Consider the following 121,896-nt stretch of genomic DNA (forward strand, 5'->3'; position numbering starts at 1 on the left):
GGCTAACTTACACACTTAAAGTTACGCATTTGGTACGAGCTTTGCTGGATTGGGGCCCAGGTGACCTTGTGGTGTAGATCTAGTATTTTTGGCCTGCAAGTTCCACGGCTCAAAGACTATTTTCATATTGTATCTTATACAGAGAGTCATAGAATCATAGAATATCAGGGTTGGAATAGAATATCATAGAATATCAGGAGGTCATCTAGTCCAATCCCCTGCTCAGAGCAGGACCAACACCCACTAAATCATCCCAGCCAGGGCTTTGTCAAGCCGGGCCTTAAAAACCTCTAAGGATGGAGATTCCACCACCTCCCTAGGTAACCCATTCCAGTGCTTCATCACCCTCCTAGTGAAATAGTGTTTCCTGATATCCAACCTAAACCTCCCCCACTGCAACTTGAAACCTTTGCTTCTTGTTCTGTCATCTGAGAACAGCCTACCTCCATCCTCTTTGGAACCCCCCTTCAGGCAGTTGAAGGCTGCTATCAAATCCCCCCTCACTCTTCTCTTCTGTAGACTAAATAACCCCAATTCCCTCAGCCTCTCCTCGTAAGTCATGTGCCCCAGCCCGCTAATCATTTTCATTGCCCTCCACTGGACTCTCTCCAATTTGTCCACATCCCTTCTGTCGTGGGGGGACCAAAACTAGAAGCCATACTCCAGGTGTGGCCTCACCAGTGTCGAATAGAGGGGAATAATCACTTCTCACGATCTGCTGGCAATGCTCCTACTAATACGGTCCAATATGCCGTTGGCCTTCTTGGCAACAAGGGCACGCTGCTGACTCAGATCCAGCTTCTCGTCCACTGTCACCCCCAGGTCCTTTTCTGCAGAACTGCTGCCTAGCCATTCGGTCCCTAGTCTGTGGTGGTGTATGTAGCGGTGCATGGGATTCTTCCTTCCTAAGTTCAGGACTCTGCACTTGTCCAGAGCTGACCGTATTGTCTCTGTTTAGCAAATTAGTAATAATACCCAGCTGTTAGACAGCACTTTTCATCCGTAGATCTCAAAGCTCTTTACAAAGGAGATCAGTGTAATTTATTCCTGTTTTACAGATGGGGAAGGTGAGGCACAGAGGTGAAATGACTTGCCCAAGGTCAGCTAGCAGGCCAGTAGCAAAACTGGGAATGGATCCCAGATCTCCTGAGTCTCAGCCCAGTGCTCTATTGACTAGGCCACACTGTTCTGAAGACAAACTAGCATATAAATAATAATTAATAGGACCTCACCCAGCATTACTTACTAAGTAATGTGGCATATTTCAAGTTGTGAATAGTTCTGTGTAAGGTGGTAGTTAAAACACACCTCCCTTAATGAGCTTGATTTTGATCTCACATATCCTAGTGTAACTACTGCTGATTTACACCAGTGTCAATGAGAGTAAAATCAAGGCTAAGTGTTTAGTGTGATACCTCTGAAGTATAAATCACTTATACCCAATTCTGTAGTTTTGACACATCATTCATATTACCTGCAATTACTTGCAAAATGTTTGCAAACAAACCTGCCATCAAAATACACCACTTTAAGAAATCAGCTGGTCAGTGTTCAGTCTAGAACTTTTGCCTCTTCTGAAAATGCCACAGGAGCAATTACAAGTTGGCAAAGCTGGCTTTCTCTAAAAGGCTCTGATTTTTAATAGCTACTCTTCATAAAAGAATTTCTTTGCTCAGGGCTAGTGAATAAAAAGGACTGAAGGGATTGTACTGCCAGCTGAGTGCAAAATCCTCAGCTCATGTAAATCGGCATTGCTGCACAGAAGTCAATGGAATCAACCCTGATATTCTATGAGTCTATGCCAGTTTACATCAGCAGGGTATCTGACCTTAAATTCCTTTGTTTATAAGCAGGATAGATGCAACCATTGGAGTAACTTCCCACCCTGACATGCAAATGTTCCTCAACTCTTACCTCTGGGCAGGAGAGCACTTCAGTTTCTGTGGGCTCTTGACCATATCTCTATTGAGATTGCTAATATGGGTGCTATCTAGGCTACAAACTTCACTGCAGCCGAAGACCAAGTTACAACCCACTTGATCACTGATGATACAGCTAAAGTGGGTAGTGTAGCCAGGACCCTAGTGATGTTTGATAACTGACCTAAAGCCTTGGATATAGTGTTAGCCTTGTTTAGGTATACAGTTTAGCTGGGTCTTGAGCGCAGTGACAGAACATAGTTAGTGTCATCTACACTGCAATCCATATCCTCCATGGGTGTACATCTGCATAGCTCTATTGACGCCAAGGGAGTTATGTGAAAGGAGGCCCTGGCCTCAGCATTTTTTGACCACATTGTAAATGGGTCCCCTGATTCTGTTGCTTTTGCAGGGCAAATGGGGTCTTAGAGAGTTTTGTTTTTAAAATTGTAAATGGCTACTCTTTGGCTTGGATCTGGACTGGGCTACCAGCTCCTTTTCAGACCGCACACAGGGCACTGGAAGAGAACCAGTGGTCAAGTAGCCAGAAGGTCTTAGCATTGCCAATCATAAGTGCTCAAAAATCATAAGTCAGGGTCCTAAAATCATGAGACACTTAAAAATAAAAAATGTTGGGGGTGGAGGCGGTTAGGGAGTTATTTTTTGTTTTCCCTTCTGGCTTCTGTTCCTTTCGGCTGCACTTGGGTCACATTTCCAAGCTTTTCTCTGCACCATGAGACCTAGAATTTGTTTTTTAAAAACGTGGAGGTTTTACAAAAAACACAAGTTATCATGAGATCACACAAGCTGGCAACTTTGGGTTTTGTATTCTAACACCGTCCAGTTCCTGAGAGGTTATCGCTCACCAGTTAGGCTGTTTGGGGTTGAGTTTCACAATCGTTTTTTTTTTTTTTCATATTAATTCAAACCCAAAAGTAAAAGTAAAATAGAAGGGACACACGCCACTACAATTCCAGAATATTAGTTTGCATGGAGGCTTGGATTCCTCACGTGGCAATTCTAGTGGGTAGCCAGGAAGGGGGCTCACTAGGCTCTGTGGCAGTCTGTTATTGCAAAACTGGGCTTTTGTGAGGGTTTTACACCTTCCTCTGTGGCATCTGATCTCTGGTTTCCAACAGTACCAAATCAGCTGGACCACTGATCTGAACCAATCTGGTGATTCCTTTGTGCCTAGAGAGAGGGATTAGATGCACTGTACTGTAGAATCTTGCTAATAAGTACTTATGTATATTTGTTTTATTAACAAAATGTAGCCATCTGCAATAGTACTCCCAGTCATCAGTGTGATTTAACGAGGAACTTGTCTACATAAATAACACGGCAGTTTAAACAATGTGCATTTAAATCATACCCACAGCACAGTGTGTTTTGGACAAACACTGAACCCCCATAGAGAGAATAAGGAAGAGGTTCAAGTCACAGATCCCCTGCCACACTCACAGACATTTGGGAAATCCCCATTAAACTGCCATATACTTTGCCTGTCTTCATTGTTTTGCTATCAGGGCTAATTAGCAGGCTCTCTCTTACACTGGGGAAATCAGGAGTAACTCCTTTGACCTCAGGAGGGCATGTTGATCTACTGATGCCAATGGAGCCATAAAGTGGCTACAAAGGAGCTGTAAATCCCCACTCTCCCAGGGAATTCTAGGGCATGGGCCACAGCCTTCCCAGCAGGTGAAGAGTCACCGCTGCATGTTCTGCTCTCTCCACGTGCCCCAGAACTTCAGGCGGATGGAGCATGTTGGGGGTGGGCTGGGATCAGGAGGGGCCATGGCTGGGGGTTCCTGTTCCCAGCCCCTAAAAGCCCAAAAGGGGTCATGCAGCAACCTCAACATAAATTAAGGGTTAAAATGGCTCCTGGCAACCCCAGGATAAGGAAGTTGCCACCCTTTATTTCTTGCACTGACCTAGCACTTTGCATCTCAGTGGTTTTCTCCATATCAGTCTGCTTATTCCTCCTGCTTGATTCATTCAGTGGATGGGAGGACGGGAAGCAGGGCAGGATTTGCTTCACCCTGAAGCCACACCCCAGCCCTGCCTCCCAGGTCCAAGTGACCCTCCCGCACACCTCCCCACAATCACCATCTCCAAACCTGGGCAGCTTGCCTGTTCCCCCAGTACACTGGGTAACTGGCCCATTCTCTAAGGATCAATAGGAGTTTGGTGGTGGTGTTTTTTAAATGCTTGTGTGTGGCTATTACTCTTTGGTTAATGCTAAAGCCAATGGGGATGAGTGGTTAAATGTAACATATGCATATGCTTTAAGGCTTTGCCAGAAGCCAAAGCAGCAGAGAGCTCTCTCAGGCTCTGCCCTGTCTTTTCAGTCCAATTTCTTCCTCTGTTTGGATTCTAACAGGGCAGAATACATAAATGAAAAGACAGAGATCCCCAGAGTCATTCTGGGTAGCCCTGAAAGACTTTTAGGAAACTGGCAGATTACTACATCTCTGCTACCAGTTGGAATTATAGATTGTGACTCATCTGTACATATGGTTTACCCGCTTTAACCTCTCAATAACTCACACTTCCTTTTCTTAGATAATAAACCTTTAGTTTACAATAGACTTGGCTACCAGCGTTGTCTTTGGTGCAAGATCTAGGGTACCCGTTGATCTGGGGTAAGTGACTGGTCTCTTGGGACTGGGAGCAACCTCATGTGGTGTGACTTTTGGTTTAAGTGACCTTTTATTATGAAGTCCAGTTTGTCTGGGTGGCAAGTTAGACTGGAGAGTCGAAGGGGACTGTCTGTGACTCTATGGTAAGACCGGCAGAGTGATTCAGGAGTTCATATTTGGTACTGGCTTGGTGAAATCTAATTATAGAACATACCATCCGTTTGGGTGTCTGCCCTGTTTTCTGACAGTCTGCCCTGAGGTGGGCACTCACAGTTGTGAGCCGCTCCAGACAGCGTGACAGCACCACCTATTGTTAAGTTACAGAGGTATACACAACGTAAATGTTTGCTATTACGTTACAACAGGATACAGAGAAATGAAAACAATGCATGTAACATCCCCATACTTCCCTTTAAAAGACCCTGTTTTCAGTTGCTTATATCTTTGTCAAATGTTAATCATTTAGGCTGACATTTTCCATGCAAGGTGTCTGTTGGGATGGGGGTGGGGGCTATAAAATGTAACTGGGACTATCTGGGCAAGGAGCATGTGACTGGCTTCTAGGGGTGGAGAGGTGAGTCTGGGACTGGTTGGAGGTATAGAGGTGAGTCTTGGGTCAGGTGACTAAGACAGTAAGCTGGGTGCAGAGGAGGAGGGGAGACTGGGACTGCAAGCTGTGAATGAAACTGGGATTTGGTGCCAGTGAGGGAAATAAGGGGGATGGGCTGAAGTCAGTTGGTGGGAGGAGGGGAAACACAAAGATCAGATGAGGAGCTAGGCAGAGAGGGGAAACTGGGACTAGGAACCAGTTGGGGCTGGGGAATGGGCAGAGGAAGGGGAGACAGGTCTAACAAGGAGCCAGGAGAGAGTTGGAACTGGCTGGGCAAAGAGATTGGGACCAGGAGCCCAGGATGAGGGAGACTGGGGCAAGGAGCCAGAGCCAGGGTGGGGAAGGACACTGAGATTGGCTGAGGAGCCTGGGGAGGGAGAGACAGACTGGATGAGGAGCCAGGAGGGAGGAACTGGGATTGGCTGGGCAAGGAAGCTGGGAAGAAGGAGTATGGGCAAGTGGGGAAGGACTGGGTGTAGATATGGGGAGAAACTGGGAGCGGGGGTTGGAGATTGACACTTGAACAGCGAGCCCAGAGAGAGACACTGGGACTGGGATGGGCTAGGTAAAATTACTGGGACTGAGAGTTGGGCAGGGGAAAGAAACCAGGGACTGGGACGGACAGGCTGGAGGGGAGGGGGCAGAAGGGTCAAGCATGGGGGACAAGTAAAAGAATCCATGCCCGCTAGAGAATACTCCTGTGGAGGAAAAAAAAACATTTTATCATGGAACCAAAGACTGTGCCGTAATGCATAGACACAAGGGGGCTGAATTAAGCTTGCTCAGAAAGGAAATGCCAGGCTTAAGGTTATCTTTTGAGTGCTTGACTTTGCAATTTCAATAATGTTCTTTTAACATAGTTTTTTTTTGTGAGTAATGTAACTATATATTAATCTAGAAGGTAAAGCTGCCTTCATGGAATTTCTAAAGTCAGCTGAATGGTAATCATATTTTCCTTTAGCTGTTGATAAATCAATTAATAGATTTAAAGACCCTGAAGGACAGTTATGATCATTTAACTGGAATTCCTGCATAACACAGGCCACAGAATTTCACTCAGACAAATTCAACTACGTGTAGTTGTAACACCTGCACAAATGTATTATCAGCTTGAGCACTGCAGCGCAGACTGCTACCAAGTGAACTTCAGGACTCCCTACAGAAGCAACAACCCCAGCGTGATTTAAACTTATGATGATCTGATCTGGGTCAGACATGCTACCATTAAGCCACAAGGTCCCTGCCAAATAAAGGCAGCAGAGAGCAGGGTACTGGGAATCTACTCCATGCCCGCACTCACTGCATGACCATGAGAGTTCCAGAAATAGAACCCAGATTCCTGGCTCCCAATGCCTAACCACTAGGCAGTGCTCCCTCCAGATGTTAAAGCCCTCCACTCACTCCCTGCACGATGTGCTTCTCCTATGCTGATTGCAGCTCTGCAGTTCACACGTGGTCGTTGTCCTGTCTGAATAATGCAAAAGACTTCCCCTTCTCCAGCTCCCCGACTCCTGTTACGGTCAGGGAGAAATCAAGGCCATCTTAATGTCAAGGCAAATTTATACAGCAGCAGAATACAGCTGCGATCCATGGCATCTCTTTGGGTTGGTTCTTTAATTAGCTGGTGGAGAAAAAAGAAGACTTGACTTGAAAGGGGGTGTTGCTCTTGAGGCAGATATGGGAGGAGACCATGGAAGCAGAGACGATGGTGTATTTAGATACAAAATATACACACACCTCTCCACTGGGCTGTAAAGAATGACAATTAATTCATGACTAGCATTAAGGGAGCCACATCCTTAGGAAGCTTAGCTGTAATAGGACAGCTGTATTTTGTTAAATCACATAACAAGTGAGGGCTAAAAGTAGATCTTGCTACATCTACTACTGCTATGTAGCACTTCTCTACTGGATTTGATCCACACATTTCAGAGCACTCTGCAAAGGTGGGTAAGAATCACTGGCCCTGATTCTTACGTTCTTATGGCACATGCATTCTTAGAAGGGCCTGGACTGAAGTGTGAAAAATTCTGCGGAGTCTAATGAACATAGATCTGTCCCCCCAGACACTTGGAGAAGTTAAAGCTTCAGTCCCAACAAACAGGAATTAGTTTCCCCAGCAGAGAGTCAGCTTCAGTGATTCACTGTCCCAGTTATTCAGTGAGATGGTGACTTGACTTCTAAAAAGGCTGTATGATAATCAGTGCTTTAAGTGGTCTGAAAAAAAGTGACAGGGGGGATGCTGGGGAGTAGCAGCAGTTTTGGTAAACAGTGCTTAAAGTGCGCCGCTCAGTGATCCAGCTTGATTTTTAAATCTGCTTTTTGCTGGATCTGCAGCCCCTTGTGACACCCCCCCCCCCCTTTCCACATGGATAATGTATTTAACTGGCATTTGCAATCATGCAAGTGAGGCTTATAAAGGTAATCAAATCTCATGCTTCATTCTACTCCCCTGAAGGGGGCCGGAAGAAATTTTCCCCATCTGAATTATTTCACAATTGGCTAAGTGTATTATTAGGTATTGGCCACTGTAGGAGGCAAGATTAGTTAGAGCAATCGTCTGACACATTAAGCAAATCCCATGTTCCTTTGCTGAGCAGACCAGATGCCTCTAGACATCCATCCATTTAAGGTGGAAGCACAAGAGAAAGCGGAAGAGGGATCCGGTGCTGGATGTATTCATTACTCGCTGATATTTAAATGCATGCAGCAAAGCACCTCAACTCTAACGTGTCTCCAGTAAGAAGTTCAAGAAAAGAGGGACATTTTGAACCTGATTTTTAAAGTCAAGAAATTACACATCATTTTTGCCTACAATGACCAGTGCCCATAGTTTCATGGCAGCACAAAACGGGAAGCTGTTTGTCAGAGTTCTGGAGTGAAATCCTGGTCCCACCAAAGTCAGTGGCAAAAGTCCCATTGACTTCATTGGGGTCAGGATTTCACCCTAAGTCTAACATAGTCACACATTCCACTCCAGCCAAACTCATGATTAGTGGGTGGGCAGATACAGGGAGATGATCTGCCCCATGAGCCAGGCCTTGTCTCAGTTCTTTGATATGCGGTGCCCTCCTGTGTGCATGTGAAGCCATCTCTTTGCAATATCCCCCTAGCAGATCTCCAAGACAAGCCAGACCCTGAGGGAAAGAAGTGGGGGTTCACCTGTTTTGGGAGATGTCTCCAGAGGGATGATGGGACAGCCCCCAGAGGTGCCTTCTGATTGTCCATATGACTGGTCAGATTTCCATCCTCCCTTTAGGGGACCTGTGTGGCCCTCATTTCAGTGAACCGCTGCCATGTGTATCTCAGCCGCTTGGTCTGTCTCCTCGCTGCACATTGGACACTAGCTCCCAGGGAACAACTTTCCTGTGACAGGTACGAGCTGCCTCTTGTTGAGGTGAAATACAAAATGTGCCCACAAAATCCCAGCCCACTGCTAATGAAAGCCCCTTGGGCTGACAGCTACTGCTGCAGAGGGAAATGTCAGGGGTGCTTTCACTGCCAGTTCTCTCACTTAGCTGCTGGCACCCCTGACCTTTTTGCTGTGTCCACAAGCAATTTGTTTTCTTAGCCTCTGGAAAGCTGGGAGGCATGAAGGGACAGGATGAAAAATGATGCCCACCCCACCCTCTCTCATCATCATTTGCTAGGAGACAGGTCTCTCCCGGACACTCTGCCTGTCATGGTTCTTCAGCTTCCTGCCAGCTCCTGCCAGTGACTCACTGTAGGTAGCTGGAAAAGGCTCCCCCTGTCTGAGCAGCCTGCTTCTGAGGAAGGGTAGGGAGGGTTGCGGGCAGAACGAGCCAACAATAGGATTTGAACATCTTTGTTGTTTACCGTTTATAGAACATGCCTCTGTGTTAATCTCCAGGTGCATTTGCAATAATGAACTATGAGGCACCAGGGCTAAATTGTCAGCTAGACTTTAGTTACCTATTGCTGACAAAACAACTCCCCTCTCAAACTAATGCCCTCCAAACCTGCTCAGAGACCCCCTTCAGAATCTGTCTGGAAAACAGATGAGCCGTGCAGGTCAACAAACTCAGGCTCTGATAGATTAAGGGGGAAGCAAGTTCTAGAGGCCCCCCTCTTCCTCCTGGACTGCATTCTCGTAAGATGCAGCGCAGTATCTGGCCGCAGATGTTTGTTTCAAGCCTTTCAGCTTGGAGAAGGGATGAGGAAAAGGTCACATATGTTATGGATTCACATATAACCCAGCTTGGGATGAGCCTTCTGCACTCCAGAGCTTTGATGCAGCTGTTCTAAAGAGCAACTGCTATGCAAAGAAAGATGCTAGCACTGCCAAGAAAGGTCTACTTGGTCTCTTTGCAGTCTCCTGCAGGTAGGAATGCACTACCACACAAGCAAACAGATGAGACAGGAGGAAACAGAATGTAAAATAGGAAGCTACCAAGAGATAGCACAGCCCAAATAACGGGAGGAATGGGAAAGGGTGCAAATCGAACAAGGAACTCAGCTTCAATCAGTGATGGTTTGATTATATGGGATAATAACCTCACTTTGGAACTCACAATTCAGCTGCCAGTTTCTCCTGTGGGATTTGTCAGCATGTGTTCCCCTTCTCTGTGACTGGCAGGACCACTGTGCATTAGACCAGCCATTCACAGATGTGCAATGTACTCTGGCTTTCAAGCTTCTTCATGCTGTGAATATATGAAAAATTAGAGACCCTCCCACAGCCCCGCTCTTCTTCCCACCCCTATTCCCCTGCAATGCTGATGAGAAAAGTATAGTAGGACCTTATTAAGCTGACAAGGCTAAAATAAACTTGCTTTGATGCAATCAGGGCAATTTTTTACTCCACCTGCCCATGAAGTTTCTGGGGTTTCGCTCCCCCTTGGAAACAGCAGGACTCTGTCTTCATTAGGACTGAATCTCCCCTCACTGCCTTTCAGTATTGCCAGCAAGTTAAAGAAGTATGGGCTGGATGAATGGACTATAGGGTAGATAGAAAGTTGGCTAGATTGTCGGGCCCAACGGGTAGTGATCAATGGCTCCATGTCTAGTTGGCATGTCTAGGGTCGGTCCTCGGGCCGGTTTTGTTCAATATCTTCATAAACGATCTGGAGGATGGTGTGGATTGCACTCTCAGCAAGTTTTCAGATAACACTAAACTGGGAGGAGAGGTAGATACGCTGGAGGGTAGGGATAGGTTACAGAGGGACCTAGACAAATTAGAGGATTGGGCCAAAAGAAATCTGATGAGGTTCAACAAGGACAAGTGCAGAGTCCTGCACTTAGGATGGAAGAATCCCATGCACCGCTACAGACTAGGGACCGAATGGCTCGGCAGCAGTTCTGCAGAAAAGGACCTAGGGGTTACAGTGGACGAGAAGCTGGATATGAGTCAACAGTGTGCCCTTGTTGCCAAGAAGGCCAATGGCATTTTGGGATGTATACGTAGGGGCATTGCCAGCAGCTCGAGGGACGTGATCGTTCCCCTCTATTCGACATTGGTGAGGCCTCATCTGGAGTACTGTGTCCAGTTTTGGGCCACACACTACAAGAAGGATGTGGAAAAATTGGAAAACGTCCAGCAGAGGGCAACAAAAATGATTAGGGGACTGGAACACATGACTTATGAGGAGAGGCTGAGGGAACTGGGATTGTTTAGTCTGCAGAAGAGAAGAATGAGGGGGGATTTGATAGCTGCTTTCAACTACCTGAAAGGGGGTCCCAAAGAGGATGGATCTAGACTGTTCTCAGTGGTAGCTGATGACAGAACAAGGAGTAACGGTCTCAAGTTGCAGTGGGGGAGGTTTAGGTTGGATATTAGGAAAAACTTTTTCACTAGGAGGGTGGTGAAACACTGGAATGCGTTACCTAGAGAGGTGGTGGAATCTCCTTCCTTAGATATTTTTAAGGTCAGGCTTGACAAAGCCCTGGCTGGGATGATTCAGTTGGGGATTGGTCCTGCTTTGAGCAGGGGGTTGGACTAGATGACCTCCTGAGGTCCCTTCCAACCCTGATATTCTATGATTCTGTGATTGAAGAACCAAGCCATATTCTTCCTGCCTAGATGAATTTTATTTGAGACAACAGAGAAAACAAATATGGCTCTGGTCCCACACAGAAAACTGAAAGCCTAAAGTAACAGACATCTCAGTTCTATGCACCATTCACAATTGCTCATTAAGGGACTTATCCAAAGCCCTTTAAAGTTAATGGAAAGACTCTGACTTCAATGGGTTTTGAATCAGCCCCGTAACTAGTGTAGCATTTCTATCTTCCAGATGAAGGGCTGGTGAGATGATATCTTGGTGTCCAGTGGATAGGACACTGGACTGGGACTCAGGAGACCTGGTTTTATTCCCAGCTGTGTCACTGACCTGCCATATGACCTCGGACAAGTCACTTCCCCTCTATGTGCCTCTGTTTCCCCCCCTTTGACTGTTTTTTCAATGTAGACTGTAAGCTTTTTGGGGCAGAGACTGTTTCTTACTAAGTTTATGTACCGCACCTAGCACAATGGGGCCATAAGCTAAGTTGAGGTCTGTAGGTGCTACTGTTATATAAATAATGATTATTATCATTAATATTTCATCAAACAGAAGCATTGAGCCCCATTTCATCTTGTATGTGCTTCTCTGCCCTGAACCGGAGCACTGAGCTTTTTGAGAGTCACCATAAATCCCTGCTATGGCAGATAAAACTATGCTTTTGATTCCTTTGCCTCCCAGTCCAATGGTTACCCCTGGAACCTGGTGTGTCCTGTTAGCATTACCTAGGCTTCCAGTTTAGTCAGATTTCATTCGTAAGCATACTGGAACAGGAATTCCATTGAAATCATTCACTTATTTAAAGAAACCCTCCTGGGCCGGACCCCTCCACTGGTGCAAACCAGCATCATTCCATTGACCTCAGGAAAACTCCATCATTTACGTCCAGCAAGGATTTGGGCCCCTAATTTCAAGTGATAGCTTCTACAATATGGATGTGAAATTGGGTATAATGGTAGGTGCAGAGAGGGTAGCTCTATTCCCAGTCAGATGAATGCTTCAATTGGTGTGACTTAATCTGGAGAATCCCACAGTCAACGATCTTCTCTCCAGAAGGAATTTCAGATTGATACTATCCCATGAGACTCTTTCAAAGTCTTGTTTATCTGTTATTCCAGCTTTGGGTGCTGGTAGATAACACTGGCTGCTCAGATGCCAGCTTTAACTTACTGAGACATTACATGCTAAGTAAGCTTTTATCTTGGTTGCCAAGAAGAAATACACCTCTGTTGGCCTGAATTTGCAGAGTGTTTGGTGCTTATGAAAGTAAGAATCAGGCAAGGTGGGCACCATACAAATTTCCTCTCTGGCTCTGCCAATGCACCTCAAATCCTGACATGCAGCACTATTGCATGTCTCAACTGTCCCCCTCAGCTCTGACAATGTGTCTCAATCTTAACCCCCTGCTATTCCAGTCCTAGGGCTGAGATGACCAGCAGATTTTGAACTCAGGTCCACAAAGGTAAAAGGCTACACCACCTGTTTCCCATTTCCTCAGCCCTCAATTTGAAATTATCCAAAGGGGAGACAGAAACAAGTTGAGTCCTTCCAAAGGAAATTAGCTTTCTCGACCTGTGCTCAAGGATTAGTCAACTCTATTGGCTGACTAACCGTTCTAAACCCTATGATGTAGTTTGTAAAGAGGAAGCCACTGTACGATGGGGTTTTTGCATAATGTCTGAATCCTTGAAAGCCAGGCTTGGAGCTGAAGTATGCAAACATGTCCCCAGAATAATAAAGGGAAAGATGTTCAGAGGGAATCATTATCAATAACCAAGATATGGATGCGGAACTAAAGTTGGCTTGAGCATCATCGTTCCAAGGTGGGCCATGAGATCTCTACTGTGCCTGCCACTGCACACCTATTACCAAGACCCCACGTACTGTTGCAGGATGGACCTATATCCTGTGGAAGGCCCACTGGTTTCTGCAGCACGCCGATGCAGCAGGCCCAAAATTCTTCAGCAGCCTTAGGTACATTGACAAATTGAGGTTTCTACTGCATTAATGAATTCATGAAAATGAATGATACAAATGTTTATGGCTTTTGATTTGATGGGGGGGGATTTATGTGAGTGTGGTAAACACAGGCACCAAATCTGCATATTAGGGCATTTGTGATTATACCATCGTTAGATTTCCTGACTTACATTCTTAACTCATTGGCACTCATCACAATCGCAACAGAAGGCCTTGAGATTCAGGCTTCACTGGGTCTCTAACTTCTTAGTGTATGCACAACATGCCTCAGGTGGCACATGACCAGGATTCATCACCGAATTTGGTCCACTAATTGGATCATTAGCTTCCCCGGCCCAGTACTGACGGGGAGCGTGACATGAATGCTGATCCATACCCCCCACGGGGTCTCTGAAAGAAGCAAGTTTCAAACTGCGAGCCATTCCCGAGAAAGTTCTACCTAACCAGCCACTGAACCATGTGCTTTAGGCTCTGTCCCGCAAAGGGGTACTGTATCAATGCCACGTACGTGGACATGAAACCGATCTTAACTGACTAAGTAAAGCTGCAGGTATCAGTTGGCTCTTTAACTTAAAGGCAAATAAAACTGTACTGGAAGGCTGGAGGAAACTCTAACAGGGTTGCCTGTTGGAGGTGACTCTTTGTCCAGGCGTCACAATATGTATTAGTGATAACAAGCATTATTATTTATCATTCATCTAACACTGTAGGGAGTGCTGGTGCTTTACAGCCAGTCGGTTGGTCAGCTGAAGAATTGGGGAGTTTACAGGCTAAAAGCACAAGTGGCTAAAGTACAATACAATGCCATTAACTGACTAATTATTGACTAATAATATAGTCAATCTCAGAAGGGGGAGAGGGGTGTTGTGAGTGGAAGGGTTGTTCAGCACGTAAGGAAGGCTCAAATCTGTATTTCTGCTCAAGCATATGCAGACATGACTGTACCCAAGGCTACGCCATTTCCACTGAAAGAGAAAAGCAAAATCTCCCCAGCTCCTTTTTTATTGGAAACCAGTGGAAGGGAATAAATGGACAAGAGGCCAGGAATAACAGCAGGGAGGAGGAAGGGGGGATATTTGATGAGCACCTCAGACTTTTCCGTGACTTCGTCATTTCTTCTAGAGAGAAGGTTTTTACGTGGTTAGAAAAATGAGAGTGTCACTGTCGGTTTGCTCATGTGCTTCCTCCACTCCAGCCCTCCTGCCACTGCGCTTCCCTCCCACTAAACAAATCATACAGCTCCCGACATCTCTCTTTTATATGACTGTATGTGATCCCCCAAGAGCCCATCCCCTTCACTTCCCATTCCCCTCCTCATTGGCCCACATCACTGCAACAACAAGGAGGGCAGGGGTGGGGCTTGTTTTGGAGGTCACCAATGTCACGCTCTGTGCTTTGGATGATGCCAACGTCTCTCTGAATGTGCTGCCTCTTCATTGGTCCCCTCCAGCCAGAGGGTTAAGGGATCTGAAGCTAGATGCTGTGCATGGGGGTCACAGCCCTGTGTCACTAACCTTCCCTCTTCGGTATTCCCAGGCTCATTATGTCCCCGCCATTCAATTCCTTCTTCACCAACAGAGGGCACTAGTGTACCATGTATGTCTGATATTTAAGCATGTGTTGCCAGGACCCCTGTGGTGCTTAGGCATTGTCTGGGGAAGAACATGTTTGCTTTAAATAGATGATCAGTTAATGGGAAAATGTTACAGCCCCATTTTCTTTTTTCCTTTTGTTTTGTTTTAAGGAAAGGAGAGAGAGAGAAAGAAAAGTAATTAGTTGGATCTTTGCCAGGTGAAAAGCTTCAACTCAGGCTAATCTTAGTAAATTTACAAAAAAAGAAGCCTCTCTAAATCCCCATCTCTACCACTGGCCTTTTCACCCTGGCAGAGTAGGGCAAGCTGATCTGGAATATGTATTGATTTGCCATATGATTAGGTACTCCAGTGCTAAGGAACACAAACAGAATGGAGCTGCTTTTTAATGGATTGTAAGTAACAGCAGTGTTTGTGAGGGGGAAGCGGGAGGGAGAGCAACATATTTAAGAAGGCTAAGAAAAGGTTTGTTAAGCAGATATGTGAGGTATGAAGAGAAGGATACAAGGAGAGGTTACTTTATATGAAAAACAACCCAGCGAAACAGGAACTGCAGTGTCTCTGCACAACGGACAACGAATGAATTAAAGCCAGCGGAATGGATCCCTTTGCAAATCCAATAAAAGCCATTTGTTTCCTTTCCAGAATACAGATTTTCTTTTATATGCACCGCATTCAAGCCAGTTCATTGTTTGCCAAGCCCTGGAATAACAAAAACTTATATTTATATCACATCCTTTCTTTCAAGCGAGCTTAAGGTACTCGGCAGACAAAGGGCCTGATTGCAAGAAGTGGCTTCTCTCTGGGACCTGGACACAAATATTTGCAGGATCAGCTGGCATCCTTTATACATCTAGCTACCTGACTGCACATAGGGCCTGATCCAAAGCCCAAATGCCTTTGACTTCACTGGGTTTTGGATCAGCGCTGCACAACTCAAGTAGTTATTACTGGCATTAAAGGATGTCAGCTACATCCCAAGTATCCGTGCCCATGTTTTCACAAGTGCAAAGTGGGAGGCCAGTTTGAGGACCCTTTGAAAAAATCAGGCTTTCTCTATGCACTGATATCCGAGCGACCTTAGCTGAAAATGTTAAACCTTCCTCATGCGTCTGCCTAGATTCCAAAGCATCTACACAAGCTCTTTGTTTTTCTGCAGAAATGAGATTGCCATGCAAACACAACCGCCTCTTGGAAGCTACCAGAGCTGCGAGGGCACAATCATTCAGCACATAAGCACAAACCTATACACAGCAAATTTGCATCTATTCAAAAAGAGGCCTGGCTGCGGGCTATCCACATAATGCAATGTTCCTGCCGAAGCAAACACTAGTGTTTTTGTGAGATCCAGGAGCCACATACACTAAATCTGTACAAAATCAGATAATCCAGTCAAAAGAAAACATGAAAATTGACTGAGGCAGGATGGGGGGGCTGCTGAAACAGAAATGTGACAAATATAAACGCACTTAAATTTTTGTAGCAATCTTATGGACTTGATGCAGAGCTGAGAATTGCCCATTGGGTCAGCTGTGTCATACACTACCTGCCCTGCACTAGGATGGGATTGCTTTTGACACTAATCTCTTCCAGGTTTGAGCTAGTTTGCTCCAGGGACACCTCTCATCCTGGTGATCCCACTGAGCTCGTGGTATACAGTACCTGGCTCCAGGATCTCACAAAGGTACTAGTGTGCCTGAAACGATGCAGGGGTTAGCTTTGGGCATGAACGCTGCATCATGTAGGTGACCAGCAGCAACCCGGCCTTCTTGTAATCCAATGTATTCTGATGAGTTCAAAAATTCTTCCTGAAAGGCTCGTGGACCTGGGAACAGGCTGCAGAGCTTTTCATTTGACAGGTCACTGGTTCTAAAACCACACCTCTGCCAGTAGTGACCAAAAGTTGTTCCCCAATAGTCACTGGAAATGTGAAATGTAATTGCTGGATTTCAGTCCCTTTACAAATCAACAAATGTCAGCATTGCAAAAACCTGGACACTGTTGCATGCGGATACTCTTAGCAGAGGGGCTAACGATTTAATGTCCATGGAGACTGCATGCTTCTTAAGGAGATTCCTCCAGGTTCAAGCTGAGGCACGCTGACACAGCAATTTGTGAGAAGTGTGCATAGTCATAGCCCATGCTGTACCTGGTCTGTTGACTGGGGATTGGAGTCTCCAAGGCTGTAAATCTGGCACCTCTCTCCAGTGGTAAATTCACATGATCTTTTCTTCTCTCTTCCTGCTGTGTAGGTTAAAGGGTGCCTTCAACCTTGTTTAGTTCCAAGAGTTAATGTTTGTTAATGAAGCTTATTTCAAACACTTACCCATATCTCTGCCAAGCATCTTAGAAGCTCTGAACAAATGGGCCATCTTGTAGCAGGAGAATAAAAGGAACAAGGTAAAGGGACCCCAAGTTTCTCTCTATCAGGAAATAATCTGTGATATGTCCCTTAGGCGCCAAGAATGATCAGCTTGTTTATACATTGGTCTGGAGAGGGAGAGGTAGGAGCAGAAGTGCCTTCCTAGCCATATGCAGGGAAGAGCCCCCCATCCCCATGGGGATGACAGTGACTCCACAGGCCTGGGCCCTCTCTGAGCCCCCACATGCCCTCCCCTTTTCTTAAACTCTGTCATCTCCATGTTAATTTTTTTTTGAAGGGGAGGAGGCTTAGTTTCAGATTTTGGCCTCTGGTCTTCAAAAACCTCCGAGCAGCCCTGGTGGCTTGTGTGATTGTGTGCAAATGGAAGTGACCCTAGAAGTGTGATTACCTCTGAGTAATGTATGACTGAGGTGGTGTAATTGTATGTGGCGTGCATGAACATACAAGTGTAGGCAGGTGGTTGCATGTTTATCTCTGGTTCTGCGTGTGTGCACAGTGCTGTGTGACGGTGTGTAATGTGTGCAGTTTAGTGCATGTGTGGTTGTGTATACATTTGTGTGTGTGTAGAAGGCTGTGGGTGTGGTGCACGTGTGTGTGAGATTGTACTGGGGCTGTGTGTGTGCGTGCACGTGTGTCCAGGCACACACGCTATACTTTGGACAGTGAGTGGATCCATTGCAACTGCTGAATAAGGAGAAAGGTTGAACTTCAGCTGAAGTATCCACTCTACAGCTGCATTCAATTAATTTCATTAGAAAAGGAATCTCCCCCCGGCTAAAAGTCTTCCAAGTGGCTAAGGAGATAAATTGTCCTTCCAGTTCAGACTCATGGCCAACCACTGCTTTGGAGCCTGCTTAGATTATTATTAATTTTTCCCCGCTCAGTAACAGTGGAAGATTTTGGAGACTAGATTCAGAAAGAGGGAACATTTCCAGAATACAGACTTCAAGCTTTCCCTTGATTGCTTTCAGACTTGAATTTTGGAACACCTTTGAAATTCCAGGCCCCTCCCCCACACCACGCCGCCCCAGCTTACTGGGGACTCATTTAAAAGAAACGCCACACATAACACCACCTTATCATTTCCTTCGCTAGACAGATTACTTTGTGGGGGTGGAGAACAGTGATTTTTGCTGACTTTACAAATGGACAGAGACAAATGGCTTGAAGGGGCAAAAGTTAGCGTTCTGTCATAAAACGACACCAAATGACTCAGTGAAGTACAAATTGATTTGAAAGTAGGAGTGCAGCTTGGATGCGGAATGACAATCAACATCCACGGGAAGGTACTGTTCCATTTTTCAAGAGACAAAAAAAAAAAAAAATCACCTGTGTTGTTCCGTAGGCTGTTTCCAACCATATTTTTCTTGCAGAGGGTTCAGGAGAAGAGGAAAATCAAGGGAGAGGTATCCTCTCAGAAGCATAATTAACCACCTTCCCCACTTTTTATGATGAAACAATTAATATATAACAATCTAGGGTGAGATCCTCACCCCAGCTGGACCCATTTACAACAGGGAAATGGGCTGGAGTGGCATTCAGTGGCCCTAAAAGCCTGCATCTGAACAAGGGAGGATTCCCCCAGTGCATGCACTGCAGAAAGCAGCAGTAGACCTATCCTCAGCGCACCCCCTTGTAGGAGGCATGCCAGGGGAAGTGGGGAGTGCCAGGGTCAGGCCCTCGGCACTGCAGTCCATATGGCAGCCTGAGGAGGCTGCTGTAACTTAGGGCATGGCTACACTTGCAGATGTAGAGCGCTTTGAGTTAAACCAGCCTTTGGAGAGCGCAGTAGGTAAAGCGCTGCAGTCTGTCCACACTGATAGCTGCAAGCGCACTGGCATGGCCACATTAGCAGCTCTTGCAACGGCCACAGAGAGCAGTGCATTGTGGTAGCTATCCCAGCATGCAAGTGGCTGCAACGTGCTTTTCAAATGGGGGTGCGGTGGAGCATGACTGAGTGTGTTGTGTGTATGTGGGGGGAGAGAGAGTGGGTTTTTGGGGGGCTGAGAGCATGTCAGTATGCTGTATTGTAAGTTCAGACCGCAGCAGATCCCCCTTTCCCCACGCCTCTCTCTCTCACACACAGCATTCCACAGTAATGGTTGCTTTGTCCCGGAGCAGATAAGCAGCCGGCTGTCAGAAACAGAGCTTTGAAAGGGCATATCCGCATTCCAACAGCGAGTTCAAAACAACGAGAAGAGTGGCCACTTGACTTAAGAGGATTATGGGACGTTTCCGGAGGCCGATCAAAGCGCAGTAATGCAACACCTCGTTCACACTGACGCCTGGGCGTTTCAGCCGAGATGCACTAAGCATTCTGCTTCTGGGGGAGGTGGATTACCAGGAGCGCTCCAGGCACTCTATGTGCCTTGCCAGTGTGGACAGGTCGTGAGTTAGGGCGCCCAGGGCTGCTTTAATGCGCTCTAACTCGCAAGTGTAGCCAAGCCCTTAGATAGGTCATCCAGATAGTTTGGATGAGCTTTGAGTAATCATCTACACTTTGGGATGCCTGCACCTAAACCCAAGCCTTCTGGAGATCTTCCCTACTCAGAGCTTGTTGGGCGTCTTCTCAGGCAGAGACAATGTTAGCTTCCCTGTGGTACATTTAATACATTTAATAGGTTTGGCAACAACAAAACATGTAAGTCATGAAATGAGGCCTGTTTTTTAAATATGCCACAGTTTGATATCACCATACTTTGCCCCTATGTATAACATTGTCACTGAAGAGGCTCTCAAAGTGCTTTGCAAAGACTAAGCTTCACAATGCCAAGCAGGTATATAGTATCACACCCATTGCACTTCTGGGGAAACTGAGGTGGGGCAGATAAGTGAGTAGCCAAAGGTCACACAGCAAGTCAGTAGCAGCTTATTGTTGTTTATTTGTATTATAGGAGCCACCAGTCAGGATTGGAGTGCCATTATGTTAGGCACTGTACACACACATTGTAGGAAGCAGTCTCTGCCCAAAAGATCTTGCAATCTAAACAGACAAAGGGAGGAAGAGCAGTATATAAACAAAGGGATCAGGATAACGACAGACACATGTCATTAGTTCCAAATTGCCTGCCTTTTGCTCCAGGCATGTGAAGGGCAGGGGGAGGCGAATGGTACAAAATGTGTACAGTTTTACACACACAGTGGAGCCGCTTGTTATCTAGACAAAATGTGTGGGATTTTCAAAAGTGCATAGCCTAACTATGGGGTTATTGACTTCAGTGCAGAAAGTGCACTAGTTCACGTGTGCACTGTTCAAAGACCAGGACAGAAGGGAGGAGGATGGGAGAAGCAGCTGAGTGGGCGAGACACCATGCATAAAACAGAAGGGAATATGATTATCAGCTTTCCTGATCGCCTATCAGGATGTACTCTGGGTGACCTTTGTCGCACAGAGTGCCCAAGAACTATGCCTCATGAATTATCAAAGATCAGCCTCCCTGTTCCCACTTTGCTTCCTCTTTCCCCATCTGGCTCCCTGGAGGAAACCAATAGCCGAGAGCCCGTTACTTAGCCCAGGCCGGCGTATTCCCTGTCAGCTTGGTCTCAGCATCAGACAACATGAATTATTGAAAGCACGGGCTTCTGCATTCAGAGCACACAGCCTCCTATTCTATTTCTCCATCCTTCCCCAGCCCTCAGCACACACACATGCGTGTACACACACATGCGTGTACACGCTATAACGATAAGCTACGAGGCATTAATAGCACTATTAGTAATTTGTAATGGAATTGTCAAACCTGCCTGATGCTAACATAAGAGGTAATTCTTCTTCATTAACAGAAACTGCCAGAGGAGCAACCACCAGTGTCCACATGTTTAATTTTCCAAGCGAAGAAATACAGAACTTTCCCCAGCTTGCTTTGAAGGGATGTGACCCTATGGCTGGTAACTCTCGGAGGCAATAAGCAAATGTCACAGGTAGGGAGATAGGCGAACTGGTATTGATCAAATCAGAACTAACTGTAGGACCCAAAAGAGACATTATTGCGATTGGAAAAAGTTTCACTTGCATTTTTTTTTTCATTTTCCTTGTTCCAACTGCACTTCTTGGCTCCAACCGGGACTGTGGTCTTTGGAGCTCGGATACCCACGGTCACCTCCTTGCAGCCAGAATTCTTGTGTTTTTCTACACACAGAGATATTATTACGATTACTATGCAAGTTGCAATAGCAACTAGAGGATCCAGTCAGGGATCAGGGCCCTATTCTGCTAGTGGGACGGTCACCATTTTGGCCACTGCACCAGGGAGTGAACCTCCAAAAATAAAAGCACCGGCCACTGCTTCAGCTTATGTGAAAGCTCTGTAGCTGGGGGCTGTAACAGACTGATCTCCACTGCAGGTTAGCACAGAGGAGGACCTGTAACACACAGTCACCAGTAGGTTACACTACACACTGTAAACACATGGAGCAAAAACACTGGTGCAAAGAGCTTACAATCTTGGTTAGTAATAAGATGCAAAAGGCGGGTGAAACAAACAGGTAGGGTGGGTGGGAAAATGTAACAATAATACCGGGATGTTTTATTCAATATCTTCATAAATGATCTGGAGGATGGTGTGGATTGCACTCTCAGCAAATTTGCGGATGATACTAAACTGGGAGGAGTGGTAGATACGCTGGAGGGGAGGGATAGGATACAGAAGGACCTAGACCAATTGGAAGATTGGGCCAAAAGGAATCTGATGAGGTTCAATAAGGATAAGTGCAGGGTCCTGCACTTAGGACGGAAGAACCCAATGCACAGCTACAGACTAGGGACCGAATGGCTAGGCAGCAGTTCTGCGGAAAAGGACCTAGGGGTGACAGTGGACGAGAAGCTGGATATGAGTCAGCAGTGTGCCCTTGTTGCCAAGAAGGCCAATGGCATTTTGGGATGTATAAGTAGGGGCATAGCGAGCAGATCGAGGGACGTGATCGTTCCCCTCTATTCGACATTGGTGAGGCCTCATCTGGAGTACTGTGTCCAGTTTTGGGCCCCACACTTCAAGAAGGATGTGGATAAATTGGAGAGAGTCCAGCGAAGGGCAACAAAAATGATTAGGGGACTGGAACACATGAGTTATGAGGAGAGGCTGAGGGAGCTGGGATTGTTTAGCCTGCAGAAGAGAAGAATGAGGGGGGATTTGATAGCTGCTTTCAACTACCTGAAAGGGGGTTTCAAAGAGGATGGCTCTAGACTGTTCTCAATGGTAGCAGATGACAGAACGAGGAGTAATGGTCTCAAGTTGCAGTGGGGGAGGTTTAGATTGGATATTAGGAAAAACTTTTTCACTAGGAGGGTGGTGAAACACTGGAATGCGTTACCTAGGGAGGTGGTAGAATCTCCTTCCTTAGAGGTTTTTAAGGTCAGGCTTGACAAAGCCCTGGCTGGGATGATTTAACTGGGAATTGGTCCTGCTTTGAGCAGGGGGTTGGACTAGAAGACCTTCTGGGGTCCCTTCCAACCCTGATATTCTATGATTCTATGATTCTATGATGTTTTCACATAGACTAACTGTGGACAGGTGTAGCCCACCACCGGCCTGATGCCCCTTCAGATTGCACCTTAAGACACTCTTCTGCTGCCATTGTTCTGTAGCATCACAGGGTGTCTTAAGGAGGACTTTGAAGGAGGAGCAAGTGGTGGCATGATGGGAAGAAGTGCAGAGAAGTTTATGGGAGACGTGGACTAGCAGGCAGTGAAAGCTGGCTATGCTAGCAGAGCGAAGACAGCAGTTGACAACACATCAAGACAACAGAGCTGATGGCCTCCTAGGCCATTGGGAAGGTTGCCCCTCACCAGTAATTTAACATTCAAGTAAAGTCCAGTAGAGACTTTACTATCCCTGACCCAGCTGAGGTGAATGGTGCTCAGATGCCATGGTGACGGGAGCAGTAGGAATTGCTGAGATAGCTGGATAGTAATATTGGAATGTGACTAGGCCATGAACAGATTTGTTTTTTTTAAAAGGCCTCTGAAAATTCATTGGATAATTAGTCACCACCAATAATTCAAGCCTTTCTGCAGCAGGGTAGCTGAACATGAGAAAATGTTCCCAGCAACCAGTTGGGGCTGAGTCATTGAGATGCTTTGACCTCTCTTGCTTGTCTGAAAACCTTCAGAGTTGCGCCCATTAGAGAAGATGAAGGCCCCACTCTGGACACGCTTTGGCATAGGTGAGGCAGCAGTGGGTGGCGTTACCCTGCAGTCACCGCTCCACTGTCACATACAGGCCCTCAGCATCCTCTTCACCCAACACCCCCACTCCAGTCGCCTCCACCAGCCTGGCTGCTGTTTCAATATACGCTAACCAACCGCCTATGAAATCAGATTCAATCCTTATAGGAGACGCATCATTTAAAGTACTATGGGAAGAGCAAAGTGAGCTTTAAGTAGCATGGGAAGCAGTTATTGCATCTGCCGTGGCTCTAGTCTGGCTCCATCACTGTCAGAATGAGATGCAGATCTCATGCCATGTGTTCTGTGATCCTGTAACCCTTTTATACCAACTGATGCTTTTCCTCCTCCCTGCTTTCCTAGCTCTCTGTCACTGGTTTGTCTTTAGCAGATGTCACTGGAGTGCATCCCTGATGCAGTCAGAGACATCCATCTGGGGTTTGCTATCCTCTCGCCTTTCATCCTCCCTTTCTTTCCCCCTCTCTGGGCCTGAGTCAAAGGCCACTGAGGTCATGAATCAAAGTCTTTCCATTGCCTTGAATTGGGCTCTTTCTCTGTGTCTCCCCACACTTCCTTGCCCTCTCTCATTCCCTCTTTTTAGCTCCCCTGGTCTCTTTCCCAATCTTGCTTTTCTTCTTGTCCCACTTTTGCGGCACTGACTTTGCTGCTCCTTCCTTCTCTCTCCCATCTTGCCTTGGTTTTTGCTTCCTACTCCTCTTCCCTTTCCCTCATCTAATTTTTCATTCTTTCCATTTTTCTCTCAGCCTCTTTCTCAAATCACTCTCCCCCTGCTTATTCCTTCCCTCTTCCTCTCCCTGTCCTACTTTTCCTCTCCTCCACCCCTCATTTCTTTCCCTCTTTTTTCCCTCTTCCTCCCCCATGCCTTAGCAGACTCTCTATTGTGTAGATTGGGAGGAGACCTAATACAACTGCCATATACATTGTACTGCTCTGTAGGGAGCACTGGCATTATTGTTCCATCTCCCTTCCATTTGGGAACACCAGGGATTTCTTCAGCACTGGGTCCGTACCAACATGTTGGAGGTGGGAGATGGAAGAGAAGGTTATGCTCTGCTTCGCAGTACTTTTTATTCTTTAAAAGATCGGCCATCAGAACGTTGGATAAATGATCCGGGAAGAGATGCTCAGCACAAGGAAGTACCCTCTTAGGGGACTGATTGTACTTTGTAGTGGGACATTGCTGCCTAGTAGTTTCCATCGAAAACATTTGACAAATGAAGGCCTTTTTCCCCTAAAACAAACATTTCGGTGGAAAAGTTTCATTTCTATTGACATTTTGGGGGTCTTTCATTAAAAAAAAAATCCAAAGCTGGGGTGGGGGGAATCTCTTTTTCTGTTTTCCATTTTGCCACTGGCAAAAGGGAGAGGGGAAAATCCCAAAACTTCATTTTTTGCAAACTGCAATATTTCTAGTTTTCATTGAAGGAACAACAAATCTGCATGGGAAATACTGGGGGGAGAAACATTTTTTCAAATTTTTCCATGAAAAGCAATTGACAGATTCAACCAGTTGTTCTGCCTTGTAAATATTTAGATCTTTCTTTATGGGACCTGCTTTCTGATTTCGTAGCAAAATCTTTTTCTACCTGTAAGGGAAACCCAAAAGCCTAGCTCTATTATATACAGAAATTATGGGTACCCCTTTCCTGGATTAGGGCTGAGTGCTGCGCTCATGGACTAGTCTTTCTGAAGGCTATTTTTTAAAAATGGATCGTGTAGAGATCTGAGCACAGGAGTGGAAGCCAGGCGCTCCCAAGTTCAAATCTCACTACTGACGCTAACTTGCTGTGTGACCTTGAACAAGTCATTGCACCTCTCTGCTTCTTTTTCCACATCTGCAAAATGAGCGCAATCTTTACCTGCCACATAGGGGTGCAGTTATGGAGCATTAATGTCCTTTGAACATGATGAGCACTATATATGTGCTAATTAGTGTTGGTACTTCTGGAACCAGGCCTGCTTCAGAGCATTGCTGCAACTGCCCCACAGCAGGGACTGCTACCAAAATGCACTGATCACACTGCGCAGCTCGGGCAGAGCAATCAGAACAGCAAATGGAAGGAGGGTGGAACCCCAGGGACGGGGCAGGAGTGAAGAAGTGACAAGGTGCTCTTTGAGGAAGAAGTGGCTGGAGGTGCCAGAGTGGGTGGTGAGCTCTTTGTGGGTGGCAAGAACTCACAGCCAGGTCACCAAGATTTCTGGAAGTGCTCTGTATTAGATATTCCCTGTAACAGATACACACCATTATTCATCAGCCTCACTGATGGATGGACGCACCGCAAAGCAAAGCTATCACCAACTCACCTGCCACTCCCTGAGGCAAAAGCCTGGGATGAGAGAAAGACCTAAATGTCCTAGCCACAGCCCCATTCAAACCAGCCTAGGACAGTGGATTCCAGCATCAAGGGCTCTCCAGTGTGACAAAGCCCTGACATCAGGTCCCAGATGCCTAAATCAAGATACTCTTACCTCAGCTGACCTCGACTGCCATGGTAGCATATGGAGGGAGAGGTTGTTTCCTCAGGTAGCCAGGCCCCAAATCATGTAGGGATTCACAGAGCAAAGCTGAATTGCACCAAGAAACCTAAAGGAAGTCAATGCAGCTGTTGAAAAATACAGCTGCAATATGTTTCCTGAGGCAAATACCTCCTGGCAGGCAGAGAGCAGCATGCTGGGCCGGTGGCGTTACCTCAGGGATGAATTTCACCCAAAGTGCCTCTCAACATATTTTGCACTGTCAGTACCACTTGGGTTGACATCTTTGTTGTGGTGGTTGTTTTTGAAAACTCTTTTCCCAAAAAACGGATTTTGACAGAATCTAAAACTTTCAGCAAAAAATTCTATTCCGTCAACATTTTTATATTTTGATTAAAAAATGAAAAAAATTTATTTAGTTGAAAAAAAGTCGGAGTTTGCAAAATCAAAAACAAAATACAAATCTTTTTTTCATTTTTGGGTTGTTCCCCCCACCCCCTTTCTTTGCTTTCCCTCCCTCCACTGGAAAAGCAGGGGAAAGTAAAAATAAAAAAAGTTTTAACAAGTGGAAAAAAGGGCGGGGGAGTAAAAAAGGAGAGAAACGTCAACAAAACAGAACATTGAAACTGAAAATCAAAAACGGAAGTGTTTTCAGTTTTCTGAAACCAAAATTAAACAAAACAATCTGAAAGAAACAATCAGTTTCATTTTAGTTCAAAACTTTTTCATCAAAATATCATGAAACATTTTGAATGAAACAGAATTTTTTATATTTTTCCCCAAATGTTTCATGAAAATGGAATTGGATTTTTTTTTGACCAACTTGATCTCCTCAACAGCCTTTAAATCCAGAGGCAAGAGTTTGGCTCATCCAACTGAACTTTCCTACCATGTAAGGCATGAAAATACCATAGAAATGTTTCTATGACACCCCTTCTACAAAGCTATCATATTTTTCCCCAGAAGTACAGCATAGGATTGTGTCAGTGTTACAGTGGTTTTTGATATTATGCCAGTAGCCAGCAACCCCTATTAGCAACACCATAATCCCCCATCAAGACTAATGCATTATCTTTGATCATCTGTCTAGTATACAGTTCTCTTCCATACACATGTCACTGTGCTCATTATTCAACATATTTCGCAACTTTCATCTCCCAAATGATAGAGAGAAAACAGTGGGGCAGGAGGAATTTAACAACCTTTGGCACCAGACTTTGATTTATTGAATAAAATAAAAGTGCACCAATAATTTGCTAAGATGTTGAGTCCAAATGAATTCTGATAGCTAATGATCAGCTACCTTCTGAAATGCTAATGGAAATGTGAATCCACCTCATTGCCTCCTCCACCGAGTGGGGAACCAAGCAGATATTCAAGAGCTACAAGGCAGACTAAGAGAAACCAATTCACTTTTGAGTAGGAGGGTTTGCTGATTCTAACAGCACCGCCCAACCTATTGCAGGGCAAGGGAAGCTCTGAATCTTGCAATCAGGTGTAGAACTGGAAAGGGCTCACCTCTTGTTTTAACAGAGATGGACAACACTAGAATGGTTTGAATTTTGCAAGATCTTTGTCCCAACCTAGGATTCATTTTATCCAAATCCCTGGAGTTCAGAGATAAGGAAGTGGAGGGGTGGGGTTCAGAAAAGTGACACCAGACACCATCTTTAATTTAAAGGGAAAACTACAGAGATTAATTAAATTAAACAAACTTAGGGCCAGATCCTGTGAGGTGCTGAGTGCCCCAGTCTCTAACTGGATTCCACAAGAGTTGAGAGCATTCAGCACCTTCAGCATCTCAAAGGATGTGTCACTTGGAGAGTTACTGCACAAGAATGTAGGTTAAAATGTACAAGTAGTCAAAAGAGAGTGCTTAGAAATACATGCCACTGGTCCAATATCACTTTAACCAAGCCAGCATGGCCTACTGGCTAGCACAGAAGCCTACTAGCCACAGACCTGGGATCTATTCTTGACTGTCATGCCATTCATTGCATGACCATATGTAATCCACACTAGCCCTGTGTGCTCTATTTTCCCCAGTGGATAGTGGCTTATGTGCTTCTGCAGCCTGAGCTCAAGTCCCTTGCATTCTCTGTTCCTCAGTTCTCCCATTTATACATGTGGTCAATGATGCTGCTTACCTTCCTTTAAAGGACTGAAGTGGATCATTCAGTAAAGAGGAGAGACTAGAAGGGGATCTCACTTCCCTGATCACTGGGCAGCTTCTCTATAAGATTCGGGAGAGGAAGCCAACAGCATTCCCAAGAGAGATTCTGCTGTCCTCAGAATTGTAAGAGAGACTGAAAAAAGAAACAAATATTCTGTACCAGGACTATAAAGCAGCCTGAGAATGGCAGGTCTGAAGCCTGCAGCTCTTAGTCGGGCCAGATTCCTGTTGCTTTCAATAGCTGCGTGATCTGAGGTCTGACTCGGCTCTTAGTGTTTATGGCTTTGGGTCTGAGGTGTCAGCCTCCCAGGAAGTAGCTAAAGCACTCTCATGCTGTCTCCAGTGATCTCACCGGATCTCTGTGGCAGGGATCACGGTCAGCAGCAGTATGGGAGATTTCCAAGGAACACCTAAATGCTGCAGGAAGTGGTATTGGGGAATCAGTAGGTGGCACTCCTCCCTGAGCACTGAAACGATGCCCCAACAGGGTGCCACTATACAACTGAATGGTGCCATCTTTGAGATGAGACATAAATTCTCATTCTCCACCCAGCGTGTCACCAAACTGGGTAATTCCAAGCCCAAACCCATCCCCATTTTCAACCAAAGACTGGATTCATCTTCACTTCCTGTCACAAACCATTGCATGGTATTACTGCACACTGTTACTCAGCTGCCATGTTCCACCACAGAGGTGGTTGCATTTCATCAGTGGATGAAGTGATCCCTTTGAAGGGGTTGGAGGATGAACGGCGATGTATAAGTGCAAGGTCATTTATAGAATGGAAACATATATACAGACACAATAAGCGATAAAACATACCTAGGAACAGAGCCGCCAGTCAGACGGTCGTGTGTCCTGCCTTTTGGTTGTCATTTTATTGGATTAGGCAGATAGCAGCAGAACTGTCTAGTGAGGAACACAGGTCTGTCAGAACGATGGCAGAACACTGAGGCGTAATGCAGGTAAAGACAAATGTGTATTTGCTATTTCTGTCATTGGCTGTTATGGGAAACATTAAAATGAATCCCCTAATCTTTATGTAGCCCAAGGCAAACCCCAATCACCTGAGACAGTCCCTACACTCTGGATGTCAGTCAAAGAGAAGCAGATGTTAGGATGCCACGGAAACCTCCCAGCACCTGCCTGCTGGTAGGATTCACAGCCTAGAGCTAATGTGCCCCTCCAGCAGGCTGACAGCTCAGCACTGGTTTAAATTAAGGATCCCAAATATGAGTTTCATGTGGATATTGTTGTCACCCTCGTCAGAGCTGCTGTGACAAACCTGTGGTCAGGTAGCAACGGCACCATTGGGAACCACTTAGTGACAGCAGGGATCAAGCTCAGATTTTCCTACTGCAAAAGCAAATGGTGAGAGCTCACACCTCAATAGCCCCCCTAGCCCTTACCATCCGTAGATCTCAAAGGGCTAGGCATTAGTGACACAGTTTGCTGATGGTTAACAGAGGAAGATAGACCACAGGTGTCCTGCCCATGTAATAGCCGGCCTAATTAATCAATGCCTATAAAGTGCCTGAAGATCCTGAGAGAAAACCCGAAATCAGTGCAAAGTCCCGAGGACAGGCTCGGCACGGCAACAGCTTGCGTCAGCACTGCCTGTGTTGTTCCTTGTCTGCGGATGAACAAAGGACTGTCAAGCTAGAATATTGTTCCTGTGCCAGATTCACTGATAAACACACAAATAAAAAGGGTTTCTCAGCATCAGCTGGGCTGTTTGGGCTTGTGGCATTGAAGATGATGGGGATTTGTGTCAGTGGGGCTCCAGATTACATTAATCCTTAATAAATGTGTTTTGAATAATACATGTGCACTGAAAGAACATGCAACGACTGCCTTATTAAATTGAGATCTAAATCTAAATGCGTATTCTGGGAAGGCATCATTTATTAAGCTGTTGCCAACACCTTCCAGTCTCCAAGGAAGCCCGGAGCACAAACATTGCTCTCCTCCTTTGCTTAATTACTTGCAGAGCACAGAGATCCTCATACCAGCATGCCTAAGATGAAGCGTAATGTAGTCATCTGTTCACATAGTGTTTGGGGTGACCTCTAGTGGTAGTTCCAATGACAGTCCTCCTTCGTTCAGGAAGTGCTCATGAGGCTGCACTCCCTGGGAAGTGGGGAGTGCTTGCTATGGAGAGTGAAAAATATAAACAATGGGAGATGGCTAGCAGCCAACGTTAAGGTCTCTACTTTCCCTGACAAAAATCCAATGTGTACAATATCTCAGTGCATAATTTGCTGTCTGTCACTTTTGCCTAGGCTCGTATATGTCCCCATCCATCGAGGTATCATGGCCCTGATCCAGCAAGGTACTTAAGCACATATTGATCTTTAAGAAGCTGTGCAGTCCCGTTGAAGACAGTGGAACTACTCTTATGCTTAAAGTTAAGCACAAACTTAAGTGCTTTGCTAGATCAGTGCCTGAGTTTGGAACTCCAGTTGGACACATGCCTTATAACTTGTCTACGTGGAAGATTTTTTCACTTATACCAGTATAGTTATACTGGTATAACTGCCTATGTGGACACTTATTCTGGAATACGAGTGGCTTTTTCAGTTTAGCTTAGACCATTTCCACAGTGACATAAAATAACCCAGAAAAGGAAATGCTTATGCCAGAATAAGTGTCCTCATGGAGAGTTATACTGGTATCACGACAGCTATATAACTTCACACCCTAACCTTATACCAGTATAACTCCCCATGTAGACAAGCCCCTAGAAACGAAGAGTGTATCTCCAAAACAAGCTGTAGGTTCCCTCCTGGGCCCCGAGCTTTGCTGAAAGTTATCAGGACGATTGATTTTTAAATGATTTATTCACTTGGCACCTTAATGGGAATGCCGCCTCGTTCATCAGGCAGGAAGAAGTGAGATGCTATGGGTGCTGCTCTGATAGAATGTGTGACAAATTCCTCTGCCAGGTCCTGCCCTGCTCCTTGGAGGAAAGTAGCTCTGGCTCAGGTGCAACAAATGTCTCAGGGACACATGGGGTCCAGAGCCGTCACAAAGAACAACTTCCTCAACAGGGCCAATCTGATGGCTCCATTCCCCTGGAGTAATATAGCTATTGATTTTAATGAGCATATCATGTGTAACAAGTGAAGTACAGTGTGGCTAGTTTCATTTAGTGAGTTGTGCAGTCCATAGTGAAGGAACAAAAGAAAGAATCATAGAATCATAGAATATCAGGGTTGGAAGGGACCCCAGAAGGTCATCTAGTCCAACCCCCTGCTCCAAGCAGGACCAATTCCCAGTTAAATCATCCCAGCCAGGGCTTTGTCAAGCCTGACCTTAAAAACCTCTAAGGAAGGAGATTCTACCACCTCCCTAGGTAACGCATTCCAGTGTTTCACCACCCTCATAGTGAAAAAGTTTTTCCTAATATCCAATCTAAACCTCCCCCACTGCAACTTGAGACCATTACTCCTCGTTCTGTCATCTGCTACCATTGAGAACAGTCTAGAGCCATCCTCTTTGGAACCCCCTTTCAGGTAGTTGAAAGCAGCTATCAAATCCCCCCTCATTCTTCTCTTCTGCAGGCTAAACAATCCCAGCTCCCTCAGCCTCTCCTCATAACTCATGTGTTCCAGTCCCCTAATCATTTTTGTTGCCCTTCGCTGGACTCTCTCCAATTTATCCACATCCTTCTTGAAGTGTGGGGCCCAAAACTGGACACAGTACTCCAGATGAGGCCTCACCAATGTCGAATAGAGGGGAACGATCACGTCCCTCGATCTGCTCGCTATGCCCCTACTTATACATCCCAAAATGCCATTGGCCTTCTTGGCAACAAGGGCACACTGCTGACTCATATCCAGCTTCTCGTCCACTGTCACCCCTAGGTCCTTTTCCGCAGAACTGCTGCCAAGCCATTCGGTCCCTAGTCTGTAGCTGTGCATTGGGTTCTTCCGTCCTAAGTGCAAGACCCTGCACTTATCCTTATTGAACCTCATCAGATTTCTTTTGGCCCAATCCTCCAATTTGTCTAGGTCTTTCTGTATCCTATCCCTCCCCTCCAGCGTATCTACCACTCCTCCCAGTTTAGTATCATCCGCAAATTTGCTGAGAGTGCAATCCACACCATCCTCCAGATCATTTATGAAGATATTGAACAAAACTGGCCCCAGGACCGACCCTTGGGGTACTCCACTTGATACCGGCTGCCAACTAGATATGGAGCCATTGATCACTACCCGAAATACTCTGCATTGCCTTACACACATACACACTCTCATTCAACAACTGGCGGGTGAATCTGTGATGGCTAGAGCCAGGCATGGAACTAGCAGGTGCTGTGCCAGTTTCTCCCACGCAGTTCTGACACTGCAGGTTCCTCTCCTGGATACCCACAGAGCTCTGTCATGCGCCTCTGTCCTGATCTACAGCCCCTCCTGCTATTCCAGTCCTAGTGTCCCCATGCAATTCTGCCAATGCCCCTCAATCCAGACCAGCAGCAACCTTTGCTCTTCCCCAACCAGGAGTCCCACATGGTTCTTTCACTGGCACAACTCAGTCCTGATCCGCAACAACCTCTGCTTTTACAGCACTGAGTTTCATTCAGCACGAGTGTGGTAATCATGTCAGCTTGTGTGGTGGCTTTATGATATGAGCAAATTGGAATGGGGGATCATAGACTCAAAAGCCAGAAGGGACCATCATGATCATCCAGTCTGACCTCCCTCACATTGCAGGCCACAGAACCCCACCCACCCACTCCTATAATAGACCCCTAACCTCTGGCTGAGTTACTGAAGTCCTCAAAGCTTGATTTAAAGACTCCAAGTGACAGAGAATCCACCATTTACTAGCTGAGACCAATTTAGTTGTGACTTGAACAGGAATTTAAACTCCTTTTTCCTGGTCTACACTGGGGGGTGTGGGTCAACCTAAGATATGCAACTTCAGCTATGCAAATAGCGTAGCTGAAGTCGGCGTATCTTAGGTTGACTTACCTGGCCGTGAGGACGGCAGCGAGTCGACCACTGCTGCTCCCCCATTGATGCCGCTTCCGCCTCTCACAAGCAGGAGTTCCGGAGTCGACGAGGAGCGTTTTCGGGGATTGATTTATCGCGTCTAGACGCGATGCGATAAATCGATCCCCGATAGATCAATCACTACCCACCGATCTGGCAGGTAATGATTGCTCTATCAGGGATCAATTTATCACATCTCGACTAGATCCGGTGAGTAGTGAAGACCTGCCCTAGAGGTAAAAGGATTGTGCAAAGACAGACTATACTTTATGAGTAAAAAGAAAAGGAGTACTTGTGGCACCTTAGAGACTAACCAATTTATTTGAGCATGAGCTTTCGTGAGCTACAGACTAGCACGGCTGTTACTCTGAAACCTACTTTATGAGTGTTTTCTACTTCTTCCCCAAACTCTGTGATCAGTGGGCCAGTACAGCAGGAACAGATGTCCTGGAGGAACAGATGTCCTCTCCACCTAGTAAAATATTTACAAGCAATTCCTTCTGTTCACAGCTTGACCCACCCAACTATTATTATTAGAACTTAGGACACCTATGACACTTTCCATCTAAGGAGCTAAAAGCACTTAACACAATGCAATGGATTCAGCTTCACAACACCCCTGCAAAGTGTTAGCCCCATTTTATTCCCCAAACGTCACACAGGCAGTTGGTGGCAGTGGTGGGATTAGAACGCCAGAACCCTGAGTGAGTGGCAGACCTGTGTTCTAATCACTAGGCTGCACTGCCTTTTACAGAGTCTCATTACTGTGATACAGATCTCATTTAACCTACTTATCCACAGCAGATTTGATGACTTTTAATATTGGGTGAAATAAGCTCATGTCCAAAAAAACAAAAAAAAGAAAGAAAAAGAGAGAAACTCCTGACATGGCCTAATTTGAGGGCTCACACCAAACAAGTCTGTGTTAGATTGGAAATGTTCTTCACACAGCGGAGATCAATGAATGTAATTATTTGGACTTAAATCTCATGAGTTCTGAAGAGACTCTAAGATTACTTGGAGAATAAATGCTATTTTATATGATGTCAAAGCAGATCAGAATAACAACCCTCACAGCAGGGCCTATTGATGAGAGTGAAGCCTTTCAATATTGGTACTACACTTCTGACTTCTTAAAGGGACACTGCCGCAACAAATCACATTTAAAAATGTATCATCTCCTCCCCTGGGTTATTAATAAAGCATGTTAGAGTCTCAAACGTGACTCTTTTCGAGCCCACATCTCTGATTGTAAGCTAAGCCATTCTTTAAATCTCATTTACTTTTGCTGCTGGTTTAGATGTTGTACTTCACTCAACACAAAAAGCAGCCAAGTTGGACTGAAAATTAACTGCTCCAAATGGTCTGATACCTTGCCAAAAGCCCAAATAACAATCAAGGGAGAACAAATAGAAGAAATTGAGCAATATGTCTATTTGGGTCAAGAAATTAACATGTGCCACGATCAGGAAGGCGACGTCTCGCGAAGAAAGAAAACAGGTTGGTGTGCATTCAATTCTATCAAGGGTGTCCTCCAAGGAAAAATCAACAAGGCAACACGCACCAGCCTCTTCAACTCAACAGTACTGCCAGCAATGTTGTATGGCAGCAAAACATGGTCACTGACGAAGACAGAGGAGCAGCGACTGTCTATCACGGAGAGGGTGATGGAAAGAAGAATTTCAATCTGTGACCAAGTCCCCAGTGAAGTCATCAGACAGCAGAGTGGAGTGCAGGACCTTGTTGTTGAGAGCAGGCATTGTAAAATGTGATGGGTGGGGCATATAGCAAGGCTCACTGACTCCCAGCACACATCAGGATAACAGGGAATGAAATGGCTGGACAGAGCAGCTAAAAACACTGTAAGAAATGGTAGGACTGACATGGAAATGCCCTTGAGTAAACAAGAATTCAAAAGCCTAGTAAGGGAAAATTTAAAGGAGGGATGGCAAACAAAAAATTATTAAAAAAATAGATCAACAAAAAAAGATTTTTTGGAATTGTGCCCTAGAGTTGAGGATAATGACACACTTCAGTGCCGTGATAGGAAACATGAAGTGATTTTGTTTATAGAGCTAACTGGCCATTTTGGTTGAAAAAAAATCTTTTTTGAATGAATAGACACAAAGATGGACTATGTATGCTCTGTACAATAGAAGAAATAATTGATCATCTTTCATGGATATGCCAGGATTTGATATAGAAAGGAAAATGCTTTCTGAGCAATTTAAACGGCTTGAGGTAACAAATGTTACATTACGTTATTTAGCAATAATGTCAGAGAACTGGGGTTGCATTAGACAGACTTTGTTACATGACCTGAAAGACACGGGGCAGAATGAGAGAATATAAATCACTAAATAGTTAGGAATTATAGTTGGTGGCGGCTGTAGACTATCCAGTCAAGTCTGCAGTTCCATAAGACAAAGATAAAAGAAGGAGATTGCAGGGAGAAAGGGGAGCAACGTTGCAGTCCCTCTTTGGGACTAGAGACTGTTCATAATGCTGGTCCAGCCTGCATCTCCCATCTTCATCCTGCATCATCCTGTCCCCTGTCATGAGCAGAGCCCTGCGCAGATACAAAAATATGTATCTGGTTCTAACCCGCAAAAATTGTCTGTGGATATCTATATCCGCGAACACGCATATACGCGAATTTGCAGGGTTCTCCTTACCACGGCCGGGCTGAGGCTCTGAGGCACACACACACCCTGCCAGAACTGGGTGGGAGAGAGCCGCATGGGCAGCTGTGGGGAGCTGGCCCAAAATTGAGGATCCTACACCTACCCTTGACCGGGTGCAGAGCCTGGGGGGCAGGGGCATGGCCGGGGACTGCTCTGACACACACCCCCACCCCCACAGCAAGGGCAGGTGGAGGGTCTGCTGCAGCTCCCCGGCTGGGCTCCACACTGGCCTGGCCGGGGGGGAGGAGGCAGGGGCCTCCGGAGGGGAGGAAAGAAGAGGGAAAGGGGGAGGGAGAGGGAAAGGGAAAGGGAGCCCCTGTGAAGACTGGACAGGTGAGCCCCACCCCCAAGGCTGGAGATTAGAGGGTTTCTAGCCACTGGAGGAATGAGGTTCTAGAACAGCCTCCCAGTCAGAGCAGTGGGGGCAAGAAACCGAACTAGTTTTTAGATACAGCTTGATACATTTATGAAAGGGACTATATGACATGGTTGCCTGTGATAGCTGGGGCCAGGATTTGATGATCCAGGAGGTCCCTTCCAATCCTAGGTCCCTGTGTCCTTCCACTTATAATGTACAACCAATTCAATCTTTGCACCAGGTTTGTTCATGGTCTAGCCCCCCTCTTGAAGCACAGTGCATCACGGACCGAGTGGCCAACCTATTGGCTGTCATGGCAAAGGGAGCCTGCCAGAGCTGATCACCAAGATTACCTACAATGGAACAGCTGACTGACATGAGACTTAATAGCGGTCAATGCCTCTGGCCTACAGTATATGAAATGGATAACAAAGCTCTTCAGTGGGACACTAGGAGTGAGTTGTCTATGCTGACATGCCTTGTTCCATCATGCCATGCAGCCCCTGGTACATATTCAGCCATATGTCTCCTACAGGCTTTCAGTGCACAGTAGTGTGTTAACCAGGTGATCTCCTGAACCACACACACCTGGATTTCAGATTCACTTTCCTACACTAACCTGGTACCTTAGTGCAACTAGTTGTACCATCCGCCAGTACCCCCCCATGTTCCAGACCAGGACTTAGGAACACCCAAGCAGAGACAGATTCTGAAATATACATTATGGGCTTTACAGATGCTGTGACAGTACTACTGGTCAAGAGACCTCATGCCAAGCTGAATGCATTAGACTATGGGTTCTCAATCTGGGGGAAGGGGTCATGACTTGGCAGGAGGGCCATGAACAGCTTTCGGGAGGTCACAGCCACTTTCCCTTTCTTGGGGGCTAGAATGGAGGGCAAATCCTCCAAGCCAAGATGCAGTTTACACTGGCAAAAGAGTTCTTCTTGCTGGAATAGCTTCTGCCAGTTCCCTGAATGAAACAAGCAACACCAGCAAAAGGGCTTTTTTTGCTGGTATAACTGTGTCTGCACTGGGCTTTTTGCTGGCACTGCTATGTCAATATGAGGATGTGATTTTCTCACACTGCTAACTGACGTGGCTACGCTAGCAAAACTTTCAATGTAGGCCAAGCATCAGTGAGCCAAGGAGTCCTCCAGCAAAAATAAAGGAAGAAAAAAACTTGCCTTTGCTGACATTCCAAAAAACATAAAAGAAAAAATGTTTAAAGAAGGAATAAACCCTCTTGGAGCATCTTTCTACAGGTGAGAGCAGCAAAACTAACGAAGATGGGAGGGGTTCTCCCATCCATTGCAGCACTGGTATGCTGCTGCCATCTATCCCACGCAGGCCGCCTTGCCAGCCTGGCATGGAGGGTGTGTCCCCATAGTTCACACTGCTGTGGAATTCTTGGTTGTTGGAGGCATTAAAGTAAGCCGTAGGCAGCCAGGGAGGTGGGAGTTACTGAGCCATGGGTTGTACCGGCCTTCGCAGCAGCCCTGAATAAGGAGGGTGCACCGGTACCTTAAAGCTATCTTATTCACCATTTCCCTGTGGCTGTGCATGTGTGTTCTGCGCCTCTTGGAGTTACAGAACATGGTATCACCCAGTGGTTTGAAAGCACTAACTCGCTCGCAGCTCATCTTCAACCTTGCTACTTCTCAGCTTCCTCACTAGTAAAACAGGATAAATAATCCCCGTCTTTCTCCGAGGGGTGTTGCAAGAGTTAACGTCTTCCTGGCGACAGTGCTGTGGGGCCCTTAGGTAAGAGGCGCTGGATAAGGGCAGCATGCTCTGATGGTGACAGCGATTTCAGCTCCCTGATGGGATGTCTCTGTTAATGCTGCTGACAGTCCCGTTGGTGTCACATGGCTGCTATTTATCCGTTTATGTTTAAAGCCCTTCCCCTTTCAGGTGCATCTTGCTCATGGTGCTAAAGCATTGCTTTAAAACATTCCTGATGCCCTGTCATTGCTGGTGCACTAGTGCAACGTTTGAACACTGCTAGCTGGAATCGTCCAGTCTCTCATCTCATCAAGGGGAACGATGTTGAGCCTCCTACCCAGCCTCCCACAGCTTTCTCTTTCCACTGGCTTCCCGCCAAGCCCATATGCAGAACTCCTGCCCTCATTACAGACAGAAACAACCCTTCCCTGTTAATGCACTGGGGTCAAATATTTTGCAAATGACAGCATGCAGGAGGAATGGTAAAATAGTCTTGATGCTCCAGCAGCAGGGAAAATAGCATCTAAACTGTGTGATAAGACCGGGGTTTAACGGTTATGTCTGCTTGTTATATTAACTTCCCCTCTTACTCTGCAGCATCTACAAATGCACCCAATGAGTCAAATGTTTTAAGCTGCTCGGTTACACAAGCCCTTGGGAGAAAGGAAAACAACAGCAGTGGAGGTCAAAAGGATGTTTGTTTTGGAGGCAATGGGTTGGGGGGGAAATCAGGATCAAGAAATATTACCAAAAACCAGACAAGGACTCTCATGGTCTGCACAGCCAGCAAAGTATATTGATTTGATTCCCCTCAGATGCTGGGAAGCGCTTCCCACTGGGAGTTCTGTTCTCTGAGACGGGAGAGCCAGCACACAACCTCATTGCCCCCATGGGGCCAGATTCTGATCTCAGTTACCCCAATGTCAGTCCGGAGCAACACCCCCAATTTCACTGGCAGAACTAAGAGCAAAATCAGGGCCAGTGACTCTAGCAAAGTTGTTGTTATAAAGCACTTTTAAAAAAAAAGAAAGGCTGCCAACTGGTACATGGCATAAAGCATCTGTCTGAGAGGGCTCACTTCCTAGAAAGCATGGAAATGGTGTGTGAAGGGAGGCAGAATGCTCCCCCACTCCGGCTCTGTTTTTTTCATCTGTTTTTTTCCCCAAACAAGTAAATTGAGTTTTTTTCCCCAAACAAGTAAATTGAGTTTTTCGGCAAATAATGACAGAGGATCTTCGGGGTATAGATGTCAGAAGCATCTGTGCACATGTGTGTGTCACCCTCTCCTTTCTATTATTCCTCCTCTCCGTCTTATATTTCAATCTGTCTGCATTACAGACAGATATTGCTTTCTATTCTGTGGAGACCATGACATTTGTAATTGGAAGCCTCACAAATTTTTTCTTCCCTTGTTTACCCGCCCCAACACGCCTCTCCCCCCCCCACCACCTCCACCCCCCAGGACAGCCAATAACTTTGGTGTCAAGCTCAAACTGCAGAAAAGGAGTTACACCCATGGAGGACGTGGAATTTTTTTTCCTTTCTTTTTTCAAGTAAATTTAAGTGCCAGTTAAAGGTCTTGAATAAAGAAACCTGGGTAATGAAGGCTGTGGCATATGTAACAATGTAAGTGAAAGGGGCCGTCCCAAAGGAATCCTTTAGGTTTCAGTGTACTGCATCTTTAATATACAGAGAAGGCCCCCTTCCTCTCTATAGGGGGCAGCTTGTATTCTGTGTTTCGACTCCGATGAAGAATGTGACACTGAATGTGTGTGTGTTTGTCCCCTGATGTGTTGAGACTACTCCCTCTCATGCTGACCAATATAGTCTCACTGTTTCCTTGTGCTCCACTCTCTGTATCCACTTGTTGTCAAATGTATTATACTTCTGTAAGCTCTTTGGAGCAGGGACCAATCTCTTAGCTCTGTGTTTGTACAGCACTTAGCACTATGTGGTTCTGGTCCATGACTGGGGTTCCCAGGTTCTACCACACTACAAATAATAAATAGTAATTATAATGGATACTTTATATTCATTCTTTCTTTGCTCACTGTTTTCATTAAGCTGGCCTAAAAGTCATCAAGGATGGGGGGAAATATGAGGTGGGTCTTTTTCCTTTGTGTTTGAGCAAATGAATTAATCTGGTGAGTAGGGCGGGACTGACAAAGAAGAAAGACGTCAGAGAAAGCGATGAAGTGGGGTGAAGAGCTCTCCTGGTTAAAACGAGGGAGAGGTAGAATGGAAATATGAAAAGTTTCCAGGTTAATGAAAAGAAGGAAGAATTTGAAGCTTGTGTGGTATTTTTATGCAAATACTATTGAGAACTGAGGCAAGAGGTCTCTTTGTTGAGCACAAGTGGGAAAAGCAATAGTTGAAGCGCATAAAGACTCACGTTTCCATATGGGTGAAATGGAGTGTAAGGATTTTGCAGAAGCACTTTAAAAGTATTATGTAACAAAGATGAATTTTTGAGCAGAAAGGTAGGGGAGTTTTGTCTGAGACAATGGTTCTCAAACCTTTTTTTTCGTGGACTACTTGAAAATTGCTGAGAGTCTCGGTGGACCACTTAATGATCTTTCCAAATGTTGTTTGTACCATTAGCTAACTATTGTAAAGTGCCTTGGATAAAAGCACTATATAAAAAATAACTTAGTAATAAAGTTTTTTGTTCTACAAATAAAAGCACACAACTCATAGTTTAATATCAGTAGTCTTACCTTTCTAATGCGATGGATGTGCCCTCTCTCCCCTGCCGCGGCTGCCCCCGAGCTGGGGCTGGGAAAGAGGGGGGTATCTCCCTGGCAGCTGCAGCCTTGGAGCTGGGAAAAGTCACCTCTTTCTCTTGCCGCTGCAGCCCTGCCCATCCCAAATTCCCTCCACCCCCTCTTCTCACCCCATTGCCCCCTCCCACCTACCTCTTATTCCCCCCAAGGCCATCACCTCACCTTACATGTGCATCTTCTCCAGGGTCCAGGCACCTAAGTAGTGGAGCCAGGCCTTCGCGGCTCCCCTAATTAGGTAGGGGGCCCTTCATTCTTGCATGTGTGGCCGCCCAGGCGCACACCTTAGAGGGAACTGTCCGCGGGCCATCTGAATGGAGCTCAGTTTGAGAACTTCCGGTCTAAGAAACTAAACAGAAGCAGATAATCTCTCCAGATTTCTGGTCAGCCTCGGAAAGTTCTCGGCTCCCTCTCATTTGGTAGCTCCCCACAAGTAGCCCTTTGAAAGTCTGGGTGAGGAATCCTGATTTGGGAGTTATGGACACTGGTAATCAAAACTGACCCTAAATAAGAGCAATAGCTGTAATTTTTCATGATTTATTCACAGCAGCCTGGATTATAGGCTAGGACCTTTCCACATGCTCTAAGGACACGCAGGCAAGTAGACCGAGGTTAGAGGGCAAATTGACAATTTGGGTCTGATTCTTATTTACACTAAGCCCTGGTCTACACTAGGACTTTAGGTCGAATTTAGCAGCGTTAAATCGATGTAAACCTGCACCCGTCCACACGATGAAGCCCTTTATTTCGACTTAAAGGGCACTTAAAATCGATTTCCTTACTCTACCCCTGACAAGTGGATTAGCGCTTAAATCAGCCTTGCCGGGTCGAATTTGGGGTACTGTGGACACAATTCGACAGTATTGGCCTCCAGGAGTTATCCCAGAGTGCTCCATTGTGACCGCTCTGGACAGCACTCTCAACTCAGATGCACTGGCCAGGTAGACAGGAAAAGAACCGCGAACTTTTGAATCTCATTTCCTGTTTGGCCAGCGTGGCAAGCTGCAGGTGACCATGCAGAGCTCATCAGCAGAGGTGACCATTCAGAGCTCATCAGCAGAGGTGACCATGATGGAGTCGCAGAATCGCAAAAGAGCTCCAGCATGGACTGAACGGGAGGTACAGGATCTGATCGCTGTATGGGGAGAGGAATCCGTGCTATCAGAACTCCGTTCCAGTTTTCCAAATGCCAAAACCTTTGTCAAAATCTCCCACGGCATGAAGGACAGAGGCCATAACAGGGACCCAAAGCAGTGCCGCGTGAAACTTAAGGAGCTGATGCAAGCCTACCAGAAAACCATAGAGGCGAACGGCCGCTCTGGGTCAGAGCTCCAAACATGCTGCTTCTATGATGAGCTGCATGCCATTTTAGGGGGTTCAGCCACCACTACCCCAGCCGTGTTCTTTGACTCCTTCCATGGAGATGGAGGCAACACGGAAGCAGGTTTTGGGGACGAAGAAGATGATGATGATGAGGTTGTAGACAGTTCACAGCAAGCAAGTGGAGAAACCGGTTTTCCCGACGGCCAGGAACTGTTTCTCACCCTGGACCTGGAGCCAGTATCCCCCGAACCCACCCAAGGCTGCCTCCTGGACCCGGCAGGTGGAGAAGGGACGTCCGGTGAGTGTACCTTTTAAAATACTATACATGGTTTAAAAGCAAGCATGTGAAAGGATTCATTTGCCCTGGCATTCGCGGCTCTCCTGGATGTACTCCCAAAGCCTTTGCAAAAGGTTTCTGGGGAGGGCAGCCTTATTGCGTCCTCCATAGTAGGACACTTTACCACTCCAGGCCAGTAACACGTACTCGGGAATCATTGTACAACAAAGCATTGCAGTGTATGTTTGCTGGCATTCAAACAACATCTGTTCTTTATCTCTCTGTGTTATCCTCAGGAGAGTGAGATATCATTCATGGTCACCTGGTTGAAATAGGGTGCTTTTCTTCAGAGGACACTCAGAGGTGCCCGTTTCTGCTGGGCTGTTTGCCTGTGGCTGAACAGAAATGTTCCCCACTGTTAGCCACGGGGAGGGGGGAAAGTTGAGGGGGTAGCCACGCGGTGGGGGGAGGCAAAATGCGACCTTGTAACGAAAACACATGTGCTATGTATGTAATGTTAACAGCAAGGTTTACCCTGAAAGACTGTAGCCACTGTTTTATAAAATGTGTCTTTTTAAATACCGCTGTCCCTTTTTTTTTCTCCACCAGCTGCATGTGTTTCAATGATCACAGGATCTTCTCCTTCCCAGAGGCTAGTGAAGATTAGAAAGAAAAAAAAATGCACTCATGATGAAATGTTCTCTGAGCTCATGCTGTCCTCCCACACTGACAGAGCACAGACGAATGCGTGGAGGCAAATAATGTCAGAGTGCAGGAAAGCACAAAATGACTGGGAGGAGAGGTGGCGGGCTGAAGAGAGTAAGTGGTGGGCTGAAGACAGGGCTGAAGCTCAAATGTGGTGGCAGCGTGATGAGAGGAGGCAGGATTCAACGCTGAGGCTGCTGGAGGACCAAACCAGTATGCTCCAGTGTATGTTTGAGCTGCAGCAAAGGCAGCTGGAGCACAGACTGCCACTACAGCCCCTGTGTAACCAACCGCCCTCCTCCCCAAGTTCCATAGCCTTCACACCCAGATGCCCAAGAACGCGGTGGGGGGGGCCTCCGGCCAACCAGCCACTCCGCCACAGAGGATTGCCCAAAAAACAGAAGGCTGGCATTCAACAAATTTTAAAGTTGTAAACCTTTAAAGTGCTGTGTGGCATTTTCCTTCCCTCCTCCACCACCCCTCCTGGGCTACCTTGGTAGTCATCCCCCTATTTGTGTGATGAATGAATAAAGAATGCATGAATGTGAAGCAACAATGACTTTATTGCCTCTGCAAGCGGTGATCGAAGGGAGGAGGGGAGGGTGGTTAGCTTACAGGGAAGTAGAGTGAACCAAGGGGTGGCGGGTTTCATCAAGGAGAAACAAACAGAACTTTCACACCGTAGCCTGGCCGATCATGAAACTGGTTTTCAAAGCTTCTCTGATGCGTACCGCGCCCTTCTGTGCTCTTCTAACCGCCCTGGTGTCTGGCTGCGCATAACCAGCAGCCAGGCGATTTGCCTCAACCTCCCACCCCGCCATAAATGTCTCCCCCTTACTCTCACAGATATTGTGGAGCACACAGCAAGCAGTAATAACAGTGGGAATATTGGTTTCGCTGAGGTCTAAGCGAGTCAGTAAACTGCACCAGCGCGCCTTTAAACGTCCAAATGCACATTCTACCACCATTCTGCACTTGCTCAGCCTGTAGTTGAACAGCTCCTGACTACTGTCCAGGCCGCCTGTGTACGGCTTCATGAGCCATGGCATTAAGGGGTAGGCTGGGTCCCCAAGGATAACTATAGGCATTTCAACATCCCCAACAGTTATTTTCTGGTCTGGGAATAAAGTCCCTTCCTGCAGCTTTTGAAACAGACCAGAGTTCCTGAAGATGCGAGCGTCATGTACCTTTCCACGTTGATATTGGTGAAACGTCCCTTGTGATCCACCAGAGCTTGCAGCACTATTGAAAAGTACCCCTTGCAGTTTATGTACTCGCCGGCTTGGTGCTCCGGTGCCAAGATAAGGATATGGGTTCCGTCTATGGCCCCATTGCAGCAAAGCCATCCACTATGACCTGCACATTTCCCAGCGTCACTAACCTTGATATCAGCAGATCTTTGATTGCGTGGGCTACTTGCATCACAGCAGCCCCCACAGTAGATTTGCCCACTCCAAATTGATTCCCGACTGACCGGTTGCTGTCTGGCGTTACAAGCTTCCACAGGGCTATCGCCACTCGCTTCTGAACCACGAGAGGTGCTCTCATCTTGGTATTCATGCGCTTCAGGGCAGGGGAAAGCAAGTCACAAAGTTCCATGAAAGTGCCCTTACGCATGCGAAAGTTTCGCAGCCACTGGGAATCATCCCAGACCTGCAACATTATGCGGTCCCACCAGTCTGTGCTTGTTTCCCGAGCCCAGAATCGGCATTCCACAGCATGAACCTGCCCCATTAGCACCATGATGCATGCATTGGCAGGGCCCATGCTTTCAGAGGAATCTGTGTCCATGTCCTGATCACTCACTTGACCATGCTGACGTCGCCTCCTCGCCCGGCATCGCTCTGCCAGGTTCTGGTGCTGCATATACTGCTGGATAATGCGTGTGGTGTTTGATGTGCTCCTAATTGCCAAAGTGAACTGAGCGGCCTCCATGCTTGCCTTGGTATGGCCTCTGCACAGAAAAAAGGCGCGGAACGATTGTCTGCCATTGCTCTGACGGAGGGAGGGGCGACTGACGACATGGCTTACAGGGTTGGCTTACAGGGAATTAAAATCAACAAAGGGGGTGGCTTTACATCAATGAGTATTTCAGGCAGGACTTCACGGAGGGTTCCAATAAGAAATGGTGCACCTAAGTAATTGTTCTTATTGGAACAAGCAGGTTGGTCTGGCCTCTGATTGATACATGACTAGATTTACCTCGCTGCACCTTCTCTGAGAGTGACTGCAGTGTGACCTAGAGGAATGAGTCCCCTAGACGGGGGAGGAGGGGAAGCAAATGAGTACAAAACAAATCTGGTCTATTTCTTGTTTTGATCCACTCCATCTATCTTTTACATCTTTGGCTGGCAGCAGACGGTGCAGAAGGACTGCAAGCCATCCACATCTCATGGCTGCTCGGCAGAAGATGGTACAATAGGACTGCTAGCCATCCTCATCTCTTGCCTGCCCGGCAGAAGATGGTACAATAGGGCTGCTAGCAATCCGTATCGCCTGCCTGCTCACCATAAGATGGTTCAATAGGACTGACTGCAGGACTAAAGAGAATGACCTGGTCAAGTCACTTCTAATGTAGTCCCTGCACCCATGTCTGCCCAGGCGCTCCTGGCCAATGTGGCCAGGAGCACCTCGGACATGACGATGACGGCTACCAGTCGTATTGCATCGTCTGCTGCCACAAGGCAATGGGTTGCTGTTACTGTGTAGCAATGCAGTACCGCATCTGCCAGCACCCAGGAGACATACGGTGACGGTTACCTGAGTGGGCTCCATGCTTGCTGTGGTATGGCGTCTGCACAGGTAACTCAAGAAAAAAGGCGCGAAACGATTGTCTGCTGCTGCTTTCACGGAGGGAGGGAGGGAGGGAACGGGGGGCCTGATGATATGTACCCAGAACCACCCGCAACAATGTTTTAGCTCCATCAGGCATTGGGATCTCAACCCAGAATTCCAATGGGCAGTGGAGACTGCGGGAACTGTGGGATAGCTACCCACAGTGCAACACTCCGGAAGTCGACGCTTGCCTCGGTACTGTGGAAGCACTCCGCCGAGTTAATGCACTTAATGCACTTAGAGCATTTTCTGTGGGGACACACACACTCGAATATATAAAACCGATTTCTAAAAAAACGACTTCTATAAATTCGACCTAATTTCGTAGTGTAGACATACCCTATGGCCAATGTTCACCCTTCTGGGAGGGTAAAGGGGCCCTAAAGTGGCCACAAATGTAATTTACACTTACCTTAAAGCCTCTTTATCCTGCCAGAGTGGGGAAAGGGGTGCTAGGGTACTGTACACTTCAAGGGGGGGATGTGACTCACCGTGCAAGGAGACAGACTCGCGGGAGCTCTGATGGAGCTAGTGTGCTGAACTTAGAACATAGCTGTGGCTGGACTAGCAGCAGGAGGGCGGGGCTAGCTGTACTGAGTGCCTACCTGTCCAAGATCCTAGGCAGGTACTCAGGGTAGCCTCGCACACCCCTTACATGGGCTGCAGGACCTAACTTTGCTTTTAAGGTCCTAGCTCGATCAGAACGAGAGCGAGCATATCTCCTTGAGCTGGGAAGCACATCTGCCGCTCAAAGTGTAGACAGACCCTTAGTGTAATTGAATCAGGCCCTTTATGTATGTGGCAGGGTGTGCGAGGCTACCCCACACTTGCCCTGAAAGGGTTAAGGCAGATTGAGAAGGGGGCTAATTAACCTGACAGGCCACAACTGAGGAGAATCAGGTGGCTAAGCAACCCCTGATTGAGGGAGGGAGCCCTGGGCTGAGTTTATATAAAGACAGGAAATTAGCAGCTGAAGGGGCTGCTAGGAAAGATTGCAGTCACTCCCTGGGAGGAGTGTTTGGGGCTGCAGAGACAAGTAGCCTAAATTTACTCCCTGGGAGGCTGGCAAACCCAGAGAGCAGGGAATGCCAGATGGTAAGGAAAGGGCTCAGGGAAAGACAGTAACAGACCTGGGCTGCTGACTGGAGGGTCCCTTGAGCCAGAATCCAGAGTAGAGGATGTGGGCCCATGTTCCCCTGCCAGCCACTGAGGATGTGGTACCATGGGGTAATGAGTGGGAAGACTGACCAAGATTGCTGAAGAAAGACTTTGATACTCCAGAAGGGGGAAATGCATCTACTGACCTGGTTGGAGGCCCAAGTCAGGAAAAGGCAGTTCCTTCAGCAAGAGAGAGGCTGCAGACCTGGAGAGGAAGGACAGAGAGATGGCCTGCAACCACAGGAAGGGGTGTTGGTCTTGCAGAGCTAATCCCCAGAGCGGCCAGGAGGAGGTACCATCCTAGCGGTGAGTAGAGCACCTGTCACAATGTACCAGTCAATTCAGTTCAGTATAAGCAGGACAGCAGAAGTGGCTCTTTAAGAGGAATCAAAATGTTTCATTTCAGGTACAGACTGTTCTCTTGTTCATGGAGACCTGATTCATATTTGTTTGTTCTTTGCTTCTTGTTTTTCCTAGTCTCAAAGTCACCTAAAAGGGAAAAGTACGTACATATGGGGAGAATACAACCACATGCAGACCTTGGTCCACATACCCAGGGTGGTGATTGCACTGCCAGTACAAAATCCTCTCCCACACTGTGCCCCCCTCCTAACCTGGGTGGATCATGTCTACGGGGGGACGGAAGCTCAGCCTCCATACCCTGTTGACATTTTGTCTCTTTGCTAGGCCTGCCAACACAGGTACCAATTAGTTCAACTGTGCAAATTAGCAACAGAAGTTATTCCTGTGGCAAGCAGGAGTCAGGCTAGTTTTACTTGTTTATGAACTCCCTTCGCTGCCCCAGAAAGTGAAAAAAGTTGTGAATTTTAGAAAAAATCCAGTCTGGAGCTGGATCTGTCCTGGGATCACTTTAATTTATTCTATTCTCTTTTTATTTATTTATTTCCCCCTCTGCAATCAATACTAAATGTGAACTGGGAAGTTTAAAACCTGCTTAATGCCCCAGAGCCCTGGGAAAATACACATGTAGGCTTAAAAATTAACAAATCATTATCGTTCAGAGCAAAACAACTGGAAAAACATTTTCCTCCTCCAATTAACTGGACAAAGCCTGAGTTTAGGATTCAGTGCATACACCTGTGACCTATGTGGAGCACCTCAGTGCCTGCCACACGGTGGGCATCATCTTATAATACCTCCGTCCCCCAGAATGTTATCACACACTTTGACCTTTACTGTATCATTAGAACTGAATGTGGTATAGCCGTGTTGGCAAATCACATTGCCCACTCCCACTCCCCTTGAAAATATCACAGCTGTATCCATGGTTCAAGAACCTGTTTAGAGCATGGTTTATAACTGTTATAACAGGATAGTCCTCTGACTCAGTCTCCCAACAAAGGGTAACTGCATATAAATAGGTCCTAACTCAGCTTTTCCCTGCATTTACTGCTCTGCTGCATACGGCTGTTAACACAGACCCTTTGGTAACAGAAGAAGGGATTGATTTTTATTTGGTTTCACAATGTAGCAATTTGTTATTTTTAAGTGTTCATCTATTATTAATTATCATTCTTTAAGCACTGGCAGTTTGTTCGTCAGTGTATGAGACTAAGTTATGGGCATGGTCTCAAAAAGCTACTATTCTAAATACTGTTGCCAACGCTCATGACTTTATCATGAGTCTTCCAAGATTGTGTTTTTATTAAGACCCAGCTCCTGGAATCATGTGAATACAAAAGCATTTCAGCTTTTGCTTTTTTAAAAGTTATTTCTGGCCTTTGTATTTGAAAAAATAGCTGGAACAGGTGACCTGTAAAGGCTCAAAAACCAAAGAACCCCAAATGTTGTTGATGCTTTCTAAAAATCTCCTGAAGTCAATCTCATTTTTTGTACTGGGAGACCCAGTGGAAGCCCAGAGTAGTAAAAGTGCAAGGATACAACATAGAGGGTGAAACTGAAATACAGTGGCTTAGTCCATATTATCCTGTCTCCCTCTGGTGGCTGATCTGAAATGCTGTAATAACAGATGAAGACCTTACCTCTGGAGCTCAAGGCATTGGGGCTTGTGCGGCGGGGATGGCTGAAAGCTCAGATTTGATCCCCTGTGGTGTCTATGTGGAGTCACAGTTGGTTGTGTGGAAACAATTATTCAAGGTTTAATACAAAGATTGTGGCTAGTAAAGAACACTCTTGCCTGTTCCATGCATGGTCCTTGCATCGTGCATTTGGGGTTATTTTGCCAGGATAGGAGGTTCTGTCTTAGAGCTTTATTTTAAATGTAATGAATGGAAGGGCAATTGTGAATTGTGGGCATGCAGAAATAGGGAGTTTTGATGAGGGATTTGAAAGCGCTGCCTGCTGCATGAGGAAACCCCAACCAGAAGAGGCAGCTTGGAGTAAGCCTTCTGTGTTTGTCTCATTGGGTTGCACACTGCTCAGCCAGGAAGACATGATGGGGATAACAATACTAACACCACCTTTGTAAAATGCTTGGCTATCTTTGCCAGGGGCTATTATAAAAGCTGAGTGTTGTCTTATTTTTCTTAGTAGCTATGGTGCATTGGACGTTAAGAGCTGGATTCTTTAGTCTGCTAAGTACACTTTGTGCCATTCAAGTAATGCATAATGGCTGTATTCTAACCAAAGGTGGTCAACAGAGAATTCCCCTTACACACAGGAACTCTCTGCTGGCATGAAGCAGGTGGAGATGGCTTAGCCACCTCCTCCACCAGCCACCCCACAACTCCAGTGTAGAAAATATGTTGGGAGAGGGTACCTGGGGGTCGGCTAGGGGCAGGAAGGAGATGGGGTAGAGTGGAACTCTGCTACACCTAACCTTGATTGGTATAAGCTTGTTCCTCACCAGGGGGTGCAGGATCAGGGAGCTGCAACCAGTTCCTTGTGGCCCCTGTTTCCTGCATCTGAACTCTGCTTGGATTCAGTTGAGAACTGAGATCTAAATCTCTAACAAAGTTATGCCTTTGCATGTTTACATAGTAAATCTATCTTTACATTGCACAAGTTACGTGAAATAAACCACAGTAGCCAAAGGAGAATCCGTAAAAGCAGATGCAGCAAACTGAAGCCCTGATTCAGCAAAGCAAGTAATCTCCCTGTGTTTACCTGCAGTGGGACCTCATTGACCTCAGTGGGCTTACTCATGTGCATAAACTTAAGCACAAATTCAAGTGTTTTGGTGAATAGGAATGGAATTATTCACTTGCCTAAAATTAAGCGTGTGCTTAAGTGCTTTGCTGAACCAAGGGTCTAATTGTAGGCAGACATTCGCATCCTGGGTGCAACAATTCTGAATGTCATTGGAAAGAGAAACCTAGGGCATGATTTTTGCAGTACTGGATATCCACAGCTCCAGCTGAAATCGGTGGAAGTTGCAGATGCCCCAGAAACTGCACTGAATTACGAGAGCTCCTAGGGAAGAGAGATCTCTGGAAGGCTGGCTTGGTGGAGTCTAGGACTTCACTCAGTTATTAAAATTTACTGAAGATAGCCTTGGATATAAATAACAGCAGTTCACCATTCAGGGCTTCTCTTCTGGTCTTTGTCAGCCCCTGATAAGCAGTTGTAAGAATACAATAGAAGGCTTTTATTTGTCATATCGCTGAATCGCAAACAGCAGCTTGAAAATATGATACATCTTTATTCTGGACAGCATCTCTCAGACCAGCTATGGGCCAGATTCAGATTCACTGAAACCTGTCCAGGGAGGTGTAAATTACACACTCCCCCTGTGTGAGTAGTGGGGAGGGGTTCACCCATGGGTAAGAGCAGATGCAAAGTACTATGGAATCACTTAATCTAATTATACAGAAGAGTAAATAATTCTTCTCACCCGCTTCTCTCGTGTGTGGGGCACCTTTAGCTCCATTGACTTTACTGGGAGCCATGCACATATATCCAAGGACAGAATTTGGCTTAAGCAGCCATCTTTTGCTGGTCTGCTGACATCGGGCCAAATCCAGCTCATGTTAAATAACTTAACTGCGGTCAGGCCCTACTGAAGTATCCTCTGCTCACACCAACAGCCCCACTGTGTGCACTGAAATCGGGAGAGCTACTAGCATCGATAAGCTGTGTCTAGAAGACTTAGCCAGTGTAGTTATCCAGCAAACCGCTTCTGGGGGGGACACAGCTATACTGGCAAAACTGTTCTGTTTGCCAGTGCAGCTGCTTCTGATAGGGCCTTTTTGCCAGCAGAGTTATGTCAGTAAAAGCCACACTTCCCTAACTAACATAGCTATGCCAGCGCAAGCCTTCTAGTGTAGACATAGCCTTAGGCAAGCAAGGTTTGGTCCCTAATTTATAATCAAGGAAGTGCTGCTCAGCACTGGAAAAGGATGGAGACTTCCCTGGGTATGCCAAGGAACATTTCTCTGTCTTAGTCCTGGTATACAGCAGAGAAATTTGCACTGGTGTAACCACATTTACTTAGTTGCACAGGCCTTAGCCTTGATCGATATCTGTGCAGTGTGTTTTCCTTAGGCATTTGAACAGCTGAAACTTACACTGGTGGGAGCATCTCTAATATAGACAGGCCTTAGAATGTCTTGTGTCTCTCTAAGGCTGCTTTGATAGAGATAGAGCTACTATGCCAGTAGTTCTCAAGTTATGGCCAATGGTGCCCTCAAATTAATTCATGAAGACTTTTGGGAGAGCCACAAAGTATTGGGGTGGCACCATTTTTGATAAATGGAAAAAGCCGTTCTCAAACTCCCAAAGCTCTGGTCGGTTGAGCTGCTCATAAAAACTTCATAGTTCAAAAACGTACAACTTTTTTGTTCTGCGTTTGTACAGCATGTAGTACAATGAGGTCCAGGTCCATGACTGGGGCTCCTAGGGGCTAGAATAATGCTGCTAATAATTAATACAACAAAATTTCCTTTTGATTCCATTAGAATCAAACTGAAACCATTTTTTTCCAGTTTTGGGGTGGTTCCCCTCGTTTCTCTCCCTTTTCCAGGGGGAAAAAGGGCGCAAAAGGGTTAAAAAAAACATAAAGAAAACCATTTTTTATTCTGTTCATTTAATCAAAAATAGGGAAAATTCCACCAAAAAAATTCAAACAAAACCAAAATGCTTCATTTCATTCAATATTTTTCACAGAGAAGAGTCCCTCCTTTTTGACCAACCCTATAACAACTCTCCTCAGTACAGCAGCAAGCATTTTAGAAATGTTAATTGGATGCATTGAACTTAAAAACCAAGCCTGAGCAAGATCCCACTGAAATTGAGGGGAGTCTTTCAACAGACTTTGGATCCATCCCCAAGTAAATAAAATTCTGACAGTCTCATATTCAAACAGGAACGAAATTCCCTGAGTCCTAATCCAGCACAGAGTGAACTTCCTGTTGGGGAAACGAGAGACATGGCAGCTCTGGAAACGCCCTTCCTAGCCATGGAGCTAGGGAAAGAGCAGTGGGGATTTCTAGACAGTGTTTGGAAAGTTTGTCAGTAAATAAGGACTGCTGCCTTTCTCCAATGCTCCCCAGTATTGCCTATATTAGTATCCACTGCATTTGATGATGAAGAGCCTAACATTTCCTCCACAAAGCTATTTGCATATAGCATTGAAATGGGGTTACTATATGCTCTGGCAGAGACCCAAGCTTGCACTGTGTATTTACATTTTTTTAAAAGATATGGCTAATGCATTTCAATAATAATAATAAAAAATCATCACAGCCATTATAGTAATGGTGCTGTGCTAATTGCTTGCATTTGCGCTCATATATGTATGTCCCTCTCTGACTTATTGCCATTTGTATGCAAATGAGCTCTAATTAGCTTGTTCGCCAGACTTTTAACTCCAACTATTTAGGACCTGATTCTGCCCACCTTACTCGCACTGAGTTGTATCTTACTCCACTGATTCAATAAGACCACACATGAAGTAATGTACTACTCAGCTTGGCAGGATATGGCCCATAAAACATATAGCCTACAATGGAAGATAACACATGTGTTCAACGGCACAAAAAAATATGCTATAAACAATGCACCATGCCACCACTGTCTCCCCAGAATACCAGCTCAGCCATCACGTGGGGCCATTAGAAATCTGAATGACTTCATCAGCTCAACACTTAAGAGTTAATTAATTTTAGTTTCTGTATTATGGGCCAGATTCTCCAGTGGGGCCCAAGTTACCGTCAGCCCAAGTCAAAAAAAAGGGAGCCAAGGTAGCTTGAAGCCACCTTTGCCCTCCCCTAATCCTGAGCCTACTGCAACCCTAGAGTGAGTGAAGCTGGGTGCCTCTTGCACTGGCCCACTTACAGCTAAGAAAAACTCTGTTCTCTAAGTGGCTGGATTGAGTCTCCATACTGATGGGGTTTGTTGTAACTAGCAATCCCACAAGAACAACTACAAGCAGAGCTTGGCTCAGAACTGTGTCGAGGAGCTGCCAGTGTGCAGCTGGCCGAGGAACCCGGCATCTGTCTGTTTCTGGTCATGGATTGTTGCACTCTCGCAAGCAATGTGAGGGTTGGAGGAAGTTTTGTTACCTTTGCAATGTTTAGCCATCTCTGTTAGGAGCACAGCTCCATAGACATGAGAAAATGAGAATCCAAAGCAATGGATCCTGACTGCCTACCGTGAAACCTGTGCAGGAAGCCGGGCTGTGTCAGAGGGTATCATGCCACTTAGAGAGAGATTCCTCCCTTCCTGCCGTGGCCACTCCCCCTTTTTCACGTGCACTTCGGCCATCTAGTATTTGAGGGCTGGAAAGTGGTGGCTACCTTGAGGGAGGAAAGGTTCTGTGCAACCTCATCATTTCTCTTCTGTGTGCCCCCACCACCAGACCCACTTCAGTGAGATTTCTCTGAATTCAGGGGCACTGGAAGGAGAAGTGCTGTGGGTGTAGCAGCACCCCGACTTGCAGTAAAAATAGCAACTGAATGCTTTAGTTTTGTTCAGTGGCTTTCAGCACCTCTATGTGAATTGGTATGGCTCCATACCACACAGCAGGAGTAAATATAGGGACCAACATCTGTAACCACTTCATGCAATTCAAAGTCCTCTAAGTGACCAGGTTCCACTGAGGGGCATTGTGACAGGATGCATCTATAACCCACTCAGAGTAGTGCTCTCTGTCCCCCCTTTAGCGGCGGCTGGGGCACACACAGAGGTTGATGTGCCTACTATAGCCTTGGGTAACAGAATAGAGCAGGGGTTCTCAAACTCTTTTTTCACAGACTACCTGAAAATTGCTGAGGATCTCGGCAGACCACTTAATGATCTTTCCAAATGTTGTTTGTACCGTTATCTGAAGCACTTTACAATAGTTAGCTAAAAGCGCTATATATAAAGAAACCTTAATAAACCACGCTTTTTGTTCTACAAATAAAAGTATACAACTCATATTTTAATATCCGTAGTCTTACCTTACTAATGCAATGGATGTGCCCTCTCCCCACCATGGCAGCCCCCAAGCTGGGGCTGGGAAGGAGGGGGGGGTCTCTCCCCCGCCGCAGAACCCCCCGAGCTGGGGCTGGAAGTGGGGGGTGAGGTCTCTCCCCCCCGCGGCAGCCACAGAGCTGAGGCTGGGAAGGAGGGCCGTCTCTCCCTGGCAGCCATAGCCCTGCAGCTGGGGAAAGTTGCCTCTTTCTCTGGCCACCGCAGCCCTGCACATCCCAGATTCCACCCCCCACCCTCTTCTCAACCCACTGCTCCTTCCCACTTATCCCCTATTCCCCCCAAGGCCACCACCTCACCTTACATGTGCATCTTCTTCAGGGTCCAGGCACCTAATTAGTGGAGCGATGCCTGCGCGGCTCCACTAATTAGGTGGGTGGCCCTTCATTCTCTCATGTGCAGCCACCCAGGTGTGCACCTTAGAGGGAACTGACCGCAGATCACCTGAATGGACCTCATGGACTAGTTTGAGAACCTCTGGAATAGAGGCTCTTGCTTTAAGATCCAAAGGTCCCAGTTTCAAACCCTGTTGCCACTGACCCACTCAAGGGCCTGGTGTTATGCATAAGTCGTTTGGTGGAGAGGACCCACAACCATGTTGTACCTAGCTCTAGCATTGCCCTTCAGGGCAGGCTCTGCCATACCACACAGTGGCATGATTTTAAGGCCACAAGGGACCATTATGATCATATGGGCTGGCCACAGAATTTCACCCAGTGATTCATGCATCAAAGCCAACAACCTGTGATTGAACTAGACTATCTCCTTTAAGAAGAGTGGCTTTCTGAGCTAGGAGTTGGAGATGTAGATAGTTAGGCTCAGCACCTTAAAAAGAAGCTGAGTTCCTTTCAGGGGGGCAGAACAAGCCAGGGGTCAAGACATAAGGCATCGCTCTAGATATGGGTTTGTTTTTCTTTTGTGTTTAAGGACTGAAACTGCATTATTACTTCTAGTGCTGCAACATCCAAGGACCCCTCACACACAAAAAGAAAAGAAAATTAGGGCACCATTGTACTAGGCAATGTGTAAATGAACACAGAGAAATGCTGTATCCATTGTAAGGCCATAAGGGACCTCCTGCATAACACAAGCCACAAAATCTCACCCAATAATTTCTGCACTGAATCCATAGCTTCTCTGTGAGCTGTCTGGTATCTTTAGAAAAGTTCTCCAGTCTTGATCTGAGAATCCACCATCTCTCTAGCCAGCTTGTTCCAATGGTTAATTACCTTTGTTAAAAAACTGTGCCTTATTTCTAGTCTGAATTTGTCTTGCTGCTGCTTCCAACCACTGGCTCTCAATACAAGTCACCTTTTAACCTTCTTTTGGATAAACCTAAATAGATTGAGCGTCTTTAGTCTCTCTCTACATCAGGTTTTCCAGACCTCAAATCTTTCTTGTGGCTCTTTTCTGAACCCTTGTAATTTTTCAACATCCTTTTTGAAGTGTGGACCTCAGAGCGGGACACAGTGTTTCAGGAATGCTCTCACTAATGCCATACACAAAGGTAACAGCACCTCGGAAGAGACTGGTTCAGTCACAACTGTGCAGCTGATGTGGAGGTAGTTGTCATGTCTCTCAAAGGTCTGTGTGACAATCAGGTATCAAGCGCATACTGAGACTAAACAGCTGCCTTTCATCTGGTTGTTTTCTCTCAATCTCGTTTCATTTACATTCACTGTGCTTGGAACACAACACATCTTGCAAGTGGCTTTGGTAATAAACGTTTCTTCTAGGAAATGAATTTGTAATCTGAGTTGATTTTTAACAAACATCTTTTAATGGGTGAGAAGAGAGAGACTTTTGACTGATATTTGGAAAGCATTTTGTGTAGAAACCTGCTCAGAAAAATGCAAGCTTTGCTGGGGAAAGAGACCCATAATCAGGACACTTTGCACTCCTGAGATTTGCTTAGATTCACCTATGACTTTGGCTATCAAATCCAACCTCTTGCAATTAAATAATCACTGCATTTCTGCCACATAAAGCAGTGGGTTTTGAGTTACTTGGTGCCTAGAAACCACAGTGATGGGTGCACTAGAAATGCATATTTTATCACCCTCCCCCCACTTGGTTTGGTAGCAGGGTTTGAACCCAAGCTCTTCAGATCTGCAGGGCAGATGTCCACTATTTGAATTAAAGGAGTAATTCCAGTAGGTGGTAGCAATATGAGGCTTTATCCACTAATGGACCAGCCACTAGAAGGGAACATACCACACCCTGTGCAGTGGGTTCCATATAGGTAGGTTAGATCAGATGTCAGACCTCATCTTCATATTAATACTCACATTTATTATCCGAGTGTGTGCAGCTTCCGCTCACAATAGAGAAGCTGTTGGTTTCCAGACAATTGCCTTGTTTAGACATTCTTTGTTTAGACATATCTCTTATGACAGTCTACAGCAAAACCTTGAATACATGAGACTTTTCCAGTATAAAATAAGCCATACCACACTCATGGATGAGGGTGGACAGACTTTTGCATCTGCCCCAGGGCATGGGTAACCTGCAGTCAGAGACATAATGATACAGCTGCTATTCTGCATTGGTTTCCCTGGTACACACCCTGCTGTAATGTACCTGTCAATGTCTCATCCACAGAAATATTAGATACATGAAACAAGAACTGGGTGAGGTGAAGACTTATTTACACATGAGAAGGTAATTCTATTAATGAAGATGCTGCTGTCCATAAGAATCCCCATAATGAGGTAAAAGTTCCAGCACTTTAAAGAAACTACCACCTTTTATCAATATTGATAATAGTGTTTGGAACAATAGTAAATAAAGCCCCATGTACACTAGAAACGTCTTTGTTGTGGAGAATTGGTGGTTGTGTCTTGGTCTTTGAGTTAAGGAACTGAGATTCATCAGCAAGGTGGACAAATGAGTTTTACTGACCATGTCTGCACTGCATCGGATATCCATGTAGCACTGACCATATGCTCACAGCTCTGTCTCAACCCGCACCAGGATCAATGTAAAAGTTAGGAGTGATTTTCTGCGAGCTACAATCTCTTCTTTGGTTGTTCTAAAGTCCTGCTCAGTAGTCTGGATATTCTGTACGTTACAAAAATAGCCCCCAGAAATGGGTTTAAAGACTTTCTGTTTTCCCCTTTCTGCATGTTTTAATTACGCTTTTTCTCAGCCTGGACCCAGAGAAACTAGACCGGTCCATTTCACTTTCAAACTGATGTCACTTTCTGGTTTCCATGTGGCAGTTCACAATCCACCCCACCCTGTTCTGCTCAATCTGTAGTGATGCATCTTCCCTTCCCAAGAAAATATTTCTATTTGTGTCAGGTTTATACAAAGCCTGCTCCCCCTCCCCGTCCTTTCATTTATTTATTTGCCAAAACAGAACAAGCCCTGCAATCTTTATTCTGGCAAATCACCCACTGGAGTTCCAGGGAGCTTCTTCAGCAGGCTGCAGTATTTGGCCCCTTAAATGCTGGTCCTACATTACTTGACTGTGTCCTTTTAAAATTAACTTAAGGGTAGTTATCCCTATTATTGTTATATTGCTATGCAGGCAGGAAGGAGCTGAGTGTCTTTTTTTCATTGGTGTGCCAGCTGGGGGCAAAATTAAATGAATATCTCTGAGATCTGCATTCCCAGCATGGAGTTCACCGCTCCACATCTATCTGTCAGCTTCCATCATAAGCCAGGGCCCTTGCTGGCCCCAACATTTCTAAATTAGCTTCCCTTTTTGGTGTTTAAATGAAAAGAGACATCTAATTTGTGAGTGAAAGTGTTTGTCATTTCTTAGGGGGATCCAGACATGCAGAATACAATTACCGTCTCCAAAGAACGTCGTACAGAGGTTCAGCAGCAGCTGACGGGGAAAATTAAATGAAAACAAATAAAATCAGTTGTTCTAATATTGTAACTCAAGTGGCAAGTGTAATCTTCTCTTTTTATCTGAGGTTGGAATTGCTTTCCGACAACAGCTTTCATTATGAAAATGTGGCACTTCTCAGCCCCAGAATATTAAGGCGACATATACCCACAGGGGCCCAGATCATTTTAGCGAGGAACAAACAGTGCAAAATGCAGTGTTGGTTTGTTTTTTCAAGCTAACACCTGCTTTGCAGCAAATGAACAATTGTAATAAGTATTACAACTTGCACATGCCAGTGCAATGCATCCCAGCCCACCTATCTTTTCCTCTTTCCAGCCAGAGAAGGAGTCTTCCTGCCAGCTCTGGTTTTGAGGACCCACAAAACCCATGGGTGAGAGATTTCTGAAGTAAGAAAGCGTGCTCTGCTAATCCACTGCCTTGGAGCAGAAGGGCAGCGTGTATATTACAGTTTTCCCCTTGCAGATGATAAACGAGACTGCACTCACTGCATTAAAGAACTTTTTTGTACCAAAAGTGAATGTAGTAGCTAATCGCTACAGATTTCGCCAGCATGAGCAGAAAGCAGGGGAGACTATAATGCGGTATATTGCTTCCCTGAGGAGTCTGATTGTAACTTGTGACTTTGGGAATATGGCAAAAGAGATGACTAGAGACCAGCTCATTGAGAAAACCACCATGCTTTGTGTAAGAGAACGTTTACTTCTAGAACCACAATTTACACTAAAAAAAGCAATAAACATTGCTACCCAGATTGAGTCAGCAACAGCTGAAGCCAAAATAATGAGCATGGATACAGCAGGCACAGTCCAGGCTGTGAGTCCTTTGCAGAAAAGTTCACTATCGTTGCAGACAAACAATTACAAGACGAAAACTAATGAAAAGCCACCAATCAGCAAATTCAAAATACAGTAAAAGCATGCTTTCGCAGTGGATCCCCACAACACCTTGCAAGCTACACAGGATGTCCAGCAAAAGTAGCTCAGTGCAATCATTGCAAAAAGATTGGGCATTTTGCTAAAGTATGTCACAGCAGCCAGTTCAATCAACAGGTGCATGCAGTTACAATAACAGATGTTACTGTGCTGAGCATGAACAAAATCACTACTGCACATATTCCAGAACAAATCAAGTGCATGGTAAACATTTCTGCCATACCCACAGGTAAATCGCACACTATTCAGCTAATGTTGGACACTGGCTCAGCAGTATGTATACTACCTGATTCTATTTGCATTACTTGAAAGATGTGCCTCTTACTGAACCAGTAAGTGGCTGCCTGCCAGCAATAGTTACTTTTGGCGATTGATGTGTAACTACAGAGTTCTACGTTGTCCACAAAGGCACTGGTATCCTTGGCAGAGATTTATTGGCTGCTTTAAATCTCAGGGTAGTTAATGGACTAATTGATCTTCCTCAGCAAAGCATTCTTGCGGTATACACACCTGTTTCAGCTGGGACCCAACACCAGGTTAAGGAGAAATTTGGCTGTGCTTATGGGTTTCTGCATAAAGTTAAAATGCAGAATAATGTGATGCCTGTATGACAGAAATTACGGCACTTACCATTTTCAGTCAGGGAAGCTGTTTCAGAGGAACTTAGAAAATTTGTTCAAGAGGACATTATTGAAGAGATTAACTCCTTGGAAGGGGTTTCACCTACAGTAGTGATACAGAAGAAGGGTGGAGGCATTCGCCTTTGTGTGGACTTAAGGGAGCCAGATAAAGCTGTTGTGATTGACAGCCATCCTCTTCCTCTCACACAAGTATTTGCAGAACTCTATGGAGCAAAGATGTTTTCTACTCTTAATTTGCAGAGCGCATACCACCAGGTTATGTTGTATGAAGATAGCAGAGACCTCACAGCATTTATTACACATGAAGGACTATTCCGTTTTAAACGTGTTCCATACGGTCTCGCATCAGCCCCAAGTGCCTTCCAAAAAATATCATTGATTTTGAAGAATCAACATGGAGTTCAGTGCTATTTGGATGATGATATCATGTTTGGAAATACTTCGGAGGAGCATGACAATAACCAGCAGTCTATACTAAACTGCATCAGCAAAGCAGGCCTCAAGCTCAATAGGTCCAAATGCAAATTTAGACAAATTGAATTCTCCTTTCTGGGGCATACAATTTCACAGGCTGGACTAAAACCTGATCTGGCTCATATCCTGGCAATTTCAAATGCTCCTCCCCCCTCCTTCCTGTTTCCTGTCCTTTCAGACTCCCAACAACCAGTGCTCCCAATTCTAATAATTGCAAGCAACGTCTAAACACCACACACAGGTGGATTACAGGCTCTGGTATGTCTAGCTCTCAGCATGGTCCTGGATTCTGCATGGGACTGTGGGGGCTCTTTAAACAGAGCTAACAGAGTGAAAATATATGGACTCCCTGCTGGGCCACTTGGAATAAAGGCCTGGTCACATCATGTGGGGGAGGGGACAAGAGAAAAGACTGTCCACTGTCTCCTCCTGACCACAAGGAGGGAGACAGTAAATGGAGAAGCTCAGATATACTGTGCTCCAGCACCATGGTAAGACACACAGCAGAACAGAGACAAGAAGAAGGGACTGTAGAGAATGATGATTTACTGGTGGGGGGAAAGAGGAATCCTAGAAATGAGCAATGGAAAGGTTCTGTTAATTATACTTTTCATCTGTATTTCTCAAAGCACTTCACAGACAAAGGGAAGTCTCTTTAGCCCCCATTTTTCAGCTGAGGATACTGAGATGTACAGCACTTAAGTGACTTGCCCAGGGTCACACAGTAAGTCAGTGTCAGAGCCAGAAAAATAATGCAGTGCTTCTAACCTCCAGCATGCACTTCAAGGCATGCGTGCGCTCTCTTTTATTTATTTATTTATATATATAAATACTAACAAGGAAGCTAACATAGCGGAATCCAATTTTGCTATATGAAAGATTATTGGCGTTAACCATGTGTCTTCCTTTCTCCCTTCCCGTCTCCCACAGTAAGTTCAGGAACTGGCATCTCCCGTTAGCAAATAGAATAATCTTTCCACAAGACAGAGGGAAAGTTTTTTATTTAATTTCTGAAAGTAGCATTGACACTCACTGAAATTGTGTTTAAAGATCACCTGGTGAAATGCTAAAGAAGGAGAATGCCTGTGGGAAATGGTGAACAGATATTTCTCACTAGGGACTTTGAAGTGAGTTTCAATAAAATAAGTTCATTTTTAAGAGATTTTTTATTTCACTGTGGCAAGAAGTTGATCACTTTTTTCTTTCCACTCCCTAACATGATACATAAAAATCACAGGACATCTTACATGTGAAGTCTTTTTTTTAATAAAGAGCTACTACATACAGACCATCAAACAGGTTTCCACTCAGCTCACATTCCAGCTTTGTCTGTCTTGTTTACCAGGGACCACAATTTGCCTGCTATGCTATACAGTGCACAGAGACATGTAGTGGCTGAATGATATCACTGCAAGTAAATATTACAAATGCTTAACATCTTTTGGTGTTTGTGTGCGCGGAGTCAGTGCTGGTGGAAACTAGCCAGACTGATAGCTCTGACTATTGAAACCCTCTCTGTATCCAGAGAAAACAGGTTCAGTATGAACAATGTAAGCTAACCTACCTACATTGACTGCCTCAATAGTGTGTCTCAATGCTGCTCTGAGGGGAGAGGGCCATTCAGTCTCCATTCACCCCTTGGCTACTCTACAAGGCTGCCTTCAAGGAAGCCAATTAATGTTAATGATGGCAGGGATGTGCATATTTATTCAGTGATGTGGATATTTGTGTATGACATAATGATGGGTGCTGTCAGAGCAGTGGCATATAAAATCATTCACATAGCAGTGAAATCCTGCCAGCTAGTTAGACATTCTGGTGTCCAGAGACAAGTATTGAAATTCCTGCTATTTAATCAGTCACAATAAGTATTTCTAATGTACCTCTCACTGGGTTATATTGCACTGATCCAGCAAGGCCCTTAAGTATATGCTTAACTCAAAGCATGTGCATAATCTCATTGAAGTAAATAAGACTGCTCACATGCTTATAGTCAAGCAGGTACTTAACTGTTCTTCAGGATCAAACCTTGTGAGTGCTCAGCACTAACCTTTGCACTGTGGTATCTTTAAGTGCAATGGATACGCCACTTCCTGACAACTCTCCCGGCCAAGCACCCCATGTAGCAGACATATTGTCAATCACTCGAAATATAAGAAAAGCCCTGAGTTCCTCTGGCTGCTGTAAATGATATTTGCATCAATATTTGGCCCCAAGATATGAGGATGACAGACAGAGATATTGGATTCTAATTGTAGTGCCTTCCTAAAAGCCTTTCATTGATGCATCAGGCTCTAGAGGGGAAGAAAAAAAGCTGCATTTTGGTTTTCTATTTCCCAGAAGAAACTATTTTCATTATTTCCCCTTCTTGCATGCTTCTCTTTTTAGACCCTTCCCCACTTTAATAGTTTTTAATAGCAGCTCAAGGTGCAAACACTTCCCAATATATATACCAGAGATTAAAGTCTCCCTTAAATATCCCCAAAAGAGGGTGCAGAGTAGGGAGGGTAAAGCCAGGAAGTTGCAAGACTGTTAATTTTACCTTGGCACCACATAAAACACTAGAAGAAACCATCAGGTTCTTGGCCTGAAGAGTTACATGCTCAGCCCCTGGGGCATACACAAGAATAAAAGGTTGCAAACTAACTTGATTTACTTTTTTCAAACAATAACAGACTCTGGGGACAAGTGGGATGCAGTGGACATAGCAAAATGTACAGAGCATATGGTATGGTTTCATGCAAAACCTAAGCACTAGAAAGCATCTGCAATATGTATGTGTGTTAAGGGGGAGGAGGTTAAGCCCTCAGTGTTGATATTCCTTGTGCTGATAGATAACTTGTTTTGTCCTTCATCAGAACATCTTAGGTCTATTTAGTTCACTACATCTGCTGTGTTACTAATCATAAATCCAGAGGACAAGCCACTTAGGATACATCTACACTACATTACAAAACAAAAACACAGCCACAAGTCTCAGAGCTGCAGAACCACAGGATCAGTGCTTCACCCCCAGCTACGGAGCAGTCTCTAGGAGTGTGCCAGACCTCCAAGGGTCTCACTCTTCCTACACAGGGTAGGCCTCACCACCTCCTCAGACTGAACCTCTCGGGCTCCACCACTCCTGTTTCATGCCGTGAGCTCTTTTCAGTGAGTCTAACTGAGCCAGGTTCCTGGAAGAGACTTGTGCATTAATCCCTGAAGAGTGTACCTCACCAAGCATTTGCAGTGACACCCACATAGCTTTGTCAAAACAGTCATGTTTATTAGTGAACTGGAACACAGCATTGGAAGTCGTCCGTTTACTGTAGAGAAAGGAAGGTTAAAACAGGTCATTGTGGTTAGTCCAGCCAAGCTGTAGCAAACCCCATTGTTCAAGTCCTGTCTCTGTCAGTCTGACCTCCTTAGTCAGGTTGCACGTGGGAGAACAGTTCATCTTAATTAATTAACCTCTTACAGTTGGTATGGCTTCTTCCACCTTTTCATGTTCTGTGTGTGTGTATATATAGATATATATAGATATATAATCTTACTATCTGTTCCATTCTATGCATCCGATGCAGTGGGCTGTAGCCCACGAAAGCTTATGCTCAAATAAATTTGTTAGTCTCTAAGGTGCCACAAGTACTCCTGTTCTTTTTGCAGATACAGACTAACACAGCTGCTACTCTTGTCTGTCCTTCTGACAGCCAACTCTTCTCTCCCAGCCACCCACCCCTCCCTGTCTTACAACTTCCCAGTGCTTTGTTCTCCAGCTGGTGTCTTTGCTCAGGGTCTTCCCTGCTGAGAGGTGGGGAAATCTGTCTCCCTCTGGGTCGTTGGTTACCAGGTATAAATGTCCTGGTAACTGGATTTGCCCTGTTCTTCACTTCACAGATTCTCCACTGATATGGGGTCGGTCCACTTTAATGACTCATTCAGGCTCAGACAGCTAGGCGTCATTCATACCTATTCTCGTAGCCTGCCCTGACAGCAAACAGTCTTTTCCATCACCACCCCCTGCCTTAGGGAGCCATGTGAAATATAAGGGAAACTGAGGCACACAGGGGGTTAAAAATATTACAGAAAATTCTCAATCACACTGGATCAATTGACTGGGGATTGCAGTATGGGGCTAAAAATAGCTGCGTAGATGCTCGGGCTTGGGCTGGAGCCCTCAGCAGATTTGAGAACCTGGATTCCAACACAAGTGGGGAACGTCTACCCTGTTGTTTCTAGCCCCATAGCACAAGCCCAAGTCAGTTGACCCGGATTCTGAGACTTGCTGACGCAGGGGTTTTTTTTGCTGTGTAGACATTAGGGGCATGATAGATTAGTGATACAACAACTTGTTGGCTTTTGGAGGAATCCAGACACTGTTATGCACAACAGCAACACAAGACGTTTCCTTGCAAGTTTCTGAAGACACATACTTAGGGCTTGTCTACACTTACAGTGCTGCACTGGTCCAGTTGCACCACTGTAGTGCTCAGTGAAGAGCTTCTCACATTAGCATAGGTGGTACTCCTCCCCAAGAGGCAGTAGCTATGTCAACAAGAGAAGCTCTCCCAGGGGTCAGCTCGGTATAACGATATCACTCAGAGGTGTGGATTTTCCACACCCCTGAGTGACGTACTTCTACCACCATAAGTTCCTGGTGTAGACCAAGCCCAAATTCTCCATTAACATTTATGAGAGCCCCAAAACACCTTGTTGGAATTAGAGACTTACTGTTGGACTTATTGGTGCTGACTCAGTCACCCCAGGGGAGGGAGTGGCACTTAGCCACGGCTCTTGAAGCGTCTTTTCTTCTGACGGGTGCACTGGCAATGAAAGTATCGTGCACTTTTAGGTTCTCAAACAGCCACTTCTGCAGCTACCTGCGTCCATGTCTTATTTCATGAGAACCACCTGCAGAGCTGGTGGCAAGTTTCCGTTGGCAAAGCATGCCAGTCTGGAATGGAAAACCAGAGCCATCATTGGGGCACCTCCATTCCCCTCAACGCTAGTGACCAGTAAATAGTTCAGCAAAGACCATCTTTTGCCACCATTATTATTCCTAAAGTTTGTGGCTGAATTCACTATTTGTGATAAGAAGAGTTGGTACAGGTATAGTGCTGGCAGGTCCTATATACATTTTCACCATACCCAATGTACCGCATTCCTGACTTCTGCCATCCCTTGTTATTCCAGCTTTGGATAAAGTCACACTTCTGTCAGTACTCTTCAATCCCAGCTTGCAGCAGGAGCCTTTCCTATGTCATGCTAGGGCTACCCCAATAGCTGTCGCAGTGCCTCTCAATCCTGACACACAGCACCCCCAAACTATTCCTAGCTTGCTGCTCTGCTAATGCCCCTGAGTCATCAAATCTTAAGCATGCTGGGAGGAAAGTTGGCAGTAAGGGTTTTATCATGCCAGTATTCACATTTGGCTTAGTACGAGCTCTGTGACTTCATCTGCTACTATCACCCACCTCTTTGATATTTATAAGCCTTAATCACTGATCTATCCTCATTTCTTCAGACTGTTGCTATGTAAAATATTCCCTGACTTCATAAGAGTAGGTCTTGCCTTAAGGTAACTCTGAACAGGTAGAGTTCCCACCCTGCTCCAAACAGAGTACAGCCCCATTTTATAAAGTCCATATTTACCCTCTACCTGGGGTTTGGCCTTATTGGTAACTGAAATAACATAACTCATAACCTAACCTTTCTTCTCAAGTGTTGCTGTTTTCGAATTTCCTTACAGACCCTCACTGTCTTTGCCTCTCATACCTTCTGCCATTAAGAGAGAGGGAATCCAGCCCTTCTAAATTCCTAGAGTAGAGCTAATTGGACATATCTCATCTAACCTCAGCATGAGTCAGCAAAAATACATCCACCTCCAAATGCGTGGCCCTAGAACTCCTCTTCCTCCCCCCCCACCCCCAACACATTAGAGATGTGTGCATCCTTTTGTGTCTAGGCTGCAAACTTGCCATAGAGCATAGACAATATCATCATAATGAAGGATTCGTGAATCCAGACAGATGGCAGATCCATGCCTATGGGCTGAGTGCCAAGTTACAAAACAAATATCCTTCTGACCTGAATCTGAGCATCCTCACCTCCCATTCATTTCAGGCAGCCGCAGCACCTGGCATGCTCAGGCCCTCAGCCAGTATCCTTCACGCTAGGAATTCTGTACGAGTGGAACCCTCATGGGGGATCTGTCTTGGAAACGCATGCTGCATCCACACAGGAGAAATGCAGCTCACTGGTCCTGCAAAATTAAAATGAATGGCAAGGTACTGAAGGGAGAGGCAAAGGAATTATGCTGGAATGAGCTGTAGTTACAGCACTGAAGTAGCTAAAGAGCCCCTGCTGATCTGTTTCATAAAGCTCATTTTTTAAAAGACATTTGAAGCCAGTGCACAAAAGCCGCTGAGGCTAGAGGAGCAATTTTGTTCTAAACATTTAAAGCAGAGGATCTTTTTTATTCAGGGTTTTAATTTCTTCTCCAGTTTCTGTGAGTCTCCTCCTTTGTTAATAGAACAGGAGTCCTTGTGGCACCTTAGAGACTAACACATTTATTTGGGCATAAGCTTTCATGAAGCCCACTTCATTGGATGCGTGCAGTGAAAATACGAGATTTTTATACACACAGAGAGCACGTTCTTGTCAACTGCTGGAAATGGCCCACCTTGATTATCACTACAAAAGGTTTGTTTTCTCTCCTGCTGGTAATAGCTCACCTTACCTGATCACTCTCGTTAGTGTGTATGGTAACACCCATTGTTTCATGTTCTCTGTGTATATAAAATCTCCTCACTGTATTTTCCACTGCATGCATCTGATGGAAATGAGCTGTAGCTCACGAAAGTTTCTGCTCAAATAAATTTGTTAGGCTCTAAGGTGCCACAAGTACTCATGTTCTTTTTGCGGATACAGACTAACATGGCTGCTACTCTGAAACCTGTCATCCTTTGTTGGAGACTAGGGTTTGTTGAGGGGAACTGGTTTAGTCAGTCTTTTCCATCGGAAAATTCAGTCAATGGCTAGACAGCCACAATTATATTGTCTCGAATTATTGTCTGAAATGACACTGTATGAACCTGAATGGTCAGAACTGGGGCCAGACTTACTGGGTTCTACCCTTTGGCTGCTGAAAGCTAGGCACCTAAATCCACATTTAGGCACCTAAGCCAGTAGTCTGGTTTGCAGATGGGTCAATGGGCGTTGTAGATACTCAGCCCCTCTGAAAATCAGGCCACTTTTATTCAGATGCCTAAACAAAAATGGAGATGCTGTACTTTCAACATAATCCTCAATGGGGGCAAAAAAGGGGACATACCCTTGTTTGGTTCTTTATAGTGCATAAGAAAGTCCTGAAAGTTGGTTTTTGCTTTGTTTTAAGTCACTAACTTTTATTAAAGATTAACAAAATCCATATGGGTGAGATGTTTAACATAAGAGTTACATGTACATAGATTTCTTTTTTACTTCAGGTCATAGGGGAAGATTCTATAGTTACTGGAGAATTAGTGAAATGATATCAAAAGTCAAGAGATTGAAAACTGACCACCAGAGGGGAAGATGGGCATTTTAAATTCTGCTGTCTGTTTTGTTAAACACCCATTGGACTCCACTCACTAATGATTATTTAAGAGAGAAGATGTTTCCGTTAAAGGTCCAACATCACTCCCCCTTCAGTGGAGGGGCAAGAGTTTGCACTATGCACACTCTGATCACCTCAAGATTTCTTCTAGCAAAGCCAGAGAAGACTACACTTGACATTCCTGTGGTTTTCAAGGTTAAAAAAATAAGACCAAAAACAAAACAAAAGCAGGGTTTATTAATAGTTTTTAAAAATAATTACTTTTATGGCCTTCCTTGTCCGCCATAAAAAAAAAAGGCAGAAAAAGGACAAACCTGCCTTTTTAAGGAGTCCCTTCCTGGTCACCTCTAATATGTACCCAGCTTTGCAAATTTTAGCTAATGCACACACAAATTCATTCTCCACCCACACACAGCATGATCCTGCTCCCACTGAATGGCAAAATTTTCTTTGATGCAATAAAAGCAGGACCAGGCCCAAGTAGTGGAACACCCCTAGGGCATTTGAGGGGATACAAATGGAGCTGTTTGCAAATTAAGATACTTCCTTGAATGGCATTTGGAAAGAAAATGGGGTGGAATGGGACTCTCAGCCCTTGTCTTCACTGCCAAAATGGTATTTTTTTTTACCTCAGGCAAACACACATGAGCTATTCTGAGGTAAAAGCAAGGCACTTCCATTTTATCATGAGGCAAACTCACTGAGGTCAGCCCTATACCCCTGCTTGGGGTTGACTTCATGGTAAAACTCAAGTGCCTTGTCTTCATGGCATTTTACCTCAGGATAGCTAATGCACATTAGTTTCCAGGAGGTAAAACACGCACATTTTTTAGAAATGAAGACAAGGTCTCATTCATTAGGTCCACAGTAATGCAGCCAAGTTGTTTGGCAAACTTTAACCCTTCCTTCTCAGGACCAGACAACAGAGGGAGGGCCAGTAGTGCCGTAAGATCACCGGGTTCTTGCACTCCTTCTCTTTGATGGCAGTGTGAGTGCCGGCTCTGAAGTCTGGATAGTGCTTGTATGTAGGGCTTGCAAAGGGAAGAATTTTCCCACGCCTGCTCCTGATTAAAACAGCAGTAGTCAGAGAAGACCAGGAAGGATTTGTTTTGCAGCATTTCCTCCACAATGGGATTTGCCTCAAAGAGGTTTTCAGTCAGAGCAGCAAAGTTGACTGTCCCCAGATCCTGCTCCCTCTGGGATTCCAACTGTCCTCCAGTTTCACACTGCCTGGGAGCCTGCACATCCAACTGAGAGAATTGTTTATTTTCATTCATTACAGAAAAACTAGTCCTTAGGTCCAGCCCAAGGGCTACAGTGGTGACTGTCATCTTCCTCACAAGTCTAGCAACAGGCTCCATGTGCTGCTCACACAGAGGCACAGAATCCTGCCTGGTGTTCAATCTCTGATGAGTGAGATCTGCACCAGGCCCTTTTTCAGCTCTGTCCTCCGATGGGGGCTGCATCACAGATGAATAAGCCTCATAAAAAAGCCAGGATTTCATTGTCTGTTTCACCTGGGGCATGAACCTGCCCAGCTGTATGCCTGGTGGGATGTGATCTGCAGAGCAGACCAGGAGGGAAGTCGGCAAATGAATGGTAGAAGTTCAAAACTCACCTAAGATACAATCTCCACATGCCCCTCAGCTAAACATAAGTCATCAGCGTTTGATCTACACAGATTTAAATGTAAATTAAAGGGAACAGCCAGACCGTCCCCTGGGTGGAAAAAACCCACACTGGGTACTGAAAACTCCATGGGTTCCCCCCACGAGACACTGCTCCACCCAAAGCCCTCTTATAAGAGGAGTCCCATGTAAAGAAGGGACAAACTGACCCAATGGCACTGATCAAATCCCCCTAAATGAAGTGGGGCAGCACTATCATCATCATAAACCTTAGCCCTTCTATATGGCATCTTTCATTCAAGGGTTTCAAAGCACCTCCAAATTTCAGGTGTTTGACATTTAAGAAAAGTTTTTTTTAAAATGACATTTTTAAAAATTTGTCCATTTTTTCACTAGAAAAAAAATTGCTTACCAGCCAGGTCTAAGAGAGGAAAAAGGCAGCAGGGTTTAGTGAGACGCTGAATATGCGGGGAAAGAAGAGTCAAACAGGACCCCAAAACTGAGGTGAGAAGGAAAATGGACTTCTAAACAGTGATGAAAAAAGAGGAAACGGAGGAGGACTACAGGAAAGGAGGGGTAGTTCAGGGTTGGAAATGTTGAGCTGAAGGAGGTCTGTCATTCAGAAGGAGAGGGCAGAAAGAGCCAGGGATGTAGGAGAGGTCAAGGGTGGAAAGATAGATTTGGGAATCATTGGCAGGGAGGTTGGAGCGAAGGAAGAAAAAGTTGAGGGATAAATAGACAGGCTGAACACCTAAAGGACACCAACAAAAGGAGAGAGCCCTTTAGAACATCAGATCCTCCCTCTCCCCTCCCCCACAGCTGGGCAGGTTCTAGCCCCAGATAGCAGGCATCTTGCTTATTTCACCAACACTGCAACTCTGCAAAAACAATCTATCATCAGCCTTGGCATAGAAGTGACTCAAAGCCAGGCTGCTCCCGCAGATGATTTTGCATCAGAAGAGTGGCTCTGTGAACAGAGGCTGTCTGCAGTCCAGTGAATCTGTATATCCTCCAAAAAGGAGAGGACTGAGATAAATGAGAACAAAGCGCTTGCACCAAGGGATCATATCACACACAGCTGGGCCCAGAGACTATCAACGCTCAAAGGGGTGACTTTCCAGCAGAGAGGCAGCCCCTTCACCCCAGTTCCACCAATACCAGTAACAGGAACACAGCACCGAGCACACCCGAGGAGATTTCATCAGTGTGAATAATAATAAGGTAGTTTTCTTTCTCTTGGGTGTTTCCATAGTAACAAATGGAGGTGATTCTAATCTCCAGTTTAAAACCCCCATTGAAAATGACAGAGTTTTGGTTTTTTAAACAAATTCCTGCACTGAAATGTGCCTCCTGTCTATAGGCTTGTCCTAATTCACACGTGCAGCCAGTGCCACCATGTGGCTAAAGGGGAAAATTTCACCCCAGCTCCAAAAATGTAAAACTCAAGTGCTTCTAACATGAGGTTTTAGGATTTCAGTAAAGAGATGGAGAAGACTTAGGGGAGCATTGAGTCCACACTCCTGCATGGCAGAGTGTAGTCCCACCACAGAGTTCTCATCAGATATTAAATGCCCTAATTTCTAGCAGGTTGAATAGTTGAGGCCACCACATATTCTAAAAGGCAGCAGAATCCTGCACTGCAAGGATCCCAGCCACAGATCTGATGCCAGTTTTAGGATTAAAGCACTTGCCTCTAGGATTCTGACCTAGAGTTGCGTGTAAAGGCCACTATCTTGATGTTAGCCAGGAACTTCATTTACCTTTGGCTCCCTATTACAACCCAAGGCTGGTCCCAGTTCAGCCACTGGTATCCCCAAGGAAAGCGTGGGGGGAAACGTTCAGTAGGGGGAAACGGAGATCTCAGCATGTACATAATGGGAATGTCTCTTTGCTCCCACTCCACCATTCCCAGTCAAGCATCCCACAGACATGAGGCCCAAAGTCAAAAGCAAAACTCCTATTGACTTCAAAGGGAGCACAACTGGGCCCTTGTTTTCATCCATTTTTCCCCATTGAGAGGGTATTAGGTTTAACCTGAGGGTAGATTGCTATAAATAGCCCAACATTCAGGGCCTTAGCTGTTGGAGTAGAAGGGAGTTAAATCAGGATATGAGTTAGCTCCTGCTTCGGTGCCACTGCCCAATATAGGGCCTTCATCTGGTCTGGTGATTATTTTCTTCTTCCCAGGACAGGGTGAGGAGAATGCGAGGCTGGCCCATGAGTTGCTGAGTCAATACAGTGCTACAGTCCCAAGTTTAGGCTTGCGCTGACTGCAGGTTTAGCATGATTGACTTGCTTTATGTGTCTGAGTAATGTTGCCCCCCCTTGTGGTTGGTCCATAGAGCAGATATGGGACCTATTACTACTGTTGGCTAAAGGAGATTTTCTTTAGGCCAAGTGACAGAGCCCCTCACTTTTGTAACCTCCCTGCTTTGCTCCACATTCTATTTTTAACTGTCTGGTGAGGTCATGAAGTCTGAGCAATAACTCTTCCATCCCTCCATTACTGAGGGATCATCCTCCCCTCCAGTCACTGCAATCCAAGCACTACTCACCGCACGATGGGAACAGAACGTGCTCTCTTCTCTCTCTCAAGAGGCAGCACTAGCAGGCTAGCACGTGAGACAGGTGGCAGCCATGCCTGTCTAAGGCTCCTTGGTGCTAATACAACAAAGAATAATAATGCTTCTGAGGCATTGAATTGCTTCTGCTGCAGAAGCAACAGAGCCCCAGTACAACGTCTTGGGCTCACAGGGACTAATTCTTCTGGCACTAATGTAAATTGGCTGGTACCCCATGGAAATACTGTGGAGTAACGTTCCCAGCCCTCACTCCTTTTTGCTATGGTGTTTCTAATGCCCACAGCGCCTGGGTAATCTACTCAGCTCTCAAACAGACGAGTGCTACAAACCACTGGGGCGCTCTCTGTGCTACAGCACTAGTGCTACAGCTTGCCCAAGTTCAAAATCTGGAGGGATGCTTACAGGGAAGCTTTCATTTTAACCCAATCCTCATTTCACACACACCCCATTCTGAAAATTTCACCTTTGGGACTGAAATTTCCAGAGATGGAATTTTAATTTTCTTGGGAACTCCCTTCAGTAGAGTAAAAAGAAAAGGATTTGCATTGCAAGCCACCTTTTGCTCCCCGGTAACACAGCCTGCGTTGCATATTTCACTTTTATACATTTTTAGAAAAACAAACATTTTAACTACACTACCCTTCATCACGCACTAGACACATGCCTTAAGCCTCAGCAGTGAGCCTCTAATCAGATTGGCCCCTCCTACCTCTCAGTTTTGTTACTCATTCTCTTTGCAACTTTTAAGTTCTTCCAGGTGGGGAAATCTCGATCTTTCTGTAAAGCATCAGGCACATCTAAGGCAGCAAGGCTGATCTTGAAATTAAGGCTCAAGCTACAGAGGGATTCTGAGCTGCATGCAAAGGCTCCTGTGTAGGTTTGCAGGGAACCTTATATTGCAAACCCCCGTCTGACATTGGTATCCAGATGGGAGGATAGGGAGAGCTTTCAAGAGAGAAAAGATTTGAGACCTCAGCATTATATATAAGGGACCCCACCTGAACTGCCCTTCCTCCACCCCTAATCAAAACACCCTACAAATATAGTATGGAGCAGGCTTGCCATTGACTCAGACAGCGGGGCAGATCCTGCCGAGACCGGAGCTTTGTCAATATTCTGCATTTTGACTGGCCATCCACACTATCACTCGCAGCCAGAAACAAGAGAGGAAGAACAGGCAGCCAATGAAACTGAAGGATTCTGAAAAGGCTAGTTCAGTGCCGCTCCTTCCCAAGAGTCAACAAAAATAAACAGTGGGAGAGCTCCTTTTCATGATCAAGCTGTTAATGAACCAATTCTAACGCCTACAATAATCTCTATACCCATGGGTCTATGGACTCCTCAGAGGCAGCACTAGCTGCTATGAGCCCCAGCAAGCATTAATGCATAGTAAAATCGTGTTTGATACCTCAAAAGAGCACATTGTCCATATTATCATTTGCCAAGTGAGGCTTGAAATGTCACTATTTTGTGCATGATAAATGTCTTTGTAAATCTATGGACTGTTCTAGGGGAATTACTTGCCCAGAATTTAAAGCTTCCATCTGTAAAAGAGAAAGAAGCACCAAGCAGACAAATGTCAGAAGCAACACTTAGTATACATGGGGGAGTGGGGAGGGGAGAAAGTAAAGATTTTACTCTGCCATCATTTTAAAATGTACAAGCTACACTAGTGCATTTCTAATCTCTGCATAAACAACCCTCAAAAAAGAATCAATAGCACATCTCTGCCACTGCAGCTACACTGCAGAATCAATACAGGGTGAATTTCCACTGTATTTAAATATATATTTGAAGCATGCAGGCCTGGCTTGTTACAGAGTGTATTATGGGGGAAATGGGAGTGGAAGGGAAGCAGTACAAAAACGTGATTAAAAATGAGAGAAGCATGTGTACCTGGGCAATCTAAAAAAAGCACTTAAGACTAAGGCTTAAAAGATTCTTCTAAAGCTCCAGAGAGTGGCAGATACACTATTCTTTCATCCTTAGCCAGTTAAAAGTCCTGAAAACATTCAGTGGCCAGGGCTCTCCTTCCCCATTCCATCCTGCAACAATCCCACCCAGTTATACTAGTTCCCATAATACGTTTCATCAGAGGATCTCGACATGCTCTATGGATATTAATTAAGCCTCACACCACCACTGGAAGGCCGGTATTACTTGTGATGTTGCACTCCATATTATTTATGGAAATATGCTTATAAATATGATATAACTGGAATATGCTTTATGCAAAAGGTCTCTTGTAAGGTATGATAAAGGTTATAACCTACTAAATACATACCTCCTATTTGTATGTATGTATCATTCTTGTATCTGAAGCTAGAAATATGAAGTATAACTCTGAGGTCCTATTGTAATTATGCGAAGTGTGGGCCATTAATGGTGCTTTAGAATCTTTATGGCTCCTATTGACTAGGACAAATGGTTGTAAATGGTTTATTTACCTGCAAGTCTTCCCGTGTACCTGTGGGCCAACCCAGGAAGAATGGAGACTAGGGGTCTTACAGTGACATGAGACCATGTCACGTGATACTGGAATCCATCTTAAATCTGGTACTTTTCCATTTAGGAGAGGTGGGAACCCAGAGAGACAAAAGATTCCTGCCTTGTGCCAAAGTTATAAAAGGGGGTGGAGCAGGACAAAGGGGGCTGCCAGTCATGAGAAAGCCCCTGCTTACCACCTGAGATGTCTGCTGGAACTAACAAGGAGTGTACCAGGGGAAAGGATTGGGCCCAGACCAAGAAGGAATCTAGTCTGTGAAAGAAGCTTATTGGAACATCTCTGAGGGTGAGATATTACCTGTAATCAGTTTCTTAATGTATTAGGCTTAGACTTGTGTGTTTTGTTTTATTTTGCTTTGTGGCTTACTTTGTTCTGTTATTACTTGAAACCACTTAAATACTACTTTTTATACTTAATAAAATCACTTTTGTTTATTAATAAACCCAGAGTAAGTGATTAATACCTGGGGGAGCAAACAGCTGTGCATATCTCTCTATCAGTGTTATAGATGGCGGACAATTCGTGAGTTTACCCTGTATAAGCTTTACACAGAGTAAAACATATTTATTTGGGGTTTGGATCCCATTGGGAGCTGAGTGTCTGGGTGCTGGAGATAGGTAACCTGCTGAGCTGTTTTCACTTAAATCTGCAGCTTTTGGTGCGTGGACCAGACCCTGGTCTGTGTTGCAGCAGGCTAGTGTGTCTGGCTCAACAAGACAGGGTTCTGGAAGTCCCAAGCTGGCAAGGAAAACAGGCTCAGAGGTAATTTCAGCACATCAGGTGACAGTCCCAAGGGGATCTCTATGACCGAACCCATCACATTACTTTTCCCTTTTTACAAGTAAGGAAACAACATCAGGAGGGCTGCATCTTCCCTAGGTTACATGAGTCACTGACAGAGCCGGGAACAGAACAAAACAAAGATCTCCCGTTTCCCAAGTCCTCTGTTTAACCAACCATACTTTAAATATTTGGATAGTTCTTTAACCACTAGACAGTACCTTTAACATTGAGACAACAGTTTTTAACACTGATGTCCATGAAACCCTATTGCCACTGAGTCTTATTAGACATGCAGGAGAGTTTTATTTGTTTGGCTTCTATTTCTGTACAATGAACATGAAATACAATCAAGAAAGAGAATTAGGACCATAACTGTTATATGAACAAACAAAAACAATGCGCCTGGAGCTTGTTCTTTCAGAAGATTAATGTGCAACTGTAAGGACAAATATGAGGCTCAGTAAACCTCCCTTGAACCTCCCAATGGGCTATAGGTATAGAGCTGGTTTAAGCCAGTGTTCCTACTTGACTCATGATCATTCCAGCTTTTGTTAAGAGAGACACTTAATGAATCAAATTAAAGGCTCGGAGTTGAACATCATCTTTGGATCCACAGAACAAAAATAATTATTGCCATCAATCAGCTATGCCATTTTAAAAAAAAACAGGAACCAAAACAGAAGCTATTTTAAATTGTCAAGATAGCAGCTTCAAACAGGGCAACTCAGCTGGGTTGAAATTGCCACATACAATCCAACAAAATAAAGGAAGCTGTTTATTACCAGGGCCAGCGCTAGGTAAAGCTAATTGCTCCTGGTTCCACTTTGAGAAGCTCACTGTCAAGATGCAGCCTTGACCCCCGCCACCCCCGGCTCAGTGAGTATAAACAGCCACTGTCAACAAGACTACTAGCCTGCTTTCTCCCCCGCACTCCCACCCCTCCAGAGATCTGGTGACACTGCCATGTTTGTAGGATGGGGATGGGTCCCATTTTGAGTTCTCCTGCAATCTCGTGGATGGGGATACAGAGCAGAGCCCAATGAGAAGAGGAGTCATGGGCAGAATGAAGATGGGTGGGTTGACATGCACTGCAGATCGAACCTCACATGATAATTTCACAGACTGTCCCCCAAAACTCAGGGCCAGCCCTGTTTATTATAGTCTACATGATACCAAGGGCCTGTTGGCTCATTTCAAGCATGAGCAGGATTTGAAAAAAAAAAAGCCCTCTTCCCTTTCACATCTTCTTCATCTTCTTCTTGCAGCGTTGGTTGAAGACAGGTGAGGATCCCATCAGGCTATCAGGGGAATGAGAACCATAACTGCTCTCGGAGCCATGGGGGCTCTGTGGCATCCCAGCTTCGCTCATGCCTGACATGGGCTCCTCGAAGACATCACTGCCTAGGACCCCATGCCCATGAACATTGCTCTCCTCACTTTCCTGAGGCTCCATTTTCACCTGAGCCAAGTTCCAGAGAGGGGAAGCATTGACCTCGGCACCTGGAGAGAGAGAGAGAGAGTACTCATCAGTCACCTAGTAAAGAGTGCATGGGAACAGATGTACGGGTGCAAAGGACAGCCCGATCAGTGGAGAAAGAGCAAGAGCAGGCTAACCCCTAAGACTGGGCTCACAAGGTTGGAGATAGAACAGCTGCGAAACAAAAAGACAAAGCATATAAAAGCAGTATTTACTTTGATCACCTCCTGCTTAGAGCAGGGGCTGACTAAGCCCTTTGCCTCTTTTTCAGTGCAGCCATCCATGGAGTACTTGTGGCACATTAGAGACTAACAAATGTATTTGAGCATAAGCTTTTGTGAGCTACAGCCCACTTCATTGGATGCATGCAGTGGAAAATACAGTGGGGAGATTTATATACACAGAACATGAAACAATGGGTGTTACCATACACACTGTAACGAGAGTGATCAGGTAAGGTGAGCTATTACCAGCAGGAGAGAAAACACAAACCTTTTGTAGTAATAATCAAGGTGGGCCGTTTCCAGAAGCTGACAAGAACGTATGAGGAACAGTGGGAGTGGGGGGAATAAACACGGGGAAATAGTTTTACTTTGTGTAATGACACATCCACTCCCAGTCTTTACTCAAGCCTAAGTTAATAGTGTCCAGTTTGCAAATTAATTCCAATTCAGCAGTCTCTCGTTGGAGTCTGTTTCTGAAGTTTTTTTGTTGAAGAATTGCCACTTTTAGGTCTGTAATCGAGTGATCAAAGAGACTGAAGTGTTCTCCAACTGGTTTTTGAATGTTATAATTCTTGACGTCTGATTTGTGTCCATTTATTCTTTTACATAGAGACTGTCCAGTTTGGCCAATGTACATGGCAGAGGGGCACTGCTTGCACGTGATGGCATATATCACATTGGTAGATGTGCAGGTGAATGAGCCTCTGATAGTGTGGCTATTGAATGAGTCAGTTTTAGAAGGGCCAGGCATCCTCCAAGAACTCAGCAGCATCAGCTAGTGCCAAGAGCACAGGGCTCTACCCAAGATGCCCAGGCTCTCCATGGAGCCTGGCCTTGGAGGACACAGCAGTATCACCATGGGGTGATGCCTTGATGGCCTCAGCAGGCCCTAAAGTGCCAGCAGTGCCGGACTCCAAGCTGTTCTGTGAGAGATGGGAAATGGGGGAATCCTCTACTCAGTGATTCCCTAAGGCCTGCTGAGGAGATGCTCTATGGTGGGAGGCACTGTTTGAGGGAGCTGTGGGTATAGTTTGTTTTTCTTTCTAAACAGACTATCCCTAGTTGGCACCTACCTAGAATGATCAGTTCCTTTAAAATAAATACAAACAAACTAGGCAGCGAGCCCTAAGATGACCTAAGAAGGAGGAAGAACAGTTGTTAAGGAGACCAGGAGTTCATAAGGAATTTTAAGAGTGATTGGTTTAAATAAATGTTATAAACATTCTTCATTATTATTGGTCATGCACATTGTTCACCCATGCCACTGTCTGATGTTCTTAAAGTCACCTTCATCTTCTCTCCTGCCCTTCCCTCTTATTGTTTGTTACTCATTTTCTTGCATCTTCTCTTCAGTTACACTGAGTGCTTCAGGTTAGGGACTGTGACGTCCTAGGTGTTTGTATAGCACCTAGCACAATGGGGTCCAGAGTCTACTTGGGACTCTTGGGTGTTACCACAATGCAAAATAAAAAGGTGGTAATAATTTCTTCCCAAAACTTCCACCAAGAAGTCCTTTAGGAGGTCAGTGAAAGATGGGTTAATGGACCACCAAACCTTTGCCCATTTTTCATTTTTATGATGGCCTTTTGTGTAAGATTATATCCAAGTTGTTTTTTTTTCCAACACAGTGATGGGTGGATTTTGTTTTATTTTAATTTTGTCCTTAAGAGGGATAATTATAGACTTTGTTATTTCTGCAAATTTATTTTGAAAGAAAAAAAGACAAAATACCCACTACCGCAACTAATACTAATTGGGCCCCTTGTTGAGAGTCTTAGCATAACAACCAAGGACTAAAGGGAGACTGAAATCCTGTCTCGCTCCTCACATGTGGTCCCTGGAGGTCAGGGTTAAATTCACATGAAAAATAAAATGTAGATGCAAACTAAGAAGCCAGCTTGGGATATTTCCAAACCTAGTTTGCAGACTCAAGAGGCTTACCTCAAGTTTGAATAAGCATCTAAGCTTCTGGGTGCTGAGCCAAACATTTTGAACTTCCCCTGTTACTAGCAGTTATACAAAGAGAATCCTTCCATTAACATCACAATGGTGTTTGCATTGTAAACCTTCCACAACTGCTTAGCCCAAACCAGGGCTGAGGGAGACCCTATGTGGTGGGCAGCAGGCAGCACAGGCTATGCTGGTCTAGGACAAGGATGGCCAACCTGAGCCTGAGAAGGAGACAGAATTTACCAATGTACATGGCCAAAGAGCCACAGTAATAAGTCAGCAGCTCCCCGGCCCCGCTCCTAGCCCCTCCCACACGCTGGCAGCCCTGCTGATCAGCACCTCCTCCTCCTTCCCCACACCTCCCAATCAGCTGTTTTGTGGCATGCAGGAGGCTCTGGGGGGAGGAGCGAGGGCATGGCAGGCTCAGGGGAAGGGGTGGAGTGGGGGCAGGTCCTTTGGCACAGCCAGGGGTTGAGCAGTGAGCGTTCCCCGGCACACTGGAAAGTTGGCGCCTGTAGCTCCAGCTCCGGAGTCGGTGCCGATACAAGGAGCCGCATATTCACTTCTGAAGAGCCACATGTGGCTCTGGAGCCACAGGTTGGCCACCCCTGCTCTATGAGCTAGACAGCCAGGTAGAACTACAGGGCCTATTGGTGTCCAGAAGCTTCACTAAAAATCCCCATTATGTTCATTTCAAGTGAATCTACCCTCTTCTCAACCACGAGGATACATCATTAACATGCTCTCAGGTTTAAGGCTACAGTCCCAATCTAAGCAATAATCGGAGGGTTTCCTTCTTTCACCAATGTTGATTCACCATTAAGGCCTATTCCCTTTAGCTCCCTTTGTCACTGAGTGTTGTCACCAATGAGTAAAACTACTTAATGTTTACACAGGACATTTCATCTTCAGAGCACTTTAACATCAAAGCACATAACAAACTAACGGATTAATCCTCACAACACTCTCACAACATGACAAGGAAATAGTATTCCAATGTTTGTCTCCATTCCCCCATCTGCAAAGAGATGAAGTGATTTGCCCATGACCACAACAAAGGGCATACTCAGATGCAGGATTAGAACTCAGGAGCCTCCGGCTCCTAGTTTTGTGCTCAAACCACTGGACATTGCTGCCTTCCTAATAGGCTCATTCCCATTTTGAAGATGCCCATATCCTAATTCCAGTAGTTTCCTCTCCCTCCATCTGATGTTATGCACTCAACATTGCCCAGCTCCACAGTGGGACTCCTTTAGAGAGATGTGGTTTCCAGCACACAGAGGCCCTTGTGCAGTGAACAGGGATTTTCAGAAAGGAATAGAACACTTATATTCATAATTAGAGAACATCAATCTGATATCAGAGGAGCAAAGGGCATTTAATATACAGCTAGTATGTTATCCTCTGGGTCTCAAGTGGTAGATGCTAATACCGAGCTTTTCAGATGAATCAGTCATGAATCAGTTCACCATTCCCTCTCACACAAAATAAGAGCACTTCACATTTCAGAGGCACTGCAGAAAACAATACAAGTTCCCAGCAAAACATCTGAGGGATTTATGTTTTTTAAAACTCAACAGTGTGTTATTCTTTAAACAACCACTAGACTCTGACGTCTCCCCTCAGTGCACACGTAACTTGGATTAAGGTTCATAGAAGAGACCTCATCACTTTTAACTGGGTTTCTGAGTGAAACACTTATTTCTGCAGGGAATGGCTGAGTTCAGGTGGTTGCATATACGAATCAAAACACAGGTTCTTTGAGTGTGGGGGTTCTTCATAATTTTCCAGAGAACGCAGAGTCGGTGCCTGGTGCTGGACTGATAGCCATACAGACTGAAACTTGTATGTGGATTCCGAACAGGTACAAATACAGGCTGTAGTGGTACAAGATTCTCCCACACTGCCAATCAACGTGCCTCAATTCTGACCTGGAGCGATGACTTCTAGGAGCAAGAGGGGAGTTCAGTCTCCATGGCCCAATCAGGCCTCGCTACCATTGCTGAAGCTGCTAACTGTAGTGATGGTTTTGTGATGTGCACACTCATCTACTAGAATGGAACAGAGTGCTGCCAGCCCATTTCACGCAAATGATCAAATGTGGACACAAGAACAAATGGATATAAACCGGCCATCGGGAAGTTTAGACTTGAAATTAGACGAAGGTTTCTAATCGTCAGAGGAGTGAAGTTCTGGAATAGCCTTCCAAGGGAAGCAGCGGGGGCAAAAGACCTATCTGGCTTTAAAATTAAACTCAGTAAGTTTATGGACGAGATGGTATGATGGGATAACATGATTTTGACAATTAATTGATCTTTAAATATGCATGGTAAATAGGCCCAATGGCCTGTGATGGGATGTTAGATGGGGTGGGATCTGAGTTACTACAGAGAATTCTTTCCTGGGTACCTGGTTGGTGAATCTTGCCCATTTGCTCAGGGTTCAGCTGATCACCATATTTGGGGTCAGGAAGGAATTTTCCTCCAGAGCAGATTGGAAGAGGCCCTGGGGGTTTTTCACCTTCCTCTGTAGCATGGGGCACAGGTCACTTGCTGGAGGATTCTCTGCACCTTGAAGTCTTTGAACCATGATTTGAGTACTTCAATAGCTCAGACATAGGTGAGAGGTTTATCGCAGGAGTGGGTGGGTGAGATTCTGTGGCCTGCATTGTGCAGGAGGTCAGACTAGATGATCATAATGGTCCCTTCTGACCTTAGTATCTATGAATCTAAATAGCAGTCAGAAGGTGATGATCAATCACTACCAACTTGGGACAAATGAGCTGTAAGTCCCATTAACAATTTTTGACTCAACCAGTTCCCCCTTCCCTCATTATTTGTGTTCCTGTTCTTATTCCTGGATCAAAGAATGTGGACCACAATTTTTTGATAACATGAAGTTCTGGCCTTGAGTCATGAGCTACCTGGCAAGTTTGATTAGTGTGTTCAGTACTGTAAAACTTCACAGAATACTAATAAAGTAGAAGCTCCCCACAGCAGTCAGCTGGCAGAACTAAACAAGCCCCAAATAATCCAGCAACAGGCATCCTCAGGCAAGCTCCTCATTACAAGTGAAACTATTCCTGTGCTGTTCGTTTCAGGAAGTGGTAAACTCCTGGCACCACCTCAAAAAAGGAAAATCAACTGAATCCTTTTTGTAACTGTTTATTCATTAGGAATGAGAATAAAAAGCAGCTTTTTTTTGTTGCTTCATATGCAAAAGGAAAGTCTGTTGGCCCTCCTCTTATACACATTTTACAAGTGTTCAAAAGTATTTTCCCTTCGTTATACTGGATTGGCAGAAGGTTACCCTTATTCAAACATATACTACCATAATTCTATGATAGTAGCAGCAAACACTTGAGTAATATCATTGTAAGTTGCAGTGCTTGAACCATTACTGTAGAACAGGGGTGAGCAAACTACGGCCTGTGGGCTGCATCCAGCCCATCAGACCTTTTAATCCAGCCCTCGAGCTCCAGCTGGGGAGCAGGGTTAGGGGCTTGCTTGGCTCTGCGCGGCTCCCAGAAGCAGTGGTATGTCCCCCTCCAGCTCCTACATGTAGGGGCAGCCAGGGGGCTCCACATCCTGTCCCCACCCCAAGTGCTGGCTCTGCAGCTCCCATCGGCCAGGAACCGTGGCCAATGGAAGCTGCCGAGCCAGCACCTGTAGATGGGACAGCACGCAGAGCCACCTGGCCGGAGCCACGCCTCCACGTAGGAGCCAGAGTGGGGACATGCCGCTGCTTCCAGGAGCTGCTTGAAGTAAGTGCCACCCTGAGCCTGAACCCCTAACCATCTCCTGTGCCCCAATCCGGAGCCCCCACCTGTACCCTGAACTCCTCATTTCTTGCCCAATCCAAGAGCCCACACCCCCTCCTGCACCCCAACCCCCAATTTCACGAGCATTCATGGCCCATCATACAATTTTCATACCCAGATGTGGCCCTCAGGCCAAAAAGTTTGCCCACCCCTCCTGTAGAATATAACACCATAAGGGCTTACATGCGTCCATTGACTGTAGCCATTGCTGTAGAATATTTTCTACTGTATACTTTTTATGCTGGCACAATGGCTGCTATCATTAGAGTAACATTAGTGCAAACTCTGCATCCTGCAGTATTACTGCAGAATACTCCAATCTATTTGTATGGGGTAAATCTCTAGCACTTCATTAACTACATTACATTTTGCTCCCTGTTTTGTATCTTGTATTTGTGCAAGGTTTTAAACAAACCTCACTGCTGCTTTTTAATTTAAAACGGAACCCTCCTCCCACATGACCAAAAACAACTCCCATCAGCTGTAGCTTTGCTAAAGTAAAATACATGAGGCCATTTGGAAAAGCTGAGGGAGTGTTTACAACAGAAGGCTGCCCCTTACCTGTAGCCTGCGGGGACGCCTCTACTTCCAGATTGGCAGAAAAACGCTCACTCTGAGCTCCAAGGACTCCCACAGGCAAAGACTGGTCGCCAGATGCCAGATCTCCCTCCAGCTCCTCACTTATGGGAAAGGTGATATCACTGACTGGCTCCTCCTTAATCTTCACAGGTTTTGTATCTTCTGCTGCCTTTTCAGGGTTGACAATCTTCTCGTACTCTTCGGAGAGCTGCTTGCTAACCTGCCAGTAATCATTAGAGACACAAAGGCTGGAGTTTTCAGACAAAGCAGTGAAAGCAACTGTGTTACAGTGTTCCCTCTCCCCAAAAGATCACTGGTTTCTAATCAAAGGAAACAGGTACTCGAGCAGATTATACACATTAATAATAATTATGATGGTTTGTCCTTTCAGAACTTCTTCCATCTGACGATTTAAAAGGACTTCAACAGGGTTAATTTACTAAGGCTCCAATAAGTTATTCACACCTGTCTGGTGAATAAGTATCAGCAGCCTTATTTCATAGATGGGGAAACGGGGGCCCAGAAATTAACACACACACACACACACACATAGCAAGTCTGGGACACAACAAGAAATAGAACCCATGTGTGTCCTGAGTCCCACTCCTAAACTTTAACTACTTAACTTCTGAGCTGTCTGTCACCATTTTTAATCACAACCTACAGAACCTGGCTATCTTCTGTTCAATCAACAACAGAAATGCAATGAACATTTTCTCCCACCATTTCAGTGAAATGAATATAGGGATGAAATTCAGCAGCAACCCTTCACCTCTAGAAACTTAGGTTCTTATCAACCATACACCATCAATTAAGTGAATTTTGCAGTCTAAGTCTAGCTACTACTAGTACTTGTCTGTATCACACATTTCTGTAATGTTCAATAGCCTTTTGCTCCAGATAGGCCCAGGTTAGAATTACAGTGACTGTTACAGGTCTAGACTGAGGTGCAGTGGTACTGCTGTTTTAAAACAAAACCTACTTCCTCATCTACACACACCTTGAAGTAGCAGAGGTTACTGCAAGTCAAGAGTGAGATGTAGTGAATCATAGAATCTCAGGGTTGGAAGGGACCTCAGGAGGTCATCTAGTCCAACCCCCTGCTCAAAGCAGGACCAATCCCTAATTTTTGCCCCAGATCCCTAAACGGCCCCCTCAAGGATTGAACTCACAACCCTGGGTTTAGCAGGCCAATGCTCAAACCACTGAGCTATCCCTTCCCCCCTCCCTAGGTTACAGCTATGCAGGAAACCCAGACCTCAAAACAGCAGGGAGTGCTGTAGGTGGGGACTGATATTACTAGCTAAAGTCCATCTGTTTTATAAACATTTACATTGAACTAAAAGGTATTCATAATGCAAAAAGAGTCTTTTAACCAATACAATCAGCATTTTTGAAACAAAAAAATCTTTTAGTGAAGAGGAATCCAGATGATGTAGCTTTTTTGATAAACATCAGAACCACTAACAATTTATATGCCACTGACATTTGCAGGTCTCTGATTTATGCAAACTCTGTGCAAGTCACAGGGTGCCATGCAGGACGAGTGTGGGAGTGCAACTGAGCTGCTCCAGAAGTCTCTCAAATACCAAGGTAGGGAACACAGAATAAATCCCTAGGAAGCTCAGACCAGACAGATTTTGCCTCAGGTCATGTACTCTACAGGGGGTACAATTCTCCTCTCAATGAGCCTCAATATTATTCTCCTTCACATTCATAGCATTTACACGAGTCCATGAAGGAGAGAATATCTTTATGTCTATGTCACTAAAACAATATGCCAGCGTTTAACTCTGGAAAAACTAGTTCAAAAGAAACCAGCTCCCTGCAGGGATAACAGAAATTTATATTGCATTTTTCACTCCAAAGAGCTTTAGCATATCTGGAGTTGGTTCAGCATTCACCGAAAAATGCAGCCACTGCTGGGAACAGGAGGCAGCAGATGTTTAACAGCTCACAGAAAAACTACATGGCAGCGTATTCTCAGACTGAACTTTCTGTACAGTTTCAACAAACCACCTCATTTCACGAGCTATATATTAAAATTAGGTTGGTTTGTGTGTGCTCACTGCTTTACATTACTAAAATACAGCTAAACATCCCAGTGACCCACAGAAATAGAAATCAAGTTGATAAATCAGTACTGACTCTTTTCTTCTTCTGAATTTTGTTTTCCTTACATGGAAACTGTTTCATGTCAAGCTGAACACTATTTAATGCACTCCGTCATTCTGATAAATACCAGGGGCTTTCTAGTACTATGCATATCTCCTCACTCACTGCATGATTACCATTCTATTCAACTAGACTCTAGAGAACCTGAGGAAATCAAAGTATCCTGTTTCTGTTGTTGGATGGTTTACACAAATCCATGGAAGATCAGATAAATTATGGATCCAGTATTTGATGTAATTTAATCACAAATTCTCTGCTTGAATAGGCTCTCTCTGTAGAAGAATTTACTTGTTTGATCATCTATTTTCAAACAATAGATCTCTTCAATATTAAACGAGTTGTGGGAGCTTCTGGTGGAGAAAAGAAGATGGGGAAGATCCCAACAATTTTCCTTCCTTATCTCCTTCATTGAGCTGACTCACTTTTCTGAAACACAGCTTCCTCCCAGGCCAACCACCCGCATACTTCTAGATCAGCAAAAGGGTGGATAACTAAGGGGCTTCCTCCCTTAGAGGGCAGACATGCTACTACCACAACGCTCCTAGCCCCCTAGCAGCCCACATGGGGAGGTTATTGCCTTCTGGTTGTTTACTAAAACCCTCCCTGACCCCCCCCCCCCCAAAGTAAGAGATCTAGTTGGACGTTAACTCACTGATCCAGACAGTTCTCTATATAGCAACAAGAGATTGCACTGGGAGTGTCTTTCATTAAGCAGTATTTTTTACATCTCTATCCTCACCTGCAGCATGTAGCTGTGATAATCCTTAATGCGATGCTGCCAGAACTTCTGCAGAGAGAGCACGCTGCCAATGCCCACTTCGTGGAACACCTGTTCCATTACGTCCGGGAAAGGCGTCTGCCCAAGCCGAGCTTCTCGGTCCACAGTGAAGCGCAGCAGCTTGGTGAACTTCAAGCAGTACTCATGAGCAATGTCTGTCAGGGTCTCCAGGACGCTCTCATTGGCACACTCGAACCCCGCATGGGCCAGGATGGTGGCCATGGACTGGTAGAGAAGCTGCCGGCAGGAGGTCCAACTCAGCTCAGTTACTGGTTCCCCTTTCCCTCTAAAAGCAGAGAGGACAACATGAGCAGGCCTTCGCCCACCTCAGGAAAATGGGGAAGAGGAAAAAACTGTTGACTGTTAAAAGGTCTGTGCTTTTAATTTAGCAGAGGTGACCTGACCTGCAAAGGAAATGCAGTTGGGTTTGGGTCCTTTATGGCATCTTATGTATGGAGGAGGCCTGGAAGGTTTATGGCTGCTTTTTTTTTTCCTTACAAATATCAAAAATGTCAAGTCTCATCTTTCTTTTTTATGCTAGAAGACTCCTTGGGTGACTCAAATGCGGACTGAGCTTTCTCAGCCCTTAATTAAACCAAGAGCTTTTATCCCAGAGGTCTGAATTAAACAGGTGCTAAACACACAAAAAAGGAGTTTTAACAACATGAATGCAACATGAATGCAAATCTCTTCCCCTCTTAATCAGGTTTCACTTCTTTGTTATCTCTAATGTCACAGGCCTATTAGCTCTCCAGTCATCCACAGAAGCTTTCAAGACAGACAAGATGTAAATTTGTAATGTACAAAAACCAAGCAGAGCACACACACTTTGTTAAATCAAAGTATACACAAAAAGGTACGAGCCCATTTTTTCCATGTCACGTCTAAGCAATGCACTTGGTGCTATGGAAGAAGCAGGAAGAGAGAGACAGTACCATTTGCAATGTAACACAAAGCATGCTGGAAGATCCAGAGGAAGGTGCTGTCTTAAAACAAGGGTTCACAGCTTGGGGGTTATGACCACACTGCCCTTCCTCATATTGCTAAATGGGAGAGGGGGGTCCTGGCTACATCCCAGCTAGATGGGAAGCAGAAGGTAGGAGAGGTCCCAGTATGGGAGAGGCTGAGAACCACTAGCTTACAACATTTACAATATTCTTGTAATGAGTGGGTGAGAATTTTTTACTGAGGTGGGTTAGTATTTGAGAGTTTCACAGGGGAAAGAAAAGCTTTGAAGAATTTGAAAGACAAAAGAGCATGTGTCTGGCCCAACAGACTTTAAAATTCATAGTTTCTGTTCACTTGGTATGGTTTTTGTTTGCTTTTTAATACTTCACTCAGTTCCAGTGGTTAAAGTAGACCAGTCAATTTCACATTTAGTTTCTGATCAGTTTCCTTTTCTGATCTCCTTACAAACCCAACTTCCTAATTCCTCACCTCCTCCACGAACACTTGCACCACCCAGTGTTTCCAATGACTTGCCACCAGTTGATGCCTTACAGATATCATCTGCTAACTGCTTAGTGGCTTACTTAAGATGAGAGATTGGTCTCACTGCAGTGCCTAGCACGCAGGTGTCTACACCATAGAACATCCATCACAACTGGCACCTTTCAGTCTCAGAAAAAATGCATGGACCTCAGAGCTTCAGCTCCCCTCTGATCCTTAAAGAGGGCCCCCGCAAAACAGGGCTGAGCCATGGTATGTGTGTGTCAGGTAGTGAGAGAGAAACTTGCACTATTGCTGTCAGTACCAAAACCCTTCTGTGGATAACTAGAGGGCTTCATCATTTGCCAGGTTCACAACTCCACATTTTTCACTAGTATGAAATGCTTTTAAACAATGAAGTTAAAGAAAACAATTAATAGTACAGGAAAAGCCTCAGTTCAAGGTATTACCTGGGGAATAAGAATAGCTGTGTGGACCTCAGGTCATTAACTCCTAGTTATTAATCTCTGTGAAGTGACTCTTCTGGATTTTTATTTAATTATGTCATTTGCCTTAGAATGGAGAAAGCAGACCCTCTGATACACCAATTGAAAGATCATCTAGTTTCTCTGTAGCCCAAGCATCATTCATGCTGTTTTGTACCCTTTTTGTATTGCCATACTCTTCAGTAGCTCACGGAGAGCCCTAGGCCTCTTACAACACCAACACAGGGGCCTAGTTCTCCATTTTCTTCCACAGCAGGAGAGAACCACTGTCAAAGCCAGGGACTGGTCCTTTCTTTTTAGGTGGGTAGAGGGGTATGGTTAAATATAATTACTAGCTGTCAAATGAGGCACTTTGCAAGCTTAAACTAATACACTAGAGAAATAATTCAGTTAGCCCGTTTGGGATACACCACCACCACCTCCAGCCACTGTTTAACAATGCACAGCAATATTTAGCAACAAAAAAGAATGCTGGAAAAGAACCTAATTACCCAATTAGTGTGTGGCCAGGACACTGAGGTCAAAGAATATAGTCAATCTAAAATCTAACCCATTTAGAGAGAGAGAAAGAGAGAGAAACAGACAGTTTCCAGGTACTGTGCCTCTCTCTGTGTATCCATCCCAATTTTTGTATTTTTATGAACATAGTTTCCTGGTTGTGTTTTTTGTTTGTTTTTGTTTTGGTGGGTTTTTTCCCCTCACAGGAACAACAGGAGAAGATGATTAATGAATTAGTTATACAGGGGAAAGAGTGAAACTTCCTATAAACAAAGTGCTGTCCAATGTAAACAGACTGGGGGGCTGGGGGCGGGGAGAGAGAAAATTCCCCCACTCAACTCCTTTGAGTTATACTCATATTTGCCCATGCTTGTATCAACAGGAAAACATTTTCAGGTAGAAGAGCGAGTTTTAAATTGAACGTGTCACTATACCAACAAACCTCTGCAAAAAAGGCCATAAGATTTTTTATTTTACTTTTTCACATGGCCATAACTAGTAAGAACCTTGGCTTTACACCTCATTCAAAATTTGGCATCTCCAGAAACACAGCACTCCTAAACACTTATCTCTACTGACTTTGACAGCAGAATGCCACTTTCTACAGCTTCTAATGCTTTCTAAGAAGTCATCCAGCTACCAACCAAACTTGAGCCTGCTTAACACTTAATCAGTGTCACATAGCTGTGAATAAACGGAAGAATCTTTACCCCTAAGATTTAGTCACTGTGGGTTGGCAAGTACCAGACTTGCAAGTGTGCAATTTGAAAGCTTAGAATGTGATCATCTCTGCAGAAGAGGATCTAGGCTATTTTCAGTTACCATAAATACTATGAGATACTGGCCCATTTGACAATAATAAATCCTCACTTACATCAGAGATCTACATAAAGATCTAGGAACACCTCTACGTTTTTATGGACCACCACTGCAGGAGACAATACGGAGGAAAAACCATCTACCCAAACCAAGAATATATAAACTGAAATGTTGTTTTTTCCCCATCCCCATCAATGGGCCTATAATGTACAGAATATCACTTTAGAGCAGACTGACAAATCTGTCAACTCAGATCAATCAAACTTAACCTTCAGAGTGAATGAGGTTGCCAGCCTCATAAAATGACACATTTTCTGTGGCAGTCTCTTAACATGACAGCATGCCATCTACTGCCCCCACATGAAGTAATCAGAAACATTCTTGTGTCCAAGCCACTCTCTAGCAAGGCCATTTCCTTTAAAGGAAGGAAAATCTGGTGGGCCCTTTCCTGTTTAACTAGCCTGTTAAAGTGAAAGTAATTGGGCCAATTCAATATGTGGAGCAACAACTGAGGTTTACTCATGTAAAATAATGGAAGGAAGTCATAGGCTGTCAAAGGTGAGCACTGAGCTAGCAGCAGGTCTAGGGAAAGAAAAGACCGCTTTCTCATGAGCACTTCAATTTTATGAAACATTACACTGCTGAGCTGATTTCTACCAAATGAGGCGCAAAAATTCCCATTACTTGAGAACCATTTTCCCCCCATGCAAAAGATGATGCTGGAAAAACAAGGTTAAATTAGTTACAAAGTGTGCTGGAGCAGTGGTTCACAACCAGGGGTACATGTATCCTTGAGGGTACAAAGAGGTTTTCAAGGGGGGTTCATCAACTTATCTAGATTTTTGCCTAATTTTACATCAGGCTACATAAAAAGCAGTAGCGAAGTCAGTACAAACTAAAATTTCATATGACTTGTTTATACTGCTCTATATACCTAACGCTGAAATGGGAGTACAATATTTATATTCCAATTGATTTATTTTATAATTTTATGGTAAAAATGAAAAAGTAAGCAATTTTCAGTAATAGTGTGCTGTGACACTTTTGTATTTTTAATGTCTGATTCTGTAAGCAAGTAGTTTTTAAATGAGGTGAAACGTGGGGGTACACAAAACAAATGAGATGCTGGAAAAGGGTACAATAGTCTGGAAAGGTTGAGAACCTGTGTGCTGGAGAACAATGATTACAATAAGGAGAGCTTTGCTGGGGTAGGGAACTCTTTTCCCTTTCTGAATACACCTCTTTTTTAGTGTCTCCATTGTCTTTCACCTGCCTGCGCCCAGTTGTCTAGGGATATCCAGCAACTGGTATAATTAGTGCTGATTTCACCCTTGGAAAACTGACTAGTTCCCAGGTGGGTTATATACCTAAACTTGCTGGGTTTTGGGGATAAACTGGGGTACTAGTCCAGAGGAAGAGGGCTGATCTGCTCTGCATCCCCCAGTCGCTACTATCAGAAATCCTAATCCTCAGCACATTCTCCCCATTGAAGTTGCCACCCCATTGTAAAAAATCAATTCCTAACCATTAGTGGATACTTCCTGCCTGCTGCCACTCCCCAACCCGCAAGGGGTGTGGAGCCTGCACCTCAACTAGAAGGTCAGGGAGGCAACTAACAGAGTCAGAGAGAACAGCAACGGAGGCCAGCTAAGAAACCATCTACTGACAAGTGAGAAAAGGCATCTGAGATGCTTTGTGGGAAGAGGGTGAGGGAGTAGGTTGTGTCTCTTTTGAAGATGGTTCCATGGCAGTTGGAGGCAGACAGAGAGAAAACTAGCAGTCATGTTATGGTAGAAGTCTCCAGCTCAGACAGTAATTATAAGTCTGCTTGTGGTGGGGCAGCAGCCCCACCCCTATGAGAGACTGGGCTAGAGCAGGCCAGAGCAGCTGTGCAGACTGGCAGCCAATTAGGGAGGGCCTGTGGGAGAGCCAATCAGGACTGAGCAGGAGGTGGCCAATCAGGGCCAGGGCTCAGTCCTATATAAAGGCTGCCCAGGAGCAGCCTCTTCTAGACCTTCAAGGGAGAAGGTCTGTCTCCTGAGGGAAGAAGACCTGGACAGTGCAACGTAGGCTTGGAGGAGCTGAGGAGAGCTCCAGCCCAATACCTGCCAGGCTGCAGGCCCTGACTGGAAGGGCCTAGAGGGTGTGAGGGACCAGAGGGGAATTAGTTCAGGGAGGATAGATGAGCAAGAGACAAGAAGGAGGGCAGGGAGGCTGCTGCTAGAGGGTCCCTGGTCCAGGACCCAGAGTAGTGGGTGGGCCTGGGTCTCCCCCCCCCCTCCAACCCCTTTCCCCTCATATTGTGTACCTGGCTGACTGCAATGTGCCCCACATGTGAGAGGCTAGACTTTGGGTTGTGGTTGGCCAATGCAGCAGGAGTGAGCAGAAAGACTGTTGTTAAAAGCCCCCCACCCCTGGAAGGGTGTGAGGACGGACTAAGGGGCACTGACCAGAAGCAGACATTGCCGAGCAGGAAGCAACATGGGTCCGGATACCAATAGGGGAGCAAATGATGGATTGGATACCACCAGCAGAAGGCACCCTGCAGAGGACAGAGCTAATTCCCAGACATGCCAGCGGGAGGTGCTGTGGTGGTGAGTCCCAACCCTGTCATGCTGCTATACATTAAACTTTAATGCTGAGAACTTAACCCTCTGTTTTCAGTTCCTACACCAATGAAAACCTTCTAGTCTTTCTTTTTGTAAGTGTATATACACACTCTATTTCCTCTAGAATGACTGTTTTTACAGTGGATAAAGGAACTGAAATAGTTCAGTCAACTGATTAGTCTGATACTACGTCTCTGGCAGTGGAACACAATGGATGTTTCAGAGGAAAACATAAAAGCCAACTGTATCATAAGAAGGAAAAGACTTCCCTATCTCTGTTTATGATCATCTTTCTCACTGAAGAGGAATGAGGGCTGACACCCTTTGTACTTTTATTCTAGCTAGTGTAACTGCAGCTGCTATTTTTATTCACATAAAATGTCTATACAACAGATTTTCTCTGTTCTAGCCTAGAACAGAATAAAAGCATATACTACATGGACCTTCAAGTTCCTGTTCTGTGAGAGTTTAAAACAGTTTAATCTTTGTGAGGCACACAATTAAACCATGTTTTGCATTAAACTCCAAATTCAGTGCATCCCATTAAAAACTCCCTCTTTATAATCCACAAAACACGTCACTCCCAAGTTGCACTGCACCAGTTTTTCACAATTCTGTCCTTAAGCTTTCCCTGGTGTCTAACTGCTATAAATATTGTTTCCCTCAACCATCCTCAATGACTGTAGTAGACAAGGACAGGGTTGGGGTTCTGTTTATCAATAACTATCTTAATTACTCTAAACATGAAAGGGATTTACATTTGTCTAAACCAAAGTGAAATCTGATCAAAAATATTTTGAACCTTTACAATAAAAGCTCAACTAAAAAAATAAAAAAGCTTAACTCATCTGTGAAATGAAACAAGTTAGAATGAGTTAGCTATGCAAACTGCATGCAAAATCAAACAAGATCCAAGTAAGCCTCCCTTGACTTCTCATCTTAGGTACCTGAAGAGCTCTGAAAAAGGAAGTCAGTAGGGCAAATGCATTAATTGCATCTAATGGTTAAACTACATGACTACGAGTCGTGATCTAGGCTCTGTTGGGAACATGTTTTTTGAGTGACCTTGGACAAGCCACTTCACCCATATGTCCCTGTTCCCCATTTGTAAAACAGGGATGATGCCAGTCTTTGCAAGAGTACTACAAGATTTGATTCACTGATAGTTATAAACCACAAGGGCATAAGGCACCATACTGAAGTACACATTACTATTACTATTTAACTTGATATAAACAAACTATTTTCTGATGTAGTTCGCTTTCCCAGTCTTATCTTTATTCAGCTGACCTTTTCTTTACAAGATGATGATCTTTCAAAGTGATTACTGAAACATTGCCCCAATGTAGTGTATGGGGGGCACTGCATTACCACAGCTAGGACTTTCCAGTTCACTGGCAATTTTAAAAAATTGTTTTGGGTTGAACCAAAAATTTGTGTGTTAATTTTCAGCAAATCCAAACAAACATCTGTTAGGAGCCAAACAAATTGTTTAGTTTCAGCAAAATCGAAATATTTTGTTTTGATTTCGTTTTAATTGTTTCAAATAAAAAAACCACAATATTGTTCTGAAGATGTCAAAACATTGATTTTTTTTCTCATTTTTTGTTTTTTTTTTAAACCAAACAATTTGGCAAAATCTACACAAACTGGAAAAATATTTTGGTGTTGTTAAATCTGCATTTCTCACTGGAAAAAAGTTTTGGCTGAAAATTGTCACCCAGCTCCACTTTCAAGTAAGACAAAGTAGAATTCTTAGCCATTTGTGGTCATTAAAGATCCCACAGCAGGAGTAGGAAGGGTGTTAACCCTGGGGTCCTATCTGAACCCAATGGGTTAATCACTTTCTGTTGACCTAAACTTCCCCTAATTCAATAGAAGTTGTTGTTCTCTCCTACAACATGTATGGAGTGGCTGCTACCTTATTCCACCTAAGAACATACTGTATTATAAGGGTGAGAGTGATCTCTGTAAATAAAACTCTACAGTCTGTAAAGAACCTCAGCATCCTGTAGAAAAAGCACTTTCTCTTGTTAATGTAGTGCTGGCAAAATAAAGATTGCTGTTGGAAAACCCCAGAGATGGACCCCTATTATTTACCCCCAAAAGAACAGGTAGAGCAGAGGCAATATAAGTTTCCTACAAACTGTCTCACTTTCCCTCTGTTGGAAAAGCCAGTTTTAGGGAGAAGGGAATTCAGTGTCCATGACCATACAATTCTCAACCTCTCTGCTGAGATTATCAAGAACAATGCCAACTGTGATGCAGGGAAGTTTATGTTGTGTAGCCATTAGGAACTGGAGGGATACCATCAACTACTTTCATCATTACAGGCCACTGAACAGCCAAATGCTTATATGTAAGGCTTATAGACTTTCAGCCATTATGAAACTAAACTGGATTTGAATCAGCAACTGGATTTAAATGAGGAATCTAAAGATGAAAGACTATCTCCCGTGACAACCCATAATTGAACTTCTATAGCTCCTTCCATCAGATGTCAAAACACATTTATGAACACTAAGCTGCACCCTGTTGAGACACAAATCAGAATTGCTAACTGCATTTTACAGATAGGAAATGAATACAGATGAGTAGAATTCAGGATTTCTGACCTTAGTCTCCCTCCCTCCTTAATGATCCTCTGAGATAAATACTCCCCAAAAAGGATCCATCTGACTGACTCTGTACATATAAATTTGCCTGACTTCACTGCAGCAGAGACTTAATCCAATGTGACACCAACACACCTATAAAAGTCGCTCTCTGGGTCACTATGCCTTAGCTGAAATGGCATTTTGGGGGTTTTGCTATCCAGAGGAAGCAGATCATCAGGGAGGGGTGGGGAGGCAGGACAGGATGGCAGAGGCTCGCTCTCATCAGTCTTTATGCCCTCCACTTGCTGCTGGTTCTGGGCCTGAGCCATGGCGATGAGGCTGCGCAGCCGTCTGTTGTGCTGGATGAGCTGAATGGTGTGAATGGTGAGGCTACAGGGCTCCGAGGGGATGTCCAGCATGGTGGGTGGCCTGGGCTTGTTTGCAGAGGGCTGATGTAATGGAGGATCCTGGACTTCCACAGTGCGAAACTCCCGCTGAAGCAAATCAAAGGAACTACGGTTGGCCTGACTGGTCGACACTGGAATCTCACCCCAATATCGCAGCATTTTGTCACAAATAAGGTATAGTACCTAAAGTAACAGACTTTTGAGAAGACAGTGGGCTTTTGATAGAAGAAACAAAGGAGTTAGGAAACTCCAATCACCCTTCCAGTTATCAACAGCAACAACTTGTCATTCAAGGACATGCTGAAAAGAAGTATGGTCTTCAGAACACTTGCAAGATGGTGCTGTTCTTAAGAAAAAGAGAGACAGATGTAAGGTTGTTTCATATTTATAATGCAGACTTTAGTTCTCCCTGACCTAAAGGAAGAATTCACAGAAGACCTGACAACCCAATCTGCCCTGTCTAGGGGGAAATTTCAGAAGTTTACAAGTTCAGTGGGTCCCAAATCCACTGTGTGTGTATGGAATTAGCTTCTGGGGTGTTCGGTGATCAGTCATCTGAGCACGCCACATCAATCTTTCTTCAGTACGCCAGAGCAGTAAGACTTTGGAACAAACCATATGACTTACTGCCTTAGTTTACTCCCACCCCCACTCCCCCAGCCGGCGGGGCTGGTCTATAACCCCTCCCCGGAGACGGAGCCCCAGGCTGGCTGCAGGGGCACGAAGTATTCTTCCCAGCAGCGCTTTCCTCCACAGGCTCCCACGGGCTTTCCAGACCTTAGGGAAGTCCGGGCCCCGCACGCGGCTGCACCGTGCTGGGGGCGGCAGCCCCCACTGGCCGAGAGGGGCCGGACCAGGACCGCGCAACGAGTCAGTGGCGAAGCCCGGGAGCAGCCCCCGGAGCTCCGAGCGCTGCGGCCCGGCTGCAGGGGAGCCAGGGAGCGGGGCCCGTAGGTCAGGGGGACGGGCCGGGGCAGAGGATCCCGCCCCGCTCTTACCGAGCCCCGGCCCGCAACAGACGCCGGCCGGCCGCCTCCCGCTGTGGAGATCTCGCAACCGACCGACCGACTCCGACTTGCCGCTGACCCGGATGCAAACGATGTTCCGCGGGCGCAAATGGCCCCCCGGCGTCCCGCGCTGCCCGGAGGCTGGGGGTGTTCGCCGCCCTCTTCCTCCCCCGGCTTGTTTGGTTCCGGGGCTCTGAGCCCTTGCGGCGCTGAGACGCGGGCGGAACCCGAGCTGCCGTGGAGCAGGTTTCCGGGGGGGGTTGGTGTCGGGGGGGACCCGCTCGGCTGGTGGCGGCCGAGCCCAAGAGGGATGGAGCCGGTGGCCGAGGGACCCGACTTCGGGGCCTTCAAGAGACCGGCGCTGCCGCCGGCGGTCCCGCTCCGCGGCAAGGAGGTGGACGCCGCTCCCCGGGACGCCGAGGGGGAAGCAGCGAGTGAGGAGCCGCCGGCGGAGAGCCCGCCCCAGCCCCGGGAGCAGAGCTCGGCCCCGGGCCCCCTCCCCGCCGCGGCCCCGCGGCCCCGCTACCAGGAGCCGCCGTGGGGCACCTGCCCCCCGGCCGAGGCCGGCTACGGCCTGGAGACCCTGAAGGGCGGCGTCATCGTGGGCAGCCTGCGCTTGGAGGGCAGGAGCTGGTTCCTGGTGGGGCGGCTGCCGGGCTGCGCCCTGGCCCTGGAGCACCCGTCCGTGTCGCGGCACCACGCCGTGCTGCAGTACCGCGGCCAGGCCCAGCCCGGCTTCTACGTCTACGACCTGGACAGCACCCACGGCACCTTCCTCAACAAGGCCCGGCTCCCGCCCCGCACCTACTGCCGGGTGCGCGTGGGGCACACGCTGCGCTTCGGGGGCAGCTCCCGCCTCTTCGTGCTGCAGGTGGGTGCGGAGCGGGGGCGCTGAGAGCCATTGACCCAAACGGGTAAATCCTGTATAGGATGGGAACCGCTTCAAGCCAGGGAGTGCAGCGGCGCCTCTAGTTCCAGTCCCTATGGTACGGGGGCGGGCGGGGGTTGTCTGTGAGCTGTAAGCCCCCAAAACTGTCCCCAGGCAACACCAAAAATGCCTCTGAAAGTGGGGCTGCACGCGCAGTGATGCGCAGAGTACAGACTGCGTGCCCAGTTAGCACCGGGATTAATTAATAGCAGCTCTGCTTAAGGGAATAGAGCAAAGTTCCATATGTACTTAAACCTAGGTATGTGGCCCGCAGGGCTCTACCCACCCAAACCATGCCCTTCGGGTCTATGCTGCTATTGTTAGCTCTGTAGCATCCTACTGCCACCCTTGTAGCTGCACACCATCGGACAAGTGTGGATGGAACCCGCCTTTCACTGTAGCGGGTACTCATTCGTATGTTCATTCCTGTGCTCTACATGCTGCCCTGAGTGTACACAGAGTCTGACTCTCACTCTTTGCAGTTACAGCTGTGTCAAACCCATGTGTTCAGAAATCATGAGTTAAAATTCATGACTCTGAAAAAATATTTCAGAGTCTCTTTCTTAGTCTTCTGGCTTCTCAGTATTTAGTGTGCACTTGGGTCACATTTTCAGGCTTGGCTTTGCAACCATGAAGGCAAGAAACTCACTTTTTAAAAAAGTTGAGTCTCTCACGTTCACGTGATTCCAGGAACTGGAGCATTAAGAATGCACTAGACATTGTAAAAACATAAGAATGGCCTTACTGGTTCAGACCAAAGGTCCATCGAGCCCAGTACCCTTTCTTCTGACAGTGGCCAGAGGGAATGAACGGAAAAGGTAATCATCAAGTGATCCATCCCCTGTCACCCATTCCTAGCTTCTGGCAACAGAGGCTAGGGACACCATCTCTGCCTATCCTGGATAATAATCATTGATGAACCTATCCTCCATGAACTTATCTAGTTCTTATTGGAACCTCATTACAGTCTTGGCCTTCACAACATCTTCTGGCAAAGAATTCACAGGTTGACTGTGCATTGTGTGAAGAAATACTTCTTTTTGTTTGTTTAAATCTGCTGCCTATTAATTTCATTTGGTGACCTCTAGTTCTTGTGCATGGGTTCTCAGACTGGGGTTCGTGAGCTGTCAGCCTCCACCCCAAACCCCGCTTTGCATCCAGCATTTTAATGGTGTTATAAATGCCTTTTTATATATTTAAGGGGGGTCACATTCAGAGGCTTGCTATGTGAAGGTGGGTCACGAGTACACAAGTTTGAGAACTACTGTTCTTGTGTTATGAGAAGGAGTAAATAACACTTCCTTAATTACTTTCTCCACCCAAGTCATGATTTTATAGACCTCTATCATATCCCCCTTAGTTGTCTCTCTTCCAAGCTGAAAGTCCTAAGCTTATTAATAGCTCCTCATGTGGTAGCTGGGCCATGCCCCTAATTATTTTTGTTGCCCTTTTCTGAGTCTTTTCTAATTCTAATATCTTTTTTGAGATGGGGTGACCACATCTGCATGCAGTATTCAAGATGTGGGTGTACTAGGGATTTATATAGAGGCAATATAATATTTTCTGTTTTATCTATCCCTTTCTTAATGATTCCCAACATTCTGTTCACTTTTTTGACTGCTGTTGCGCATTGACTGGATGCTTTCAGAGAACTATCCAAGATCTCTTTCTTGAGTGGTAACGACTACGTTAGACCCCATCATTTTATATGTATAGTTGGGATTATGTTTTCCAACGTGCATTACTTTTCATTTATCACCTTTCAGTTTCATCTACCATTTTGTTGCCGAGTCACCCAGTTTTGTGAGATCCTTTTGTAGCTCTTCACAGTCTGTTTGGGACTTGAGTAGTTTTGTATTGTCTGCAGATTTTGCCATCTCAGTGTTTACCCCTTGTAAAAGCTATGATAAAGTTGCAAGAATTGGCAACCCTGAAACTGACCAGCTTTCAAACTGACAGCATCCTTTTAAGGACGCTATTTCATGTAGCTTAACTTCCTTATTCAGCAACTTAAGAAAATAGGTTAGAATTGTGGGAAATGGGAAAGAATTTGATTCACCACCTGTAAAAATGCTCTCTAATTGGCTTGGTTGATCATTGACTGGAAAAAAGAATCACCTTCTGAAGTATAATGTACCCGTCACTGCTCAGAAACGGAGCATCAAACTAGATGGAACATTTTTGTTGTTGTTTTGTTTTCTCCAAAGTGACAAGTTAGCTATATGGTCCTGTAGTGTAGATTGCATGAGGAGTGCCTTTGTTGTCTTCGTTGTATGTTTAGTTCTTGCAGCAAGATATGCATCCAATTCTTTCACTGCATATCTTGGAAAGTTGCATTTTTGCAGAAAAGCTTGCATGTGCTGCTTTGGCAAATGCAGACTTTATAAAACTAATCTAAATTAAAAAATCAAATTTAAGAGTTAAAATCTGTTTTTGTTGGGGGGTTTTTTGTATTAAAAGAAAAAGGAACTAAAGCAATCAGTTTCATTTTCTAGTTTAGCAGTATGATATTGCTAGGAGTTAAAACACTAATGCCTAACAGTCCAGGAAAATTTTTATTAAAAGTAGTGATAACAGGCTCTTTTGAGGCTCTCAAAGCGCTTCATAAGCATTAGTTACTCATACTTAAACACACCCTTGTGAATTAAAGGATATATAGGGGTCACCTGTCCTACCATTAAAATGCAGCCACATCTTGAATCGAACACTGCATCTGTAATGCTGCTCGTCTTTAGACAGGAAATTAAATTTACTGTGTCCGGTAGCAGGGGATTTAGGGTTATGGAGTACAATAGGTAAACTGAACTTTTTATTAAAAAAAAAAAATGTAAAGAGAGATTGACAGTATCCTAGAATAATTTGCTTTTCTGTTACAAAATGGTATCTTTTCCAGATGCACTCTTTAAAGATATTGTCTGTGTCTTGTGCTGCAGGGACCTGAGGAGGATCAGGAGTCTGAGTCTGAACTAACTGTGACTCAGCTGAAGGCTCTGCACAAGCAGCAACAGGCAAAGCTAGAGAAGACAATGTTAGGCGAGGACTCAGATGAAGATGAACAAGAAGAAAAGGAAGAGAAAAGAAATGAGAGCAGTCAGAGTAATGATATGAGTTGCTCATGGGGAATGGGTAAGAGATATTGTACCCCTGAATGAAGTTGCTAAAATAAGACCTAAAGTCTTTTGAGCAAAAACTAGAGAGATGAAAACTAAGCATTGAATTCCAGCTGCAGTGGTGTATTATTATGAGAGTTTTTCGAAGACAAAAATCATTTCCTTTTTATAAAAAGGATTGCTGGTGTAAGTAAGTTTGTGTGGAAGAGACAGAAGGAGATCTATGCCCAAACAAAAAACACAACTTTAAAGGTCTGACTTCAAACCAAAAAAGGCAAGAAACTAAGAATTGAAGTTTATGCTCTGTCCTTAACTTCTGCTATGTTGTGTATATTATTGCAGCAAATGTAATGTATACAATTGCTGGAGACCACTACACAGTGGAGTTAGCCCTAACTGAATTCTTTGAATGTGTGTGTTTGTTTGGCAGTAAGGTTGGGTTTTCTAATTTTTGTGGTTTAATTCTCAAGAAAACCGACCCTCTCAAGACAGCATATGAGAGCTGACAAAGTGGACCATAATTTTAAATAGCTAAAATTCCAATACTTTAAGTATGTCTTTAAAATGGTAAACTACTATTATATACTTAACCTTACTAGCAAAAGGCAGGTGAATCTGTGAGGGTAACTTATCAAAAGAATGTAAAAGTTAAGCAAAACTTGTTATACAGGGGTTTTTCTGAATTGCGGCTCATATTTTTCACACTGATGAATGCTGAATTTTACTTGCATCTCTTCCCAACCTCCTTTCCTATTTCATCTGCACTTCTGTGCATGCTTTCCTCCAGGGGAAGATGCCGAGGAAGATGAAGTTGAAGAAAATCCTATTGCCATAGAGTTTCAGGAGGAGCAAGAAGCCTTTTATTTGAAGGACCCTAGGAAGGCGCTGCAGGGTTTCTTTGAAAGGGAAGGTATGTGTATTGTGTCTGTCCTTTGTCAGCAGAGCATTTCCCGATAGTGGTGCATGTGGTGATGCCATAAAGTATTTCTTCACACAACGCACAGGCCAAGACTATAACAAGGTTCTAATAAGAACTAGATAAGTTAATGGAGGATAGGTCCATGAATGGCTATTAGCCGGGATGGGTAAGGATGGTGTTCCTAGCTTCTGTTTGCCAGGAGCTGGGAATGGGCGACGGGGGATGGATCACTTGATGATTACCTGTTCTGTTCATTTCCTCTGAAGCACCTGGCATTGGCCACTGTTGGAAGACAGCTACTGGGCTAGATGGACCTTTGTTCTGACCCAGCATGGCTGTTCTTATATTCTGAGTTCAAACTTTGTTCCTGGCTCCCAGGCTGGGAATTGTGTAAGCACCTTGAATCATTCTTGAGTGACACCCCTTCTACAACCAACTCTCAAAAGTAATGTTTAAGGGATCCAGAGGCTTCATAGTTCAGACCCATCTGGTTAGGGGATGGTGGTTATGATATGAGGCTTTATAGGAAAGTATTACAGAGCAGCAAAAACAGAAGGCAGTGACAACTTGACGTCAATTTAAAATCATTGCTGGTAAAGTTTGCAGATGACTCAAATACTGGTGGAGTGTTAAATAATGACAGTTTGCTTCTACAGAGAGATCTGGATCTCATTGTAAGCTTGGCTCCCTTTAACAGCATATGTTTTAATATAAGAAAATGTAAGGTCACAAACGATGAACCAAGAATACGGGTCGTTCTTAGGATGTGGGGGAGTGTGTTTGGGAAAGTCATGACTCAGAAAAGAACTTAAGGTCACAGTGGGTAACAAAGTGCCCAGGATGTTGTGGTGGCTAAGAGCAAGTCCAATCTGTTGATGTATAAGCAGGGGAGTATCAAGCACAAAAGGGGTTATTTTCCTTTAATCCTCGCTATCATCCCCTACCACAAGTAGTGGTTGCTGCTTTTTACAATGTGGGCAGCTGCATCAACTTTTTTCTTTATTTCCTGTACAGGAGAAGAACTAGAGTATGAATATGATGACCATGGACACAATACCTGGCTCTGCAGGGTTAAGTAGGTATACTATGCGTTGACTTTCTGAAATTAGAGGCTTTCCTTTCAGTTTCACAAGCAGAAGCGGAGAGAGTCATTTGTTTGATTGGTACATCTGCAGCTGAGACCAAAATGAGATTAGGCTTAAGCATTGAAATTGAAATAGAAGGATGATGGGTGGATCATTACCTAGTTTAGTGTCTGTACTCTTTCCCTAAGTCTTTCTTGCTTACCTATTTTCCATCCCCCAGGAACATCAAATTGTGACAACTCTTTCAATTGTCCCTGCTGTGAGAAACACAACAATTTTGAAATATTATGCGAGGAAGAATTTAGCTAGCAGTATCTCACAAACTAATGGAGATAGAAATTCATGCTTTATAGTATTTGAAATCTGATTCCCTTCTTTCAGATGGTATAAAACAGTGGTTTCTAGTTTCAGAGGCTCTTCAGAGAGGCCACTAACATCATGTTGGTGTTGATGAGGGGAAAGCAAGATTGTAATTGGAATGGTGTGACATTTAAGGTCTGATAGCTTATGACCAAATAGAATAGCTTGGAATGGCTTATACCATTTTGACAATCTCTGCTCCAGTATGGCATAATGTTAATTTCTAGTATTGGTAATTTACAGGACAGGAGTGTTTAAAAGTACTTTGGGGCCTAAATTAGTTCCTTTGGCTTGTCTGTGCTGTTTTGCTATGGCCTGGGATTGGATGTAGGAAGTCCTGTTCCTCAGGCTAGTTAAAGATTTGCCTGAAAGTTTTTTGGAAACTAACTGGTTTGACTAATGTTGTAAAAAATTGTAACATGAAAATATTTACTGAAAAAGAGAATAGCGTGGGATGGAAAGAGTGATGTCCAACATAAAGAACGTAGGAGTCTAGTAGTGTCTCAGAGCTGTTCTGTAACTCTGAATTGAATAGGTTGCCTGTGGATGATGCATCAGGGAAGCAGCTGGTGGCAGAGGCTATCCATTCAGGAAAGAAAAAGGAAGCAATGATACAGTGCGCGCTGGAAGCTTGCCGAATACTGGATGCTAGAGGTGTGCTGCGGCAAGAGGCAGGTCGGTAACTGGTCACGTTCTTTGGTAGCTATTTAGAAGATGCTCTCTGAGGGGCGGCTTCTAGTTGCCGAGAAAGCTTGAGCCTGCTGCATATGCCTAGAGTTGATTTAAACAATCTTGCGTTCTCCAGTCTATGTGTTACATATCTCGTCAATTATGTGGTACTAACTAGACTAGGTAGGCTTAAATCAACGATGTAGATGACTAGCTTCAAACTGTTCTCTTTTTCAAGAGCTTTTAACTTTTTCGCTTCCTTGCCTTCCCCTCTCCCCCCCCCCCCCCCCTTCTCAGTATCCCGGAAAAGGAAAGCAAAGAACTGGGAAGAGGAGGACTTTTATGACAGTGATGATGACACCTTCCTTGACCGAACTGGGGTTGTTGAAAAGAAACGACTGAACAGAATGAAAAAAGCTGGGAAAATAGAAGAGAAGCCGGAGACTTTTGATTCACTGGTAAGAAGAACGTCAGGTTATCAGCCAGACAGGGCATTGTTAGCTTCAGGCTATAATCAGTCTTGCATACACTGTTGCTGGAAAGAAAGATCAAAGTGATTTTAAATTGCTCTGTGTTAGACAGTGCTTTGATACCATCTCAGGCCTGTAATTACCAATTGATCAGCCTGGAGTGGAGTCAGTAGGGCTCCGTGTCTATAGAGCAAGAGACTTGGAGGGTTGAAGATTGGTGTTGGCGTATGCATGGAACCTTTTGACTCCAGCACAGGATGGAAGTGCCAGAAAAGCTGCTGCTACCAGCACTTCAGTAGCATGTGGGCACTTAGCTGGTGGTCCCAGTCTAACTGAGTGAACACAGAAACTGCCACCACTTTTGGTACAACTTAACTTCTACTAGCAGCCTCAGCAGAAAGGAGGAGGACTGATTGTACGTGGAGAACAAGTCTTCTCATCATAGAACAGCGCCTGCTTAAGGTTGAGATGTGTAGGGAAGGCAGTACTACGGAAGTTTGCTCTGCTGCTGTCTCTGCTGTGCCTGCTCTGTGGATAGAGGACTTCAGTCCCCAGGCCAGTCAGTCATCTGACATGAGCCCTAAATTCTCACACACAAACTAGGGGAGGCAAGAGGAATTTGCAACTTCATTGATCAGAGCTGTGAAAATAATAATAAATTCAGCTCATGAGTTACCAGAAAGTAGTGCACACTCTATTCTAGGGAAATGTACTATAATTGTGCTTGCCTGTGCAGTTTTTCTTCTGCTTGACAGGACAGGGCAGAGAGGTGGGTGAATTGAGTATCAGAACAAAGACACAAACAGTTTCAGGCCATCACAAAATAATTTCCAAGTGTCGAAAGTGCACGTGGTACCTCCCAAAACAAGATGATCTGGTCCCTGCTTCAAAGACCATACAAAGTGGATTGAACCTGGCTTGACAAGTTAGGGTCATACTCAGACAAGGAGGGTGAGAAGGAAGGACAAGGGTGACGACAATATAACATGGTTACCCAGGCATGTGCACATCTTGATGCTTCAGGAGGAAAATGAGATGAGAAATGGTTTAGGAGCAGAGTCAGTCCTTTGAGCCAGTAACCTCCTGGCCAAAGATCAGCAGTGTAAAGACAGGATAATGTGTAGAATATTGGTTTTAAGAATAACTTATTTTAAAAATAACATCTTTAAAATGAAAATGTTTTTTAATTGTGTGGCTCTTCGTAGGTTGCAAAGTTAAATGCAGCTGAAAAAGAACTTTCTGAGATAACAGAGAAGCTGAAGGTTTCAGGGAAAGGTAAGGCACCAAGTATCCCTGATTGAAGAGCTTTAGGGAGCGCTGTGGAGGAGAGGGCAGAGTATGTATATATGTCTTACATATAGTTGCTAAATGAAAATGGAGGAGTGGAATCTAGAAGCAGGCATACTTACAGGTCATTTTGCTCACTATTGTTTCACACCAGTCCCAAAGAGAGTACCTAATCTAGTACACAGGATCAGACAGTAGACAATATAGATGTAGTTCCCTGCATTTGTTGTTAATGAGTATCTTAACTGTACATAACCTCTCGGGTAAGGGGAGGAGGGTGTACTAGCTAGATGAGTTTAACAAGGTAAACTAGTGCTCATCGGTGTTAACCATGTTTGTGACACCAATCCTATTTGAAGAGAATTCTTCCACAAGCTCCAAATCCTTTTGCAGGAAACAAAAGACCAAAGGATTCTGAAATTGCAGATGGTCTCTATTCAGGTCATCTTTGTCACTGCAGATGTAAAAGTTTAAAGCAAAGAAAAACTGAAAAGTGCACAGTGAAAGTACTTGAAGTTTAGGACCCTGTGTTCGTCTGGTGAATTTGCAACTTGCTGCCACATGAGGTCAGAGTTTGGGTTCCAGCCTTGCTCTTCTGGGGTGGGTCTGTGTAGTGTAGGGGAAAGCTACTGTCAGGTGAGATGGTCATATTCCACAACTCAAGTCAGGCCTAACCTTCCTCAAAGAGAGGAGCACTATAAGGCAAAGCTTTTGAGACTCTGTGAGGAATAGGTTAGGGGATCCTAGAGAACTTTAACCAATCCCCTCATCCCCTGCAAGCATATCTGGAAACAAAAGGTTCTGTCTTCAGGGTTCCTTGTGGAATGACCCCTGAATATAGGTGTATGTAAATACATTAAATTTGTCTGCCAATAATGTGCTCTTGCATTTCATAGAGGTAGTTAAAAGGATGCTGTCACTCAAAAATCCTACCTCCATCTGCAAATTTTATACCTTCTTTTATTTTAGTAACTGCTATGTTTACTAGAATGAAAGATCAGACGGGAAAGCATATTTTTGTCTTTTTTTCAGATTTACTTTGTACATTTGACGGCACTTGTTGAATAGTCTGTTACACTGCTTCCTAATGGTTAGTTGCATCACTCTCATGAGATGCAGTTGGGAGGGAGAAAATTATACTCTTCCACAGGCTCTGCAAGCAAGTATTTATTGTTAGCAACAACAGAAGGTGAAGAGGCAGCAGGCAGGTGCATTCCCAAGGACATTTTGTGTCATTGCTCTTGGACCCACTCAAAAGACCCTGATAATGCAGCAAGGAAATGCAAACTCTCCTCCCCTCTTTTTTATCAAAAGGGAATTTAAAAAAAAAAAAATCTTTAGTGAACAGCCTTTAAATTGTAAGCTGAATTTAAAAAAAATTCAAATTGACTGTCTCTTTAAACAAAACAAATATTGGGCACATAAAAAGTCCACTAGAAAAAGTTGAGACAAAATGTACTTGTAGGCTATGTGTAATGTGGCCAGGTGTTATCTGGGGGAAATGTACTTAGTTGTTTGTTTATACATTTTTCTACCAGAAATAGTTTGTATAAACAAAGGATGGGTCTTCCTTGTGTGAGTAAGATTTCTCTGAGAATTGTAGAGTCTTCCAGGTGGTAATATATTTCAACTTATGGTAGCTATACTTTTATGTCTGCATGATATGGTCCGCTATTTCATTTTGGTAAACCAACCCAATACCAGTGCCAGTTTGGATCAACAATTTTGTTTCTGGTCATTTGTCCAGGACCATTGCTTGGAAAATCTATCTGAACCTGAAAGCATTTAGTACTGTTAATTCCAGCGTGTCATGACTCACTGAGGTGGACATGAATCCTTTATAGCCCTGGAACACTGGGAATGCCAGCATTTATTGCTAGACCTGTCAGACTGCGAGGTATCAGACCTTACTTTGAAACAATACTGGGGCTACTTTGGTACCTCAGTTTAACAATGCTTTCCTGACATTGGGCCAGGATAGACTATAACTAGTCTTAGATCACTGGCCAGTCTATTTTAATCCTTGTATTGGCTGCATGTCTTTTTTTCTTTGCAATTTAAATTGGTAGCTCACATTAACCATAGGTGCTGGCCTACAGCTTCCGAGAGCACTTACACTAACAATAGGTGATTTTTATCATTGTATTGGTAGTCTGTCAATACTAAGGTTGTGAAACCTTATCAAGCTTTGGCTTTCTCTGAGTCATTACATGTCTGGCCTCTAAGGGCAGCACTCCAGAAAGATGGACGAGTGAGTGACAGGCTGAATTACTGTACCTCTTACCCAGCACTTGTAGAAATTAAGTGGTTGTCAGAGCGACATCAATAGAGGTTTACAGATTGCTTTGTAAACTCATTTTGAACTACCTACTGATGGGGAAGCTTGATAACGCTCTCATACTTCAGTGCAGCTGAATGAAAATCAAATACACAGAGATTTTCACTTTTATTTTTTGTTAGCGATGATAATGTTCTTCACGGACAAGCTGATAGTGAAGTAAATGGCCCTAGAGCTTTTGTCCATATAACATAAAATACAATATCCATGATTAATCCTGCTCCTAGTGATGACTAATTTTCATCTCCCCAGCAATTTTCTGTGCGATTGCAGATACCACATCCTAAGAAAAAGACTGAACTGCATTCCATAGCCTGAGCTTGGGAAATCTGGTCCCTCAAGCAGCAGGGGGGTAGAGATTCCCTTTGTGATGCTGAGGTAATAGATCCTGCTGTGCATTTGCTCATCAGAGGACAGACTGGTTTGTCCAAAGCTGTATTTACCTGGGACACGGCTGTCCTCTGTAGCTGCCACCCACTGCTGAAACTTCCACATCCACTTACGCGTTGCGGAGTCTCTATTTTGAAATGGTGGCAGCACTTTAGGCAGAGACAACTAATCCATTCTGCACTGGGGCAGGGTTGTAGGTATCGATTTTCTGGGCTGGTCCGTTGTGCCCAACTTCAGGCCCAATCCTGTGAGGTGCTGAGCATCTAATTCCCATTGATTTCTTCAAGGTTTTTCCCAGGTCAGGATCTTTTTGAGTCTAGAGCATGCATGTCTATTCACCGGCTTACTTCAAAGTTCAGATACTTAATCTGGTGGTATGCTAAACATCTCTCTAAGAATGCATCATACAGTGCAGAATGTGTGTAAGTTTAGTAGTAAAAGTGCTGTGTGTGTGTATATCTATATACACACCTTTAATTCAAGGTTATTTTGTAGGCATCCTTATGCACATAAGGGTGAATACTGACATACAGTATCTCTATCTTTTAAAAGGTTCAAACAGTCAGTTCGTGGGTAGCTTTTGTCCTGATTCACACTCAGTGTAAAAAGAAAAGGAGGACTTGTGGCACCTTAGAGACTAACCAATTTATTAGAGCATAAGCTTTCGTGAGCTACAGCTCACTAATAAATTGGTTAGTCTCTAAGGTGCCACAAGTCCTCCTTTTCTTTTTGCGAATACAGACTAACACGGCTGTTACTCTGAAACTCAGTGTAAAGTAATTATATTTGAGAGAAATAGACTTAATGAGAGCTACTTTGGCTGGACTACTTACAATACGTTTTTATTAACATTGATATATCATCTGCCTAAGGGACATTAGGGCACATAGCATACCAAGTAATAATAATTCCTTGCATCCTATTAACTAAGTGATCTTTGAGTAATTACTGTTACATGCTGCTACAGCTTTTGTGTGTGTGTTAAACTTGAAACTATATTTTGTTCTATATCAGAAATACCCAGTTTATGAACTGAGGCCTTTTAAAAATGTTTGCATAACTAGAAGAAATGCTTAATAGTTCCTTACAATCACTTTCAAAAATATACTAAACACAAAAAATTTAAACAAAGCCAAAAAAAAAATCATCTTTAATTACATTCAACCAATTCTGATTTATAATTAAGGCTGAGTTAATTAGGACTGAAAGTTAAAAATACTTCGGCCTGGCTTATAATTAGGACAGATATTTAAAAATTTGCAAATTACATAATTGCGTACAGACACACGTACATATCTACATGCATACATAATCATACAGTTACAAAGATTTAAGTTTGCCTGAATTTTAGCATAGCATATAATAGTAAAAATGAGGCAGAAGTTCTTACCGAACAGCAAGGGCTCAGAAATTCTGACAACACAGAATTAGTTCTCTTCATTGTCTGCCTCTGACATAACTCAAGGGTTGCAAATCCTGTAGCATTGTCAAAATCCAAGAAAAGAACTTTTCTGATCCTTGTTAAGTCATGGGTTAGCAAGAAAAACCTGAGGCTCTAAAGCCTCATGAACCAAAATTTGAGATGCAAAAGAAACAACTTTGTTATTACATATATGGGAGGAATCAGCAATGTCTGCAAAGAGATGGACTCTCTCACCTTTGGGAGGCAAAAATCCATTCCTTTATTTTCCCTAATATAAATCAGCCTTCCCAGTTAGAAAACATTGCCAAAGTAACAGTATGTAAGGCTGTCTGAACAGGAGTCACAGATGAAGTATTTTTTATAGTAAGATAGGAAATACTTACAGACTTCAAGGGGGTGATTACTTGAGTTAACATTCACAAATTCAGAAGTGGGTTTACACAGACTAAAATGGGTAGAATCAAATTCATCCTTTAGAGAACTCCATTGAATTCTTTCCCAGGGACAAATTTGGCCCATCATTTAGCTGAATGGTGAGAGTTTTGCACAGAGGGTGGTGTATTAACTATTTATCTGTCTTGGGTACTTATATTGCCCCATGACACACTTTGCAATCTTTAAAGGTTAAATTTGGTGGGTATGAGACTCATCTTTTTTTCTATTTCCCCCGCCTCCCCCGCTACCTTGTATATTTTGCAATCCTCTTGCCCAGCCCAATCCCAGCCGGCTTCTCAGGATTCCTTGGATGAGTTCATGACTGAAATAAAATCAGGCTGCTCCTTAGACAGCGTAATGAGGAAGAAGCTTCGCTTGCGGTCCTTTGAATTGAGGCAAGAACAGCAGAGACTGAAAGGGTTAATAAAGATTGTTAAACCTGCAGAGCTGCCGGAGTTGAAGCCACAGTGAGTCTACATCAATAATCATTGTATATTGTCCATATGAAATTGTGCTATCCTGGCAAGTGAAATGCTGCCAAAATGTAGAAAGAGCAAAATATACAATGGGTACCACCTCCTGTGGTACATCTGAAATGTCACTTTGGCATGTCAGTGTGCCACTGACCCATAGCCATGTCAAAGGCATGCTGCAGAGAGATGCAGCAACAGTGGAGTTAAAGCAGTAAGATCAACACCTGCTTGCACACACAGTGGTGTTTCTTAATAACATGTCTTGCAGAAGCATCACACAGCACAGGTTTGAGTTCTTGTTTCATAGCATCACCTTTGTTCCGCAAATGTTTCTGTTCTTAAATAGAAGAGATTGATGCTTAGGTATTTACTGTAGACTGTGCATTTGCTAATCACTTTTCTTTGTATCTAATTTTGTTAGGACTGGGAGTCATGGTATGGAAATGGAGAACAAGCCTAAAAAGCTAACACTGCCTCTCTTTGGTGCAATGAAAGGGGGAAGAAAATTCAAACTGAAAACTGGAAACCTAGGGGTAAGTTGGATGAAGAGGCCGGTTTTCAGGTATTTGTTGCTTTCGTTTCCTTAGGTCGTTGGCTTTCCCTTCACTTTCTTTTCTATTCTTCTTGGCCTTTTCGTTAAATTCAGATGCATTATTGGTTTAATTCCCAATAGGACTATCCAAAAAACTATGACCTGCTTTTCTGGGGACAATGACTGTATCTCTTCTTCTTTTTCACCTGCACTGATACCTTTCCTTAGGACAAAATAGCTCGTCATCCATTTGGCACTTCTTTCCTAGTTCTTCCTATGTGTGGAACACACATGCTTTGTCCTGTCTTCTCTGTCTGTGGCCGTTCTGTATCAACCTGTCTATATATCTCAGGGTTTTTTATAGCACTCGTCATCAGATTACCTAAACACTGCTACATCAGTTTGCTTTTACGCCACAGAAGTTGCCTCTCAGACGTCCAGTTATCCCTGAAAGCTTGTTAAAAATGAAAGATAATGGGCCTGAAGTGGAGGAAGAAGAAGAGGATGAAGATAAGGAGCAGGAAATCAAAGCAGCAAATATCAGGACACAAAAAGCAGAGATGAAAATGGCAGGAGAAGAAGCAGAACAAGAGACTAGTCTTCCTGCCAGTTCTCCTAGCAAGAATGTGGAACCCACCCATGGTAAACAGTGACTGCTTTTTCCCTTTTCCCTGCATTAGGTTATGAGAGTATAAACTACTGGATTTTTCAGAGTTGCCCAAAGCTCTGGAGGTTTGTTTCACAGATGTTCATGTGACATTTTGCAGATTTCCTTTTCACAGCTTTGTGCCTATGAGTTCAGCATTCTGGGCACAAACAGATCCAGGAACCGAAGAGTTTCACCTGGTTTTGTATTAAAGCTCTGCACAACAGCAAATTTCCCATAGTTTTGGGATTAAAAAAAAGACAAGAAAAGAAATCTTTCTGTATTGTGACGGGCTATATTGATAAACCAGTGTGTGCAGCACTTGAGTGTCTTACAGTAACAAACTAGAACATGACATTGTTGTAAAGGAACATAATTAAAAAGAAAACAGATTTCAGAGTAAGAATACATTTGAAGGTTTATAAACTGAAGAGGTAAAATATTTTAAAAGTCATAATGGCAGGATCTTGACACTGTCTGTGTCTGTGACACTGTATATACAAATTCAAACCCTTTTGCATTCACCAACTCTGTGCATGTGAAAACTCAGCCATAACATTGCAGTAAGTTATTTTGTTCCCTCATATCTGCAACTCTACGTCCTTGCTTTAATGTATGGTATCATGTGCGATATGGCCAAGTTGTTAGTTTAAACTGGCTCTGTAGGTTAATTAAACTCCCTTCCCAATGTTGCATTGAAATAGTCTTTCTATGTTTAAACTCTTTAGGTGTTTAGAGAGAATTGTCCCTTTATTTGAATGTCAGTGCTGAAATGAATGCAGCTAAGTTTACTCGAGTATATTGTGTTTCAGTGATACTAGTGCTCTACTTCTTAGGATGCCTGATAAGTGTATTCTGTTGACTTTTTGGCTGTTTTCCCCAGAGATTGGTTTTCAGTCTCAGCCCATCAGCAATCGGTTAAAGACACCAGATAATGAATATCAGGTGGACCTATCACAAGAGAAGTCTCAAGGTGAGCAATGCAATGTGGGGCTCAGCAATTGTGCAGGAGATTATGGACTTAAAAATGTATTCAAAGGAGCTATTGTCTGTGCAAATTAGCAAAAGGAAACCGCATTGTCTAGTTTCTGAAGCAGGGAACTAGGAATCTAGGGGGTGTAAGGGCTATTTTCAACTCTGCCACAGTCTAAATATGTGACATCTGGGCAAGTCGCTTCATCTCTGTATTTCAATTCTCCTCGCCCCTCCAAATCTGTAAGGCGCTTTGAGTTCCTTGGATGAAAGACACTATATAAATACAACGTTATTTTAATGCAGTAGCGTGACAGCAGGATCTTGTGAGGAAGAACCAAGTATAAAAAATGATGCACCCTTTTTCTCCTCCTTGTCTTGTCTTAAGAGTTGGTCAGAGGGGAAGTGCATGTGAAGATCTGTGCCAATACAAATCTCAAGTACCATATGGCAGTAGCATGCACTGTGAGCTGACCAAATGTCACCGTGCATTTTACAAAAGTCCATCTGATCCTCAAGATCAAAGCCTGACTTGGCATGCAAAACATTTGGAAGAGATCTGTATGAATTCTTTTACTCTGCTCTCCCACCTAACAGTCTATGGCAGCCTAAGATTCCTCAGGGAGACTGTCCTCTTCTCTTATAGGGGTGAATTTTGATGTCTGATGAGATTGAGATCTTGAGTCACTTAGGTTAAATGGCAGGAGAGTCAAGGCTATTCATCTTACATGATTCCTCACTATTCTGTTCCACTAACTGATATTCCTGTACCCAGAGAAGTGGCATTTTCGTATGTTGGTTCCATGTATTTCCTAAAGTAGCTTTCGGTCTTCATGGCCCAGAGTACAGACCCTTGATGGCCGAAGTCCAGGGCACTTTCATGCTCCAGCTTCAGTATTATATCCTCTTGTAATCTGCAGGGAGAAAATTGTTTGACTATTAAAATTTATCATTATAGTAACTGCAGATAGAAAAGACCTATTAGATCCTAACCTCTTACAGGTGGATATATGGAGTGCCAGAGGATCGAATACGTTACATTTAAGTGACAACTGTAGTTTGTTTAATCTCAATAAATTTATAACAGTAGGATCCTGTTCAACAGATAAAAGAACTGAATTTTGGTTCAACAAGGTTAATGTACCATTTCCTTTGACAGGTCTGTTTTTAAGGGGGCCTTTTGTAAACTTATTTCTGATAGAGCTGCTGGTTTGTGATGTAGGAGCAATACCGTGTGCTATAAAACAGATCTTGTTTCTTCCCAGCGTCTGAGAGCGCGTGCAGGACATTTGAAGAGAGCCCCAAGAAAAAGACGAAAGTTTATGGCCCAAGCAGGGTAAGTAAGGGTACCTGACGCGCTCTCACTCATAGGAAGACAGTCCTTGCCCCAAGAAGTCAACAGTCTAATTTAAAAGATTCCCTCTGAGCGAAATGGGCTGGTGACGTGGTTGGAGTACAGCTTTGTGACAGTGATGTCTCTTCCATGGTGTGTGAGACTAGTCTTCTAATACACTACTGCTGCAGCAGGCATAGAGAGCTATTACAAGTCACCGAGGAGCGTGCCTGCTGAGAAGCTATGATCTAGCATTTCAGGATTGACAGAGCTCCGTAAAAGCTACAGTCAAAATAGACCACCAGTCCATTCATCAAAGCTTCCTTTCCAGTTTGTGCTGTGTCACAGTGATGTGATCTCTCATTTGCTTGTATGTGCTCCAACTTGCCATAAAAATTGGCGTGCTCCAAGGCCCAGTCCTGTGTCTGCAGAGCTTTCTTGTGGATTAGCGTGGGATGTTGCACTCACTGGCTTACACAGCAAAGGTCTTAGTCTGGAAAACTGATACTGTTGGACAAAAACCTGGGGGCCACCTCTGTAGTCCACGTGTCTTGCCTTTAATATAACTTCATCCTTTTGGGAGTTGTGGAAAGGGGCCATTGTTAGTGCTGTGGAATTTATTGTAACTGGGAGACAAGGTGTAAGTGGCCTCCAGTGCATTCACAAGGAGGATAGAGTTGTTTCTAGGATAAAAATCTGTAAGGGATATGAACCCTCCATGTTTTGGGGCATAAAGATAACCACTTCTGCTGGGGGTTAGAAAGAACCTCTTCCTGGGGGCATATTGCTGCATAATTTAGCATCATGGGGGCTTGTACCTTTCTCTAAACCATCTGGTACTGACCATTGTGGGAGACTGGGTACTGGACTAGATGGTCTACAAGTTTATCCAGTGTGGCAATTTCTACGCAGCACATTCTGGTTGTAGGTTTTGTAATTGATAGAATGCTATGCAAATACACTGCATCATGTAGCAAAGAGATGTACTGCCCATCAGTCACTAGCAGGATCCGCTAATCCAAAATAATACTTCCATTGGCATTAATTGATTCCGTTGTTAGCAATCCCAGCAAAGAGGCCAAGGACTGAATGGGAACATCCTTCAGAGGAGGTCCCTCCTTAGCTAGGTTGAAGCATATTAGTGAGGGAAGTGTCAATACATTTGCACTGCTACAATCCATGCTGTACCCCTTCTGTGGATAACTAGAAGGTTCCAGTCTCCAGGGCTGTCAGACCCAGCACCTCTAACCAGCACTAATTCACTCCAAGCATTCTAATGTTATAGTATTCTCATAATATTAAATACCTTAGGTTATCTTCACATTCCCATTACAAATCACTTTTTTGCACATGCGATCTTCTGCACACACTCTCCTTTTGGTTGATATTTTCCATAGTGGGTTTCAGACCAAAGGTAGCATTTTTTTTAAAGTTTGAGGAAAAAATCTTTTTATGCACTTCTGAGTCATGCAAAACTGGAAAAAGTCTTTTCTCCTTCTGAAAAGATTTTGACTTTTTTGTGCACAAGAATAAAGAGAGCTGAATTTTACATGGTGACACTTTCCAGGAGGCTAGATCTTCCAGAGGGCTCTAATCCAGGTTAATTTTAGAAAATTAAACAGATTTGACGGACTGAAACATTGCTTTGATCATGCTGATAGATCTGTATTAAGGTTTTATGTAATAACCAGTACATAAATTCAATGCTTAGTAAATATAGACTCATAGACTTTAAGGTCAGAAGGGACCATCATGATCATCTAGTCTGACCTGCACACTGCAGGCCCTCACCCACCACTCCTCTAATAGACCCCTAACCTCTGGCTGAGTTATTGAAGCAGTGTATGCTCTGTGTAGATTTAAAGACTTAAATATAGGTGGGTTGGGTTTTTTTGTTTTGTTTTTCAGTGTTTCACTATGGAGTTGTTAGATTTTGACTACATAATTGTGGAAGTAAAAAATGAAAGCAGTTAAAAGATTACTGCTTCAGCCCTAAATTTTCAACCTGACTTTCACTTGCTATCTCCATATTTAGGCCTCGATGAAAATAGCCTGATTTTTGAGGAGCACTTAGCAGTCACAAATGCCACTGAAATTAATGGGAGCTAGAAGCATATATCTCCTTGGAAAATGAGGCCACTCTTATTTTAACAGCTTAACTTCAGGCATTCAAGTTTGAAACTGTTGGCCTTAATATGATTTTTATTTTTTTCCCAGTGTGAATTGTGCTCCTAAATCACTTAAATACTCTTAAGTCTCACCTTCCCCTTTTTCCTTTAAACAGGGACATTCATTGTAAAATTGACATCAATGTAACATTAAGCTTACAAATTTAAACCCTCGAGAGTCAGCAAATACAAAAATTAACATTTTCATTGTAACCTCTATTTGCATACACCATGGACACAATCCTGTGTTTTGCATTATCTGTAATGCTGTCAAGTGCAACAAACAGTTCTGCCCTCGTTAGTACACTCAACTCCTACTGACTTCATTGGGAATTTCATGGCTATATCGGAGGGTGGAGTTGTCCTTCAGTCTATGCTCTGAGGCCTGGTCTATGCTGGGCGGGTGGGGATCGATCTAAATTATGCAACTTCAGCTATGTGAATAACATATCTGAAGTCGATTTACTGAGATCTACTTATCACGATGTCTTCACTGTGGTCAGTTGACAGCTGACGCTCCCCCGCTGCCCGTCGATGCCGAGGGTAATGTAGACACGCCCTGACAGACCGGCTCTGTTACCAGCCCACTGCACTCCTGTTGTTTCCTCATTGACCTTTCACAGTAGGGAAACTGCTTCCACCTCTCGGTAGCTTTTTTTTTTTTTCAGCTTAAAACTGACTATTTGAAACACTTGGGAACTTTATGCTAGGAATGCTGTATCTTTAAAAATGTCTGCTCAATTTTTATTTTTTGCAGCTCCAGCAAGCGCTTTCCTCCTCGCAGTACCCAGAAGATGACCCAGACTACTGTGTGTGGATGCCTCCTGCAGGTACCAAGCAATTTCCTCTAACTTCTTACTCCAATAAATCAGGAATCCATTTGCAAAATAGTCCTGAGGTCCCTGAAGTGTGGCCCAAAAAAAAAATCAACCAGTATGGATATTTCACACATACACCCATCCCAAATACCACATGTAACAACCATGTACTTTTCACACTGCTATATGTGCTACTATTAGTTCCTGCAGTTCTATATTCGCTTCATTACGCCAAGTATGGTGGTGGTTTTATTATTTGAAAGGAAGATCAAAGCCTATGAGGTTTTGAGCAGCCTCAACTTTCGCTGAAGTCATTGGAACATTCCGCAACCTGTGGGATTGGTCCTCTAAAACTTTTGTGAGGACTTTTTGGCCAAAACTTTGAAACACAAATCTTCCTACAACTCGTATCACATGTTTTGGAGAGACAAGCCTTATTAACTTATTGTGGCAGAGATATGGAATGACTTTTAATAGGGGCACAAATCCAATTTGTGTGGAGGGTGAAAGGTAAAGATTAACTTTTCTAATTAACCTTCAAATCGTTTTGATTTAACCTTCTGTGGTTATTTTTAATGATGCAATGAATTTTCAATTATACTTTTTTAATGAGAGCATGGCTTATGCATATAGCTTTTCATATTAAGTGCATAGATTAGATTTCATATGGTTTCATGGTAGTCTTTCTCAAAATTACAGATAATTAGGGGTTTAAAACATTGCTGGGCCTCACAGGGGGGAGGAGACGGGGAAGGAACTTCAGTGAGGAGAGCTCTATCCCAGAGCTAAGTGAACAGAAGGACTGCACTCCATTAGCACTAGTAAAAACTAGAGCAAAATTCCTGGCTCAGCTGACCAGAAGAGGGGCTGAACTGGGTGTGTCTAGCCAGCTTCCTTTTTTGAGGGAGCTCTCTTTTCCTGTCTCCAGCTGTTAATGGGCAGATTTGTCTCCTGTCTGAGCTGGCATAATGGAGGAACCAAATAAACAGGAAAGATATTATGTAGTCTTGTAAAGGCATATAACTCCCAGCTGTCAGGAATTTATGTATCAAAAGGAGATTAGTATTGTAGTATCCATTGTGTGGGTTGGTATACTTTTTTTTCTGCCTGTCGAATGTATGCTCTGTGCAGACAGTTTCATTCTTTGCTCTGAGTTGATCTTGGAAGAGAAAATATATATATATTTTTGTCTCTTGTCAATCAGGTCAAAGCGGTGATGGCAAGACTCATCTGAATGAAAAATATGGCTATTAAGCTTCACAGGCCCCAGGCAGGGGCTCTGAGGTCTAAGGGACCGTGCTACTTTGGACAGCTTCCTGCACAGAGTTGAGTGAGGGGTGAAAGAGTTAGCTTCTCAGATGTTGTTGAAGACTGAATGGCATCAGCACCAATTCAGACAGTTATCTCAAGCATTGAATTTGTTCTTTGTTTTTAAAACACTTCTAAGGATTCCTGAGCCTTGCACATATAAATTTTTCCACCTCTTCCTTCTGCAGTTGGCCTGGTCGTTGTATTCAGCATAGGAATGTTAGACTTGTAAGGACTTTATGTTTATAAGCTTGATGAGGTGATACCAGGCTGGTTTTATCCAATAAAAATGAGAACACTAGTGTTTTTGCCTCCAAATTATACTTAAAATGACATTTTATTTCAAAGAAAATACATTTTTAACCCCCTCTTTCTCCCCCCCGCCCCCCCAAAAAAATCCTTTTTAACTTTTGGAACTCAAGCATTTCTGCACTGAATAGTGCAAGAAAACCAGAGCATGAAATTGGCTGGAAACACTGAGAGAAACGCAATAATTAGAGGCATGGAAAAACTCTCATATGAAGACAAGCAATCCAAATATTTTCAATTTGTCTTTCAAAAGAGACAAATTTGAGGGGACATGATGATAAAAGCCCCCAAAATAGCGAATGCTCTAGAAAAGGGAGATAGGAGTTTCTGTTTTCCTTGTGTTATAACACAAGAACATTGGGACATTTGATGAATTTGAAAAATGATACATTCAAAATTGATAAAAGATAATTCTCTCAGTGCATAATTAGACTGTGGAACTCATTGCCACAGAATGTTGTTGGAGCCAAGAACTTAGTGAGGACTAAAGAGGGATTTGACCTTTCTATGGATAACAAGAATATCCAGAACTATAAAAATTCATGCTGAAAAAGAGTATTGGAAAGAATCTAATATCTCATTTATCTATAATATGAAACCTGCGGCTTAAAATAATTCCAAATGTTAAGAGATTAGGAAGAGACCTTGATGGGAGCAGATTACCCTCCATCTGCCTACTATGCAGTTTCTTGCACCTTCTTCTAAAGCAGTGGTGGGCAACCTGTGGCCCAGGAACCGGCGTCCGGGAACCCGGCAAACCACAGCCACCGGGAGCTGCGAGGGCCGTGCCTGCAGATTGTCATCAGCAAAATGTCTCACGGCCCACAATCTGATTACCCTGATGGGCCACAAGTGCCCACCACTGTTCTAAAGCATTGATGCTGGCCACTGTCAAGAGACAAGATATTGGATTAAATTGACCATAGGTCTGAGGCAGTCCAACATTTCCTATGTAAAGTAGCTCTATAAAATGCTACGGTAGTGGTTGTATTATACATAAGGAAATTCTTCTTTTAAAAATATGAATTTTATCCTGACCATGTCTCTTCACCTTCCTCTTTCATCAGACGTGTTTCTAGGATGGTCATAATAGTTCAGGCTTTTCTATCTTTTCAGCAGTGTGTGTTTGGGCAGATGCCTTTTGTATTCCCCTATTCAAGCCCCCGCTTGGTTGAAAGTATTTCTCCCTAGTAACCAAAGTCCACTCACATCAATGTCCTCTTACCAGTTCTTTTAAAATCATAATTAAAGAGAAAATACCTGCAGATGGAGCTAGTGAAGCACAAACCATGCTGTGTCAAGGTCTCTTCCATCTATGAGCTGTATTATGTCCAATTCCTTTCCTCTGGACCTCTGAAGTGTTCCCTTCATAATTAACTCGCTCTCCCCCCCTGCTCCCATAAAGCTGAAAATTCACCCACACTTACGCCACTGGCTTTAAATCAAACCCTGGTGTAGAAGAGTGATTTCACACCCGCCCATTCAGTCGCCCAGCTGTTGAGACGGGTCTTTGTTTCTGCAGTAAGCTACAGCATCCACACACTTGTTCTTGCTGCTTGTGCCAACATGTGGTCAGGATACAGTGCTTTCTCCAGCATTCAAGGACCAATTGTCTAAAGTTGCCATTTCCCGTGCAGAGGAAATGATTATTGTATTCTCTGCCACATGTTTACCTCATTATCGTAATTACTTTCCCTTGCTACAAACCTTCCTTTTATGTATTCACCTGATAAATACATTTTAATTTATAAGGCATATCCAAAGCCCTTTAAGCACTTAATATCTGGCCAGCTGCCTTCAGAATATTTTGGTTTGGAGCTCTGTGTGTGAAGCAGTTGGTTTGATAATTTGCATAACACATTCTGCTGTTTCACGTCAAACAATTATACATTTAATATAGTTATATAAATGCCATAGGTTTTTACAAGCTTTTACATTCTGATTTAAGTGTGACATTTAGCATTAGATGCTCTCAGCATCATGATAGAAATTAAGTGCAATGAAATGTCAAAGCTCTCTTTTTCTGATACCCCAGTGTGTGTGCCTATATGTATATACATGTGTATGTATACTTTCCAACATGAATATATTGCATTGTTTCTGGGTTCTGATGACCTGTTAAACCTAGGTTCAGTCTCATATTTTCACTAGACATACTCAATAAAAATGCAGCCTAATTGTAGTTCAGCGGACTAGTCTTTCACTTGGAGCCTGGCTTCAAATCTAGTCTTTGATCGCAAGTGAAAATAAGATTGTTCTCCCAAACTATCATACACTTTGACTCACTCTGGCACACAACTGCTCACGAATGTCCTAGACTAGAATAGTGGAACTGCAGGTCACAACTGATCTGCACTGGCAGAACTGTATGGAGGGAGCCTGAGACTTCAGCAGTTGTGAAATTCCAGATCAGGAGAAATGTGCATAGTGCTTATCTGCACTAATCTGACTAGCCTCTCACTTTCATAGGTATCAGGTTCACACTCCTAGAGACAGGTGTAACCCTTAACGGTATAGGGGGTGTTATTGATATTATTGTATAAATATAGTACAGATGGTTTCTGAAGAGAGAACATTGCTTGTGTGAGCTGTCTTTATTACATCTTTATGTAGAGGGAAGATAGTCTTGCCTTTACCCTGCAGTATAAGGGTGGGTACCCTCTAGGCACTCTAATTGAAAATAGCTTCTCCTGATTTCCTTTGACTCTGCATCCCATGCTCCCTACCAACTCCAGTCTACACAGAGCACTGCTACTAGCTTCCTCTCCCTGATCTTCCCTATCACACCACCACTCCCTTGTCTTTAGATCAAGTTCAAGCTTCTCATCCCTCTGAGGCACAGCACAATTTTATCTTACCAGTATCTTTGTGTTCACTTCCTCCTGCAGTTTAAACTCCTGAGGTTTCCTACAAACCACTCCTATACCCTTCTCCTGCTTCCCCTTTGCATATTCTTTTCATATCACCCCTTTTCTTTTAGTATATCCTCCCCTTCACTCAAATTATCTTCGGAATGCACTTTCACAAAGCCTTTCATCAGTGATCCTTCAAAGATGCCCACCCTACTTTGTGATGGTGACCTATCAGCTGATCTATAGTGTCTGTCTGGTTTAGGGCCTGGTCCTGGAGCTAATTCTGTGTGGGAAGAGCTCTGCAGCTGCCTGGAGTCAGTTGCAGGACTGGAGTCTCAGTGCAAGCTCCTTATAGGAGGGGCCATGTCTGCCTTTGTACAGAGCTGTGCACGCTGCTCTATAAATAAAATTGTAGTAATGTGAAGTGAAACAATACAAGAAACTATGGTGATCTACTAGCGAAATATTTCCCTTTTAGAACGGCCGTGCATCTGTTCTGTTTTGGAAGCAGCAGCATATTGTCCATGGGAATTTCCTCAGAAAGTAGTTGGCAGTGCTATAAGCCCATGATAGGAAGTGAGTGATGTTTCTCTGATGTCAGAACAAAACGGTACTATAAATCTGTAAGTCGTGTAACTTGCTTATCAACCTTTTTATCCCCTTACCATAAATAACCTTCCCAACAGTCTTTAAGAAACATCAACCAAGGCAGATTCATAACAGCAAGCCAATAACACCCTAGCAGCTCTTACAGGCTATTGTATGTAATTCTTCTAGGGTCTGTGTTGAAATGCTGATTTATTTTCCAGTGTTGAAAGCACAGCTGTAAGCCCCGCAGACCATTTTGTTCTTGCTTCTAAAGCAGCTCCCTTAGCTTCAGGTGTTTCTCACCACAAAGCGGATACAGCCGTTTTCTTTCTAAAAATTAGTGCACTGCCTGCAAACTCTGTTTTCTGGCTTCTGTTTTTGAGAAGCAGTCACACAAGGAAATGTTCTGTGATGT

The 121,896-nt window shown here is 44.5% G+C and overlaps 2 protein-coding genes and 1 long non-coding RNA gene across 4 annotated transcripts; 1 reads left to right on the forward strand and 2 right to left on the reverse strand.

The window, feature by feature from the left end:
- Nucleotides 1-61,315: 61,315 nt before the first annotated feature.
- On the reverse strand, nt 61,316-66,657 carry LOC140909401 (uncharacterized). The gene is made up of 3 exons (XR_012158201.1): nt 66,206-66,657; nt 64,830-65,052; nt 61,316-63,424 (listed from the first exon to the last, which is right to left on the reverse strand). It is a non-coding gene; the product is annotated as an uncharacterized lncRNA (long non-coding RNA).
- Nucleotides 66,658-76,303: 9,646 nt separating this feature from the next.
- Nucleotides 76,304-96,215, reverse strand: SUPT7L (SPT7 like, STAGA complex subunit gamma). Of its 2 annotated transcripts, none has more exons than XM_073338590.1 (5): nt 96,060-96,215; nt 94,808-95,402; nt 86,159-86,483; nt 83,227-83,464; nt 76,304-76,694 (listed from the first exon to the last, which is right to left on the reverse strand). In XM_073338590.1, exons 2-5 carry the CDS (start codon nt 95,218-95,220, stop codon nt 76,432-76,434), a joined length of 1,239 nt encoding a protein of 412 aa, XP_073194691.1. In that variant the 5' UTR covers nt 95,221-95,402; nt 96,060-96,215; the 3' UTR covers nt 76,304-76,431. The 2 variants fall into 2 exon arrangements, with proteins under 2 accessions (XP_073194691.1, XP_073194690.1); XM_073338589.1 differs by having other exon boundaries at nt 94,808-95,407.
- SLC4A1AP (solute carrier family 4 member 1 adaptor protein) lies at nt 95,845-120,223 on the forward strand. The gene is made up of 14 exons (XM_073338588.1): nt 95,845-96,939; nt 99,930-100,122; nt 100,894-101,016; nt 102,040-102,100; nt 103,006-103,145; nt 103,437-103,597; nt 104,815-104,884; nt 109,760-109,949; nt 110,377-110,488; nt 110,907-111,129; nt 112,017-112,106; nt 113,371-113,441; nt 116,364-116,436; nt 117,629-120,223. The coding sequence occupies exons 1-14, from the start codon at nt 96,178-96,180 to the stop codon at nt 117,676-117,678; spliced, it is 2,319 nt and encodes a 772-aa protein (XP_073194689.1). The 5' UTR covers nt 95,845-96,177; the 3' UTR covers nt 117,679-120,223.
- The last annotated feature ends 1,673 nt before the right edge of the window (nt 120,224-121,896 follow it).

This window comes from Lepidochelys kempii, chromosome 3 (genome assembly GCF_965140265.1).
Source record: "Lepidochelys kempii isolate rLepKem1 chromosome 3, rLepKem1.hap2, whole genome shotgun sequence".
Taxonomy (NCBI): Eukaryota; Metazoa; Chordata; order Testudines; family Cheloniidae; genus Lepidochelys; species Lepidochelys kempii.

What these genes read in the sequence shown, in the direction of transcription:
- SUPT7L (XM_073338590.1), bottom strand. Translation starts at nt 95,220, where the DNA reads ATGCTGCGATATTGGGGTGAGATTCCAGTGTCGACCAGTCAGGCCAAC. An exon ending in CCAGAGAGCGACTTTTATAG is followed by an intron (nt 86,484 to 94,807) that starts GTGTGTTGGTGT and finishes CTCTGCTTTTAG; the next exon opens with AGGGAAAGGGGAACCAGTAA. An exon ending in GGCGTCCCCGCAGGCTACAG is followed by an intron (nt 76,695 to 83,226) that starts GTAAGGGGCAGC and finishes CTCTCTCTCCAG; the next exon opens with GTGCCGAGGTCAATGCTTCC.
- SLC4A1AP (XM_073338588.1), top strand. Translation starts at nt 96,178, where the DNA reads ATGGCCCCCCGGCGTCCCGCGCTGCCCGGAGGCTGGGGGTGTTCGCCG. An exon ending in GGGTTTCTTTGAAAGGGAAG is followed by an intron (nt 101,017 to 102,039) that starts GTATGTGTATTG and finishes TTTCCTGTACAG; the next exon opens with GAGAAGAACTAGAGTATGAA. An exon ending in TGTGCTGCGGCAAGAGGCAG is followed by an intron (nt 103,146 to 103,436) that starts GTCGGTAACTGG and finishes CCCCCTTCTCAG; the next exon opens with TATCCCGGAAAAGGAAAGCA.